Here is a 144179-nt window from a genome sequence, read left to right on the forward strand (position 1 = left end):
AGCAGGGTTGAGGCGTGCAGCCAGAGACAGAGAGGTGTTTCTTAACGGGGGTTGCAGATTTCTGGATGGGGTTATCACTGAGAATTGCATCTAGTTCTCAATGTAGTAGGTTTGCAATAACAAATCAGGTTCTAGAGAACTGATTTATGATGACACAGTCATAAGATTAGCACTTAGAAAGCAGAAAGTCAAGGGGCACCTGGGGGGTTCAGTCAGTTGAGTGTCTGGCTTCGGCTCAGGTCATGATCTCACAGTTCGTGAGTTTGAGCCCCACATGGCTCTCTGCTGACAGCTCAGAGCCTGGAGCCTGCTTTGGGTTCTGTGTCCCCCTTCTCTCTGCCCCTCCCCTGCTCATACTCTCTTTCTCTCTCTCTCTCTCTCTCTCTCTCTCTCAAAAGTAAATAAATATTAAAAAAAAAAATAGAAAGTCAATACAGTAACTTACTTTGAGGAAAGAAAGTCCTATATGGGCCACCATCCAGGCTAATTCTATTAGCCAAACAGACCTTCCCAAAGTAGATAACCATTCAGTCATTCACAACTCAGAAGCAACAAAAACACTGAGAAAACCAAATCCAGAGCTAAACTCAGGTAATTTGTTGCATCTAGAAACCCAAGGAAGGACAATAAATAAATAATCTTCAGGGACGATGGTGCCAACCTAAGTATGATGGTCTGAGGGATCTTTGTTAAAAGGGTTGGTTTTATAGACCGAAATAGCTCTGTCCATCAGGCAAGCCCCCTCTTCCTGGATACGGCCAAAGAACACTAATATTTTTGGGCTCTCACTCGTTGTTTTCATTTCATAATCACAGACCCATCTGTGACAGGCTGCAAATGATGAAGGGGTTTGTTCCATTTTCCAAACAAATCAAACCAACACAATGCATGACGTGCAACCGGGACACCTCGGGGTTGTCAGTACCTCAGCAACTACGCAGCAGGCAGAGCAAACGCGGGGCCAGGAAAATGTGGACGACGCTAAGCGGGCTTGGCGAAGGCAGCTGGAAGGCGCCTAGCAAAGCGTCTCAGGAACTGCAGCAGAATTAAACGTGGCTCAGGTACCAGAACCGTAAGACGAGGATTTATGACAGGAGTCGCAAAACCTGGTTACAAAGAGCCAGCCAAGATCCAAAAGTCTATTGGTGCGCGGTGCTGCCTCATTCTGGAGGGTTCCGAGAGCGTGGGCCGGGCTGCGAGGCAGGTTCTCTGCTGTGTCAGGAACACTGTTTCTGGAATCAGATTACGGTGAGCTGGCCTCAGCTCTGCCCCCTCCAACCCATGCGTTTTGAAGCGCATTTCGTTCAACATCTGAGTAACTGTTTCCTCATCTGGAAAATGGAGGATGTAATCATTCCTCTCTCACAGGGCCACTGGGAGAATTGTAGAAGATAGTCCGGACAGATGACCGTGGTTTCGAAGTGTATTCCCTGCGTCGGCAGCGTCGGCCCCACTGGGAGCCCCAAACTTTCCAGCCCCACTGCAGACCCGCTGAATCAGAACTGAAGCTGGAGCCCAGGAACTCATGTTTTAAACAAGCCCTCTGGGTTTTTCTGATGCATACTAACGTTTCTGTAGAAGATCAAACAGCCTGGGAAACTGGAAGCAAACAGAATCTCTGTTCTAATTACGGGGAGAAGGTAGGAAATGCTAGAGTAGCTGGGGCATAGGGTTGGGACATGGGACCCGGGGGCATAGGGCTCGCCAGGCACACCAGCCCCCAGGTCTGCTTAGCAGCAAAGCCACGCAAGATACAGGAGACAGCAAATTGGATCCTAGCTCCTGGAAATGAGTAACCTGCACCTAAGTCTGGGGAACACACTTTGTTCCTAACCTGATAGATTCCAAGCTGCTGACCCATCATCCAATCAGCTATAGTTTGCAGAGTGGGCATCCCATGATAGAAACATATACCCCTAACTGACTATCCTTCAGGAAAAAACTGGACATAATAATTTCCCAGGTAAGGAGGCCCTGCTGGGAAGAAATCCTACCTATATTTACTTCAGTCTTTCTATGCTTCTGTTTTCCTAAGTTACATAGAATTAGTTTCTTCTCAAAACATCAGTATCGGGGCACCTGGGTGGCTCAGTCGGTTAAGCGTCCGACTTCAGCTCAGGTCATGATCTCACACTCCGTGGGTTCAAGCCCCACGTCGGGCTGTGTGCTGACAGCTCAGAGCCTGAAGCCTGCTTCAGATTATGTGTCTCCCCCTCTCTCTGCCCCTCCCCTGCTCATGCTCTGTCTCTGTCTCAAAAAAAAAAAAAAAAAATTAAAAAACAAAAAACATCAGTATCATCCTTCTGCCCCCACAAAGGTCTATTTTTCCCCGGTCATTGTCCTCTTAAAACATAACTTGGTACCCCAAATAGTCAGTCCTTAGAACGTACTGATCCCATCTCCATTCCATCACTCCCTATCCACTGGTTGACAGTATTAATTACGTTTTCTCTGGCTGTTCTGCTTCCCTGATTATGTTATAAGGCCCTTGAAGCCCCACGATCTGTCAGTCTCTTATAGGACTATTACAGGACTCTAAACTGAATTCAGGTGAAAAAAAATTGTCCAAGAAAGCTATTGTAAATGATGATCTATACAAACTTTAACCTTGTACAAATAAAAACATTTTTTTTAGACATCAGGTCACCATAACTAGCTCAGTTTTAACTGAACCACTGAACATTTTGTATTTTTATTCCTGCCAGTTGACTCTAAAATCATTTCTCAAAGAAGTGACTAGCATACATTGGTACACATCTACACATTACCCAAACACGTCTGAGGTTTAAGTTTAATGTGTGAATCCGTGCTATCCTCCTCATTTCAGCCGAATGCTGTAGCTGATAAAATGTCTAAAACTGACATATATTCTGGAACTATAGATAACGTACACAATTCAAAAAACATCCATCCTACAGGGCGATGGATTACGCACACGAAGCATATCACCTTTTTTGAACTTCAGTATAATCTATCACCTCTGAAAGCGAGTATTTTTACAACAGGCTTGCTAGAAAATGCATGCATTTGCCAGCTTAATTATTAACACATTCTTGCCCTCTTCCCTTGGCGTCAGATCTGCTGAGTGCCAGAACACTGCATTCTGTTTATTAGAGTCACTTGCTAAAGTCGATACAGTTGCAGAGCACAGAGAGGGAAAACCTCTGTAAAGTCCTTTCAAACTTTGCCAGAAGCACGTAAGCCGGGGAACTTTGGGATCACACCTCAAAAAAATAAAGAATTGTAACTTTATCACCCCTCCCCACCCCAAAGCAGATTGAAATAGCAAGATTTGATGGAAAAAAGCCAAACTAACTCAGGCACATGGTCTTTCTATAGATATACTGGTAACTGAACTAGGACCAGATCGCTGATAATGGGGATTCCCACATATGTACATATATATATATATATATATATATATATATATATATATATATATTTTAATTAATCAGGTCTCTGTAGGTTTCAGGTAAAACATCATCCTACTTATTATCTTCTTTTAAAGATAATTTCATTCAGGGGCCCCTGGGTGGCTCAGTCAGTCAAGCATCTGACTTCAGCTCGGGTCATGATCTCACGGTCCGTGAGTTTGAGCCCCGCATTGGGCTCTGTGCTGACAGCTCAGAGCCTGGAGCCTGCTTCCGATTCTGTGTCTCCCTCTCTCTCTGCCCCTCCCCTGATCGTGCTCTGTCTCTCTCTCTCTCAAAAATAAATAAATAAAAATAAATAAACATTAAAAAATAAAAGAATAACTTCATACACTTTAGCCACACTTTACTTACACTTCATACACCTCAATGTCAAACAGCAACAATCAAACAACCAAAGATATTTATCATAGGAGATATTTTTCTTGTAACTAACCTGTATCACCCTGCTGAGTAGTCAGCTCACACCATTTTGTTCTTTCACAGCATTATACACACACACACACACACACACACACACACACACACACACACACACCATCTCCTTTAAAAAACTTCCTTGATTTCCTTGATTTAGTTGGCTTGTGAGTAGAATTTTTTACATTTATACCTTTCAGGATCTTCCAAATTTTCTACAATAGTCATATAGCATTATAGAAAATATCTTAAATATTTTAAATTGTTCTCATGCTTTTTCTGCAAGTTGATTCTGCCCTATTTTTTTTTTTTTTGAGATTTTATTTTTTAAGTAACCTCTACACCCAATGTGGGGCTCGAACCTACAACCCAGAGAGGAAGACCTGGGCACTCCACGGACCGAGCCAGCCAGGCGCCCCTCAACCTCAAGTCTTTCTTATCAGACTCAGTGTCCAACCTTATTCATCGTCACTACTATTTTTTGAACCCTCTCCAAACTTAACACACACCTGTCCACACCTCTTGACTGTACTTTTGAAACATAATCCAGTATGAGTTGACATCTCTGTAACAAGTCCGCTGTTTGAGAGAAAACAGCCAGCATTGCTGTTGACTTTAGTCTAGTCGTCAGGGGTGGCACCGGGCACCTGGCTGGCTCGGCGGGTGGGGCACGACACTCTTGATCTCCAGGTTGTGAGTTTGAGCCCCAGACTGGTGTGGAGATTACTTTAAAGGAAATCTTAAAAAAAAAAAAAAAAAAGAATTACATCAAAGCTATCAATATGTTGCTTCTCTGAAAAGATGATGGTGTAAGGAAGCTACATAATTTTCCTCTACTTTTTATTATCATTTATTGTAATGAAAAGCCTGATGATTTTGCTTTGAACTTGTAAATTTCAAACACCGCTTTAAAGGAAAAGAGAAAGAAAGGAAGGAGGTTTGTGTTGATGCCAAGAGATTGAGGCTCCGCTGTGGACAGAACAGATGGCCAAGTTCAACCTCAATGAGGCACTGGGGATCTGTGAAAACCCCTAATGTAATGAGTTACTCAGTCATCCTTTTAAAGTTAACACACATTTTTGTGGAAGCTCATACTGAAATGTGAAATTGGAAAAATAAATACAGAAGAGCATATACACAAACACAGGAATCCCCAGTTTGGATAAAAGCTGAGTTCTGGAAAGAGCATTAGCTTCTGGAAAGCACCTGCTACATGATCATCATCTATAAATGTCCGAATTGGACTTTTGGTAGACTCACTAATTATGAGCAACTGAGGATTCTCCGGCTAACCAAAGGCATGTGCGTTCCTAAGGCTTCTCGGTTCTAACGCACCGCTGTAAGGTTCCCCAGCAATCTGCACTTGTTCTCGGGGTGGATACTTTGCACCTATGCCTCTTGGACCAGCACCAAATGCCACCAAGTGGCCAAGTGATGATGTGGCCAGGATTTCTGCAGCCTCATGCCGGGGTTTTCAGAACTCCACATTATGTCCGTTCATCCTCATGGAGGACAGAACGCTCCCTGGAGAAACCCGCTTTTGAACCTCACCCCCTTATTTTAGCATCCACTCCATTGGACCGTCTCAGCCGCCTTTCTGGCACATGAGCGAGCGCGCGGACTAGCCCATCAGCTCTCCCTAAATCGTGCGTGGCTCTCTGTGCTGCACGGTTCCCTTGCTCTCGCCAAACATCTCCCGCTTTGGGATGGCTTCCACCTGGCTTTAGGGTGTTTCGGTCCTAGGAAGATTTCTTTTCATTGTTGCCCAGGTTTATTCTGGAACTCTCAACTGTAGCAACTTGATGATTTCTAGACTTCCTTCTTTTTCTTTTAATTTCCCTCCTATTCCTATCAGGTCAAGTTTACAACCATTCTACAAGGATGTGCTAAGCCTTAGATCCATGGCATGTTCGGAATAAATTTTTCTTTCTTTTAATTTCCTCTATGACCTTGCTACCCAGAGAACTGTAATTCAGTGGTGTATGCATCACCTGGGAGAAGAATCCAGGCCCTGGCTGCTTCCTACAGAAGCAGAATCCACATGTTAATAAAACCGGAGGTGACGTATATGCACATTACCTTTTGAGAAGCACTACTCTATGATGTCACTCATAATGGTAATATCTTCTTGAATACCTTTAGTGATTATTTTATTTTGAGGTGGCTTCCATCACAAAAAAGACCTTCCAGGGCACCTAGATGACTCAATCAGTTAACCATCTGACTTTGGCTCATGAACTCACATTTCATGGGTTCGAGCCCTGCGTCGAGCTCTGTGCTGACAGCTCAGAGACTGGAGCCTGCTTCAGATTCTGTGTCTGCCCCTCTCTCTGCCCTTCCCCCCCCCCCTCAAAATAAGTAAACATTAAAAAAAAGACCTTCCTTATACTGAAATTTAATTTTATGTCTTCATTACACTGAAATTAATTTTATGTCTCTGTGAACTTAACTTGTGGGTCCAAGTTCCTACTTAGACCTGCTGGGGCAGCCCAACATTTAATCTTTTGGTTACATGACATTCTTTCAAATATGTTAATAAATATCAAGTCCCCATATTTTTTCTTCTATTTTAAAATAGGTACATCCACTTAACTACTTCAGCATATCACATAATTCCAAGTTTCTTCTCCCCTGAAGACATTCCAGTCTGACTCCGCCCCCAAAAGAAACCTTCCTAAGTTTTGAGAATCTCCTAGTCCAGCAGGGACCTGGTGATTAGTATCACCTCAAGCTGCTAAGACTGAGCCGTGGGATTTCCTCACTAATATTCTTGCCACCACACGATCTCATCACTATACTAACCACCAATCCACTAGAACAATTTAGCGTGCCATATGTAGAAAACCACGTATTTGTCCAATACAAACTCATGTGCTCACTTTCTTTAAAGGCTTCCTAAGTACACAGAAACCGGAAAACATTCTAGTAAATTCACCTAACTTTTTCATCCTTTAAACATGTCTACTAGGACCACTGCCTTGTATGGAAGTGTTGGGAGTTTTTCCTCGCCCTCAGTAAAAGCACCACCGCTAATGGGAGTGTGATTTGAATTCTCTGAAGTTGCATCAAATAAAAGAAAACCATTATGTGGACTCAAGGAAGAATACGGGCAGAGAATTGGAAGAAGCCAGTCTTAAAAACAGAAGGCTGTGTTCTCACAGGGAAAGTGCAATCACAAACTCTACGATGACATTAGCCCTGTGGAAATATGAGTGTCCTAGTGTTCCAGCACTTACACATCGATTCATGGTGGTCTCCAGCTATGTTTTCGTTCCAGCACATTAAACAGAATGAAGACATATGTCTAAATTTAAGACATCCTTTTAGCGTTCTGTGCACGAGAGCCAGCTGAGAAATGTGAACTATTTCAAAGCGCTAGGAAAGGAATTGTAGACACATCCTTTGTTTGGGCATCTATTTTTAATTATCCTGCCTTTTAATATTCTTCTCCATTTGAGGATAATCAGACAAAATGGATCCTGCTGGGCATTGTCATGCTTAATAAAAGTAAGCCTGAACATCTGTGCATATGGCGACAGTGTGGCGCATGGGACGCGCCAGTGACTGACCTGCATTCTGATGTAATTATAGCGCCACATGTAGCTGTAATCATGTAATGCCCTGTTTACATTAGTTCTAGCACTTGGAGCAAACTCTTCTTGCGTTAGGTGCTAAGCGATTTCAACCAGGGGAGGCACATAGACTAATAAACGCGTTGAATGCAGGACGCAGATAATGGCAGGGACGGGCAGATAAAAGGCTGCAGGCTATTGGGTTGGGCTCTGCAGACCAGGGGTCAACTCCCTGGGTTTAATCCCAGATTCATCAATTACTAGCTGCGGGACCGATCGAGATCTCGACCTCCATGAAATGGGAGATAATAACTGTGCTTTTCTCGTAAGACTACAGGAAGGCTTACATGGCATAATGTAAGTCAAGATTTCTCCTGAACTCGTCTTCCCCACCCCCCTTTCCTCCCTTTCTCTTAACTTCTTCAGATAAAGATTTATTGCCTTTTCTCTTTCCTAGAAAAGCCCAAATAGAGTGGGTGGCCCGGAGCTGTCAGCCTCAGGACGGTTGGAGCCAGTGTGCACAGGGAGTGGCAGGCGGGTGGTAGCAGGAAATTGGCTGGGTCCCCCACTGGCGGAGGAGGGAGGTGCAAATGTGCAAGCGGGGAAGCCAGAAGAACCGCGTGGCACTCCGACGGAGCTGCAAGTACCAGCAGACGCTCAGCCTTCTGAACGCGGTACCCACCGATGGAGACATACACACATATACGGACGTGTTCCTATATACACAGGTTTCATACACTGAAACCTAATCCCCAACGTGACGGTGTTAGGAGGTGGGCCTTTGGGAGGTGATGAGCTCATAAGGGTAGAGCCCCCACGAACGGGATTCTTGCCCTTATATAAGAGAACCCACAGAGCTCCCTCGCCCCTCCACCAGGTGAGGACACGATGAGGGTCTGTGATCGGGACGAGGGCCCTCACGTGGCCACGCTGGCACCCTGGTCTCAGACTTCCAGCCTCCAGCCTGTGAGGAAGAACATTCTGCTGTTTATAAGCCACCCAGTCCACGGTATTTTGCCATAACAGCCCAAACACTCAGTGCGTAGACGTGTATGGATAGATTTCCCAGCTCAGTGCCCTGAAGGAGCCCGGGAAAGCAACGTCACAGTAGCAATGAGCACATCTACTGTCCAGATGTCGGTGTCCACACAGCGTTCTCCGTGGTAAAGAACCAGGGCTCCTTAGAGAAATGAGTGATTCTGAGGCCGAGTTAGGAAATGAATAGAACGAGCCTAGAACTTTGTCTTGCGCCAGAAGGTAAGGAAACACTCAAAGAATGATGGGAGACTTCTGAAAAGAAGAGACGACTAGCTTGAAGGGGATCTAACTGGTCACATGCAGGATAATTGTGATCATCAAAATAAATCACGACAGTAGTAAATTATAAAGCACTGAATAATAATAGGAACCCGAGTCCACAGGGACGTACGCAAGTAAAGAAACAGACCGATACACAAACGAATAAATGGATAAATGAGGAAGCTCTTCCTTCTCATAGAAGGCCAACTAATAATAAATGTAGAAGAAATGATGACAGCAGAAAATTGCCATCTGGCAACCGCGAGGGTAATGATTCAGACAAGAAACAGTAAGAATGTTATACACTGATGGGCAAACACGAGGGGAGGGATGGGATTTTGAGTTGGAAGCTTTGACCTGTAGGTCCGGGTGGCCACCACTGATGCATGTGGCTGTGCCGGAAAAGCAAGCAGGTCTTTCCTCAGACGAGGGTCTTTAATTAGGAAGAAAAATTTTCCCAGAGGGTCTAAGGGAGACTTTCTCTGAGGTCCGATTTGCTAGAATTAGGTCGCAAAACTGTTTTGAAACCAACCACTAATAAAGGGAATGAGACCATAATTGAATGAAATTTATGATTAACTCCCTGAGGCTAGAGTTTATCTCTTTCCCTGGGTGAAGTGTAAACCCCAAAACATAATCAGGATTATTCCGGAAAGGGGGGTGGTGTTGAGGGTAGGCGCATGGCTATTGCGTAAGAAACTCACAGGGTCTGACGCATCAGAGGGAGAGAAAAATCCCTATCGCTAGTATAATCTGGACATTCATGAATCATCAACTTCATTGAAACAAAATATTGGTGTAAGCTTCTTAATTTCTAACACAAAAACGTCACTAATTCTAAAAATGCACATTTGGGGGCGTGTTAGCATCTCCAAAATTGAGTCCACCTTAACGGTGTTATGTACATTTTTAATTGGCACTCTCTTCTTTGTGGTCCACAAAATACTAGCACACCTTGTATTTGATGGAGTATTAGATGAGGTAATATGCAAAGAGCGGTGACCTTGGTCGCTGTTGGCAAACATTATCTCACTTACTCCTCGTGATAGCCCTAGAATATAAGTACTCTATTGCCCCTATTTTAAAGAAGAGAAGGCTGAGGTATATTAAGGCTGATTTGCCAGATTCCACACTAATTTAAGGGCACAACGGGGACTGGAGTGCACTGTTCGATACCGAAGTTTGACTTTTGCCAACCTCAGTCCTGGTTATCAGTAAGGATGTGCATTTATTCACCCAGTGAACACACATGTGAGGCCCTCGCAGATGCCAAATACTACATGAGGGCACTGAGTACGACGTTGTGGGGCTTAAACCAGAATTCGGGCGTAAGAATAAATAGATCACGAAAATTATCGTAAGTAATTGACACTGTGCTAGAATTCTCACAAATGTTGATACCCTTCCTTAGGAAGAAGACTTCACTCCCGGTCCCATTAATGGTCAGTTTTGTCCTGGGACATTACGGCCAGCAACTGTGGGAGAGAGTAGCGTATATTATGTCCCAGAAGAACTCTAAGCACCAGCCAACGTGGTTTGCTTTGTGTCTTTCCTTTCTGCCACAACGACCCCCACTTTATTTCCTAGAGAGAAAAAGTCGCTGTGTCAGCCTAGCCCCCAAGGTGGAGAAGGCATGGAGCTCACTTGCTGTCACCCTGCAGCGTCAGAGGAACAAGAGGCTGAAGTCACTTGTGAGGTTGGAAGCCACCGAGATTCGTGGGGTCACTAGTTACCACAGCACATTCTGCCTTACGCTGAGGATTCAGTGACTTCGCTTTCACATAAAAATAAATAAACAAGGGCGCCTGGGTGGCGCAGTCGGTTAAGCGTCCGACTTCAGCCAGGTCACGATCTCACGGTCCGGGAGTTCGAGCCCCACGTCAGGCTCTGGGCTGATGGCTCAGAGCCTGGAGCCTGCTTCCGATTCTGTGTCTCCCTCTCTCTCTGCCCCTCCCCCGTTCATGCTCTGTCTCTCTCTGTCCCAAAAATAAATAAACGTTGGAAAAAAAAAATTTTTTTAAATAAACAAACATGTAATGGTGTGAGAGGCCCCATAATAATAATATAATGATAAAAATAAAGAAGAAAAATAATAATACAGCAAAGCCTCTGCAGCCAGATTGCATGAACTCAAAGCCCACCTCTCCCATTTACTAGAAAACCTGCCTTGGAAAATGTGCCCAACATCTCTGCCTCGGTGTCCCACGGGATGACCCCGCACTTAACGCAGAGCATTGTCGTGAGGATTACGCACGTGACTGTTGGCGAACTTTGAGGACAGGGAGTGACACACAGTGAGTGCTACATAAATGTTCATGAAACAGAAATTCTCTGGTAGGAACCAGTAGAGGGAACTCAGTTCAAAGCGGGGGGTGGGGGGTAGTTCAGGCAATCCAGAAAGGAATATCCTGCAAAGTTTTAAATTATGCTTCTTAAACCTTCCAGTTGGCGGCAATTCCCCCAAGGAACACAATTTCCTGAGAAGTGCTGCATGTTTAAGGATGACAAGAAAATACAAGGTCGCAGTGAAACGTGCATTCTGGCTGATGAGCGAGTCTACCCCAAGGGATGGCTCCCGTGAAACAGTCTTACAGCTCAATGTTCGGATGAGTGCCTCCACACAGATACAAATTTCTACACCTCACCGACCTCCTGGACAGCTTCAAAACAGCCAAATATGCAAGTGTTTAAAGACCCGAATGCCCCCAAACATTCCATCACTGAGCTGATCCTCGTTATCTGTCCATTTAAAGCTGGAATTGCCAAGAAAGCTAGAAGTTCTCTAGCTGACTTCCTCGATGGCAGGTCGAGTAGGCCATGATTCTCTGATAGAGCCTTCTGCCCCCACTCCTCAGCCAATCCGGCAGTCTTCCAGAAGGAGAAAAATGCTTGCATTTCCTGAGTAGGGAGGAGGTTTAACATAGAAATCGTCCTGATAGGAGTAAAAGCTAGAATTACATTCACAGTAAGTTATAAGTTGCTGACATCAGACGCAAACACAGCAGAGAAGGATTCCGTGACACTGGGATTTGAAAGAACGCACAGAACGTGGAAAGAAACGGAGGGCAGATGATCGCCCAGTTTTGCTTACATGCTGGTCTCTTAGAAGCTTCCTTCACCTTTCTTTTCAAATTCCTCGTAATTTACTTCACACACGACCTTCCTCATACAGCAATCCCAGTGTCACCGAGCCTGTGTTGCATTGCATGAGCTCTTTGCCTGAGCTGATTCTACTGGTCGGTGAGCGCTAACGCTCTGGGGCCCGGGCCCAGGCCCTGCCTCTGGAGGTGCTGATTCGGGGCGCCTGGGAATCTGTATTCCACACCGCGGGATGCGTGAGCAGCGCGCGTTACACGCAGAGGAGATGATGCCCTGTGGAGACAGATTCTGTCTCTGCTGGTCTGCACATTCTGCAAAACTAGAATTTCTGTTAGTCTCTTTCATCTTTTACCTGCACACTGATACATGTTTATCATGCATCGTGTGGAAAATCACGTAGGCAATAGGTAATTATCTCCAATAAACCCAACGCTCAAAGATAACCATATCATTTATGAACATTTTCCAGTCTGTTAAGTTTTATTTAAAAATTCACATATGGAAGATTGTATCTATTCCATTAACAAACGTTAGCATGATCCCATGACCATGTGAGACAGGTATTTGTTGCCCTCTGATTTTTCTGAATGACTTTTAACAATATTATAAGCATACTTAGAGTTAAATATTGACTATATCCATGAGGATAAATTCTCAGGTTCCATGATATGAAAAATCTTAGAGTTTGGAGATTATTGCCAAATTGCCATCTAGAGGCAATAACATCTACATTCATTCTTTTTTGTTTTTCTTTTTAAAATCCACATTCTTCAAAGTAGAACATTGTAAAGACAACAATGATTTTCTGAGGACTGCCCTCACACTGTCATCTCCAAAGCACCGGGAGTCTCTGGCATTTTGGAATTGAACCCTGAAATCATTTAAGACTAGCAGCGTGAGTTTTCATGACGTGGCCATCTGATTTTGCTGGGGTATGATTTGAACAGCACACCCTGCAAAGAACGAATGCGAGACTCAGTCAAGGGTCCCAACACCTACTCTTCAAATTGGTTTTGTGGTTTATTACCTATTTGGTCCATTCACAAAAATCCCACGGTGTGACAAAATGAATTCTACAAGTACACTGAAAATGGAAACTATAATTTGCATAGGATACAATGTCACATAATTCTTTAATACAATGTCACATAATTTTGGCTTCTGTAGAAGCCAGGAGCTTCTACAGATATTTTTCTACTTAAAAATGTGGATATTCTTGAAGGTTTGGGCACAGATTCCACATGAGCATCAAGGGTGTGCTATTCACCTAATTATCGTGCAATTACCTAATGTCTGTGTATAGCAAATTATAATATGTATTAGGTATTGATATGAGTTTTGAACTTTATATTTGCAAGAAAATTTACAGACTACTCAGATGCGATGAAAAGGCAGGTGTCTGGGGCACCTGGGTGGCTCAGTCAGTTGAGTGTCCGACTTCGGCTCAGGTCATGATTTCACAGTTCGTGAGTTCGAACCCCGCGTCGGGCTACCTGCTGTCAACGTGGAGCCTGCTTCGGATGTTCTGTGCTCCTTTTTCACCCACCCTTTCTCTCTCTCTCTCAAAAATAAATAAACATTAAAAAAATATTTAAGAAAAGTTTTTTTTCTGCAGCTCCCTTCTCGCTTTCCCTGTGTCCGCGTGACTGCCCTCACAGGCTGGCTGGTGCATTTCACCTCACTGCATCAGGACCCCTACTATTATTTGCAGATGTTCACAAGACCGTTTACAGCATGTTGCCGAAACATTTACAACAACTTCAGGTTCTTCTTAAGCACCAAAGCTTTGGCAACAATGTTTCCCAGGTGCACCTGCTGGTAACTGGCCTTCCAAGAATAACTTACATTTCCTTTATGCTATAACTGCTCCCTAACATAAGCATTCCGTGTGTTTTTAAATGAGTTTTGCTTCTTTGTTAGCTTTTTGGGATCTGAGTTTAAATGAAAACCCTACCAGTAAGCCATTAGGCAGAAACATGGCACCATGACACTTCCTATTAACATAAACAAACCTTTCTGTAAAACTTTACTTTATGCCTGAAATAACAGCAAAACGGTTGATTCTCACTTCCCCTAACCTTCCCCACTCTTTGGGGAACTCTTGTTCCTCCAGTGTAATATTTGCCACAGGGCTGCCCCATTAACCATGTTGCGCACTTGAGAGGTACAATGAACTGGGGGGAAAAAATCAACAAGAAATGCCATGTTTCTTTCCAATTTCTGTATACTTTCGTCTGATATCCCAAAGTTCAATACTTTCCAAAGGAACAGGGTTTTAATACCAGCCCTCTAATTGGTAAAACAGGTACCCACGACAAAATCGTACTGACACGTAAACATTTCCTTAGAGTCGACTACAATCACTGGTGACTTTGTCCTATTGTGGAGACAGTACATCCATTAGTCACTCACCAGCAGTAACTTAGACAATAGAATTCTTCGGCCGAGGCTCGTATTTTAAAATTTCACTTATTTTCAATTGTGCTCACACAGAAATAGGCTTCATATGGATAGGACACTTCCACATAGAGATAATTTCACTTTATTGCCTTTAAGCTTTACCATCCATTCTACCCATACATATGGTCAACGTGGGGACCCGAGCAGGGGGGTCCAGATGTCTCGGACAGACAGCTTTCAGTGTGCCTTTTATAATGCCTCACGGACAATGTGCACAGTAATTCGGTCTTTGTGATATAACATAAAACTCACTTTATTTCCTTATTTATTATTTTTTAACATAATTTATTGTCAAACCGGCTTACATAAAACACCCAGTGCTCATCCCAATAGGTGCCCTCCTCAATGCCCATCACCCACCCTCCCCTCTTGCCCACCCCCATCAACCCTCAGTTTGTTCTCTGTATTGAAGAGTCTCTTATGGTTTGCCTCCCTCCCTCTCTGTTTGTAACTATTTTTTCCCCTTCCCCTCCCCCATGGACTCCTGTTAAGTTTCTCAAGATCCACATGAGTGAAAACATATATATCTGTCCTTCTCTGACTTATTTCACTCAGCATGACACTCTCCAGTTCCATCCACGTTGCTACAAAAGGCCAGATTTCATTCTTTCTCACTGCCAAGTAGTGTTCCATTGTATATATAAACCACAATTTCTTTATGCATTCATCAGTTGATGGACATTTAGGCTCTTTCCATAATTTGGCTATTGTTGAAAGTGCTGCTATAGACATTGGGGTACAAGTGCCCCTATGCATCAGCACTCCTGGATCCCTTGGGTCAATTCCTAGCAGTGCTATGGCTGCGTCATAGGGTAGATCTATTTTTAATTTTCTGAGGACCCTCCACACTGCATAAAACTTATTTTAGACTCGTGACTTATGGTTTACTGTTTATTCCCCTGGGACAGTTACTTTAAATTTTCGTTTATTAATTTTAAATGAAAACCCTACCAGTATCTTCTTCCTCGACCTCCCTTCTTTTTCCCCTGTCCCTCCCCTCCTCACCCACCTCCACGGCCGCATACATGTTTTAAGAATAATTCAATCAGAAGGTCTGCATCTAGGCACATAAACAAAGGACGCCCCACGGCTCAGCCACAGGAGGAGCATCTGCCAGTCCAAGTCCTGCATTCAACCAGCTCTTAGAGAGATTTTATTTGTCTGGTAGGAACCAAAGCTGGTGAATGAATCACGAAGGTCAATCGAGGGCACCGTGGTACCAAAAAATATAGACACCTTCCTTCCTGCTTTTTAACTGCCCGAGCTGGAAATAAGAAAATCAGGGTGAGGCGGCAAATACCGAGTCAGGAAACATTTCCATCTGATCCAAAATTTCATTAAGAGACGAGGCCCAGGTAATATTCTCTTTTCCCAAATGTGTCTCGCACACATTTCACATCCTTAAGCTGAGAAAGATGTGAAAACACAAGTGGTCACTGTTCACCCACACGCCGAGTTCGCCCAGGACTTCCAAGCTGATCGGGGGGAAAACACACGCAACGAGGACGCTGTGCTTTCTCCAACCACACGATGGCAAATCAGAAAAGACGTTCCGTGGGGCTCTTACGGGAATGATTAACCAGACAGTGTTTACCTTCCCTTCCTGGCTAACCTGCTCGGAGCAAGTAAGGAGCTCAGAGGAAATAAAGCAAATACCTAGCTCCTTTCCAGTCCTTCCAACTGCCCTGCCTCCTCCCATTTCTTTGAATGTTTTCTTACTTGTGTTTGTTTGACCCGAGTGCTCCAGCTGAACGGAGCGAGGGTTTCCAGGAGATGGATGGTTGGGGACGGGCAAAGCAGGTCTCTTTGTTTGTTCGCTGCTGGGAAGGTTCTCGGAGACCTATGTCGGGTCAACCCACTGCCTCCATGAAACGTGTAGCATTTATGTCAGCAGAGCCCTCCTTTCACAGCCCTTGGATTACTGCTGGCCAGAGAAGGGAGGTGTTCGGGGTAAGTGCATCCCGTGAGGCCCACAGGTGGCCTGCCTGCCTCTCCCTTCCCCACCGCGGCAGCTCAGTAAAGGAACACTACCGCTGGACAGGCCAACGAGACGTTTCACTTAACCGCCATCAGTCAGGCCATTCTGCAGAAGACAGGGAAGGCCACGTAACTCACCGCTTACTTGGAATCACGTCCTCATTCCCACTGTCGGGAATGCTTTTAATTTCCGATAAAAAGAACACCAGAGATTACTGGCTCTTTCGTAAACGTGCTTACTACTTCTCTCTACTGAGGAGAACCACAATGCATGAAACTCCTTTCATGGCTTCCGGCAAATGGGGGACGGGATGAGGGAAGAGACGACGGACGGAAAGAGGGTTGAAGGGCTGAGGGACAACCAAAGGCAGCAGGCGTGAATTACCAAGGTTTCCAAGAAGAGACAACATGTGAACGGGAGAAGTCGTCACCTGGCACCTTCCAGCCTTTCTGCTTTCCGGAAGGCCTTCTCGCCCACGGGGCTGAGGCTGAGCCCTGGGCCCTGAGGGTGTCGCACGCACAGTCGCTACCCAAACCCACTCCTCACATGAGCACATTACTTCCTCAGAACTAAAAACTGTGACCGACTGCTTTCATGTACAGAAACACCCTAACTCTCTGTTAGCAAAACTCCTGTGCTATCTACAGTTGTGAGCGTCATTCATTGAAACACTTTTGGAATTTATAATTTGTTATCCACCTTGCCCTCCTTTACACAGCAGTAGTGCATCTAATTTACCATAATACATCGAATGAAAGCCACTTTTAATACTGTGGCATATTAGGAAATATGCCTATTTGAATGTTCTTTTCAAATGACCTTGTAAACATAGCCAAATTATAATTCTTTCACGTGGCAATAAAATCTAAACATTTAGAAAGTTCAGTTTTCTTATACAAAATCAAGCATAAAAGCCTGAAGGTTATTTAATTTTTTCAATGCATAGGTCTTCCCAGCTGGGATCTTGCCCAGGAAAAGAGAAAAAAAGCGACAGAGAAACTGTAAGCATTAAGATATTTGATAGTAACTAAGAAAGAGTATCATGTTAGTAGCGGCTTTCTCTAAGGGGGTAGATACAACGATGAATCTTAAAATAATTTTATGTCTCATATTTTCTACATTAAACACATACCACTTTTATCATTTAAAATAGTCACTACTGGGGTGACTGGGCGGCTCAGTCGGTTAAGCGTCCGACTTCAGCTCAGGTCATGATCTCACAGTCTGTGAGTTCGAGCCCCGCGTCGGGCTCTGTGCTGACAGCTCAGGGCGTGGAGGCTCCTTCCGATTCTGTGTCTCCCTCTCCCTCCGCCCCTCCCCCACCCACACTCTGTCTCTGCCTCTCAAAAATGAAAAAATGTTAAAAATGTTTTTTAATTGATTAAAAAATAAAATAACCATTACTTTTTAATGGAAAGATTTCTTCCTGCCTTAATTCAGATTCAGAGGTCAAGGGAGAGAAGACAGAAGCTTTAATAATAGTCACAGTAAAAACATTACAGCCCTTACAAGTTCATGATGACATCAAGAGACTGACAGAGGCAGCTTCCTGTATCACTGGCCGGCCCTACAGGGGATGCCATTCTACCCTAAGTCAGTGAATATTCATCTAGTCCAGACTAGATACCAAATCCCCTCTGTGTGTTTTGCAAACACTAACTCATTCATTCTGCAGCAAGCTTATGAAATAAACACCATTATCATCATCCCAGTTGACCGATAAGAGGTCGCATCACTTGGCCCAAAGCCTCACAGTGGAAACACTGGGACACGGGCAGACTGGCTTCAGAGTGAGTGTGCCTCGCCACCACGTTGAGCAGTGAGCCAACATACCCTCGCGGATTATGTCAGCAGGCGAGGGCCAGAATCCTTCGGGGCTAGGTGGCGCCTGGGTCGCGGCTACTGTTAGCGGCCCTGCGTCCCCTGCCCTGCACGCAGACGTCCCGCTGCGTGTTCAAGCCGCTCTCCCCGGCAGCCGGGGAGTCCACCCAGACGTGCCGCTGCTCCGTCGAACTGGACTTGTTTGGTTTTGGTTTTTGGAGAAAAACACCATACTGTTTTCTGTCGAGGCCGCAGCATTTTCCGGGAAATCGCTTTTAAAGCCAGCTAACGAGTTTCATTTCTCTACCTTTCCGCCACTTCCTCACAAAGGCCAAGCACCCCGTAGGGGCTGGAGGGCTGTTCCTCACGTGATGGCCGTCTCTGTCATTTGTCCCCTCAACCCAACCCAGTCCCGGGCCTCCCCGCCTCCCCGGCGTGGGTGAGCCACACCATCACGGACACCGCAGGTCTTAGGGAAGCGCAGCGTCTGGACCACTACCACCCCCCACCAGAACGGCGTCCTCCGAATGGCAGACGGAATCGCTCAGGAACCACACATAAGCTGTTTCGTCGGCCCACGAGACCAGCCTCAGAGACCTGGCCCACTTACTACCTTTACGCTACGCTGATTACTGTTGGGACGTCTGGCTCACGTCCTGCTGTTTCGTGGCAGAGAGGAAACATGATCCACAAAAGGCACAATGTGCCCCTGTTCTCCAACATCTTACTGAGGAATTTCATGAGCGCTTTACTAGGTGGGTCCGTGCCCTCTCAGCTTTGACGCTCAGCAAAGTCAGTTACAGACCCAAAAGTCAGTTACAGACCCAAAAGTCAGTTACAGACCCAAAAGTCAGTTACAGACCCAAAAGTCCATGGACGTCAACACCCTTCTTTTACTTAAGTTAGTATCTTTTTTCTCGGTGTTTATTTAAGAAAAAGAGAGAGAGAGAGAGGGAGACAGAGAATCCCAAGCAGGCTCTGTGCTGTTAGCACAGAGCCTGATGTGGGGCTCAAACCCATGAACCACAAGATCATGACCTGAGCAGAAATCAAGAGTCACATGCTCAACCGACTGAGCCACCCAGGTGCCCCAAGTTAGTATCTTTAGTAAGGAAATTTTATAGCACTAATATAGATGGAAAGCCAGTATATTCCTTGCTATAAGTAAAATAAAAGCACTGACAAGAGACAAATCCACCCGTGTTCCACCTAAAATCATTTCACGTATCCCCAGTACGAATTCTGGAGTAGGTGACTTCCTATCTGAATGTGAATCTATTAATCTCTTCCAAAAAAGCACAGTAATAAATACCTTGAAGGAAAAAAAATAAAAATAATGGCTGCCTTAGGATAAAGAATTTGGTGTCAGAATGTTAGCAGTGATCATTTCTTGTGGTGCAATTATGGACAATTTTACTTGTTATGGTTCTATAACGGGAATTGGAGATTTACATGAATAGAGCATGCACGTCCCTATGTGTCTGTAGGTGCGTGTGTCTAATGCATTGTAGATAGAGACAGTGGGTGAATGAAAAAGGCACAATGCAGCCACATCCATTCAATGGATGCCTGGAGATCCGTGAGTTGATGGGCGTAGCCAGGGCCCAGCCTTCCGGCAATGAACGGCACTGCATCGGGAAAGGTACAAGACGAAAGGGGACGTGAGTGAAAGCCATGGCCGCCCGGCACAGGCACCTTGTAAGATGCTTCCCTCCACATTGAATCGACAACGTGTGTTGACGGCGGACTCGCCGTGTGCGGGGAACTATATGATACAAGGATTATAGATCACTGTTCTCGCCCCATCGTCTTTGAATGCAAAGGCTGAAGAGATACAGCGCCCGCGGGTGCAGGGAGAGGGAAGCAGAGGGAGAAGGTTTCTGGGGTGAAGTGATGTGGAAGGCTGCCGATGCTCGCAGCATGTCAGATTCAAGACCCTTCTCGTCACACAGGACGAGCGCTCCCTTCTCCAGGACCACGAGGGGGAGAGCGCTGTGGCCTGGCGCCCCGCATTTCCTTGGGGGAACTGCAGGATGCTAGGAGGGTGAACGGTGCAACGGCCCCCCGAGGAAGGAAAGTGGGCTCGGGGGAGGCTGCGGAACCACGGCATCTCGGGTGACGCTGCAAGTGGGAAGAACGGCCGACCGCTCACGTTTGCTTCTCGGAGGCCAGGGCGGCTCCGAAGCCGCCTCGTGTCCTGACCTCCTTCTCCAGCTGGGCTGTCTCCGGGGCTGACAGCCGGGACCCCTCCCGCGGCTGTGGCTTGGCACCCTGAGCCAGAGCCGGTGGCCAAAGTGCCCTCTGGGCTCGTTTCCCGGGAGCAAAGGCCTGCCTGTTTCTGCTACTGAACTTAGCCACAGCGACAGGCGCAGGAGGCTTTCTTTAGATGGCCACAGCGAACTGGCCGGCACGTGTGACATTGCAGCGTGTGGCGGCGATCGGATCTGGCATCTGGGACACCCCAGAGACACATGTGTGGCCTGTAAGGAGCTTCATACTTTCCCTGCTGTGCATAGAAGCTGGCGGCTTCACAAGCGGAAACACTGGAGGGACTGAATGGAAACTCCTGCTCCTACATGACAGTTTGGCTGCGGCCAGAAGGAGGCGTAGTCAAGTTGAAGTTCTACAACCAACAGTCGTTTTCTGGCCCCGAGCTCAGGAAGCGACTCTATCTGGATGGTGATAAAACAGGTGCGTACATTAGGACCTGTGAGCCCAGCCTGGCCGCCACCCAGTTCTGTGCACCCCGCAAGCTCAGGAGGGTTTTTCTCTATTTTTAAACAGTTGAGGAAAAAAAAAAAAAGACCAAAATATTTTGTGACCCACGAACATGATACGAAATTCCAACTTCAATGCCCACGAATAAAGTTTTATTGGAACCCGGCCACACGCGTCCGCTTACATGTGGCCCCTGGCTGGTTTCAGGCTGCAAACGCACAGTCGAGCAGCCAGAGGAGAGGCCGTGAGGCCTGCAAAGCCTGAACTGTGTACTGCTTCCAGGCAGTTTTTCAACCCCTGTGCTGAAGCAGTGGCCAGGGTCGCCAAGGGCTGGGGCAAATGTGAAGGAACGAGTGGAAAACTTTAAAAATGAGGACGTGCTTCCCCCCGCGCCCCACCCGCCACCCCGAGCTGCCTTTTTAAATGTTCCAGCATCCTTGGCTGTAAATCCTACCGCACCGAGGAAGAGCTGTGTCTGGAGCTCAGCTCTAATACTTAAAATAACGCTTAGATTTCCTTCTTGCTTTTTTGGATATCTCCTCCGCACACACAGGGGGAAAAGCTTGGGCAGACTGCTCAGTATCTCCTAAGAGCACAGTCACACGCTTGTGCTCACAGAGGCCCCGTGCTAGGAAGAAACGCAAGGAGCAGTGACTTGTGGACCCCCCACGACGGACCCCAAAGGAGGATTAACTGGAACGATTTTACGGGAATGTATTCAGTATGCACACATGACAAGATGCCAGCAAGCTGTGTCAGTACAGCGTTCTAATTATAGACGCCGCTCTCGAAGTTGAGTCAAGCTTCACAGCGCGCTCCCTTTCACAGGGTGTGGTTTAAACTGACCACTTAAACGCCGGAGAGGACGCTTTGGGTTAACGGGCACGATCCGGGGGCTCAAGGGAACACTGTAGCTCTCATCCTATGGGACTGAGGCTTTATTTTTGCCATAAGACCTTTTCTAAGAGGAGTCTTCCAAGCGGGACAGCTGCGATGAACAGTTAACAAAAATCAACACTGTGTTGATCAACAAAGAGACCTAAGGTCTTCTCACACAGCAGCTGAATAAGGAAGGCTCATTTCCGCAGAAGGCAAGCTGAAGTGCTGGCGTGTTGCCGGGCTGGGTGGGCGGTGACAGGCTCGGGTTTGTGGGTCGAGCAAGGAGGAAGAGGCAAGGAAACATGTCCCTTCGAGACACGCTGGAGTGTGGAGGGCCACTTGACACGGTTGGGCACGAACCCAGCTAACCACCGTAGAGAAAGGGCGGAGGGCAGGGAGCGCAAAGTATTTAAATATGCTGACAAACGATGACAGTCTCCATCCACGGATCGGATTCCTCCATGCGATAAAGGCAATACGGTGCCTTGGGAAAAGCGCTGGACTATTAAACAGCAGCGCAAGTTGTTCCTGAGTGGGCGGGGCCAAAGGGAAGCTAGAACGGAAGCCGGCACGCGGGGGAAGGGGGTCGGTACTGGAGGTGCCCTCTCTTGAGCTACACAGACTTCCGATGGCAGAAAAGGGAGGGCGATCTGGCAGAGAACCCGATCCAAGGAGAACACAGACTTACGAAGGAGGCCTGAGGAGTGGTTCCAGAAAGGCATAGGGCTGACACAGTCTCTAGTCACTCTGAGAAATCCAATTTTCTGTGTACATCTGGAGTGAGGACCAGCTCCACAAACTCTAGTTTCCACAACACTGCAAGCCTCTACCCTTCCAGGCGATCTCCCTCGATCCCTACCCCACTCGGCAGGTGCACTCAGAGCTGGAAGGCCAGCTCAGCACGGAAGGATTCTGAGAGGGGGGTGGGGGGTGCCCTACCCTGTCCTGAATACAAAGACCTATTCGAGTCCACCAGGTCTCAGTGGTACTGGGTTTTCTGCTACTTCTCCTTCACTCGGAGCTGAGGCTGCCTCTAAGACACTTCACATTCCTTGTTGCTCTTGGCCTCGTGGAATCATTCTACTACTTTGACCTCAAGCCTACGTGCAGGGACCTCTGGGGGGCAACTGGGCCCTTCTTCCTAGAGGCAACAGAGTCCCCCCCCCAGGCTCTCTGGCCTTCTTTTCAGTCTTTTGTCTTAGAGCCATGGCTAGGCCTTAGATTCAAGGTTGGAATTTGATTGCGTTTTACCTGAATTCTTTCGTGAGTTTCCGGGAAACTAGCCTCTGCCTTGATTTGGGGGGGGGGGGGGAGGGGTATAATAATAATTAATAATTATTATTAATTTATGGTATTGGGGAAGACTTAGCGATATCTCATCACAATCCAACAGCCAATGTTTTATTATTACACGCTTAATATTTTAGAAAATTAGAGAGGGTAATAGTGCTTTCTTTGGCCAAAGATTCAGTAACAGTGCTTTCTTTGGCCAAAATGTTTTAGTGACACTCTTTTATAACTCAAAAATATGTGTGCAATTAACTTCCTCTGTCTCTTCTGATAGTCTGATAAAGAGTGGGTCAACAGAATGGTTTGCGTTGCCCCTATATGTTAGAGACAGTGCATTATCTGTGTTTTGAGCCCATTTTATATCCCTTAGGAATCCCAGGAGCCTTTGAACACCTACATGATGCCTTTTTTTTTTTTTTTTTTTTTTTTTTAACTCAACTGAGAAGGTAAAGGAAAAACAGACAATATTTCTGCCTGAAACACGGAGCTTTGCCTTGGTCTGAAAATTCGAGGAGTTGCCAAATTTGACAGCATCCAATCCAGCTAATTTCTTTTAATATGAGAATAACTAAAAATATGAAAAACGTAATTATTTCCCCCCTCCTCGGATTTAAAATTGCTTTGCTCTGTCTGAATCTCTTACTTGGCACTGAACCTGTTTCTTCAGGAAGTAGGGCAGAATTTTAAAGCGCAGATCATAAGAACAAACCCTGCCTTCATTATTAAATATTTGAATATTCTTCATATTCATCAAAGCACTACAGTTAGCAGAAGCCTGTCTTTCACAAGTTCAGGAAGGAAGGTCTAATTTCTGGCTTTCCATTTGAAGAAGATTTTCTTCAGATGTCTTCAGATTTTTCAAGTCAGAAAGATACCCAAAGAATATACGAATAAACACCGCTTTTTGTACATACATCCCGGCAATAATTCAGGTTGACCCTCAACTTGCTAAGGTATTTTTTTTTATTTTAGCCAACTATTTGAGTCAAAAGAAAATCAATCCAGTACTCTTATTTTTGTATCCCCCCACCCCCCAGATTCAGAGCCCAAACACATGTGTTTTCTAGGTTATCATTAAAACTTCATATAATTAGGGGCACTTAGGTGGCTCAGTCAGTTAAGCACCCGACTTCAGCTCTGGTCATGATCTCACAGCTCGTGGGTTCGAGCCCCATATCAGGCTCTGTGCTGACAGCTCAGAGCCTGGACCCTGCTTCAGATTCTGTGTTTCTCTCTCTCTCTCTCTCTCTCTCTCTCTCTCTCTCTCTCTCTCTCTCTCTGTCTGCCTCTCCCTTGCTTGCACTGTCTCTCTGTCAAAAATAAACATAAAAAAATTTTAAGTTCATATAATTAATTATAAGATAATAATACCCTTTATTTACATATATTTCTGTCCAAGCCCTCACTGCTTGATTACGTTATTTCTCTCTACAACATCCTATCCAAGTAGAAAAGGAAGGGGAATCCCGTCTCCGAAGATAACAACGCGTAATACGTATCAGTTTATAAACACTTCCGCATAAATCATTTTTTGGTTCCGACCTTCGTACCCTCCAACGTACATGAGTCAGTCGGGTGTCATTTTCTTCAATTTACAAACGCGAGGAGCAGAATCAGAAAAGTGGAGGGGCTGCCTGTGTTCTGCACTGAACACATCGAAGAGCCAGCTTTGCCAGCTCGTCCGTGGCTTTGCACTGAGGAGCCACCGAAAGACGAGGGAACAACTCTAGACCACAGAAGCAAAGGCCGCAATGGTCTTTAGAGTGCACTTTGGAGCTTTGCTCCATTTTCCTTGTGTTACACTTTTCCCGTGCCGTTATTTGGCCAAATATACTGCGAAGTACCTCCCAGACTACATGGACTAGAAACAGCTCTACGTGTGCCCTTCTCCACAGAACTCCAGGGGGGTGGCTGGATTGGGGGATTATTTTTTCTTCGGTTTTACACTTTGAAAGCCTTGCTCCAACTCTCAAAGGATGCTGTTAAACGCAGAACAAATATTGAATTGTCTCTCCATCCTCACGGCCTTTGTGGTAGCAAATAAATGCTTCTGTGAAGGAGTTTGCTCCCTGAGGACCCACAAGGGGGTGGTTAGAAAGTGTCCACAAATTAAAGGCAATGGAAGATCACTAACCACAAGTAATAGACGCTATAAAAAAAAAAGTAAAATACATAAAATAGTTTTTATATGCATACACATTCTGGACTCTGACCAGGTTGGCTACCGTGTGTTTTCCCAATTACGAGCATTTTTGTGTATACAAAGATGCTTTCATAACGGCAATCTGTGTAGGATAAATATTATCCACAATTACATGACTTATTTTAACTTCGAACGGTAGAATGCTGTTAACAGGAGAGAAAAACGCAACATTTTTTAATGCCTTCAAGTTCCTGAATCAGTAGTCATTCTGAAAGACTCCTGATTTTAATAAACAAAAAAGAAAGAAAGAAAACGTAGGATAAAAACATCGCTTCAGCCTTGGAAACCATTCCCAGTGAGGGAGGAGACAGGCATGCATCATCTCCAATCATTCCCGTGTCTTCCCTTCGTGTGAAAATCCTCAAGAATTTCATGGTCACACGCCATCTATCCGGTTATCTTTCGGGCGGGTCAAGATTGACGTGGCAGAAGCAGACATCAAGTCCCCACTCGGAACGTTTCCTCTCTCCGTCCTACCTCACAAACACGCCACGTGCCTTCCCAGGCTCGTTTCAGAACCGCTGTCTCCTTCCTCGGAAATCTACCCCTTTGCTTCCTCCTGTTGATTCCACGTCCACCTTTTCTCAAACCCACGTCTTTTCTGTCTCCCCTGACGATGTGCCACCTGAGCCTTTATTGCCCTTCAGAGAGACCCCGGGATGCCGCACAGACTGTAGCAATAGCACACAAACCTATCCCTCCTTCGCTCAGTGCCCACCCATCCCTCTGAGAACACCTACTGCTCAACGTCCTACGGAACTGTTAGGAGCACGTCCTTTTTCTGCTTAGAACTTTTCACGGGCTTCTTATTGCCTGCCACATAAAGTGATGATAATGTCATCTTGTGTTGATTTGCCCCGGGCCACCAACAATCGCACATGCAGAACAGATCAGCGCAGACCCCGATCACCGGTCTTCCTCAGGTGCCCTGCGTTCCTCCTCTCACATCCAAACCCTATCCAATTCTCGGAGCTCTGCGTGGACGCTGGCTGTCCCGAAGCCTTTCCTGAACCCGCACTGCACGACATCTGCTCGTGTCCTGATGCCCATCACCTTGTACCCCAATGCATGTGTGAGGGAGTGTGTGTATCTGTATAGAAGAATCACTAGGTTCTCAGGGTCAAACTTCCTGAGACTTGACTCTGAGCTATTTATGTGACGTGGAGCAGGGACTAATCTTTGGTGTCCCGGTATTATGGGGAAGGGAGGACGGGCAGTAGCAACCCCACAAGGTTTCTGGGAAGCAGATAGGTGAATACACCTAAGTGCTCAGGGTGAGGGGAGGCCTGTATTGCACACACCTTCCCCTCCCTAGTGCGGCGGGGCCTCAGGAAGGGACTCTCAATGTCTCAGCACAGCAGGGAACACATGCATACGGTGGACACATCTGTGTGGAGTAAACCCTGTGATGGGGGGGGGGGATAAGTCCCCCCGTGTACTTTCCAGCATCTTTGCAGAATGCTGTGAAAGACCATCATTTACTGATGATCTCAGCACCTTCCCCACCTTGCTTCACGATGTAGATGGAAAGACTAATGGGACCTGAAGTGTGTAACACAGTGTCCCCTACAAGAATACCTCTGCTCTTGGGGCGCCTGGGGGACTCAGTCGGTTAAGCGTCCGACTTCGGCTCAGGTCATGATCTCACGGTCCGTGAGTTCGAGCCCCACGTTGGGCTCTGTGCTGACAGCTCAGAGCCTGGAGCCTGCTTCGGATTCTGTGTCTCCCTCTCTCTCTGCCCCTCCCCTGCTCGTGCTCTGTCTCTGTCTCAAAAATAAATAAAAACATTTAAAAATTTAAAAGAAAAAGAATACCTCCGCTCTTGATGAGAATGGGAGTGGTTATTCGTGCTCATTCTGTGTCTCCTCACATTAGAGCTTTGGTGGCAAGAAACACAGTGGGGGAGACATGGGCAGTGGGTCCAGGGAACCTCATCTCATGGCTGTATTTAATCTTCTCTCTTTTTATTTTTTTAAATTTATTTATTTTGGGGGAAGAGAGAGAGAGAGAGGGAGAGAGGGGGAGAGAGAGAGAGAGCGAGCGCACACAAGCAGGGGAGCAGCAGAGAGAAGCAGAGACAGAATCCCAAGCAGGTTCTATACCATCAGTGAAGAGCTTGATGTGGGGCTCAAACTCACAAACTGTGAGATCATGATCTGAGCTGAGATCAAGAGTCGGCCACTCAACCGACTAAGCCACCCAGGTACCCTTGTATTTACAATTATTTTAATCATACTCTGGGGTGATGGGGGGGGGGCTCCATCAGTTAAGTGCCCAACTCTTGATTTCGGCTCAGGTCATGATCTCAAGGTTGTGGGATCGATCCAGCCCTGTGTTGCTCTCTGCACTGAGTGTGGAGTCTCCTTAAGATACTCTCTCTCATTCTCATTCTCTCTCTCTCTCTCCCCCACTTGCAATCTCTTCTCTTTCTTTCTCTGTCTCAAAAAAATGAAAATGCTTTTTGAGTGATCTGCATTCTTGAGCAGGAGAGATGAGGGATTAATGAACGGAGGAAATATTAGAGTGTATATGTGCCAACCGATGACACTCAACACTTTGGGGCACCTCTCTGTCCACCACTTGACTATGTGCCTTTAAGGGAGGAGGATGCTGACTCTAGGTTGTGCATTGAAATGTATTAAAAGGACTGGCTACAGAATCAAAAAGTCAACATTCAGAGACATATGGTATTTATTTAGGGGATTCTTAGACTCTGATGTGTAACATTAATCCAGGCACAGACAGAATGAAACCTACGATTTCTCCAAATGGCACTCATGTCTAAACACCAGCTTTATAAATACTGAATTACTCATCAACCTGGAATATGTGTATTTTTTAGGGAGTACCTATGTTTAGCATCTCAAGTTTCTTAGGAAAGGACATCCACAGTGGACACATTTTGTCAAATATATGGGTTCCACATACATGTATGTTAAGTTATAAACACTTCAATTTTTGCTAAAATACCGAAGTTTCTTCCCATTGATAATTTTTGTGGTCCCATGTGAAAAAGAAGAGTGTCCCGGGGCGCCTGGGTGGCTCAGATCAGTTAAGCGTCCGACTTTAGCTCAGGTCATGATCTCACAGTTTGTGGGTTCAAAGCCCGGGTCGGGCTCTGTGCTGACAGCTCAGATCCTGGAGCCTGGTTGGGATTCTGTGTCTCACACTCTCTGCCCTTCCCCTGCTCATGCTCTGTCTTTCCTTCTCTCTCAAAAATAAACATTAACAAAAATAAATAAAGGTTTAAAGTTTTGTTCTTCTCTGTGTACTTGAGTCCAACTTTTGACACCCTGCCATGGGCTCAGGACGGTGCCTTCCTCTGGCTAACCACCCTACACAGGGAATATTTATCAGAGGCTCCTCAAGGGTCCTCTCCTGGGAGCCTGGATGTAAATCTGCCCAATTAGCTTAAACACTGGTCTCCTGACCCCAGACCCTTTCTCTTCCCCCATCTTTTTTCCAATAATATCGTACGGTCAGGATGCTTGGTCTACGGATGGACACCCTATCTGAATCAACAAGGGGAGAGAAGACATTTTCCGGGAGGGTTTCCTACACTTGCTCAGGAAGAGATAGCTTCTCTTCATCTGTTCCAAGATCCCTGTCATGTGTCACCCATCTCATAAAAAAATAGTCCCTGCATGAGGAGAAAAGCAGTTGGAGTTTGGACATGCTACTTGGGTTATAAAAGCAATGGTTGAACACCCATGTTCCTAACAGGATTATTCACAATACCAAAGGAGTGGAAGTAATCCAACCATCCATCAACAGATGAACAGATAAACAAACTGTGGATTATACATACACTGGGAAGGAAGGGGATTTTGATGCGGGCTGCATCATGGGTAAGCCCTGACGACATGGTGCACATGATGTAAACCAGTCACAAAAAGACACATACTGATTGCCTTTCTGTGAGTAATGAGAGTAGTCACATTCATAGAAACAGAAAGCAGAATGTTGCCGCGAGGGGCTGAGGGGACAGGAAAACAGGGAGTTGTTAAGGGGTGTAGAGCTTGAGTTTTACAAGATGAAAAATTCTGGAGATTAGCTGCACAACCATGTGAACATACATAACACCACTGAACTGTGCGTTTAGAAATGGTTAAGACGGTAAATGTCGTATTATGTGCGTCTTACCACGTTTTTTAAAAAGCAATGGTGAATGTATGAGAAATGTAGTTCTGCTAAATTTCTAAGATTTCAGTGTGTGAGAAGTGAAAGATGTTTGAAGAATACAGACTAACAGAAAACAGTGGTACCAACCCAAGCCCAAAATGAGGATGAGGGGAAGAACCTCATCTAAGCACGCGTTCTTACATCTCTGTTCAGGGAAACAAGCGAGAAAAATGCTGACAGAAACATTTGGCGTTTCATACCATTATTTGACACAAATTATTTGGGTAATTGCCATAACCCTTCACACTGTCTTAAAGAATGGAAAAGTCCATCACCTAAATAGCTTTCTCTCACATAGGTTTCATTTCAACAGGTACAATGATTTCCTTTGAATTAACCCAGTACAGTCCTTCTAGTTGGATGTATTCAGCTATTGGTAATTGGTTGCATTGATTTCATTTTTTGAGTGACAAAACATGTCCGTGACATGACCGAGTTTCCCTCCTATTCTGTGATGTAAACATCTGCTAGCCTACACAGAGGAGCAGTACGGTACTTTGGGACAGAAATGCAACCAGAAGTTCAGGCGTGGGTGGGAGTCCTGCTCTGCCTCAGGGTAACCCTGGAGAATAACCTGAAGTATCCAGGTCCCAGCCTATCTTTCCTCACTATGAAAGAATTCGTCGAAAATAGGGCACATTTTTTCAAGAAGGGCCAAAGAGTAAATATTTTAGGCTCTTACCCTTTGTGGAACAGAAGGTAAAATCAAGAGGAAACAAATTTCCACAAATGTTTTTTAAGTGACCAAATGCAAAATATAATAAAATAATTGCATGTCTATAAATATATATAAATTGGTAACACAGGCTTACTAATGAGAAGAAGGGAATCCTCTTTTTGGGAAAACATTTTGCTTTCCTGGAGTTCAAAGTCAGCGTTCCTTATCAATTCAACTGCAGATATCTTTTGTGAAAACCATTTTTAGCTCATGGGCAATACTAAAACCAGCAAGAGGGCAGCTTTTCTGCACTGGCTGCAGCAATGTTCTAGGATCTAGGAATCCCAGAAGTCTTTTTTACCCACCGTAAGTGTCATGCTTCTGGAATGTACCTTCTAATCTCTTTTGCTGGAAGTCAATTCCTCTGCTCAATTTAAGCATCAGCTTATCTAGCCGAATGGTTTTAAAAACCATCTACACATGATAACTTCCAACTTTTTCTCTCCGCTCTCGGATATATTTTTGTATCTACCTCAGCTTCGTCCTCATCATTTACCCTTTGATGTCTAAGAGGTACCTCCAATGAAACAATTCCTAAAATTGTCACCCATCCTGATCGTCATCTTCTCGGTAAATGACACCTTCACTCACCCATGCATTCAAGCCAGAAATCTAGGAGCTATCCTAGATCATTCCCGTAAGCCTCCTCCACACCATCAAGCCATCAGCATCAGTTTGAATACCTCTCGTACAGCAAATAAGAGAGCATTCAAGGAGGCTGAGAATCTTTAGAGCTGTATTAGACACAGAAGTAATCAAAAGCGTTCTCGTTATGCAAGCGATGATAAGTGTTACAAAGGAGCCCACCCAAACAGATCTTGAGCACAGCCACCTCCTTCCACCTCCATCACTGTCACCTTGGTCCAAGCCACGCCCGTGACTTACCTGAACTACTCTTGCTTCCTAGCTGGTGTTTCAACCCTAGCTTCAGCCCTCCAACCCACCCTCTCCAGAGGCAAAATGATCATCTGAAACACAAACTAGGTTCTGTCATTCCTTGCTTAAGCTTTGCCATAGCTTCCCACCTATTAATTTGGCACCTCTTACGATCTGCTCATCATGTTTCTGGTACTGTTCACATTGCTGGGAACTTGGCAGCAACCTAGATGGACAAAAAGCCCTGCCAAACGTAAGCCACATTCTAAAGAGGGGAAATCGATAATAAGCAAAGCAGGGGGAAGAAAAGGAAATTATGTAGCATGTTATGATAAACGAGAAATGCTCTGGAAAAAAAATAAATCACAGAGGCGTAAAGGAGTTTGGAAGAAAGAGTTGCAACTTTAAATAGGATGGTCAGGGATAGGTCCCCACTGTGAAGGTGCCCTTTGAGTAAGGACCTGAAAGAGAGGAGGTGGCAAGCAGGTGGAGTCTGCTGGGAACAGCCTTGCAGGGAGAGGAAAGACCAGGTGCCAAGGAGCAGACAGGAAACCGTGAGGGAGGGAGAGAGAAATCAGAGGGGTCAGAGAGATGACGGGCAGGGTTATGGCACCCTTGCAGACCCTGGACGAGGTGCGTGGCAGGAAAGACCAGTGCTCTTAGGCTGGAGAGGACAGGGGCTGCCGTGGGTGATGGGGACCTTCCGCAGGGGAGCAAGGGCCCCCGTGGGACCAGAGAGAACTCTACCGCAGTATTTGTGGGGCGATGTTAGGATTGAGCCAAAAGATGCTCAGCTTCTGTGAGGCGGGACAGCGAAGAACCCAGAGTGACTGCCTAGTTTTCAGTCTGATCAACTGAAGATCAGAGCTACCATCACCCAGGATGGGAAGTCTGCGGGGAAGAGGGATTTGGGGTACTTATTAGGAGCTTGGTTTTGCTCGGGATGCCTCCGAGATGCACAGGAGACATCCCATCGGCGATGTCAAGCAGGCAGCTGGGTGGGCAGAGAGGAAGAGGCCAGAGATACACGTTTGTTGGCCATTCTTGCACAGAACAGGACCAGCTGGCTGGGGAGGAGCGGTCAGCAGAGGTGGAGGTAAAGCAGGAGGGTGTCCTGTCGGAGAAGCTGAGGGGAGACAGGCTTCCATGAGGAAGGACCAATTAACTGGGCCAAATGCTGCATGGGGGTCGAGTAGACTTGGAAGGTCTTCCCAAGACGGGAACGCACCCACACGGCATGATCGCCATCAACTCTGACTTCATCTGGGACCATCCCTCCTTCAGCAGGACGGAGCCCCCGTCCACCTGCCTGGTTCTGCTCGCCCGTCTCGCCCTCTAGCACTCTCCCTCAGCCCCAGCTGCTCTGCTTTCTGTGGCCGCAGCACCTCGACACTGGGTTCCCTGCACAGAATGCTTTTTCTCCTCTTTGTTACTTTTTATCAACACAGTCTGTTTTCATGACCATGCACTCTAAGATCCCAACATTGCCAATATTCTCTCCAGATCCCCCCATTTACTCTGTATCTCACTACTTTATTCCCCTCACAGTATAGGATTTTTTGACACTCCAAAATTACCAGCTTTTTATGGATTTCCTCACATGAGAGCAAAGATCTAGTCTGCCTTGTGGTTTCTTTTTAATTTTTTTTAATTTTCGAGAGAGAGAGAGAGAGAGCAAGCATGTACGAGTCGGGATGGGGAGAGAGAGAGGGAGAGAGAGAGAGAGAGAGAGAGACGGAGGGAGAGAGAGAGAGGGAGGGGGAGAGAGAGAGAGAGGGAGGAGAGAGAGAGAGAGAGAGAGAGAGAGAGAGAGAGAGAGAGAGAGAGAGAGAGAGAGAGAGAGAGAGAGAGGGAGAGAGAGGGAGAGAGGGAGAGAGAGAGAGAGAGAGAGGGAGAGAGAGAGAATCTTAAACAGGCTCCATGCTAAGTATGGACCCCGACATGGGACTCCATCCTACGACCCCATGATCATGACCTGAGCCAAAATCAAGAGTCGGACGCTCAACCAATAAGCCACGCAGGCACCCCTGTCTTGTTCTGTTTTATCCCAGACTAGAACATGGACTGATGCAGGTGTTTAATAAAAAGTTGCTAAATAAACTAATTCATCTATATTTCAGTAGATTAACAAAATTGGGATACAATACTCTGATAAGCCATCCCAACCTAGAAGTACAGAGGAAGAAAGCTGGGATACACTTTCATGCGATAGTATGATGAAGGAGTTTTTCAAGTTATTTTCAATTGCAATGGTGCTAAAAATAGAAACGTTTCTCCACCCATCCAAGGCATGGTTCATCATGTGGAAGACCGCACTTGCGCATGCCCTCCAATATGGCCTTCCATCCACCTAAGAACCGTGCTGTACGAGGGCCCTGTGCTATTTTTCAAAGTTCCGGGCATCTGTAATAGCAATGGCACTGTCTTCACACGAGTCCCAGCACAGGGAAGGCGCTGTGGTTGTTTACTGACTGAGCGAGCTAATGTTGAACTCGAGTGAAGAGTAGCTGGTGAATGGTCAAGTAGAACGTTCTCATCCACTCTTTTCCCAGCGTCCTTCTCAAGAGGGTTTCCTTTTGGGAGGTCCACTTATCGGAGAAATCTCTTCTGGAAAATCTCCCTAATGAGGTTGAGGGAAGGACTAGGCGTGGGGTGTGGGCAGGCTCTGCGTTTGATGGCCTGGCCCACACTTTCATGTTCCTCTGCTGTCTTACGCCCATTGTTTGCTGCTGCTAAGGCAGTAAATGTTGCTGGTCTTAGCTGCAAACCCAAGTCGAGGAAACTTTGAAGTGTTTTCTGCTGCTTACCGTCACCTACTGTTCCTGTCGGCAAACTGAGATAAAGCTGATGGACAGAGGTGTCTGCTCTAATTCCTTTATTGACACATGGTCCTGTCTTCAAACACCAGTGTAAATGAATAAGCACTGAGATAGTAATGTGTCAGTAATAGGCTGCCAGATAAATGCCATTGTTTACGCACTGATCCCTGCTTCCTAAGGCCCAAACAGCTCCAAAATCTTACAAATTAGCACCTCCCTGAGATCAAAGAATTGCCTTTTCTCTCTGCAATTACCTGCTTGAGAAGCTGAGCAAGCAAATGAGACTGTTCAAGCTGTCTCTCTCCAGCACAAACCTTTCTTTTGAGAACAAATGGTAGAATTATACACTTTTTTTCAGAAGGGGGTGGTTGAGAATAAGAGACTTTTACTTTATTGTGCCACAGGAGAGCAAGGGGATTCTGCAGTTTAATTTTTTTTTTTTATGTCACTCACAGCTATCCTTTCCCCATTACAACTCTCATTTCAAAAACCAGTGGATGGAGCTATTTCGTCCTTAACAACCAGTCTCTTGAGATCATATTAAAGTTTAAATTACAAAGGTAAAAATGATTTTAAATTTAAATGACACCGTAGTACCTACAGCTTTGAGCAAAACGCATCTTCCCAAGTGGGAAAATTAGTATTTTCTGAAGGATTGAAAATTTAGACTACAAATCTAATTTCATTCTTGGTATGTCTTAAATAGACACGTGCACCATTAAGTCTCTCTAAATAAATTTTTTTTTTAAATGCATCATTCCATTTGTTCATTGAGTAAATTTCCTTGCCTTGACACATATTCTATTAGCCTGTGTCCAAAAAGATGCTTTTTGGAGACACTGAGAGATGAGAGAATAGAAATTATGTACAGAACATCACTGACTTTATACTGCTCAGGAATCACGTCTTTCATATAAGCCATACAACCCCAAAACAAGAAATCAAATGGACAAACTGTATGGTTTAGCAAAAGACTAGCTTATTTATAAAAAAAAGACAAGATTCTTGGTGGCAGGCTTTATCTTTTATGTAAATGAAGAAAATATGCTTTCAAATTCTAAGGGTACGGTGACCAATCTTAGTCAAAGTCTTGAGTCCTTCCGAAGAACGGTTTAAAGAAATAAAAATGGACGATTCCCGGGCGCCTGGGTGGGGGGGCTCAGTTGGTTGAGCTTCCGACTCTTGATTTCGGCTCAGGTCATGATCCCAGGGTCATGGGATTGAGCCCCGTGATAGGCTCCGTGCCCAGCGTGGAGCCTACTTGGGATTCTGTCTCTACCTCTCCCTCGGCCCCATTCCCCCACTCCTGCTCGCTCTCTCTCTAAAATAAAGAAATAAAAACAAAAACAAAAACAAAAAAAGACAGACTATTTTCCCTAGAATCATAAACTTGGGCATCTTTTTTTCAGATACGTATTTTCCTTCAGTTATTCATAACATCCAAGATTTTCAAAGGAGCATTAAATACACTCCTAATGCCAAGGGGTTTGTGAAAATGACCGTGCACTAAGGGAAATTTTTAATATGCTTTGTCTCATTTTCCTAAAGCCACTATCCTTAGGAAAACAATCCGGCGTCCTTGGGAGCAGCCAAAGTTTGAATAAGAACCCCTCCCCCCAGACCTCCCAGGATGCTCGAATCGCCCGTATTTCAGGAACGCAGCTACTCCGACTCACAAACACTGGCCATGGGACCACCACTGAGACTCCAGGAGAACTCGGACAACTGTCATAAAACAAGGAGACTTCTTCAGTAGCCCTTGAAACATGCTTCAATATTTGATTAGATTTGCCCTCTTGATACCCCTGTGAGCTCCTGATGTTGAAGCACAACATGAGGAAAAGGTAGAAAAGTTAAAGTAGCTCAGGGTAATCAGATGGCTAAGTGACCTCTCCGAGGATATGTATCAGCACGAACACTTTTAACAGCGCTCAAACTTCGGTTTCGTTACTTGAGAAACATGAACTTGTGGCCAAAACGCAGAATTGGCAAAACCGAAGCAACTAGCTATAAACCATTTGGACTGTCCTGTCTTTGAAGGAAGACGAGGTTTCCTGGTACAGATGAAGGTGCGCGGTGTTTGAAGGCGGAGCGCCCAGCAGGGCGCGTGACCCACGCAAGTCATGGAAACGATCAGAGACTCACAGTGCCGCCATCTGATGTAACCTGTCGCTTCAGGCCATCATTCGACGTTACAGAGAGGTTGTGAGGATCTACCGCAGCAAAACAGATTCGTAGACAGCTCTCTGCCGGTAAATCTACTCTGTCTTGGGAGATGTGGCTATGTGATGTCACCAGAGCCTTGAGACCTCCTGTTAGCAGCGGAATTACACTAATGAGTCTGAACAATCACAACAAGAAGCACGCTTGAGGCACCTGGGTGGCCCAGTTGGTTAAGTGCCGGGTCTTAATCTCAGGGTGGGTCGTGAGTTCAAACCCTGTGTTGGGCTCAGTGCTAGACGTGAAGCCTATGTAAAAAAAAAAAAAAGAAAAAAAAAAAAAGAAAAAAAAAAGAAAAAAAAAAAGAAAAAAAAAAAAAAAAAAAGAAAAAAAAAAAAAAAAAGAAGGAAGCATGCTGTATGGACTCATACATAAAGGAACACAATTTTGGCACCGGAGGGGAGATTTTTCTTTCACATGGGCGCTCATTCTCACTTGCCCCGAAACCGAGATTGTGATATGCGCCAGAAATTCTCAAGTTCTGTCTTGGAAACTGGAGAAGGGGGTCCGCGGGAACATGCACTGAAAGCACCGATGAGCGTCCCAGGGCAGAGACTGTGGTGAGTCACAGATGTTAATCTGCAACATCACCCTGCTATTCAGACTTCAGGCAGTCTGATGGCACTTCCGGGACTTAACCTTCAGCCTCGACTTAGCAACAGCAGAATCTCCACTGTCCTATGCTTCTCAAGACTACTAGTAAAGTACAGTAAGATCCTGCACTTTCCTATTACGTCTTTGTTCGGTGTCTGCAACACAAAACATGTTAGCACATAAATTCTGGCGAGGCATATGGCAATGTCCACGCCTACTTGCAAGTGACAGTGGAAAAGGAGGAAGGTACAACCTGGGATGGCAGTTCACGACTGAACGGGCCGGGCCGCTCCCGCACGAATGGGTCACCTACACCAGCACCTGAATGCAGGGCCGTCAGCCTGGGTCTGCGGCTCGGCCTCTGCTGGGACCCTCGAGGCACCTGTTGTGGAAAGCTGGAAACAGGTCCCAGCTACAAAACTCATGTTGATTTTTGTCACCCTCTTTTTTTTTTTTCCAACGTTTATTTATTTTTGGGACAGAGAGAGACAGAGCATGAACGGGGGAGGGGCAGAGAGAGAGGGAGACACAGAATCGGAAACAGGCACCAGGCTCCGAGCCATCAGCCCAGAGCCTGACGCGGGGCTCCAACTCACGGACCGCGAGATCGTGACCTGGCTGAAGTCGGACGCTTAACCGACTGCGCCACCCAGGCGCCCCGATTTTTGTCACCTCTTGAGCAAATATCCTTCACAGATCAATAGTCTCCTGGCTTACTTTTAAGAATGTTTTCTTGTGAATTTCCTTTCCTCTCAATGTAGTTTCAAAAACTAATCCATTAAAAATAATCCTTTTCATGAGAAAAATGATGCAATACTGAGTGGTTACATGCTCAGGTTCAAAGATGCCCATTTCTTTTCTTTTTTCCGGCAAGACTTCTTTTCAGCTAACTGCCTCGAGGCTAACGATGATCCACTCTGTCCCTCTAATGCAACTTTAGATAACTGTCAACATAATATGAACAGTGTCATAATTTGCGTTGTTCCTTAACTGTGTTGAAAAAATAATTCCAAAATGCACCTTTTTTTAAAACTTTATAAGGCTTAAAATTTATTTTACGGTAAAAATAGTAGGAAATTTTGGTTTTGGGTCAATTTTGGTTAAGTATTGAGAGATCTTTTTTTTTTTTTTTTTTTTTTTTGGAGAGAGAACAAGCAAGCAGTAGAGGGAGAAGATCTCATGCAGGCTCCATTCTTGGTGCAGAGCCCACGGCGGGGCTCGATCCCACCACCCTGGGACCACGACCTGAGCCGAAATCAGGAGTCAGACGCTCAACCGACTGAGCCACCCAGGCACCCCTTGAGGGGTCATTATTAAATAAAATGTGCAGCAATTGTGCTTTTGAGTGTTCTTCTGTGAGAGATCTCCAGAGTAACTGAGGAAGGGAGGAGAAAAGGCGCATATGGGCCCAGAGGATCCCATGTTTTTCCACCAGGGTACTGAAACCTCCTTCTTTTGGGGGAGGGCGAGGCAAAGAAGTCCCTGTCCGGTCTCTCCTTACTGTGATTCATTTCTTGGTCTAAGTTCTTGCCCAAACCAGGAGCGGGCTCTCCCCGGAGTCTCTGTTGACTTAGCCAGCTGCCAACCGAGGAGGGTCACGAGGCTCCCAGAATCCATATAATTCTCCCCCCGTGGGCACGCGCAGGGAGCCGTCCGCTGTGTCCCTGCACACCCCACTTCGGGGCTGGCCTGCGCCTGCGGGTGCCGAGAGCCGAAAAGAAAACATTTTCTTTACCTACTTCATACCTCATAAACCAAAATTCATCCCTTCAAATAACACTCAAATTCCATCTTGGTCACGAGTGCCAAACTGAATCCAGCCAAATTTTACCTTCTTGTTTACCTCCTACACAGCTGCACACCATAGTCTTCTTAAATGAGAGTTCGTGCAAATATGTCACTGACCATCTGCGACCCCGCAGGAGAGGAGGGAATAAAAAACATTAAGAAAGTCAGGCCTTTAACGGTCTTGATTCACATAAGTCCTGACCAAAGGTTTGACCAGAATGTTCCCTCAGTGCCACTAAATAAATGTTTGTTTAGTGATGCATTTATGTAACACTTCTCCTTTGAAGACAGAACTTGAGGTGGTTTCCAGAACTATATACATATCGACGGAAGAAAAACAGACCAATCTGTGGAAACTCAAGCAAGGGGAAAGACAGATAAGCCGGGGAAGGAACAGTCAGGTGAGGTGAGGCTGGTGCCCACCATGCTGGTCCTGGGGTCTTCCCAGACATGCCACGTGTGGGTAGCAAGTCGCAAACAGATCGTCCTTATAATCCGGGCAAGCACAGCTCAAAAGCACGCTAGGGCCACGGAGGGCACGGGACGAGCCACTCGGACACCGAGTGCTTGGTGGTCTGCGAGTGGGGATGGGGACTTCTGAGCAGGTGAGACGAATGACAGCGTTGAAGGCGGGGGGGGGGGATGTCTTTATGGTATTTGACGTGCGCTTGCGGTGATTCGCGACCCTGAGGTGCCAGCTCCGAGTGTGTGCGCTCAGGTCCGGTGAGCTGGATGGAGACCGGCGGTCCGTGCACGGCAGGGAGTAGCGTTTTCCGCCAGGGGCCCCGGCCCACCCGGGCTGCACACCCTTCAGAGGAATCCCGCCTGCACCAACCAGTCGGCTCACCGCTTACTGTCCACAGGCCCTCCAGAGCTGCCGCCCAATAGGAGCCCCGAGTTCCTGGATTTCTGGAAACTTCCACGCTTCCTCATTCGGAGCGATATGAGAAGGGGTCAGGGATGTGGGGAGATGAGGCGGTTTGTCCTTGACTTCCAGAGGATGGCCCTTTGCAACTCAGAGGCACAGAAGGGCAATTTGAGCTCAGTTGTTGGCGGTCACCTGTCCTATTTACAACAGAGGACTCCGCTTCATAGCCTGCCTGCCATGAGGAACAGAGACTGCCTCTCACTGAATGCCCACTCTGTGCAAGCTGCTGCGTAGACATGAGTATTTCGCCAAGGGAAGATGAAAACGCACAGCGCCCCACGGCTTATATAATTGGGGCGGGGGGGGGGTGGGCTTTAAGAAAATTATGAATATAAAATCAGGCACAGGATCATGCACACAGTCAGCTCCAGTAAGGCGGAGCCTAAGCTTCATTAACGTCACAGAAAATCTCTCCCTGATGTTTTCTTCCCTGTAATCCTCAGAGCAGAGCCAATGATGTAGGTGACTCCATTCATGTGACATATGAGGACACTAAGACCCAGACAGAGATTAACCTACCCAGTTATTGGGGTTTCTAGTTTCTGTAAATAAACATAAAAAAATTCAAATTAACTCTGAATTTCAGATGGATAACCAATGATTTTTTTTATGTGTTCCGTAAGATATCTGGAACATACTTATATTAAAAAAAAAATCCACTGGGATCGGAAGTTCAAATTTCACTTGATGCGCTGTATTTTCTCTGGCAGTCGCCATCAGTGACATACCTCCAGGCTTTGAAACTCAGGTTTGTTGGACACGAAGGTCAAGTGCATTTCATTCTTTCCTTATTGTAATCAACACATGCTTAACAATAATCAAGCACAATAATTTTCTCCTTAAGTGAAAATAATCTTCTCATTAAAATGTCTACCTTTAACTAACTGAAATTATGTATAACACTCTACTTTTAAAAACTTACTTTTAATTAAACAATAACAGGTATTGCAGAAAAAAATTATAAGAACCAAACCAAAGAAAGAAAATAAAAACCATAACCTTCTCTTTCATAAATAATTCCCTTTTGTCACTTAGTTTATATATCCTTCTGACTTTTTACATGAATAGTTATATGTTGCTTTTTTTAAGGAAATATAATCAGTACTATCTATCCTGTGACAAAGTGATCCACCCGCCCCCTAATAAAACCTTTATTTTCCTTGTGCTGGGCCCAGTTTATGATGATAGAGGTTTGGCAATCAACCATCAGGATTTGGATTGCAAAAATCAGCAAGGAGAACTCCAGATGTGAAAACTTCCCACCGAAATTCTCACTTCTTTTGAACTCTGAGATTAATTATGTATATCAGATAGCTGACCCTACTACAGTCAGACTTAATGTGAAGTATTTCAGACAGGATGATGCTAGAAGCCCCTCAGAACAGAAACAAACTGGCTGGTCTCATCCTTAGGACTCACTGTCTCATAGAGAAAAACAAAAACAAAAACAAATCCTTGACTAATGATTTGAGTGCTTATTGCAGATCGAAAATAAAGTAAAGCCATGACCCTTTCAGTAGGAACATATGTCAAACTCCTGTACCAGAATTGTCATCAATTATATATAAAGTAGATGTTAGGTTTTCTTTCAGAGGAAAGGGGAAAGAGAGAAAAAAGGATAAACTGTCATGAACCTACACCTAGGAAAAAAACGGAGAGAGAGAAGCTTGCAAGTGGGCTTTTTATGAGGTAAAGCTTTCTTCCTCTACAAAATAAGCCCAGAGTGACCCAGATCTTTGCTCAAATGCAGAAATTAAAATGTGTTTACACAGAGCTAAAGGAAGTGCCAAATAAAGTATTGGCAAGATGTTCTCCCATGCTTGCGTTATCTTATTTGGCCATGTGACTTTGCTCAGGTTTCCTGAGAATTTCCTGGGACTTTTTGCTGCGTGCACCTGCCCAAGCAGACCAGTCGGCGCAGAGGATGGCTCGTGATGGCCTCTAAGGATGACCTACCCTTGACTCCATCCCTGACGTCCATCTGCCAACCAACGCCTACTGTCGCAGAAGGAGGGGCGAGGCGGCAACACACGCAGTTAAGACATGCTCCACCATCAGCCGGTAGAATAGAGGACCCCAGAGACTTGGGATCTAGTCACGGACCGAACAACGTCGACATGTAAGCATGTCCTACAATGACAACATAACGTCATTACTTACCATAGATCTCACCTGCCGAATACAGTGGCCAGATTTTGTTGGTTGAGTTCACTCTCTGGATGCTTGGCTCTAATTCTGAGTTATTTCAAAACATTGTGGGGTTTTTTTGTTGTCTTTTCAAAAGTTCCAGATGCATACCTCAGTTTGAAATTTCCCTAGGGCACCTGAGTGTCTCAGTTTGTTAAGCTTCCGACTCTTGATTTCGGCTCAGGTCATGATCTCATGGTTTGTGAGATCGAACCCCGTGTTGGGCTCTGTGCTGACAGTGCAGAGCCTGCTTGGGATTCTCTCTTTCCCTCTCTCTCTGCCCCTGCGTTCTCTCTCTCTCCCTCTCCAATAAACATTAAAAGACGACACTTCATTGAGCAGCTTACTTCTGCTGAAAATTTACTACTGAGGGTACAGAACAGACATCTGTTTGGGAAGCAGGGACAATCCTGGTAGCAAATTCCTGTTGCCATTTTAAAGATTAAACAGGAAAACTTTTTTGTATTCTATTCCTGGAATTTCGTATTTGTTAAAATTTCAGTTTTGTTATATATGTCTGTACGTCTTTGTATGGGCGTTTATCTCTACACACAGACGTGGTGAATAAATACATGTACGAATGGGCGTGTCTGCATACATTGACAGGTAGCTATACATACAAAGAGACACAGAGTAGCATGGGTACTGAAAACTATGAGCTAACATAAGGCAAACTCTAATCCACTGCTTCTCAGTCTATAGTAGTTAAGACCCAGATTTTGAAAACTTGCTACTGTTATTTTTTTCTAATCCTTTGGGAAACAAGTTTTATATCATATAATTAATATTGAAATTCCTGTTCAAGTTTTTTAACTGTGTGTTTTCCTTGCTTCCTTCCTAGCAGACCAGTAACAGTCTGAGGCAGAACACTGCAGGCTAGAGACCACATTCACATCTTGAGTAGAATGGCTCTGGGGTATGAGATTACATGAAACTTTCATTTTCTTAGTACTTCATATGGTGTGATGTTCAATGCAGTATTTGTTTTTATAATAAAGAAGATAGTAGGGGCGCCTGGGTGGCTCAGTTGGTTAAGCGTCCAACCTCAGCTCAGGTCATGATCTCGCGGTCCGTGGGTTTGGGACCCACGTCAGGCTCTGTGTTGACAAGCTCAGAGCCTGGAGCCTATTTCAGATTCTGTGTCTCCCTCTCTCTGACCCTCCCCCATTCATGCTCTGTCTCTCTCTGTCTCAAAAATAAATAAACGTAAAAAAAAATTTTTTAATAAAATTTAAATTAAAAATTTAAAAAAGGAGGGGTACCTGGGTGGCTCAGTTGGTTAAGCATCTGACTCTTGACTTCAGCTCCGTTCATGATCTCACAGTTTGTGGGTTCGAGTCCCACATCAAGCTCTACACTGACAGTGTGGACCCTGCTTAGGAATCTCTCTTTCTGCCCTTCCCCTGCTTGTACACTCGCTCTCTCTCTCTCTCTCTCTCTCTGTGTCTCTCTAAATAAACATAAAAAAAAATTTTAAGGGAAAAAATTAAAAAAATAAAGAGAAGATAGAAAAAGTAATGTTAGTTTCAATAAAATAAATTTAGCAAATTTATATACATTTAAAATAGGATATTTTCTCAATTGTTAATCAGTGGTTAGTCTGAGTTATCTCTGGTTGAAAATAAACAGAAAGTACTTCTTCCCCTTTGGGAGGAACGTGTTTGCATTTATCAGCATTTCACAATCAGTGGGTATTATTACATGCATAATAAGAAGCAAATTGAAGTTATCCATTACATCTGTATAAACTCTCATTTAAATTTTTTTAATGTTTATTTTTGAGAGAGAGAGTGTGTGTGAGCAAGGGAGGGGCAGAGAGAGAGGGAGACACAAAATCCAAAGCAGGCTCCAGGCTCCGAGCTGTCAGCACAGAGCCCGATGTGGGGCTCGAACCCACGGACGGCGAGATTGTGACCTGAGCTGAAGTCGGACGCTTACCTGACTGAGCCACCCAGGCGCCTCTACATAAATTCTAATTTAAAATAGATGTTGGGGCGCCTGGGTGGCGCAGTCGGTTAAGCGTCCGACTTCAGCCAGGTCACGATCTCGCGGTCCGTGAGTTCGAGCCCCGCGTCAGGCTCTGGGCTGATGGCTCAGAGCCTGGAGCCTGTTTCCGATTCTGTGTCTCCCTCTCTCTCTGCCCCTCCCCCGTTCATGCTCTGTCTCTCTCTGTCCCCAAAATAAATAAACGTTGAAAAAAATAAAATAAAATAAAATAAAATAGATGTAATTTGCTACCACAAAATACCGCTTATTAACTGTCATTCATTGGTCAACACACATTTAAACAAGCCACAAAGGTTCACCAATAGGTTCCTCAGGGAGCGTGTTTGTGTCGCTCTCTGGCAATGGCTGAGCCACACTTCCAAGTCAGCTGATGCTGGTATTCAACAGGCTTTATTTTTCTAGCTAGCATTTGGATATCCATTTACTAATTTACCAAACATCTCCTCGGTCGAGTACTACGAGTCAGGAACCATACTAGTCTCTGAGGGTACAATGCGGAGAGAAGGGAGACCATCCCTGTCCTCCTGGAATTGGTCGCTTGGCAGGGAGGACCGACAGTGGGGGAGCAAGCGACTACAGGCTCTGGCAGCCTGGTGGGGAGGAGAGGGAGGGAGCGCGAGGAGGGTGTGGGGGAGCACTTGAAAGTCGGGATGTTACTGGATGGTTCCCAGCATGAGCAGCGAAGCAGATACTAGCATGATTCATTTCCCCAGAGGGTCTATTTTACACCACACAACAGTCACAAGGACATTCCTAACTGACCTCAGATTTTTTTAATTAAAAAAAAAAAAGTTCCCCTTGTTTATACGAAAAGCAACAGAGAAAGGTTCGGCGAGAATAAAACAGCCCCCTGTGAGGGTCCCCTGGATCCAGTATCAGCACACAAAGAGCTCCACTGCCTGCAAAGGGCTCAGTGAGGATCTGGGCGTCCCGGCAACTTCTGTTATTATTTCACGGCGGACCTGTGTGTGTGCCCACCCACCGGCCCAACACTTCACGAGGGGGGCTTGGTGGTGGTTTTTATCTTGACAGCAGCAGTGAGAGGCCTAGGTGGTCGATACGTGAGGCAGAAATTCAATTTCACCTCAAAGGAACTTCCACCCATAAACCTGAGCTCTGACGTATCCTGCTTTCTGTCCTCCTGTCTTTGCGGATTCGGTGCGGCGAGCGCACAGTGTGAGCATGTTCTGTGCTCCTCCCGCGTGCCAGGACGGTGCCAGGCTACGCGTGTCCCGGCCCATCGCTTAATCTGTCTGACCTAGTGAAGGAGGTGCTGTTTTTGTCTCATTTTCAGGGAAGGAATCGGGACATGGAGAAACTGAAAGAAATAAAAACCGTGGATGGGAATGCAAGCTGGTGAAGCCACTCTGGAAAGCAGTATGGAGGTTCCTCAAAAAACTAAATAGAACAACCCTACGACCCAGCAATTGCACGACTAGGCATTTATCCAAGGGATACAGGTGTTCTGTTTCAAAGGGACACATGCACTCCCATGTCCATAGCAGCACTATCCACAATAGCCAAAGTATGGAAAGAGCCCAAATGTTCATCAATGGATGAATGGACAAAGAGATGTGCTACATATATATACACACACACACATACATACATACAGTGGAGTATTACTCAGCAATCAAAAAAGAATGAAATCTTGCCATCTGCACTACATGGATGGAACTGGAGGGTATTATGCTAAGTGAAATTAGTCAGAGAAAGACAAATATCATAATGACTTCACTCATATGAGGACTTTAAGAGACAAAACAGATGAAAATTAGGGAAGGGAAACAAAAATAATATAAAAACAGGGAGGGGGAAAAAACAGAAGAGACTCATAAATACAGAGAACAAACTGAGGGTTACGGAAGGGGTTGTGGGAGGGGGATGGGATAAATGGGTAAGGGGCACTAAGGCCTCTACTCCTGAAATCCCTGTTGCACCATATGCTAATTTGGATGTCAATTTTTTAAAAGAATTAAAATTAAAAAATAAATAAAAATTAAAAACAAACCATGGAGGACCAATACCTTCTGCAGGCTGGCTCAGAATTCACTACCCCCACACCCTTGGAGACATCCACCTGTGGATCCGTGGCTGCTAGACTTTCATTTTTTTTTTAATTTATTTTATTTTATTTATTTTTGATAGAGACAGAGCACAAGTGGGGAGGGGCAGAGAGAGAAGGAGACATAGAATCCGAAGCAGGCTCCAGGCTCCAAGCTGTCAGCACAGAGCCCAACATGGGGCTCGAACTCACAAATTGCGAGATCATGACCTGAGCCAAAGTCGGACGCTCAACCGACTGAGCCACCCAGGCGCCCCGTGGACTGTCATTCTTGCCTTTCCAGTGAATTCACCAGATGAGGGCACCTGTTACCAGTATATCTAAAAATGAGGCCACTATCCACAGACACTTATTACTTCATCACACACTACTTTCTTAGGAAGAAAAAAGGACTCTAAGTAATGGATGGGCTGGTTTCCAGTCTCCAGCCTGAGTCCACACAATTGTTACCCCGGATCAGAGCAATGGTTCAGAACCATTTATCTTTCCTTTACCTGCCTTTTTTTTTAAAAAAAAAAATAGAAATCACTTAAATAATAACTCATTAGTTGTTGGGATTTAGAAAGTAAATTGCAAATAATATCACCTTGCGAAGCCTGAGAAATATGTAATTATTACAGCTATTATCATTCATTCAACAATTATCCCTCTTGAGGACTGACTGCATGCAAAAATATCACCATGTCCCAAGGGGAGAGAAAGAAGAAAGTCACCTAGATTATCCTTCCCACCAGACCCTACCCTGAGCATCGTGCAAGACACAGGCATGTGTCCATAAATACCCATAATGCACAGCACAGTATACGTTCTATAAGAAAATATGAAAATCTTATGAAAATAAAATGTCGGTGAATCAGGAGATCTTTAGTTATAAATGAAAACCAACTCACACAAAGAGGAAGGAGGAGGAAGAGGAGGAGAGAGGGAAAGGAGTATTTACTGACTTCCTTAACCACAGAGTTCAAATGCAGATCTAGCTGTAAGCCAGGCTTCTTCCAACAACTGAAATGTTTTCCCCCAGTGGCTACCCTGAATCCCCACGATCCTGCCTTACAGTAGCAACGTGGCTATAAATGTTCCACAGCTCACACGTGCTTACCCCACAATCTAGAAAAGAAGATGATTCTGTTTCATGGACCCCTCCAGCAGGATCTCCTTCCATCCCCTGGACTGCCTTCAGTGCCCAATCCCAAACCAATAATTTGGACCAGTACTTCTGGTATTTTAATTGCTTTAGGCTGATCAGGGCCCAGCCCTTGGGTTTGGGAAACCAAAACAAATGGCTGAGGATACAGAGGTGGCTTCCCGAAGAAATCAGGTTGTGTCATCCAAAGGGGGGAAGATGGGCGCTGGACAGGCAATGGTAATGTCTTCACAGCAGGAAGCCATGCAGAGAGTGGCTGGAGGGAGGGGGGTCCCTAGAGACCCTGCCCAACAGGGGTGTTGACTGCAAGGGAAGAGGCGTCTATGATTGAGGAGATGAAGCCAGTCTCTTCCTTCCCTGCTACAGGGCCACTCGCCCCCACTAACGACTTGTCCCCTTGTAACTGTCACCGGCACCGTCTTTAGAAGTTCCATGAGCCTCCAGGGTCACACACACGGCCACAGCTTTCCTGGCGTTGCCAATGATTGGGTTATGGCCATAAGAGAAAGAGTTCTCAAGGGACTCCGCGTAAGGTAACCAGCACCAGGAGCATAACCTACCTCTAGAAATACGACTGGACTTCATGCTCTCCTCACAAAAAGTCACTGGACCTAAGCACACACATAACAGGGATAGAGATACACTCCCATTTAGTTAGAATTTACTGCAAAGGGGAAGGCGCTCTTGCTTTATGGACGTTCTACCTATATGACCATCTAATATGCACACAAACTTAGGAGTACTATTTTTGTTCCTTTGATAGATTAAAAAAAAAAAAAGCTGAAGCTTAACATTATAGAGAGTATGCAGTGAAAATAGAATTTGAACTTAAGGATTTCCAACACGAAAACCTATGGTCTTAGTCACAGCTACGACCACAGCTTACGACCTTCGTAAAATGTGACGGGCCGGAAACCCCTGGGCACGCATCTAATTGACAAAATGAGATGCACTTGCTTTATGTTATGCGACACAAAACGCCCCGGGGGCTTCTGTAGCTGTTGGTCCCTGAAGATTTACTTTTACACAGCAATGGCAATTATAACACAAAAAGATCTCAGCGGTCATTAAAGGAAATATTTGCATTTTGCTTTGAAAGGCATTATGTTATTTTCTCCCTTACATGGACACTCAGATGTCATAGTAACTGATCGAAAGATGTTTGGGGGCACCTGGGTAGCTAAGTCAGTTAAGCATCCGACTTCAGCTTAGGTCATCATGTCATGATCTCATGCTTCGTGAGCCCGCACTAGGCTCTGTGCTGATAGCTCAGAGCCTGGAGCCTGCTTCAGATTCTGTGTCTCCCTCTCTCTATGCCCCTCCCCAACTCATGTTCTCTCTCTCTCTCTCTCAAATGAATAAACGTTAAAAAAAATAAAGATGTTTGGATTCATTAGTAATAAAATAAGTTTCTATTTACTTGAATATACACTGATGAAATTGAGGGGTCAATGGGTATCTTTAAAAGGTCTGGGAGATAAACATTTTCAATGAACAATGCAGTAACTTAAAGTAAGCCAAAATAGTCCATCATGTTGCTACAGTCTAGGAGCTGAGTGAGCCTGGTTCCAACCCAGTCACAGTTCCTTCCGGATGTGGAACTGGGGGCACCATTTACTCTCATTAAACATCACTTTCTGATTTTGTATAATGAGAATAGTAGTGGTACCTTCCTAATGGGTAGAGTCACATATGCTAAGCGCAGAGTACTGCGTCTGGCACGCGACGTGCACACCACAAACGTCAGCTCTATTTATCAGCTATTAATGCAGACAGCTTTCTCTCCCCCTCCCATTCTCCCCTATGTAAGGCCATCCAAAAGAAGCAACAATTCTATAGAATTCTAGTATTTCTGTAGGAATACCGACACCATTCTTTGCCTATACACCTTCAAATCATGGTAACGTTTATTTGCTGGCTCAAGGCACTTACCGATTCAATCATTTGACCCCAGCTGAACCTGTCAAACACTTTCTCTCTCCACAAAAATATTTATTTACCCTACTTGATGGTGTGTTGATGGCATTATATCCTTCTGATTTCATAAGGGAAAAGAGTTTTATGACTTCCCTCAACCAAAACAACTTAACTCATTTAATTTAACCGACAATTCAACAAAACTCATCAGCAAAGTATCTTTCACTTGGAAAACAAGCAAAGACACAGGCTAGGACATTTTGCATCCCAGGGGACATGTGGCAAGGACTGGAGACATGTTGGGTTGGCACAACGGTGTGCGAACGTGTGTGGGGTGGGTGGTACTATCTTGGCATCTAGTGGGTAGAGGCCAGGGATGTGCTAAACACCCTACAACACACAGACAGCTCTGCACAGGAAGAATGACCAGCTCCACACATCAGTAGTGCCAACGTTCAGAAACTCTGGTCCAGACATATCGCCAGTGAAGTTAAGATATGTACTTGGAGTACATTAACAAGACAAAGAGAGCAAGACAGTGGCCAACCATCCCCTCCCCCTCCCCTTCCGCAGCACAACCTTCAACTTGATTGTATTTCCTTGGAAATGTGATTGAATTCACCAGATCTTAAATCACTTTTTTCTACTCCCTTCCTGCTTCTGAAGGATCCACAGGTTTCTCTGAGCTAACTCCGTGGCTTGGGGAGAACCAGACTCGGATCACGCAGGAAGTGCCGTCCTTTCACGTGCGATTTCCACTTGTCAAGTGACGGCTGAACAAGTCACCTGTGTGAAGGCTCCACCATTTCCACTTGTGGAGATCCACGTCTGTGACCACCACGAAGGTCACACAGCGGGAAGCCGTGACTGACGGGGGCTTCATGGTTCACAGCAAGGCCTTTGGAAATACTCTCTGCGTTACCACTGGGACCTGCTGTTTTCACAAACAACAGGATTTTTATGAAACATACATTTAGCACAAGTGAAATTATTCCAGTTCTCAAACTGTTCTACAAGTGCTTGTTTTTTGGTAGGGAATGGAAACAAACGAAATCAAACACATCTGATTGTTCTAGAATATGAAACTCCTCAGCAGACTTTCACATTCTCTGGGTTTCTGTTGCTATTTTGACTTGTCTAGAAGTGTCACATCCTGTATCTCCGTGGTGTGAAACTGAAACAAATTTACACAGCACGTTCCAATTGCAAGAATTTGTAATTTTGAATTCATCACACAGATGACTGAATTGCAAAAATGTTCTTCAGCACAACGTCACAAAAATACCCTAAAAATACAGAGGATTAAATGAAATACATATTGCTACATCAGCTTAGACATTTATTCACCCTCATGTAATTTTCTCATTTATTTGCTTTTTATAGAACTTCAAGAAATATCTTTAAATCTGTAAAACTGCACATGGGGAGACATGTCTACTTTGGCAGTCCGCATCAATGCCTAGGACTTTTTCCCCATTTTGGTTTTAGTTTCAAATAGCCCTGACGTGTGCTTACCAACACTTCTCTACCTGCCAAATTTTCTCTAGGCACACAGTAAACAGAAGGGAATTTAGGGGGAAAAAAAAGTACCTCCCTTGAATATGATTTATTAAAAAGAAAGAAGCTTTTCTTTCTCTTACTTCGGATTTTCATTTGGAAGGCTTGCATTTCACAGCTTTTTTCTTAGAACTGCAAAGTTTTCCTCAAAATGTTTCAAACTTAAAAGGTGTTATTAGGGAAACAGCTAGAAGGTTTGAAAGCTTTTTTTCACCCCCTTTCTCCCTTAATTTGAAATGAATAGATACATAACACAAGCTGATTTTCATAAACATTTCGTGGCACTTACATTCCTAGAGGTTTTTAAATAGAATTGTCATTTTTACATGAATTCTGAGCGGAAGGCAACCACGACATAAAAAGATGATTAAAATATGCACTTTCCCTTATTTCAGAAAGGAACTCCTAAAACATAGATTTAGTTGTGTTAAAGAACTTTGGAGTTAAATGATTTTGCAGGTGAATCAGCACAGAAACATAATAAATCAAAATTCTAATGCTACTGCTAATTGCCAGGAGGCCATTTGTCCTTACATGATTTAAGAGCTAACAGTAAGGTCTGATCTTACACATTCAATAAAGACTTTACAACTGCCTAAAATATGCAAGTGTATTACTGGGTAATAACTTGTCATTTCTAGGTGAAACAGGTCTGTTATATCTAGTAAATACATGTACTGCCCAATGCAGATTGTACTTTTGAGTTATGACAAATTCAAAAGAAGTATATCCAAATGCTTCTAAATATATTATCGTATTTCAGGTGGACTTGGCCTTGGAGTCTCGGCTGACGAAGTTACTGATCCTGAAGTTCATATGAAAGAGAGAACGTTCAGGAGTAACAAAGCCATTGGACGAATGAATGAAAAATATAATCAGACTTCTCTAGCAGGTATTAAAACATACCACGACGCTTGGTAACCAAGAAAATATTTACGCAGGCACAGAAAAATTGACCATTGAAAAACACATAAGAAACTCATCCTTTATATTGGAAATGTAGTTTGAAATAAAGGTGGCATTTCAAATGGTGGGGGGGGGGGGTATTGGAAAGGCAGACTGGACATATCTACAAGAATTTAAAACACGGATATACTTGGGTGAAATGAATGTACCTGTAGAAAATTGTTCAAAAGAAAATTTATACAAATGCACAAAAAAGATATGCAAAATGTGATTCGTTGTTTCCTTGTTTGCAACAGAATACCCACAACAGACTATACGCACAAAGGGAGATGTCTTAAAAATAGGTATACTGTAAGCATAACAGAGTACCGTGACACAATTAAAATAACAGGTAGAGGCATATATGTATAAAGATGAAATCTTTCAGGAAATATCACGTGAATAAGAGCAAATTTCTAAATACAAAAGAATGATGCCATCCATATAAACAGCCAGAGAGTAGTATGTATGAATATTCATATGTACGAAGTACATAGACAAAAACTGGAAGAATATATATCAAATTGTTGACAGGGCTTCTCTATAGAAAGTAGAGGGAAGACTGAACCGGGGCTGTAAACGGAGACTGTCAGTGGAAGAAAAACCACGTATCTCCAAATTGTTTGAATGTTCAAAGAGAACAGTGAGACGAAGTCCACAGTTGGGCTGTCCAGTGTGTAGGCCCTAGCTATGCAGAGCTATGCAGCTCATGCAAAGTGGCTAGTGTGATTGAAGAAACACTTCCTTAAAAAAAAAATTAACATTTTATTTATTTTTGCAAGACAGAGAGAGACATACAGAGTATGAGCAGGGGAGGGGCAGAGAGAGAGGGAGACACAGAATCCGAAGCAGGCTCCAGGCTCCGAGCTGTCAGCACAGAGCCCGACGCGGGGCTTGAACTCACAAACTGTGAGATCATGACCTGAGCTGAAGGTGAACACTAACTGAATGAGCCACCCAGGTGCCCCGAAGACACGCATTTTTAATTTTATTTAATTCTAGTTAACTTGATTTCAAGCTGTCGCACGTACGGGAGAGTCCAGCTCTAGACCACAGGCCATCTGACAAGGGGGTTAGAAACATACTCCACAGACCATAATAGTCATGCACATTTTTAAAGAAACGAGACCTGCCGCTCACCCTTACAATCTTGACCTTGAGCAATAACCTCCCTGACCTGAATCTCCCAACAAGCCTGCTCAAGCTATTCTGTATGATACAGGACCTACTAATCACATATAGAGCTACGTACTTGGGGTATCATATTTTGCATATGTCAGGTTAAAATAAGATATACTGCTAAATTCGTTTCACTTGTTTCTTTTTACTTTTTAAAGTCACTCCTAGAAATTTAAAATGACATATTTGGTTTACAAGATGTATCTTGAATAGTGCTTTTTAACGCAGTCAAGAAGCCTGTGTATTCTTTCTGCCTCAGGACGTTACATACTGTGTGGTTTAGAAGAGTATCACTTAACATCTCTGATCGTTGGTTTCCTTATACAGGTCCTGTGAACAGGATTTTAGTGCCATCTAACAAAAAATAGTATCAACGAAAGCATTTTGGAGACAACTTAAAGCAAAACCATCAAATGAGTTTTTTTCAGGAAATTCAGTAACAAATGCATGCCTCCCAGTGGTTAAGTCACAGCTGAGGTTAAGTTGAAATTTTCACAGTGGTTCATTTTCCCCAGACACTTAATCTAGGACCCTGACATTACAGATGTTTGTCTAGCTAACCCAAAGAGATAATCAAGACCTAAAAATTCCCCTTTTCTTCTACATTCTGGTTAAATTGCGTATGTAGCGTTTTCTCTACTTCCACAGTCTTATATGCAAAATGGGGCTAGAAGTATTTTCCTTAAAGAAAGAAGACTGAACTAGGTCAGTGTTCTTGAAGCGGGGTCCCAGAACCACCAGCAGCAGCCCTGGGAATCTGGTAGAAACGCAAATTCTCAACCATCAGCTCAGACCTACCAAATCAAGAATTCCGAAGTGTGATCTAGCAACATGTGTTTTTACAAACCTCCTAGGTGACTCACACCAAAGTTTGAGAACTAACGAACTGGACAATTTTACAAGGTTTCCTGGGATCCCAAGCTCTGACATTCCAACTAAATTCCATAATTCTTTTTTTTTAATTCCATAATTCTAATCTATCATGTGGTGGTGAGTCTTTCTTGGGAGTGTTTAACTTAGTTTATGAGATGCATTCTTGAGCTCTTGAGACACTGATCGAATGCTCGAATGGACAATATCACTCAAACCCCTACAGAAAGAAACATAACATCAAAGATGAGGAAGGTTATGCAACTGACAAAGACTCAGAAGAGTAGAGGTCATTTGATTTACTTGCTTAATAGCCTGAAAAGAAAAGCATATTACCATGGTTCTTTTATTGGGGGGGGGGGGCAGCAGGGAGGACATATTTCTGTCAAACTGAGTAGCTAGAAACAATAGAAGACAGTGTACTTAGTTCACTCAAGTTTAAGGTTTTTAGCCAAAACTGGAGTGAGCAACAGGCCACAGAAATGCTCTAAAGAGAGGAGCGGATTATTTTAATAGTTTTGTCAGGAGGCTTTCAGTCAGCTATGCAGCTAGCCGGAAAAACTGAACATCTTTAGTGAACAGCTGGAAGAGGAAGACAGGTAGAGGAAGGGAGACGTTCTTTCAGCTCAAATGTATTTCCTGTCCTTACAGAAGGCGGTTGTGGGAAGAGGAGGAATCTCTCTCTCTCTCTCTCTCTCACACACACACACACACACACACACACACACACACACACACACACCAGTCCTCCAATGCTGGCTCACGGCACACGACTTCAAGACTGCCTGGGTGGGTGGGCTTAGAGGAAAGAGAGCATTGGGTCTTCAGGTTAGGCGGGGACAACCCAACCCCTGCACCTAAGAGGCACGTTCTGGGAGCCCGACACAGCTCCGCCCATGATGCAGAGCTAAGCCAGCCTGAGGTGGGGGGCCGGTCCTGCAGGTGGAGAAGGGCAGTGTGCAGGTCCCGGGTCCTGCAAGATTTTGTCTTCGCAGCCATGTCACATCCTTGCAGTAGAGCCCAGAAAATGTCAACAGCCGTCAGGTTGGCTTTGTTCTCCTGAGCTAAGTTCGTAGTTGCTGATGACCATTCCAGGCATGAGCCAGCATCAAAATCGCAAACACCTCCCTCTGAAGGTGGTCTGGGGGCTCTGGTAAACATATCTACAGCCAGTCATGTGCCACCACAACTGCTAACGTTTTCTAGTCACTAGAGGGAGCTTTTCATGTATTTTCTCATTTAATGCATAGAATAACCTTGTAAGGGATGTACTCCTATTATCCTCATCCTCATTCATAAGAGAAACCGGAGATAATTAACATATCCGAGGGCACCACTTTTCAGCAGTGTTTCTGGGATCTGAACCAGGGCCATCTGGCTCCAAAGCCCACCCTTGTGGCTACACCAGGGGTCCTTATCCTCAAGCATACGTAAGAAACATCTGGAGGGCTCGGAAGACACACAGCCCCCGTGGATCCGATCCAGACCTTCTGTGACGGGGCCTGAGGATTTACGTTTCTCCCAAGCACCTTGGGCATGCGACGCTGCGCACTTTAGGAACTACCACACAAGGTAGCCTCGTGCCAGGTGAACTACGTTATATCCAGCCTCTTCGCTGAGGACTTCTACCGCAAGTACAAAACGCCTTGATCAGTTGAGTTAGCAATTAAAGGCATTCCCTAGTGCCTCACAGTGGCGCCTCCCAAATAGTAACGTGCGTTCAGATCACCCGGAGAATTTGGCTGAAATGCAGATTCTACCTGAATAGGTCTGGGGTGGGACTCCAGATCTGGTGCCTCTGAGGACTTCCCAGGAAATGCCCACGCTGCGGTTACCAAGGCTGTGGCTCCAGAGCGGCCCCAGACCAGCGGCACACGTATCACCTGGGCATTTATTAGAAACGCAAATTATCTGGCTCCCTCCTGGACCTGCTGAAAGGGACTTGGGACGGGAAGTAGGAACTTTGTTTCAACAAGCCCTTCCAGTAATTCTGATGCAGGCTGAGTACCCTGCTTCTCAAGCTGGGCTGCACATCACATTCATCTGGGGAGTTCTCATCAAAAGTGCAGATGCCTGGTTCCCATCCACAGGGGTTGATTTAACTCATCTCAGATGCTGCCTGATCATTATGATTTTTTTTTAATCTTTAAATGTGTATTTGTTTTTGAGAGAGAGAGAGAGACACAGTGCTCGTGGGGGAGGGGCAGAGAGAGGCAGAAACAGAATCTGAACCAGGCTCCAGGTTCCGAGCGGTCAGCACACAGCCTGATGTGGGGCTTGAACTCGTGAACCACGAGATCATGACCTGAGCCAAAGTCAGACACATAACTGACTGAGCCACCCAGGAGCCCCTGACCATTAGGATTTTAAAGCTTCTGGTGATTTCAACGTGCAGGAGTGTAAGAACGATGATCTTACAGTGTAATGTAAAAAGCTGCTCCTCAAATTATGGTCTCTGAACCGAAAGCATTATAACATGGGGACCTCGTCAGAAATAAAAAGTCTCAAACCATGCTGCACAGCTACTGAACTGGAATCTTCCTTTTCACAAGATACCCAAGTGATTTTTATGCATGTTAAAAGCTGGGAAGCACTGGTCTAAAGAAACACTGAACAGCATTGTAGAATGGAAATTTCGGAGATGCTGGTAATACCCCAGACTCATGCTGTCCAATACGGTAGCCACTAATCATATGTGGCTACTGAGCACTTGAACGTGGCTAGTGCAACAGAGGGAATTAATGTTTTATTTTGATTACGTATAAATAGCCGCATATGGCAAGTGGCTACCATATCGGACAGCGGAGCTCTAGAAAAAGAGCAATTAGGGTTTGCCAAATGAGACAGCATGGGCCACCACCTCCTCTGTGTAGTAAAAGCCCAGGACTGGACAGTAAGCCATACTGAAAGGTAGGAGAATTTTGCGTTTGACTTTTTCTTTTTTGGGTACTTGGTACCTTTCTTTGATGCACAGGTGTTCCATAATCCCTAACACCCCATTCATCATGTTCCCCACTCTCTCCACAACTTATCTACTTTTATTTGAGGAAGGTATTGATCCTTTATTAATGAGAAAGGACTAAAGCCAGGATTTAGGACAGAAAAGAACAATGCAGTTAATTTGGGGTGAGACTGAAAGGAGACCGGGTCTAACTAACCACTGGAGAGGGAGGTGTTTGAGAGGACCTAAGACTTTAGGAGATACCTCACTTCATACCTACTTTTAGGCCTAACCGTGGCCATGGTGTGATCACATGGATTACGAGCCCAGGGACCCTGGGAACAGACTGCCCCTAAGATCCTACAGTTTTGAGTCACTCTGCATTGAAGGAAGAGTTGACGACCTAGTAACAGTGCTGTCCTTCTTTCCTTTACGGTAATAGAATATTCTGAATACTCAAATGGTGGGCTGTTTAATGCAAAAGAGTCAGTCACGGTCGTTAAGAGAGCGCTCATTAAGTAGTGAATCGCTGATCTGTAACATATTTTTGAACTTCAAAATTCTATGACCTTGCAGTAATTCTTTTCAAGTGACGGCCAGTCTGCTGATAACCAGTGCAACCACTTATGTGTAAGCCCGCAGTAAGCAGGGGAAAAGAGCTTCAAAGCTGGTAGCACTCCCTGCCACTCTTTAAAATCTGCCCATTTTGCTGTATTTGTGGCCACATTAGAGAACAGAAAGCCTTACGACAGGAAGGCTGATTTCATCCCTCATCAGCATGTTCTTCTCCTGGACGCTCCCAGGAAGGCAGTGCTCTCTGACCTTCACAGCAGTTTCCCGTGGGCAGGAGCGTTTTCCACGGTCAAGCGGCACAAGTCAACAATCAGTCGCATAACTGACCGCGGCGCGTGTGCAGCCTCTCCCGGGGAGGCCGACGACACAGGGGGCACGCTCAAAAGCAGGGTGACACGACGGCCGAGAGTCCGAGTGGGGATGGAAGCAGACACCAGCGGGGAACTGAGAAGCCCACGGACGGAATGGAGGAAAAGTGTCCAAGCTGGAATCCAAAAACCACGTAAGGATAAACCCCGGGAGTGGGCAGAAACATTAAGTACACTGACAGACTGATCTGGATTCCAGACTCAGTTTTTCTGCTTCCTAATTAACCGAGCTTTGACGGGTAACCTGACGCCTGAGGGTCAGTTTCCTTAGATGTCAAACGGGGGCAACAGCACCGCGTGCCTGTCAGGGCTGCTGGGACGATGGAAGGAGATGGTCCTACAGCTCGCTTACTAGCTACTGTTTGACACGACACAGAAGCAGTATGGACGCGAGCAAGAGACGGGAAGCGCAGGACCGCACAGATGTGAAGGGCAGTGAGGGTGAAGATGTGAGAGACGGCGGCAGGTACAGGAAAGCTGTGCCGTCTCTTCAAAGTATCTGGACGTTGAGCAAACGGTGGACACGGTTCAGAACAGAAAACTACACGGAAAGACAGAGGATACGAGAACAACACCTACGGCTCCTGAGGCATCCAGAACTCAGTCTCTCTCTCCCCTCTGCCGAGACCGCTTTGAGAAGACTTTGGAATTCTTACAAATTTATGGAAACACGTGACAGCATTGGTGTTTAAATACCGGACAGCTGCAGCTTTGGTCAGACGCTCAAACTGGTCATGAATTATTTAAAAAATACTGAAACCCACCTCTGTCTACTTAATTGTTCTGCAACTACAACTTGCCTTTTTCATCTGTAGCAGCGTATCTTCAGGTTTCATTTGGATTTCACGAGCCAACCCGTTTCAAAATGTTGAGGGGGGCGCCTCGGTGGCTCAGTTGGTTGACTGTCCCACTTCGGCTCAGGTCATGCTCTCACGGTTCGTGAGTTCGAGCCCCGTGTGTGGCTCTGTACTGACGGCTCGGAGCCTGGAGCCTGCTTCCGATTCTGTGTCTCCCTCTCTCTCTGCCCCTCCCCCACTAGTTCTCTGTCTCTCAAAACTGAATAAACGTTAAAAAAAATGTTGAACATACAGATTGCAGTTTACATGAATCCTATCTAGATATGTATTGATTATCTATTGCCTCATAACAAAAACTCCAAAATAAAAGTAGCTTGAAATTTAAAACAAAATAGGCAAACAAAAACTGTCGTAAAGGGTTGTAACCTACCCCAGAGCGTCCCTGACTCATTCTAGCAAAATTAACTGGTGCCAACCCTAAAACAAGTCCTCTGGAACTTTTCTTTTTCAGGCCAGGCACGCTCATCAAGAGTCCGTTTGGGAGCCACGAATGGACTTTTCGCGTCTGCCTCACTGTTGTCACACGGAGACCCAGGGAGCCGCACTTGCCACAACTGGGTACCTGATCACATTACTGGAAGGTGGCCGAGGAGCACGTTTTCAGCTACAAGTGGCAGAAATTCTGTCACAACCTAGTTAACCTCAAAGGAGGACTGAGTAGATCCTCTCACTGAAAATCCAGGCGTTAGCTGGCTTGTGGCTTCCAAGGGCCCAAAAGATGACAACAGACGTGGGGACGTGACGCGTCCAGAACTCAAGTCTCTCTGTCCCCTCTGCCTTATGTCGCCCTCTGTTTGGTCCCAGCCACTCCAGACTTGGCTTCCCACACCCCAAGTCAGGCAGAAGGAAAGAACGCCTCTCGCCCCAGAGAAATACCTTTTTCACCAAAGAAAACATTTCCCACTAGGCTGTGAGATCCACGAGGGCGACAACTCTGTGTTCACCACTGCATCCCCAGAGCCTGTGTGACTGTCACACCGTTGCTCAAGGTGGATTGAATGAATGGCTGAGGTCAGACCCAGCCGAATCAGGCCACTTGTGTTCCCCGAGCCGATCACTGAGGCCAGGGGGATGGAAAATGCCGAGCAGTGCATATGACCACCCAGATCGGGCTCCCCTGAGAGCACAGGCTGAGAGAGGGGATGGCAGGTTTCTCTAGGGCTCTCGGGCCGTCACCAGGAAAGGGGGCTATGGATGCTGGAAGGCCTGAGGGGAACAGATGTCCATCTGCATAAGCTTCCGTCTGTAAGATCACACCGGAAGTTCAGAAGGACTCCTTGGAATTGTTTTCTGAATGACAAAAATGCAAACACCTCTTAGACAAAATGAAAGAAAATTAATGGATGGGAAATTAAGCCTTTATCCCAATGCAGTAACAAAGGGGATTTAGACAGATAAAATGTAATTATCTGAGTAGGAATTTGGCAGGGAGCCTGATTTTGAGAGATCTGCTCACGATGATACACATTCCTGGCTGACTTGGAGAAAGGGGGTTCACCTGAAGGATTATCAGTGCATTTCTACAGTGCTCTTCTACTTATCAGAACTGAAGTCACCACAAGGTGAGAATCGCTAGAATGGTCTTTGCTCACCGTACTAGATGTTTATCTTCACAAATACAAATCTGCGCGTCAAAATGTTCTGAGGCTATTCCGAACGATCAAAAGAGAGAATAAATTATATGCAAAGTCTTTGAAAACTGGTTTGGTTGATGAATGCTCTGGTAGAAACTTAAATTAACCAAATGCTTGTTCATCCATCCCTATTTGCTGTGCATGGTTTTATTTACTATCATAGTTCAGAGATGCATTTTATTACATATACAATTTACATATTTATATATGACCTCAACATGAAATATATGTATATTTACGCAACATAAAAAAATAAGTAAAATTTATGAGGTAGTGGGGCACCTGGGTAGTTCAATCAGTTAAGCGTCTGACTCTTGACTTCGGCTCAGGTCATGATCTCCTGGTTTGTGAGATCGAGCCCCATGTCAGGCTTTGTGCTGACAGTACAGAGCTTGCTTGGGATTCTCTCTCCCTCTCCCCCTGTCCCTCCCCCACTCACTCTCTCTCACAATAAATAAATAAACTTAAGAAATTATGATGTAGTATTTGTATTTATCATATGTTATCATTATATATCTTCTATTGTTCTAAATAGATCGTAAATCACTTGAAATCTAGAACCAATCAATGAATCATTGATCCATGGCACTTTAAGACTGCATGAGGGGCATGTTAGATACTTGCTATGTAAATTTTGAATTGAACAGATAAAATGAGAGTTCTCAGATATTTACCACTAAAAACGCTTTTAATGTGTTTGCCACAGACAAATGTTTGAAAGACGTGGTTTCAAGTCAAATAAATGGCATCTGTTATACAATTTGTTTTCCCATTTTTAATTAACCAAAGCTATTTATGTCTGATAAACCTTTCCTGCAACATCCCATTCCACACCTTCCCCCTCAAACTCATACTGATCTGTAGGGCAAGAGGGAAGATTTAATCTTTGCAATGGTTTACAAACTATTTCCTACCAGGTTTTTGAAATACCGGGAAGAGTTCACTCTCTTGATCACCACTGAGAACCTGAGGTTGAACTGGGGTTTGTTTCTCTTATGGAAGGAAGAAAGATTCCCCAAATGGGCATAAGAACTGGTCTAGTCCTTCTTAGTTGGGTGTGATTTTTGGTGCGGATTGACAGCTACAAAGTTCAAGAAGGATTCATTTACTTAACAAGTATTTACTGAGTGCTTACTATATGCCACGCTCTGTTCTGGACTCTGAAGAACCAGAAATGAACCAAATACAAACAGTCCTTGGCCTTGTGAAGCCTGTAGTCAAGTAGGGGAGCCAGAAAACAAACAGGACCAACCAATAAAAAAAGTACACGTTGGATGGTGATAAGAGGTGATTAGGAGCGAACGTCATTTTAAACCCATTGTTCAAGGAAAGGCTCTACGGAAACTCTGACATTTTGCTGAAGACTGAACAACATGAGGAAATGAGATATGAGAAAGAGAAGAAAGTGCAAAGGCCCGGAGGCACAAGTGTTCCACGCACATTTGAGGAACAAGAAAGCAGCCAACACCATCCACTGGCTGCTCAGGTTTAAGGTTGAAATTTAAGGTGATTCCTCTTAAAATCACACCTTGTGATTTCTTGTCTTTTCTCACGATTCATCGCTGAGTTATACAGTGGTCATGGGGCCCATCTAAGGCTCGGGGCAGTGGTGAAAGCCAACAAAAGTCTTTTCAGAGCCTATGGATTATTTAGATCACAATTTAAAGAGCTGTCTGAAAACCTCAACGCTAGCATGATGCAAAGGACAAAAGAGGTGCTTCATCAATTCTTTCTGGGAAAGGAGCTACGGAATACGACTGTCATTGAGGCTTGCAAATTACAACTACAAAGCAGCATCATTTTTAATCATTCACAGCAGCTATAAAATTATTGACTTTAATCAGAGCCCATGAGATAATCTTGTAACACAGAACTAGTTTAATGATGTTAGTAAATGTATACCTGCAAGAATGTCGATTCCAGAATTGTAATAGTAAGAAAAAGCAATTTTTAGAAAAAGCAAAGAGCCAAAGATGTGACCTCCGAAAGGGCATGTAAAATGACTATATGTATGAATACTTGTATACACACACTCACACGTATGTACTAGATGGATGGATGGATATAGAGACTTTAAGATACATGTATATTTATTTCTATAATATATATATTTTATCCACTTACGAAATAAGAAAAGTAATCCTCTAGTCTTAGTATATTAACATGATGTGGTTACCAGTTAGTTTCTCTTATTTTTAGGGATTTGCAAAATAAAGCAGGACAGAAATATAAGCAGCACAGACAGAATGCCACAAAACAAACAGCCTATTTAAGCTAGAGAATACAATTACTGATCTTAGCAGAAACAAAGCAAGGAAGATTTATCTAGTCGATGCTACTGAAGGTCCAGAGTGGAAGAATCTGACTCTGAGGAGGTAAAACGTAGACGCGACAAATCACTGTGTGTAATGGGGTGGAATAATGAAGGACAGGGTACGCTCCTGGAGATAACAGAAAGCGGAGGGCTCGCACCCCAACAAAACGGGCCCTGGAGTATGAAATTCTGGTGACAGAGCTCAAATACAGTTGGCCCTTGGACGAGGCTGTAAATAAAATGAATGCTTTAAGGGAGGAAAGCCTCAAAACTAGAAAGTTTCCCAGGTAATTTCAGCGGGTATCACCATTTCAATAAGACTGTCCTGGTCAAATTCCCTAATGCGTTTACATGGACTTTATAGAGATTTTTACAGAGATTTTAAAAATCACTGCAAGTCTCTATTCACGTAAAAGCTCACAAATTTTACCAACTTAATGTCAATACCTTCATTGTGAAATGACTCCACCCTCTAACAAAGAACCTTTTATTACAAATGTGTTATTCATTCAGGGACGAGGCAAGACCCTTACAGACATGCCCTTTGGGTTTGGAAGGAGAAGAAACCAACAGATAGAGAAACACAATGAACAGACAATATGATTTTATCATAAGACAAAGCCCAAAGGGAATTTAAATATTTAAACTCAAACATTTAGGCATTCCCCACTAGCAAGAGCCAAGTATATTTTGGCAGAAGGGGATTTCCATATTGTTTCAACTTTGTAAGAGGTGGTTAATTCTTTTTTAATTAGACCTCTAATAAGCAAATGTATCTTGCTCTTTTTTCCTTCATTGGCATTATCCGTACCCAAATAATAAGAAATCACTCATAAACACTTTTTAAAAAAATTTTGGTTTGAGTTTAGATAAAACCTCATGAAGTAAAACCAAGTGAAACACCACATTTCAAAACTGAAATGTCTCTATCTCCACATGTGTTCTTATCATTCGAAAAGACACATTTTTAGTAAAAGTTTGGAAAGGATACTGATTAAGTTAATGTTACTTTCTGAATATCCCTAGAAAGAAAGCAAAGGGACAGACTGGGAAAAATGCAGATAGTACTTTGTTAATGCAAGTACGGTAACGAAAATTTTGTGATTCCCTGGAAAGCTATGCATTATCCATGGGAGCTATTTTACAACTCTACATATTGTAGCAAACTGGATGCAACACAAAATTAATTCTCGTCTGCAGACACGCAAATAAATTCCGTCCAGTGGAGGTTTATCTACCAAAACCCCTTGTGCTTAGAAAAAAATGGATAATGTAGATGAGAGCTACATACTCAGTTCTTCCAGATAGAATCTTCAATAACAGCTCATGTCATGATTCATTTTAAGTGAACTTCCAGAGTATCATGCTCATTCATACATAAATGCAGGTAACAAAATATCTGGGCTATGCACCATTAATTTAAGGTTATCCTAGAGATCACCTGAGAGCCCTCTTAAAACCTATTTACCTGTGATGTCTGGAAAACAACTAACTTTCAAGAGGAAGCCTTGAGACCCTTATCCAAAAAAAAAAAAAAAAAAAATGCAATGATGGACTGAATGTTAACTAGTGGACTCAAAGCTCCTTAAAGACAAAGACCACTTTGGAGCGTACTGAAGCACTCTGACTAGGTTTGTTTAAGCAGAGAATCTCACACGCTGTGCAAAATGTAATACAAAACGAAGTCCAGTGGCCGGCAGAAAACGTGACTGAGAACACGGATGGAATCAAAATGCACGAATATTACACAGTTTGAGTGGTAAAATCAAATGCCATGAAAACACGGGAGAAAAGCATGCATTGTCAAAACACGGAATTCCCAGGGACCAAAGTTATTATGAATCACACCTGCCTTGCTACTAATAACTTAATTTACCATTACAAGTACTGCCATCCAATTTTTGCCATCCTTATACAGTTATTATGGAAGATTCACATGTAAAAAGTTGTTACACATTAGTTCACAGATCTCTCATAAGCTGTAGAGCGCATAAGTATTGGCAGTCCGTTCGGCAGCTAATGTGTGGAACACGATGATTTAAGAGTATAAAGCAGAGGTTGCAAACGGATGCCCCCCAGAGAAGGCTGGGCAGGGGGCACCAGGTTAGTAAAGCAGACTGGCTATAACGCTGTAGGTGGTGGTGGGGCCTGCAATTAAACGCAGACTTTATAACCTACCTGAAGGTGGTGAGCAGTTACTGATTCCAGCTGGGTGTGGTCATGCACCGAAGGAGGACCAGCGTTGCTTGATCTAATTTTGGGGAGCTCGCATTCTGAGTTTCATGTAAAATCTACGGATTTTGGCAAATGATTCAAAGCACAATTCTGAGCATGTGTAGACCAAACAAAACAAGTCTACTGCCCTTGACATGGCCACAGGCTACTTGCTTATGACCTCTGGTTAAGAAACCAGAGAGAATCCAAGAAAAGCATAAAAGCAAATGGTACAGTGGACAGAGGGAGAACTGAGTGAATTGGAAAATCCAGGGCCACTGGACATACCCTGTTATGAAACATGGGGCCAAACATTCACGCTTCAGAATGATTTTATCTTTTCCTCCTCACTATATTTCCAGTAACTATGAAGTGTCTGGAGTTGGTAGTTTATATATATCATTTATGTATTATATACATTAATAGTTTGGACCAATTGATTTCTAGGTTTTCTTTTGGGTTTTACAGTCCTTCAAACAACATGAATGGTATAAATACCTCCCATGAGGAAACATGGTAGAAATTAAGATTCATTTGACATAAAGAATGGAAGTCAAAGGTGTCTTGGAGCCTTAAGAATTTCAAAGGACTGATAGAAGTACTCAAGGCACATTTATATCTCTATCTCTATCTATCTATCTATCTATCTATCTATCTATCTATCTATCTCCTGAGAGCCCAAAACAGAAAAATGGCGGGGGGGGGGGGGGGACGATGACAGAATATCTGATTAGCGAGGTAGAATATTTTCTGGCTCCTAAGAGTAAATCTGTTAGGGAGATTATGAAAGTTGATGTTGAATACAATATCATCAAATGCTTTTTTGGTATTTAGCCAGGCATCCAACCAAGACAGTTTTATCATTCTTTGGAAATCTACAGTGATTTTCCAATACTCTTTTTTTTAAGTGTATTTATTTATTTTGAGAGAGTACATGCGAGAGAGCAGGGGAGGTGCAGAGACACAGAGAGGGAGAGAGAGAATCTGCACTGACAGCATGGAACCCGATGAGGGTCTTGAACCCACAAACTGTGAGATCATGACTTGAGTCAAAATCAAGAGTTGGACACTTAACTGAGCCACCCAGGTGCCCCAACACTCTATTTTTAAATAATACACATTAAATCATATCAGTTAGAAAGCTATAGAGCTGTGGTGGCCGCAGACATGGTGATGTCATCGAGGACAAACCACGAGAGCCCAGGGATGACAGACTAGGAAGCAGTGACTGGCGGATTAGGGAGACTGGTTACTGTGAAAGCAAGTGAGCAAATAAACAGCTATGTGGGGCAATCACCTTTCTCACTGTTAGACACAGGGTTTATAAATATGGAAGAGGGTAAGACTAGAAAGAACCCCAAGGTTCTCAAATGCAACTGAAGGTATCCATGTGAGCTTGCGTTTTTTTCCAATATATATGACATAGTAGAAATATGAGTGTGTGTGTGTGTTTGCGTGTGTGTACACATTCATACCTTCACTCTCTCCACTGAGAATATTAAAAGCAAGAATTATCTCAGTAGCAGTGAGCACATTTTTCCCCCAGACCTTTATTTCTAAACACCTTGGAGAAACGGCTGATCCCAAAGCTGGAGTAGGGAACATAAGGGATGATCCTGGGATATCTTCACCCAGATTTTTTTTTTTAATGCTCAAAGAAGGATGGGAATAGGTCAAGAGAACCCAAGAATCAGCTTGCAGAGATTTCCACTAAGGAGACCTGAGATTATCTGAGCATCAAATATAAGCAAATGAGAAAAAAAAAAAAAAAGTGGGAAAGAAAAGAAAGTTCTTCCTTAGAGTCGAATGCCAAGTAATTAATGTGGAAGGAACAGTAGAAATAGAAAGGTGCCCATTTGGAACCTATTAAATTGTGGCTAATTCAGGCAGGTCTCATCCATGGATGCCAAGGCTGGTGGGCAGATTTTGATGCAGCACATTGGTGACAATGGATATTATTATCATTTCAGAGCATATCCTTACAAAATACTTACTAGTTACAAAGGAACTGAATGATGACCTTGGGTGGGGAAACATGGCTAACACCAACTTGACCAGTGAATCAAGGTTAATGACGACTAGTGGAGTGAAGGGTTACCAGTGTGTGCCCCCTGATACAAGCCACTAACGACCAGAAGTAACTAATGCTGTTTTACTGTCAAAACAGGACAGCTCAAGTCCGGTATGAAAGAAACATTGGCTGGGCCACTCTGAAGATGCTCCTCCAGAATGAAAGGCCTGCACTCTTTAAAACTGCCAGGTCATGAAAAACAGGGAAAGAGAGAAATCGTTCCAGACTGAAGGGTACTAAAGCGATATGACAATTAAATGCACAGTGAGTCCCTGAACTAGATTATACACCAAAACAGAAAGGAGAGATCGTTGGTATAGTTGGAAAAATTTGAATGAGGTCTGTGGATTAGACAATGGTACTGGATCAGCATTGATCTCTTGATTTGGATAGTGACGCTGTGCTATGTTGAAGAGTGTCGTTGATTTAGTGAAATGATTCAGCGAAAACACTGAAGTATTCAGATGTGATTTGGTATCATAGCTACAATTTGCTCTCAAAATTCTTGTAACTTGATGAGCTCTGAGAAATGTACAGAATTGTGAATTACTATACCATCCACAGAAACTAATATAACACTGTATGTTAATTGTACTTCAATTAAAAGAACTTTTTCAATTCTTCGGGGGTGCTTAGATGGCTCAGTCAGTTAAGCGTCCAACTTCAGCTCAGGTCATGATCTCACAGTTCGTGGGTTTGAGCCCTGCACCCAGCTCTGTGCTGACAGCTCGGAGCCTGGAGCCTGCTTCGGATTCTGTGTGTCTCTCTCTCTCTCTGCCCCTCCCCCACTCATGAGCTGTCTCTGTCTCTCTTTCTCTCTCGAAAAGCAAACGTTAAAAAATTTTTTAATTTTTTTAAAATTCTTAGAACTTTCGAGTAAATTGAAATTATTCAAATGAAACAAAAAATTACAGAAGTTACTTCTAACATACATGGTAAGAGAATAGGAAAAGGAGGGTGGTGTGAAAACAGAAAATCTGAACTGCTATAAACTCAAATCTTTTCACAGAAAAAGAAGGCAGTTTTATTAATGTTACTTGCCATTTATAGCTATAATCGTACGATATGTCATTTATTATAGTAGAAGATATTCTGACTACTCATTCCCTAAAACAGCTCAATTACACAGAAAGGAGAAATGCCAAGATTGGGTTAACGTCAACGTTTTTGAGAATTTTCCTCAGCACATGAGAATTTCCCATAGATATGGAATGCTCAGTCTGGACCACCTAAATACTGCTCACAAAGACAGAACTGTAGGCACAAACATCCTTAAAGTAAATGATAAACACATGAATCTACCAAGGGATATTTTCATAGCGCTGTAACTTTAAACTTCTTCATGTGTTGAGAAAGTATCTTTTTAAAATAACTCTGGAACTGTTTAACATTAAAAATGAATGTGTTTATGTGCGGCATTTATGGAATGCTGGCCACCAAAGAGACATTCACACAAATGGTAAATTTGCTTCTGAATTGATCCCCCATGACCCTAATGTATTTTTATTCCTTGCTAATTAGTTTTTGTCTCTTGTAAATAACCTTGCCTTCTCTATAACACTTTACTCTTACTGCATTTTTTTTTTCACCAAATGCAAGGTTAACTTTACATCTGTTCTAAAAGGTAAAGAGACACTGCAAGTAACTCTTTCTTCGGACCTATATATTCTTGTGCCTACGTATTCATGTTCAGTTTTGTCAGACATTCTCCATACCTGGCAGTTATTTAATTCAGTTTAACCAAATATCATGGGCTAATAGGTTAAGATCATACTGGAGTTGCCAAGTATCATAATTTAAGGTTTATGAGGCCACAAATACTGAATGATTTCCAGAAATAACTAGACATGTCACAAAAGAATGTCATTCTCACTGCCTCTGGTATCGTCTCACGATATTGCTACTGGCAAGAATATTCTCAGGAATTTCTCATTTAAGGATTAATTATGAAAAACAAAATATATCAGCGAGACCTGGCAGGATATAAAATATTCCACTTATGTGAATATATAATTGACTAAAATGCTCCCCCTTTTGCCAACTGGTGCAGCCACTCTGGAAGACAGTACGGAGGTTCCTCAAAAAGTTAAAAATATAACTACACTACTAGGCATTTACCCAAAGGATTGAAAACTACTGATTTGAAGGTATACACATACCCTGACGTTTACTGCAGCATTGCATACAATAGCCAGTGTATGGAAGCAGCCCAAGTGTCCACCGACTGATGAATGGATAAAGAAGATGCGGTGGATATATACAATGGAATATTACTCAGCCACGAAAAAGAATGAAATCTCGCCATTTGCAAAACGGAACTGTGGATGGAGCTAGAGCATATTATGCTAAGGGAAATAAGTCCGTCAAAGACAGACAAATCCATGTGATTTCACTCATATGTAGAATTTGTGAAATAAAACAAATGAGCAGAAGGGTTGGGGGAGAGGGGAGGTGGGGGCGGGGGGGAGAGAGAGAGAGAGGCAAACTAAGAAACACATTCTTAACTATAGAGAACACACTGATGGTCACCAGAGGGGAGGTGGGGGGGGGGATGGGGGAAACAGGCGATGGGGATTAAGAAGTGTTCTTGTCGAGATGAGCACCAGGTGACGCATGGAAGTGCTGAGTCACTATATTATACACCAGAATATAATATGACACTGTTGTGTTAACTGTACTGGAATTTAACTAACAACTTAAAAACAAACAACTCTAATAAGGGTGATAGTAAAGACAAAGATGTATTTAAGAAAGTTTAAGACAAAGATAATTTTTGAAATTTCATTAATACAGTATTTTTCTGTTGGCATCTACATAAACAATAATTAAAATTAAAAAAATAAGATGTTCCTCCTTTAAGCAGAATTTCAAGCAGTTCAAATGGATCTTCTCAATTACGCTCATCACTGATTTCGGTATTTACTTCTATAATTCAGTGTTATCATTATGAACATCAGTGTGAAGACAGTACGAGTATACCCCCAAGTGACATACGCCCCTGTCTGTGGGTTAAGACTCCGGGTTTGGGAGGATTGTATCTCTTAGTCCCACCACTTCCAGGAAGTCCAAAGCAAACGATAACTGAGTAAGCAGATGGTGAAGATATAGTCTGTATCAGTTATCAACCGGTGTGTAACGAATCATGCTGAAGTTTAGCAGCATAAAACAGCACAGCCTTAGTATCTCATAGTTTCTAGGAGTCTGGACTCGTTCTCCAGCTCAGCAGCTTTCACAAGGCTGCGGTCAAGTGTCTGGTTTAAGTTCACAGTCGACTCAGGGGTCAACAGAGAACGGACCTGCTTGCAAGCTCTTCTATCGGTCGTCGACAGGATCCAGTTCCTTGTAGGCTGTTGGACGGAGGTTGCCCTTAGATGGGCCTCTTGAACGTGCCAGCTTGCTTCATCCAAGCTAGCAAGGAAGAGAATCTACCAGCAAAATAGAAGCCACTGTCTTTTATGACTGAAGTATAGAAGGAACATCTCACTTTTGCCTTATTCTTTTCATTCAGGGGCAAGTCAGTAGGTCCAGTCCACACTCATTTGGAGGGGATCACTCTAGACCATGAATACCAAGAGGCGGGGATCATGCTGGGAGCTGTCGGACTACACAGTTCTTTCTACAGACGAAAAAGTTTACATAACTTATATTTACATAATCGGAAATACATTTTTAAGAACTGTAAAATTATGAAATATAACTTTAATATACATACGTATATTTAAAGTTTATTTATTTTGAGAGAGAGAGAGGGAGAGGGAGAGAGGGAGGGAGGGAGAGTGAGTGAGCAAGGGTGGGACAGAGAGGAGAGAGAGAGAATCCCAAGCAGGCTCTGTGCTCTCAGAGCAGAGGGCAACGCCAACCCAGGGCTCAAACTCATGAACCATGAGAACATGACCTGAGTCTAAATCAAGAGTCAGGTGCTTGGCTGACCCACCCAGGTACCCCTAAAATAAAATTTAATTTAATTTACATTCATATAACTTATATTTATATAATTATAAATATATATTTTTTTATTTTTAAGGAAAGAACTGTGAAAGTATGAAATATGAGCATGTATGCGAGATATATACCCCTATATACAATTATATAAATTCTTACCACGATGGTCCTTCACATTCAAGGAAAGTGTCTCATATCATAAACTATCACAGTAAAAAGGTGACATTTGAATAAAACGTGTGTATATGGTAACATAGTTGATTTTTTTTTAACGGTGGAATATGAAATTAAATCATATGTCCCTGTCACTCAACCGTGCCTTCTAAAGGGTATTTAAATGAATAACATTAAAGACACGGAAGATAATTTGACACTAGGTAAAGAATAAGTAAATGCAAACTGACAGGAAATTACAATCATTTTTAACGAAGTGGTGAATATAACAAGCCTAACTTTCAGACCTAAAAGCCCAAGAGCAAATCTCCAGTAAACCATTGGAGGGCTCCTCCCCGGCTTCTGCGAGGAGAGGCGAGGGCCGTCCCAAACCTAAGGCTGTGTGTCCCCGGGAACTTCCTGAAGGCATGTCAGAGGAACGAAGAGACCACGAGTACTTCTGGGGACGCTGCAGGACCTTGACGTGTCAATACTGAATATTCAACACATGCCCAACTTTCTCTTCAAAAGACTCTAGTCCCTTTTACAAATACCAGGTGGGAGTGTGTTTGCCTGCGGTTTTACTTGGCCCGAGTCTGACAGTCAGGGCTACTTTCAAGTACAGCAAAACAACTAAATGTCACATTGAAGGCAGAGAATGCCAACAGAGACCGAGCCTCCCTTAAAATCTACTTTGCTCCCTGACCTTATGCTCCAGGCCACCAGGGAATGGAAAAGGGCATCGGGAGGCACATGGAAGCTACCCAGCGCCCAACCAATAATGCTTACATCTCCTCTCCCTCCCTCTGGTTGTGTGGGGCGCAGAAAGCAGGGAGCGGGGAACCATCTACATCCTTCCCGACATCCACGCCTAGCATCCATCAGTATAGCCCACTGTGGTCTGTGAGACACGAACAGCTCAGGGCAATTGTATCCATTCAACTCTCTGATTGCCAAGCTCCCGGATATGGCACATTCTCAGGGGACAAGGCGGTGCTGTGCCTTGAGGGAAGCCAGACCTGAAGTAGGAGGGTGTCCAGCCAGGGCAAAAAACTCCTATGCTCTACTCCTACCACAAACAAGCCTTCAAAGGATTAGCCAGCTTGGACAATGACCAAGTGGTCACTGAGCACTGTGGGCACAGACGGAGCCTTCTCCCTGCTAATCTTATGGATTGCATAAGAACTCCAGGCTTTTGTACAACTTGAAGGACTGGGAGGTGGGGATCCCCCTGTAACGGTGGTGGTTTAATTCCCTGCTTGTCTTGTGGGAAGGGGTCTTGGAACAAATTAAATTTTATTTAGTGAAACAAAAGAATGTGACATTCCTTACACCCATATTGTATATTAAAATTCAAACCCGGTGCATATATTCTTAGAGGCAGAATGAAGAAATTGCTGTTTTGGAAAGTTAAGCCACTTACCCCAAGTGAGTAACCCAGGGAGCTGGGACCCAGATCCTGATTCCTGATCCGGCATTTTCCACCCTCTCTAATTATATTAGTTCTTAATTTTACCACGAGATATTTCAAATCATTTCTGTTGAACTAACATCTAAATGATTCAGTATTCATTGGATTAAATGTATACTTGAGAGCAAATTAGATTGTAACAAAGAGATGTTTTCATAAAGGTGCTAAATAGATATTAATTTACAAAACAGGATTTATGCACAGGAATTTTTACTAGGTCCTTCTACCAGGTACTAATTAAAAGAAAAAGATGAATGAGATTGGATTCTATCCTTAAAATATACCTAAAACATGGGAGTTCCTGGAGGACAGGGGAGGATAAATATCTTAAAAACCGGGGAGAAAAATTCAGGGAAACTACCTGAAACGTGTTTTAAGACTTAGTTCTGTGACTGATATGCTAAATTAAACCACATGTATTTCCAAAATAAAGACGCATACACCCCCAAACTTACTTGTCCACATAACTCTTTTCCACAAACTACCCAACAGGATCAGCATACATGAATAACTGCTCTCTCACTCCCCAAAAGTAAAAACAAATATCTTCTTAAAATAATTACTAAGGAAATACTATCATAGGTGAAATGTTTTTAACTTTGAGACAACCCATAATAATCTGACATTATGAACTTAAATGAAACACGTCTTTAATATTGACATCCAGATTGATGCTAATAAAACAGTAAGCCAGAAAGTATAATTAGCACCATAATTAAAATCTTATTATTTCAGGTATTGTCAATAATAATCACTGAGTGGACAAAGACACCTATGTACATTAGTTAACAGTGTCTCTTGATGATTCTACTGCACTTGAATTTCTAAAACTATGTTTAAATTTACTATATTTTGACAAAATCCCTCAAAAATATTGCATGTCGAGTGTTCATCTAAGCAAACCTTCAACAAGTTGTTATTCGGTTCTTACTAAATGCAAAATGTTTCTATAAAACAAGTCATATGTCCATTTAAACATAAGGCAATGTTTTGGGGCGCCTGGGTGGCTCAGTCGGTTAAGCGTCCGACTTCGGCTCAGGTTATGATCTCACAGTTCGAGCCCCGTGTCGGGCTCTGTGCTGACAGCTCAGAGCCTGGAGCCTGCTTGGGATTTTGTGTCTCTCTCTCTGCCCCTCCCCTGCTCATGCTCTGTCTCTCTCTGTCTCAAAAATAAAGAAAATCATAAAAAAAAAAAAAATTAAACATAAGGCAATGTTTTATTTAAAAAAAAGAAAATAAATTCCCCAGATAAAACTTTAAAAGGTTGATGATGAAGTAGTCAGGCGTGAGCCATTTTCCTTATTTTCCTGAACCCCTAGACGGAGATCTACCTCCACTGCTGACATCACCTGATCTCAAATCATCCAGAGCCTAGGATCAACTCCCTTCATTCTACAGGCTGCCATTTTATTTTTATTTATTTTTAATTTGTTATTTATATTTGAGAGAGAGGGGTGACAGAGCACCAGCGGGGGAGGGGCAGAAAGCGAGGGAGACACACAATCTGAAGCAGGCTCCAGGCTCTGAGCTGTCAGCACAGAGCCCGACCCGGGGCTTGAACACACGAACCATGAGATCACGACCTGAGCTAAAGTGGGACGCTTAACTGACTGAGCCACCCAGGTGCCCCACAGGCTGCCATTTTAAAGTAGTGAGCCTGGTCATGAACCAGTGAAGATCGTGCTTGCAGCAGAAGCTACACGGTTGGAAAATGTGAACAATTTTCTTGCAATCGGGTAGCTGCTCTGAGGAGCTAGAAATTTGGTGGCAATTGGTGTCATTTGCTGGCAGTTGCCAACCAACTGTGCATTGCCTTGTGGAGGAAAACAGTTCAAGATAGTGGGAGAAGGGAGTGGCTTATATATAAAGCAAACTCTTATAACTCCAGAAGATCAAAGCCTGAACCAAATAGGTGAGAATTGTTCACTTAGAGGGTCATCTAAGGGAGAGTTATCAAGGGGCGTTACAAAGCTTGCTAATTCCATTTGAGATTCAACACTAACCAAGAAAAAAAATATAGAAACCGAGGGGCCTATTTCCAAAGAGTTTAAGGGAATGTGTTACATTTGTCTTCCTTCTGTGGCAAGTACCAGCTAGGTAACCACATTGCTTGAATAGACAGGCCTCCTGACATTCTGGTTTATCAGAAAGGAGGAGTTCCTAAGTAGAATGGAGGTAATAATAATTCAGAAAGGAAATCAGGAAACCATGATTCTGATTACAGAGTCAAGATGCAGACCCATTATTACAAAGATCACCCAGTAAAAGGACACAGTATAAAATACAAAGAGAAATAAAAAGCCAGTCTTCCTGTAGCCCCTCTCTAAGTGTGCAGACAAGAGGCAGAGAGAATAAGGAAGCGGCCCCACTGAAGACTCACTGGAAAATAGAGCACATCTCTAAGACATAAATCTGATATTTAAGAGAAGGGCTCTCTCCTACGGAATCTACATACTGAAGTCCCATATGTTGCATGAGTAAACGCCAGGTTAATAAGGAGGAACCACTCCTAAATTCTGGGAAATGTGATTTATCTGAGAAGAATAGGTATATGGAGGGTGACTGATGGTGTTGTGGACTAAAGGACCATTGCTGAAGCGTGCTACTTTCCTGAAGCAAATACCCACGAAACAGCAGCTCGCAGCAACCACTGTCCACTCCGGACTGCATTGAGAATCAACACGACCACCAGAAGAGGTCAGGAAGAACATCTAAGAAATATGTAAAAGTATCCAGTGGGAGGCAAACCATAAGAGACTCTTAAATACAGAGAACAAACTGAGGGTTGATGGGGGTGGGCTAAACGGGTGATGGGCATTAAGGAGGGCACTTGTTGGGATGAGCACTGGGTATTGTATGTAAGAGATGAATCACTAAATTCTACTCCTGAAACCAATACTACACTGTATGTTAACTGACTTGGATTTAAGTGAAAACAAAACAAAACAAAACAAAAACGTACCCAGTAATACACATAAGAAATAATGAATTTAGAAGGGGACCAAAACCAATACAGATGCTTATGAACTCAGATCTCCATAGATTAATGGACAGAGCATGGAAAAATAAAGTGAATTTAGGATTACAATACAAGGTAAGAAATACTGACTCCTAAGTCTTTAAGATAAAACTTAAAATTTATATAAGATAAAAATGTGGGCATTATTGAACAGGAACAGATATGGCGGGGGGAGGGATAGATTGGTGCTACATGTCTAAAATATATCTTCTTGATATATCTTCCTGATAAGATGTATAGGGATAAATAATCTGACACATTGTAGGTGATTAATACATATCTGCTAAATGGATAAACGAGAAAAGAGAAAAAAATCAATAAGACAAAAGGGATTTTTTTTCAACAAATACAAAAAGCCAGCTAGAGAAAAATACACCAAGATGCATGAAAATTTAAAAATGCTCATTTCAAAAGTTCAAACATAAATGAGAGAACATTTCTGACAAAAAAGTGACAAAGTATTGAAAGCCAATGTCATTGGATATTAGAGAGAAAACAGGGACCATATGAGATATGATCTTGAGATATACTAAATCACCCAAATGAAAATAAAGTGCAAAAATAGAGGATAATTGAAATGAAGAATTTTAAAAAGGAAAGGGAGAAACATAGCCACAGAAAAGCCATAGGGGTCCACAGGGAATTTCTGGGGACAGTCAGACTTCCTGGATTAATAGTTTCCAGCCGAGGCAGCTGGTGAGCATTCTTCCAGGGCAGGGAACAAAGGGGGAGCGAGGCATGTGCTATCCGTATGCCCTTCACCTTTATGTTGGAGCAGAGAATCTCCCATCTCATCCACTGTATCTCTGGTAATTTCATCACTGTAGGAACCACTGCAGAGGGGCCAGTGCTTATACTGATGCACACCAGGACCCCGAGCCCACCACACTCATTGTCACCACAGTCATAATAGCACGTCCTCAGGAAATGTCTCCAGGCTCTTGGATCCCTAAGAAAATTAATACACACCATGGAGAAATTTAAGATCAGGGAAGTGGAAGCCTATTGGAGGCCATCGTCTAAAAATGGGAACGGGAGTGATACAATCTGACCACATGAAGGAAACGAATCTGTATTTCTATAGAACACCAAAACCGGCATGGAGGAAAGATCCAGCAGCCACGGAGGAATCCAACTCAAGGCAGTCAGCTAAAACCAGGGTCTCAGACACGTTCTTTTCGTCTGCACTTCATTCGTGAGGAAAGTACAAGAAGTAACAAGGATACAAAACACTGCTGCACAAGTCAGAGTTTGTGTTAAAGCTGAATGAGATTGAGTGGCCACAGTAGCACAGGAATAGGGCAGAAGTGGGGAGTGTTGACTGTTCAGTACCTTTGGATTAAAAATAAGTAAATAAAACCTTTGGTTAAAAATAAACAGAATTCTCTGCCTTGAGATTCTAAAATGAAAGGCAACTCAGGTAGAATTTTTTTCTCTTTATAGGTCTCTACCTGACCTATAAAGAGTCAGGTGGACTCTTTATAACACAAAGATAATATTATCCGTAAGAGAAAGAAAGAGAAGGAAAACAGAATCTTAAAAATAATAGTAAGTTCAGAAAGAAAATAAAAGCAAAAACAAAGATAAATTTAAGAAAATTCTCACGGCTTTCATAACAGAGTCACAGAAGCCATGGACCTCGGGAGTAACGGCAAGATGTTATCCAAACCTGAAATTAAGAATAAAACTAAAAGAAAGGTAGAATAATGAATGAGATAAGCCACTTGCAGGAAGAGCTGACTCTAATTGGCAATCTGTACACGAAATTGCTGACTTGTGTGCCCTTCAGGAACGCATGTCCGGAATGCAATCTCACGTAACAGAAGCTTAAACCTAACCGACTCTATGCATCTGGAGAACTGACTGCCTTAATAGAAAGTGGTGACCGGTCAGCCAAGAGCCTAAAACTTATGACCTTAGATACCAAGTGGTTTGCAATACAGTCCTGTCACCATACCTTGCTCAGATCCAATCATTCTACCTCCTTCATTCATTTATGGCTCTCTTCCGAGCTCCTTACTGTTTGTGTTCAAAACCCAACGAACTCTCTCTGAAATGTATTTTATGACCCGACATATGTAGAAGCGTCACTGCACTCAGCAGACCAGGATGAAAGTCCCGATTCTGCTTAATTACCGGCTCTGTGGTCTGATGGCAAATCACTTAGCTTCGCTTAAGGTTGTGAGGAACAAGAGAAAGGGTGTGTGTGAAAATATTCTGCAAACCGTAAAGCGCTATCCAGATGTAACTTTCTGAGTTGAACATCTATTGCTCTGAGGGGTTTTCTGAGTGTGTGTGTGTGTGTGTGTGTGCCTTTCACAGATGAGCAGCTGAGTAACACGTTCCTGTGATGTGAACAAGCCCCACACACTTAACGCTGGAGTTCCGCAGACCTGAGTCAGGCTAGGTGTGGTTGTATGGCTGCTACAACAATGTACTTTTGTGCCCATTCCTAAAAGGAACCTACCTGCAACCCAAGTTAGCCTTCTCCAAAAACACCTCTGCACTGAGAGCTGACACAAGTCACACAGACTCTCTGGCATGAAAGGCACACGGAGCACAGGCTCAGCCTAAGTCATAATTTTCAGGGTTGTTTTTTCCCTTGTCTGCAGCTGTTGAACAGAGTGGTTCTGATTAAGTCATACCATATCGTGAGAAACGTCGCTTCACAAGGGTGCTACATTCTATATTTCCCAGCACTTTGATCCCTGCTCACTGGCCCCTTTGATCTCTCAACAGGATGTACAAGGTTGACTAATCAATGCTTCCCCTCATTTTTACTTCTTTGTTCGCTGTTTATATTTAAATCATTGACTAGCATAGGTGAATATGCATGACCTGTGTCTTCACCCATTTGGTGTGTACGTCTTCAAAAGACAGAAGGAAGAAAAAGGCCTTCCGATTTTCAGCTAGGTTCTCGGTGAAGTCAGCGTTAGCCAGGAGTGCAGAAACGGTGCGCCCTTCTTCCTCTTTGAAAATGTGGGTCACTTTCCAGAGAGTAGAGGAGGACGGTGCAATGGAAGCAGCAGACCCACCTACCCCACCCCAAACCTGTATAAACCAGAGCACAAGTCCCTGTAATCTCAGGTGAGCATGGCGAGGGATGGGTCTGCAGCAGGTCTGGTGACGAAACTATGACACGTGATACCTCTTATAAACATGAATGCGTCCCCTCTTGAGAGGCAGTTGTCCTCGGGCAGGTAAGAAGCCTACCACTGAGAAGAAAACGAAGAAGATACAAAAGAAAGAAAGAAAGAGACAGAGAGAGAGAGAAAGAAAAAAAGAAAGAAAGAGGGAGGGAGGGAGGGAGGGAGGGAGGGAGGGAGGGAGGGAGGGAGGAAGGGAGGAAGGAAGGAAGGAAGGAAGGAAGGAAGGAAGGAAGGAAGGAAGGAAGGAAGGAAGGAAGGAAGGAAAGAGGAGGGGAGGGACAAACAACCGAAACAACTAAATACTAGTGTCGAATGCAGGCACACCGGAAAGTACCATCGGAGTGTAGAAAAGAAAGAGAACCCTTGAGGGCCGGGTCGTCAGGAGAAGACTCCTCACAGGAAGTAGGTTTCGTCGGGTGGGACAGGTTCCAGACACTGGGGACTGTGTGCAGAGTTTCAGAGCTGAAAGTGCCTGAGGGCAGGTCTCGGGCCCAGTTGACCAGAGCAAGCCAAGAGTTGGGAAATGACTGGTGCCAACTGCCGAGCAGGTGCTTCTGGAAAGTGAATCATCCACACAGGTAGGCAGGACCCGTTTGGGACCTGAACCCTCATTTTAAACTAGTCGTGGAAAAATAAGCAAGTCCCTTTACCCACTGAGAACTGCAACTTCATCTCTAAGGATGGACTGGTTATCACACACCTCCCCAAATTCTATGTAGTAAGTAAAAGAACATGTGTCCTCCCTTCCTCTCTCTCTCTTTCCTTTCCTTGCTTTCATGAACTCAGTGATTTCGATAGCAGCGGCCCAGACAATTGTCAAGGGAATATCTCCGATACATGCAGGTACTTTTAGACCATTCCTACTCTCTATCGACATGTGAGGAATCAATCCTTGCTTGAAGGTGATATATATCTGTTGCTACCATCACCCCCCATCCCGCATCCTTCAATTTTTGAAGAAAATGAGCACGGAGAGCAGCCATATTGAATTATACATGCAATATCCTGTTTTCCATATTACCTGTACCAATGGCTCATCAAATCAGACATGACAGAGGGCGGATTATCGGACCTTTCCCCTTGATTTAGCATAGCCACTTCCAAGGTGGCCTGACACCCTTTACCAGAGAAAAAAGAAAGAAAAAATTCCAAACTCCACAATTCCATATGAAGAATAATAGCAAAAACTACTTAAATTGTCCCATTTCCTACAAACAAAATCATACGTTGTTGGATCTTGGAAGAGGAATTCAAGATGACCCTTGGAACTTCACACAGTCAACTGCATCAATCTGCAGACTAGGTGATGTGATTTGCCCACAACTCCATAGCTAATTAATTCCCGGGCTTTCCACCCTGTGCTCTTTCCTCTGAATCAAGTCTTCCTCATTTATTAAACAAAGGAGTTGTATCTCTGAGGGTTTATCCAGCCTTACAACCTGATCTCCTTCTTTGTAAACCTTAGAAAGACCAAAGCCTATGAAACAGATGGCGTCAGTCTAACTTCTGTTCGTAAAGGACCACACCAGACTGGTGCGCTGTGGTTCACATGTTAAGTGCTAAGTGGCAGAACAAGTTAATGCCCTGTTGTTTGCCTTTGGAGGTAAAAATAGACCTGCAGCTCTCAGCCAAGTTCCTGTGGAGATTTGTCCACATCCCCAAAATACCACACATATTTGGCAAGAGTGACAGATTATGTCCAAGCAAGGCCCAGATCTTGAATAGCAAGAGTATTTCGAGTAAAGAACAACACGCAACGGCAAAGCTCTCATTCCTACGTAGGCCACTTATCTCCTGGAATTGCTGACATATTCGCTTCCTCTTCCCTCTTCCTGGCTTTCCCTGCCCTGAGTTCCAAAGTCTCCAAGAATGAACTTTCACCTTAAGTTATCCTCGAGATAGAATATTCATCACAAGTCAACAATTCATCTACCCACTGTTTTTTCTTCTTTCTCCCTTTCCATATTTTGCAGATTTTCTCCTGAGATGACCAATCCATTAACGGCAGTATCTTCCCTCCACCCTTCCTTCCATTCTTTCTTTCCTTCTCTCTCTCTCCCTCCCCACGTAAGTGCGTGCGTGGGTGTGTGCGTGCCTGTGGACAGCTCTTTGGGTTGACGGGATTGTCCGGATAGGTATTCGTGGTTAGCACACACACAAATCCAGAGAAATAACTTGTACAGAAAGAAACACGTGTGCCTGGGGCCGCCATTTCGTCTTGTTGCACTTATTTTTAGCTCCGGCCGCTGCATCTGCCCGATAAGCAATAAATGCCTTGCCCAAGCCTCCTCGGCTGGTCTGGCTTCAGCTCTCCCAACTCACGTCTCCTTCCCTAACTTGTTACTCCAGCCACACTCTGTGCCTGTCCTGTGCCGGATCTGTGTTCTTCAAGAACGTTTACTGTGCTCTGCATTCGTGACTCTCTGGGTGTGTTCCAACAAGCACTCCCTGCAAGGAATGCTTGTCGGAGGACGAGAGGGTTTGGCGGTCAAATAAGCTTGAAATCAAATGTAGGAGCTGAACCCAATCTGACTCCAGAGTCAAAACAGCTGTCGGAGAGATTCTTGCCACAACTGGGGAGATTTTAGTATACGCTGGGTGTTAGATCACATCAGGAATCATTGTTATGTTTTTCAGGTGTGATCATCGTAACACAGCGATAGACAGAATGCCCTTGTTCCTCAGGGACACGTGCCATGTGAAAAGGTGAAGTATCTCGAGTGTCATGATGTCTGAAATTTGCTCTCAAGTGGTTTCAACAACAGAAAATAAATTTATCCTTTTAATCTAAAACTAGCACATTTACATAAACCATATATGGTTCAGGAAAAAATGCTTGTTATATATTTATATATAATGTGTAAACATGTGTTATAGATATCATAGGTATAACATTTATACATTATCTATATAGAAGTTTCCACATCAATATTAGTATAAAATATATGTACTAAAATGTTTGTCATATGTAAAGCAATACCTATATTATAGATATTATAGAGTATATATATATTTACGTATAATACACGTTATTACCTTAGATATATGTATATATTATATATAACAAACGTATGAATATCTAAATATATAGTTTTTTTAACCAGACCATCTGTCTGCCAAATATATCAGTAAATATAGAATGCAAACACATACAAAACATCACCATGCAGATTATGCAAATGTGTTATTTTCTGAAATGCATTTACTTATTTTTTGCTAAACCATTTGAAAGCAGGTTGCATGCTGGGTTCTGACCAGCCCCGGGCACACAGCAGTCAGGTGCTGGGACCCAGTGTGGATAAGCACGAGGAAGGGCATGGAGCTAGTTCACAGGAGGGAACCTCTTCACGGGTAACTGAGTTGACTTGCAAAGAAAGAAAATGCCCTTTTATGCATTAGACTTCTTGACGCAGGGAAGAAGGACTCATTTGTGAGAGGTGGGGGAGGGGCGTCCCACTTGTAGCCCAGTGTGAGGGCTTCCAGACTTCCACAGGAAGAACCTCGCTTCTTACCGCACCCCTTAAACTACTGCCTACAGGGAATGCACTACTAATTGCAGAGTGGTAAGGGTTGGGATGCATGATGAAAAGGTTTGTTTTTGGAAAGAAACTTCCTTATTTCACTTAGGTTCTTGTGAAAGATGTTTCTGATGCGGGCCGAGGAGCCAGACAAAAAGGCTTTAAGCATCTAGTCCAAAAAGCAGAGTTCAAACAGTAGATAGTCACTCTAAAGACATGCACACAAATTAAAGTGACCCTGTAATGTGACTGATAAGTAAGGCACTGCCATTCCGTTTTACCTCTTTTTTTGTTTTTCCTTAGGAGAAAGAGGGTGAGCCTGCATTTGTTTCTGGAAGGGAGAGGGCTCTGAGGTTCCTCTTTGAAGCCTTAGGCAAATTCTATGACTTAGGTAACTACCTCTGTATCGCCTAACAATACCAATTTAGCTCAGAGAGTCTCTGTGAATTATAAATTACTTATAAAAGTAATTATAAACTACTTTGTCAATACAAAGTGCTATATAAATGCTTAATAATAGTCCTGTGAGCCACATGGCACCCCCTAATGGGAGCTTATTAAGGAGTTCCTGTTTAGCTGGGATTAATTCTAATTTTTTGCCCCTTAAATGAAGCAAAGCGCTATGCCTGAGAAAACAGCAAGCACAGTCCTAGAATATTTTCATAGTTCAGGAAACATGAGATCCGGGATTGTGCTCCATCCGTCCTCGCGATCTCTGCTCTTTCTAAAACAAAACTGAAACAAACTTCAGTCTCAGGAGAAAGATGATTGGAAGGCTGAGCACAGGATTTCCTTGAAATTTCTTAGAGTCAGAGAAAGGAGGGATGTTCAGTGGGACAGAACAAAGTCCCCTACCGAGGTGGCACAGAGAAAGGGACCTACACGCCAATACACACACGTGTGTAAATTCTCCATTCATGCAGTGGGTTTCAAGAAATGCAGGCGGTCCCTTTGCAAGTTACAGGATTTAATCCTCACATCTACTTTTTGAGAGAGATGTTATGTTTCCCAAATTATAGATGAGAAAACTGAGGCTCTGAGTAGACAAGTAATTTACTCAAGTTCGCATGGCTGGTACATGGCAGAGCTCGGACTTGATTACAGGTATTTTCTCTGCACAGAATTTCCTTGGATGAGAACATAAATTAAAAAGTAAACCAAATGTACAAACTAAAGACTCTTCCTCTGGGCATGTTCATAATGAAATCTTCGTATCCTTACCTTTCCAAATAAATCTCTGTGGGTACACGGTAAATATGTCTTGCTGAATGTGATACTGTGACTAAGTATACTTGCTCATTTAGTGGGAACTCCATTGTTAGTTATTTAAATGTTTACATTTCTTTCTTCAAAGTAAAATTCCATAGGATTTTGAAACACTGAGCTTTATATTGACCAGATGTATACTATTTTGCATCTCATAATAATGGCCATCTTCTAAGAAATTAGAGTGGAGAGAAAATACAGTATTTACTCCCTAGAAATGTCCACAACTCAGAGAAAAGGGAACTCTCACGCACTGTTAGTGGGAATGCACACTGGTACAGCCACTATGGCCAACAATATGAAGGGTCCACAGAAAGTTAAAAACAGAACTGCCATATGGTCCCACAATTCTACCTCTAGGTATTTATGCGAAGAAAACAAAGACACTAATTCGAAAAGACGTATATGCCCCTATGTTCACTGCTTTACGATAGCTAAGATACTGCAGGAAATTAACTGTCCATCACTAGATGAAGGAAGAAAGAAGACGTGACATATACAATATATATAATAGAATATTGCTTAGCTATAAAGAAGAATGAGATCTTATTGTCTGTGACAACATGGGTGGACCTAGGAGGTTATCAGGTTACACAAAATACATCAAAGACAGACACCGTATTATTTACATGTAGAATCTAAAAAAACAAAACATATGAACACACAGAACAAAGCAAAATCAGACTCATAAATACAAAAAACAAACTGATGGGTTACCAGACAGGAAGGGAGTAGGGGGTCAGGGGAAGCAGGTGAAGGGGATTAAGAGGTATAATCTTCCGGCTATCAAATCAATAAGACACGGGGATGTAACATACAGCATAGGGAATATAATCAGTAATAACGTTAACAACGTTGTATGGTGACAGATGGTAACTAGACTCATTGTGGTAACCATTTCATAAGATATATAAATATGGAGTCACTATATTATATACCTGCAACGAATACGATATTGTATGCCAATTATTTGTCAACTTTAAAAAACTACAACAGAGATGTCCACGATCTGAAAGATGTATCAGACAAGCTTAAAAACGTCAGGCTCTGTGTCTAAAAGATGTCAGTTAACCAGCTGAGGAAACCTATCTTACAGAGGGCATAACTAAAACACCAGCCAAAGAAATGCTCCCATTTGCTGGCAGAGATTGCATTAAGGTATGTAATATAATGGCAGAAAAGACAGAGCTTCCTTATTCTCATTTTTTTTCTCTCTCCTCCATTCCAAAGGTGAGCCGTTAAAGTGAAAAGGAGGAGGAGGAAACTGAAAGCTGAGATGCGAAGAAAGCATAAAGCCCCAGAAAGTGAGCTTCATTTTATGGATTCGGATGGATCACATGAAGATACTGGGAGATTTTAGAAACAAGGCAGACTTGGAGAAGTGTAGAAGACCAGGGTAGATGTCACATTTTTAAGAAGCGGTATGTTCCAGAAACCCCACAATAATGGATTTACATAATTCTCAGGAAAAGAAAAAAATCTGAAACAGCTATTTAAGCTGATGGTTTGCAGGGGCTCACTAGGAGCAAGCACAGGTTTATAAAAAACACATTATAGAGGGCAGTGTTTTTTCAATAGCAGTATTCATGACTATCAATAGATCGGTAAATTCAGGAAATGGTGTCAATCTGGTGAGCCTTGTTTCAGCAACACGGTAGTCCAAGTCTAACATCGTTTCTCTGCAATGCTGAAGACCTCTCAGGACTGAGGGAGCCGAGTACATGGTTTCGTGGCCCCACGCTCACAGTCTCTGGGTAGGCGCACAGGTGCAGGAGGAGGTACCATGTGCGGGAGCCAGGGGTGCGGGCTCACTCAGAGAAGAGCCGCCCTTTCCTCCAGACGCTTCACTGCCATCTGCCGGGACACAGGACGACCGACCGTGCAAATCTGTAACGACCATGACGGAAAGGGCGCCCCCTAGAGGTGTGTGGAGCCCGATGTACACAACCAGAAGCCGAGCCCTGGTGTGAACCTTGGGTCCGAAAGCCCCGGAGACGGAATGCCAGATACCCTCTATCTACCGCAGTCCTTCCAGCTATTTTCTAAATGAAAAAACATTCATTTCTTTGGCTCAGTGGACTCCTGGCTTCATTTCTGACCCTTTTTAATACGTGTATATTTATTTAGAAGTAGAAATGATATGATGCACTGTATAAAACACCAAAATTTTAAAACAATGAGAGAAGAAATATAAATGTAAGTTCTAGTATTTTCTTCCCACACTCTACTCTGAAGACTACTGATTTAGATCCTAATGGCAGGAAGAGGGTAATCCTTGTTCTTTCTCAGAAAAAGGAAGGTTTGTTTTGTTTTTTTTTAACTGTGACCCTTTCTGTGTGCGTGTGCGCGCGTGCACAGGCGCACAAACACCCAAGTGAGAACGTATGGGTGAGGTGAGCGTTCAGGTGGCGTAACAGATGGTTTTCTCGGAATACGTTCCCAACCAGTCCACAGGGACTTCCCAAATGGGAAATCACATTGGTAAACTATGGGGCTGACTGTTCAGTTATCCACACTCAGTTTTCCAAGGATGGTCTGCTCTCAAACCCTCCTCCGGAGGTTCACAAGCTACCCCAGGCACCGAGCTAGCTACATCATTAGTCTCAGACGTGATTCCTACTCTGGAGGGCCAGAGACCAGGACCTGCTATTTCCTTTCTTTTCTTTTTTTTTTTTCCTCCAGGTTTATTTTTATCTATTTATTTATTTATTTTTGAAAGACAGAGCAAGCATGCATAGGGGAGGGGCAGACAGAGAGAGAGAATTCGAAGCAAGCTCTGCACTGACAGCAGCAAGCCCAATGTGGGGCTTGAACTCACAAACCGTGAGATTGTGAGCCGAACCAAAGTCGGATGCTCAATGACAGCCACCCAGGCGCCCCAGGACCTGCTATTTCTAAGCCAGTTCTCCTCTTCTGTGCTGCTGTGGATGCTTGAAAAGTGTCCTGCAGACACAGAAGACTCTGGTTCTCTGTCACTTACAGGGAGGGCAGGACAAGGAGCCCTCTGGTTCAGTCCACTCTCTCAAGGGGGTACGAAAAGCGAGCCATATTTACTGTCGCTCTCCAAATCACTGGGTATGCAGAAGGGTGAAATTTTTATATTTTGTCTCTGGTTTTTTGTGTTCTTTTTTGTTCTGAATAATGGCATAGGGAACATGTGTACTATGGAGTCAGACAGCCTAGGACTGAATCCCTCCTCTGTCATTTAACAAGAAGTGTGAACTGTAACATTTAGGTTAAATTCCTGCAGCTTCACTTTCCTTTATCTGTAAAATGAGGAATGTTTATACTGCCAAACACGCCCCTGGGGTTGTCCTGGAGGCTCTTCCTACAACGCCCGGGACCATGGTTCAGTTCAATAAACGCTAGCCCTTCTCTTGGCAGAGTTCTGGGACCATAGTTATTTGGGTCTCTTATCCAAAAACCTTGGGGCCAGATGTTTTCACGGTTTCCGTATTTTCAGATGAACTCTGTGAACTTTGGAAACGTAGAGAAGAGACAGTGAAACTACATGGCTCTCTGTTTACAATTTTACTCAAAATCGAAACAGGATTTAAAAAAAAACATCTACTCTCTTTTCTTTTTAATTTGCTCACAGCACCCTTAAACCCGTTTTAAAGCATTCTGGCACCTCTCCTTTCAGCTGAGTTTTATTACTTGCCTGATAAGAGTCATCTGGGTTACTCATTAAAAACACAGATTTCAAGGCTTAAGAGAGCTTGTAATTCAGTAGATTAAACCCACGCTCCTGGACAGTGCCTGTCACAGATTACATCCGGGAGATCCCGCATTACTAGACAGCCCAGCACCGGCTCACCTGTGGACACACCTGCCAACCCACCTGCTGGCCCTTAACACGGAGTCTGGAGTCTCCCGATATGTGGCTCCACCAGGACCCCACCACCGGGACAAGCCACTGGCCTCCTCCGTCCCCAGCCCTCGCTGCGACGCAATCTGGCCAAGCCTGAGTGGTGACTCCCTCCTGTTGTACCTGAATCTGTTTTGCCAGAATTTCTACTTTGCTCTGCCGTATCTAGGCCTCACTCCCTCCACTGATGATTTGTTACTGGCAGGTTCCCGCACATCCTCTTTCCTCTCTGGCCAATCCCATCCCATCCCATCCCATCCTTCTCAGGGATAAACCAAAGACACAGGACTCTCAAAGATCGACAGTTTTCAAAGCTGTTAGAAGAGATGCCCCTGGAGAGGGTGACTACCAACCTGGAGGAAACTTTAGCACTCGTCCCTTTCTGAACGTAGACAAAAATGAGCAATCAATGCTTTTTCCACATGCGGATGGCACAGGTCGTAGGCACGGAATGAGTAACGGCACCTGAGAACAGAGTTCAAAATGCTTTCTCAGGCTGGAACGCTGCAAAATGTCCACGAGAGAACACCTGTCAGGGTGACTAGAAACCTCTGCAGTAACGAGGGAAGACCAGGTAAGGGAGACCAGCTGGACACTAACTCATTTATGCACTCAAATAGTTAATGGGCATCTACCAGAAGCCAGAAAGACCTCAGATTACCTTACCAACCAGAGGAGAAATACTTCTCCAGACCATGATTCCAGCAGAAACATCCCACCAAAAAATATATACACACGCAGGCATACATATTTTCTTATGTATTACATACGAGTGTAGCTGCCAAAACTGTATCACATTTTAAAAACAATTTTTGCGACATAATTTCAGACCCAGAGAAGAATGTAGAGGATTCCCAAATGCACTTTACTCAGATTCACAAATCTTTAACATTTTTAATATTTTTGCTGTATGTATTCTTTCTCTCCATACATGCACATTATATATACATTACATATAGTGTAAAATATATGTATTCTATATTCTAATTTATATCCTATACAGGCCACTATGCATATGTTACATGTTATATATCTATTTATATAGAAATAGTTGTATCTCTGTAGTATATAGAGCTATATAACGCATGTATATGCTTTTTTTGATTCATGATAATACGTTGTATGTTTCCTCATTTCCTAATACTTCAGTGTGTATTCTCTAACAAAATGATTTTCTTTTGTAATGAGTGCTCAGCTATTAACTCCAAAATTTAGCATGAATGCAGTAACTTTTAAAATCGAACCGTTCATACATTGCCCAGTTTTGTCAGTTTTTCCAATAATGCACAGTAACCCCCTCTTATCGGGGGCGGGGGGGCACGTTCCAAGACCCCAGGGAGGCCTGAAACCTGGAACGGCACCCACCCCCGCATACCCGGTTCTCCCCTGTGCATACGCGCCCAGGATGAAGTTCGATTTATAAATGAGGCACCCTACAAGAGTAACAGCAACAGCCCATGATAAGACAGACTACCTGGAACGACAGAACGTAATGAGCGTATGGGAAGGCTCACCCTTCTGGCTACAGCGGCGGGAGAGGAGAAAATGCGCGCCTGGGTGCCGGAAGTGTGGACTGCGCAGGCGCGGGCGTGCAGCCCTAGCTCAGGCTCGCACCGCCTCTGACCTGCGGGCCGGGGAGGATCATCTGCTTCCGGTCCGAGGGTCCAAGGTAACTGACAGAGCGGAAGCGGAACTGCAGACCACGGGAGATCACGCCCTACAGGAGCCTCGCCCTACGCTCCAGCTGAGGCTTGTATGTGACGTTTAGTTGTCCTGACCTCTTGTTTCCTTTAATCAGATGGGGTTGCTCCGCTTTATTTCTTCTTCCCCACCCCCCCTTTTTTAAAAATTTATGACATTGGCATTTTTGAAGAACACAGACCAGTCATTTTATATTTCCTTCCCTTGGGGTGTTTCTGATGTTTTCTCACGATAAGATTCAGTTTATGTATCCCTGCAGGACAAATCATAGGTGACAATTCCCCGGTTACCACAGTTGGAGGGTACGAGGCCCATCACCTCCTGGATGGTGGTATCCATTTCTGTCACCTAGTTACAGTGTGGTTCTGTTTCTCCACTGTATAGTTATTAATTTCCCCCTTTGCAACTACTCATTAGTCTCTGCAGGGGGAAATGTGGTGACCATAGTATATGTCCTGCTTCTCATCAATCTTTTTCTCTGTAGATTTAATATCCATTGATGATTCGTGCCTAAGAGAATCTACACTGTAAAGGAAAATGGCAATTTTTAACCACTACACCTTCAACAAATTGGTTAATGTTTTACAAAAAAATAAAAGCTTGTCTTCCCCCTGTTTTTATTTTTTTAATTTTTTTTAATGTTTATTCATTTTTGGGAGATAGAGTGTGAGCAGGGGAGGAGCAGAGAGAGAGGGAGACACAGAATCCAAAGCAGGCTCCAGGCTCCGAGCTATCAGCACAGAGCCCGACACAGGGCTTGAACTCACAGACCTCAAGATCACGACCTGAGCTGAAGTCTGACACTTAACTGACTGAACCACCCAGGTGCCCCTCCCTATTTTTCTAATTATCTATCGAGCTATTTATTTATAGACCTAGGAATTTCCATTATTTTCCAATGAGTAATAAGTCCTTTTTTTTCAAATGTTTATTTATTTTGAGAGAGACAAAAAGAGCAGGCGAGGGGCAGAGAGAAAGAAAGAACCCCAGGAAGTCTCTGTTTGAGCCTGACGTGATGCTTGAACTCAGGAACCACGAGATCATGGCCTGAGAATCCAGAGTTGGACGCTTAACCGACTGAGCCACCCAGGTGGCCTGAGTTATAACTTCTTATCGTCTTTAATGATCTCTATACACAACCTGGGGCTCAAACTCACAACCCTGAGATCAAGAGTCACTCACTTTTTAAATTGAGCCAGCCAGGTATCCTCTTTGTTTATTCTTTTTTTTTTAATTATTTTTTAATGTTTATTTATTATTGAGACACAGAGAGAGACAGAGCATGAACATGGGAGAGGCAGAGAGAGAAGGGGAGACACAGAATCCGAAGCAGGCTCCAGGCTCCGAGCTATCGGCAGAGAGCCCAATGTGGGACTTGAACTCACAAACTGCGAGATCATGACCTGAGTCAAAGTCGGACGCTCAACCGGCTGAGCCACCCAGGGGCCCCTGTCTTTGTTTATTCTTAATGGCAAGTGTTCCGTATATTTTTCTTTAACCTTAAATAAGTAATGATAATCACATTGTACATTTGCAGAACTTTCCATGTGTTCGCAGTATTTCCATATAACTAATTAGAGCCTCTAAAAGAGATGTAAAATCCATGAGGAAAAGGGTTTAAATTCATATAAATGCCTCAGGGCAAACAACTTTTAGGTCCTAAGTTAGGAACAAATTTCTTAAAATTGAGGACTGATTTCCTTTTGACTGGTCACAAGACATAGAAATAAAGAAATGCCTTTTAGTCTCCCAAGAGTGTAGGGGCATTCAAAACCCTTTTTCTGAAAATGAATATTCCTATTTGCTTTAATAATTTTTGTAAAGCTCTCCATATATGCAAATAAAAATAAATGTTTACACGTGTCTGAGTCAAAAAATTATCTCTCTATTGCATTGTTCCAAAATTTTAATTATTTGAATTAAAAATACATGATAATGTATTGTACATTTGGAAGTTACTAAGAATAAATCTTAGAAGTTCTCTTCACAAGAAAAAATCCTCATAACTATGTACGGTGGTGGATGTTAACGAGACATTGTGGTGATCATTTCATAGTATATAGAGGTGTGAGACCATTGTACTTCTGAAAACTAAAATGTTTCATGTTGGGGCGCCTCGGTGGCGCAGTCGGTTAAGCGTCCGACTTCAGCCAGGTCACGATCTCGCGGTCTGTGAGTTCGAGCCCCGCGTCGGGCTCTGGGCTGATGGCTCAGAGCCTGGAGCCTGTTTCCGATTCTGTGTCTCCCTCTCTCTCTGCCCCTCCCCCGTTCATGCTCTGTCTCTCTCTGTCCCAAAAATAAATAAACGTAGAAAAAAAAAATTTTAAATGTTTCATGTCAATTATATTTCAAAAAATAAAAATATATGAGCTTTTAGCCTATAAACATGAATACAGAAGTTGTTTTATTTCTTCATAAGAATCAACAGAGTAGTTCTAAGGAATAAAGCATGTCATATTATTTACCTTAAAGACTGTGCAAATCACCATTTCAGTTACATGATGGCTAATGAACTCTGGACCATCTTTGTTTTTAAAACGATTTTAGGTTCTTTGGGAAAAACATAAAATATCTCCCTTCCAAATAGTGTACTTATGGTGTCTTCTGAACATTTGCACATGTTAGATTTAAATGTTACCAAATCAGAGTGTTGAATCAGGGCTTTAGATACATAATTTACAGGCAACTTTCTGGAAACATACTTGCTGGGTTAACACCCAACCCTGTAGCCTGACGATAAATAGTCATGACACCTTGAATCAGGCTACGAACCAGGCATTGTCAGGTGTCAGTTGCACAAAAGAAAAAGAAAAAAGAAGAACTTCTCATTGGAGGTTTCCCCTAAGAGGAAAAAAAAAAATGAAAATAAGTAATAATTTGCAGACAACTAGAAGTGAATCACTATAAGGAATTTCATTTTTTAAGTGTTTATTTTTGAGAGAGAGCACCAAAAAGGGAGGGGCAGATAAAGGAGAAGAGAGGATCTGAAGGGACTCCACGCTCTCAGCAAAGAGCCTGAAGCCGAGCTCAAACTCAGGAACTGAACCGTGAGATCATGACCTGAGCCGAAGTCAGACACTCAACCGACTGAGCCACCGAGGTGACCCACTAAAAGGATTTTGAAATGGAACCTGCTAATTGTCATAAAATTATAAAAGTTGCCCAAAAAGTTATAAAAGTAATAGGAGTGCATATATCAAAAAGGATAATTGCATGGACATAGACAACAACTGATCCATACCTGCATGTCCGCAAGACAGGAGAAATTTCCAGGAGGGCCCAGCCCAGGAAGAGCACTACTGTCTGGGTTATAATTCATAGAGTCAGCGTGACTGAGAGACAGGAAGTGGATAGTAAAGAAACTGGCGCTTGGGTAGAGTTAACAGGGTACCGCACGGTGTGGCACATTGCGCGTCAGTGAGCGTCAAGGCCGTCCTTTGAAAGGCAGGTCCTTCCCGCGCTGAGCCAAGAATCCAGCCCAGTTCATTCACCCACCGAAGAAAACCTACTTTAATTTTTTTTCCCCCCACCATCTCCACTTTCCAGTTGCTCACAAAGATTCTGACTGCAGTCACTGCACACGAAACATCCCCGGTGTCAGAGACGATAGCGTCGCAAACCAGAGGATTATGACCTCTTTCCGCAGGCTTCCTGCTGGATGGAAGCAGGAAGGAGAGATGGATTACATGGAGAGAAGGCCTCGTTTGAAAACATTAATCTTCGGTAATTAGTAACTGAGGAAGGAAATGCAACCAATGCATGAAAGTTAAATTCGCTTCTGCGAAAACAACCGATTGCTAAAGATGATGGGATCTGACAACGTACCGTCTAAAATAAAACCACAAAAAATGTGAAACCACCGGAAATCGAACAGTTGTCCCGTCAACCTCGTATGAAACAATCTGCATCAGGAGGGCCGTGAGGGGCCCTTCAGACAACAGATGTGTGTGTTGTGTGTACGAGGGTTTGTTTCTCAGTCAAAACACTTCATAAAATTAGTAAGGAGAGAAAAGTAATGGTACCTGGGCCCAGGTGATTGCTCCTTTTAAATGTTTCCCATAAACTTCCTTTCCTTGTTCCCAGGGCTCTTTTCGAAATGTATCTCCACACCTCACAAAGGGCCCGCGTATTTCTCTCAGATTTCATTTCTGTCCGTTTCGTAAGCGCACCTTCTGTGTCCAACTGAACCTGTTACAAAAAGAAAACTGAATGCTGAATACCACATTATTAAAAGAGCATTAAACAATACACCCTTGAAAAGCAGTCCCTTCAAAATGTGAAAACGTAGGTACCCAGGAAGATAAAACCATTGGCTACTAAATTTGCATTTTAAAAAGCCAAATTCAAAATGTGTCAGATTTAACAAACTCACTGCCAGGGGACCCATTTCGGAGATAAAAGATAAAAGGCCAGCAATCCACTTTACCCCCAGCAGCTCAATGAAAGTCCTATGATTCCTATTGCTTCATCAGGTAACTACAAAGTCGTTTCCTCCCAGTGAATTTCTTTCTCTCCCCCCCCCCCCCCCCACCGTGGACTCTAAAACTATCTGACTCTGGAATGGAGTGAGAAAAACCAGCTCGAGAAAGAACTTACTTATGCTGCCATCTACTATGCGGAGTAAGGCCCAAATTCAAACATCCATAAAGGGAGCCTTTGGGAGAGCCCTGGGGAATTTGCCTCTTCTCCTGACTCCGAGCTCTTTGCCAAATTCTCCCTTCTCGTTATCTGTTTCAATTTACAAGCCGATTATCCGAGTGCTTCAAATTTATTTGTGTCTGGGTGTGTTTAACGTGCTGAGCCACGTTATAATACGGAATTCCAAATGATGCTTCTAATGATGTTTCTGGCAAGCGTTATGCTTGTGGATCTCTTTAATTATTTCACTGTCCACGAGTTGCTTGGAGAACTTCTCTCTTGTAGGGAAGCTTCTGAAGTCCTTGCTAAGGTATTGACTAAAATCGTGGGCCAGAGGGCCCCCTTGTTCCTTTTGACAAGATGAGATCCGCGTTCAAACAACAGATGTGGTGTCCAAAGTTCGCATCCGTGGAGCCAGCCTAGGAGACAGATGGGACAGCTGTAAACAGGCCTGCAAATTGCTTTGGCGAGCACAGCTTTACTTTGAAGATTTCACTGAATCTTTTTTGACTTGTAAGCCACTCATGGCACAAGAAAGCGAGTTTACCTTGCAAACCTTAACCAGATACTAGCTACAATGAAGGAATCTCAACAAATTTAGATGCGTGGTTCAGATAATTCCCTTGGAAGTTCAGATAATTGCCCAAAGCTTATTTAAATCTATGGAAAGACTTTACCCTCTCCTCCAGCTCAGCTCATCTTTTCTCCTTTCTTCCATAATCCTCCCCACCCCTCTCTGATCTTTTTGTCATTCTCCAGATCACCCTACTTTAAATCTCCTGGTTTTATCCTGAATTTCCACCTCACTTTTGAAAAGACCCCCCTGTGCTGGCACATTCCTGCAGTAAGAAAGTAATGGCTTTCCTGGTCAGGCATCTCTTAGCCATCCAGTGTTTTCAAGAGGTCAGATCCTTGGAAAGTTTGCTAGTAGGTTTCTAGAGAGGAAAAAAAAAAAAAGCTTCTTAAACAAGATTCTAATGAAAAGGTGTGAGTCAAGAGTGCCTACCTTCCAAATGTTGTTACGAAAAGAGAAATATATTGTCTGGCCGGTGGAAACATTCACAACTATCTGTAAATCCAAGACATTTGTCTTGGCCCTGTTTCAAAATGTCAAATGAGTAACTGTGAATAATGTTCAGGATTCACATTCAAATAATTCACATTAGAATACAATATTCCTCACATTTAAGTTTCTGATATATCTTACAACCGGTGGGGGGGGGGGGGTGTTGGCAAAACTCTTTGATCTTTGCGTTCAAAAACAGTCACCAAAGCCTCGGAAAACACAGCAGATAAGAGTCTTACCTTTCTGATAAAAGGAAACACATTTTAATCAGATTCTGTAACTGTCTTTCTTGATAAAGGTGGTTGAACTGTCCTCCTGAAGAATTAGCGAAGTCCCTGGGATTTGGATCCAGATAGTGCAGTCTGTTTGGCAATCAGCAAACTGCTCACCACGAAGCCTGTAAGGGCATTTCCATGTGATATTATTCAGTCACCCATTCATTCAAAAAATGCTGATTGAGGATCAATTAAAAGTAAATCAAACCCTCTCTTCAAAGGACGTCTAACCCCATAATTAATGGGGATAAAGCATTATCAGGAACGCAAAGTAGAAAGCAGCACAGATGCCACCGAGGGGACCGAATCGGAGCCCGTGGGCGTACAAAGAAGCACTAGAGAAGGTTTCTCAGGGGTGGTGCCCTGAAGCTTGATTTTGAAGTTTATTACTCTTTCTTTTTAAGTAATCTCTGCACCCAACGTGGGACTCGAACTCATGACCCCCACATCAAGAGTTTCATACCCTTCCATCTGAGCCAGCCAGGTGCCCCTGAAACTGGATTTTGAATGAATGGGCAGGGTTTAGGAATATGTAGGGAGAATAATACTGTAAGACCAAGTAACCAGCTTGAATGGGACAACACAACACATGCTAAAAATGAAGTAATTTAGGTTAATAGACGTATAGAATAATGGAAAGAAGATAGTGACAGATCACACTGGGTGTGAGTAAATTGGGACGAACCCCTGATTTGAGGATGGGAGAGCTTTAATGGCAGGCAAGAAAGAATGGACTGGGGGAGGAGGCAGATGGAACCATCAAAACCTTACTACGAGAGTACAGTAATCTTCAACAAATGGGGAAAGGATAGTCTTTTCAATGAACATACCAGGGACAATTGGATATATATGTGCAAAAAGATGAATTTAAGTCTCGACCTCACAAAACTCAGCACAAAATGGATCACAGAGCTTTATTTAAGGGCTAAAACTGTAAAGCTTTTGGAAGAAAACAGGAGAAAAAAATTCATAACTTTAGGTCTAAGTGTTCTTAGATAGGATGCAAAAGGTAGGGTACCTAAATGAAAGATATCAACAAGCTGAACATAATCAAAATTCAAACTTTGTCATTTAAAGTTAAAAACACCAGCAGGGAAATGCAAAGAGAAGACAGAGATTGGGAGAACATGTTTGCAAGCCATCAGCCCAATAAAGGACTTGTATCTGGTATAAATAATGTGCTTTTACAACCCAGTAATAAGAAGACAACTCACTTAAAAAAAAAATGCAAAGGGTTTGAATAGATGTTTCCCTGAAGAAGATATACAAATGGCTAACAATACAAGAAAAGATGCTTAGCCTCATTAGCCATTAGAGAAAAGGAAATGAAAACCACAGTGAGACATGACTTCACACCTGCCACAGTGGCTACCATCAAAAGACGGTCACAAGCATGGGTGATGATGAAGAGAAACTAGAAGTCTCATACATGGCTGTAGGGATGCAAAATGACACAGCCACCCTGGAAGACAGTCTGGCAGTTCCTTGACTGATTAAGCATAGAGTTACCAAGTGATCCAGCAGCAATTCCACTTCTAACTAGATATTCAAGAGAAATGAAAACATACGCCTACACAAACACTTGTAAATGTATTTTCATAGCAACATTATTCATAAGAGCCCCAATCGGAAAACGGCATGAATGTCCATCTGCTTCTGGATAGACAAAAAGGGATAGAGCCACACAGCGTAACACTATTAGCTGTTAATAAATTTGACGACATGACTAAATGTTAAAAATATTATGCTAAGTAAAAGAAGGCAGACTGGAATGGCCACCTAGTGTACGATTCCATTTACATGAAATGCCCAGAAAAGGCAAATCTGTAGAGGCAGAATACACATTAGCATTTGCTGGAAGGCCTGGCAGAGTGAGTGGGGATTGAATACAAACACGCAGACATATCTTTTGGAACTGAAAGCACAGTCTAAAACAGAATTTGATGATTGCTGCACAATTCATAAATTATTAAAAATTACCAAATTGTACACTTAAAACTTTTAATTTTGTGGTTTGTCAATTATACTTCAATAAACCTGCTCTAAAAAGTTTCTGAGAGAAATAGATCACAGAAAAACACACCGGGAAATACTCTGGGAGTAAATATGGAGCATCAGTGGTAGTGGGGAAAGCCCAGGACATAGAAATCTGTAGGAAAGATCTCCCAATTGTTCAGGTAAGAGGATGGAGATCTGAACTAGGAGAGGAGCAGTGAAAACAAAAACAGAGATGGGGGCACCTAGGTGTCTCAGTCGGTTAAATGTCTGACTCTTGATTCCATTCACGTCATGATTTCACAGTTCATAAGATCGAGCCCCACATCGGACTCTGCATGGACAGCATGGGACCTGCTTCAGATTCTCTTTCTCCCTGTCTCTCTGCCCCTCCCCTGCTTGCACCCTTTCTCTCTCTCTCTCTCTCTCTCAAAATAAATAAACATAAAAAAAGAACAAAGGAGGAATGGGATAGGAGATTGTCTAAGGAGGTAGAACAGAGAAGACATCACAAACAATTGGATGGGTAGGGTCCAAGATGGAGAGTGACCAAAGATGTCTGTATAATTTTAAGACTGGATAATTTGGAATAATCCATTGCTTGGACCAGGAAGAAGCAGAAAAAAACTATATCATTCAATGTTATTACTGCCTTACAAGCATCCCATTCTCCGTGAAAGAATGCTAGCTTAGTAATAACCCAATTATTTGTATCTAGCCTGCTTTATATTTTCCTCATCTGCTTTTCCTTCCAAATAAAAGTTTCTGGAGTGTGATACACATCAGATTATTATTCTCTGGAAGACAGAAGAAGTTACTGCAGAGTGGTGGGGGTGGGATTCCTCTATCATGTCTCTAATTTATTTTCAACAAATGTGGATTACCTCTGTAGCTAAAAATGATTTTTAATTATTTTATATTGAACTACTAGTAGAAAAGGATGATGTGGACACACTAACAAAATTCTTAAGTATTTTTGCAATCTTTATTGAGTAATGTACCTTTTTCTCATAATTAGGGCAGAAATATCTCCTTCTATGGAAGAGCCCAGTCACAACTACTTGTTCGTAGAACTGTTTGGAAGGAAGGTTCTGTCATCATCATTGGAAAGTCATAGTCCCCTCTCTGCGGGTGAAAATCCAATCTGTTGCCCTGGTCACTTCTGAAGGTCTCAAAAGCTCTGATTCTTTCTTTTCCCCCATGGTCCTTTAGGCCAGGTTCTGAATTCATACATGCTTGTGTTGGAGTCTCGGATCCACCACTCGTGGAAAATATATTCATTCCCAGGGCCTCTGTTTTACTCTTCAGTAAACTGAGAGGTGAAAACACATGTTCTGCTGAACTGTTGTGCACGCTGTGGTTGGTTGACACGCACAACTCCTAGGAAATGCGTAACGCATATCAGCTGTTAGTATAGTTCTCTTCTGGGCTAAAGACCTAAACCGGGAGTGGCCAACTGGATCAGCCGTAGAGCATGTGTCTCTTTATTTTGGGGTCATGAGTTCAAGCCCCATGTTGGGCACAGAGCTTACATAATTAAAAAAACAAAAACAGCTACATCAGACCCTGAGGTATATTTTGAATCAATACTATTGAAGTCATGTGATTTTCTGACATAAAACCAAAACCAAATTCCTGACCAAGATGAGGAACCACGTTAGAGCTATTTCTCCCCTTCTCATCTGTATTTTTCTGGACTCCGTACACCTTCTTCCGGCAGAAAAAAAATAAAAGTCCCGGTTGCAGTGGCAATTCGAGCCCCCAGTGTAACCCAGTCATGGTCCCACTGCGAAGGGATGGACTACAGATCGTGGGTACACGCCTCCTCAAGGAAAAATGCACGTTTACATCTTTTCCTCAAAGCTTTGCGATTTCAATGTTTTAACTGAATAAATGCCTCTGGTAAAGCTCCAGCTATTTTGGCCCAAAGAAAAAACATGAACCTTGGTGTCCAAAAGACCTAGGATGGACTCCTGACCGACACTAATTGTGTGACTCGGGGCAAGATACAGGCATCTGCACACTTCTCTTTTCTTATCTGTGAGCTGGGAATAGTAACTCCTGCCTTTTGGGGGTGTTGGCTATATCCAATACATGAGATCATTTTACCAAGTTCTGAACAAACGGCCTGACACCTAGGCAGGTATCCCCAATAAATATGATTTCTTCTCTCTTCCTTGTTATTTTTTTTTTCCTTTTGGGTAATTAAAGAAGGAGGAAGGGGCACCTGGGTAGCTCGGTCAGTTAGGAGTCAGACTCTTAGTTTTGGTTAAGGTCATGATCTCACGGTTCATGGGATAGAGCCCTGTGTTGGGCTCTGCTCTGAGCTTGGATCCTACTTGAGATTCTCTCTCTCTCTCCCCCCCACCCCCTCTAGGCCCCTGCTTTGCTCTCTCACTCTCTCTGTCTCTCTCTCTCAAAAATAAATAAATAAACTTTTTTTTTAAAGGAGAAGGAGAGAAGAAGGAGAAGAAGGCAAACAACAACAACAAAGAGAAAGAGAGAGGGGGGAGCATCTGATGATAAACATTTCCTGAATTTTCCAAAATAAATGTAATTATATTTCAAATTGTGCCTATAAATAAACATTCGTATGTGTCATTCCTTAGGGCTCTATCTTTGATTCCTAAACGATGTTCTTGCAACCTGATGTAGTGGGGCTTATTTGCCTTTTTAAAATAATTTCCACGTTCCTGCCTACAGATCACAAAGAAGCCCGTGCATAACGCAGAGTGAAACTACACGAGGTAGAGACGCACAAACCCAGCACCAATCTCCGGCACACCCCCTCCTTCCAATTATAGCCCCTGTGGTCACCCGTGGTATGTGTCCTGTCTTCCTCCTCAGAGACACAGAAACCCACACACAGGGCTTAGGGAGAGGTTTTTTGCTTGTTTTTTCTGGAAAAAGAGAATAGTTCAAAACACATTATTCTACATCTTGCTCTCTTAAGCTTATGATAGTATGAATTTATTCACAATCCTCGTTTAATTTATTTCTTAAGCCACAGGAGCATGTAACACAATTCCTCCTCTTTCTCCATTTCCCTTCCAGCATTGACCTTTGCTCTCACCTACTGCTTACGTTTTTATGTGACTTGTTCTAAGTTATTCTTCTTTAGAAGAATATTCTTCTTTAGAAGCTTTGGCCAAAGCTTTGGGTTATGGGGTTGGGGAGGGAGGAGAGTACAGGAAAATAAAGTGTTCCCCATCACCAGATGGAGTGGGCTCATTTCTCTCCAATAATTCTCTACAACATAACATCATTTTATTTCTCTTGTCAACCTCCTTTCTTGGGCTACAGAGTTGTTTTTTTTTTTTTTTTTTTTTTTTTTTTTTTTAAGGTGAGGGATAACCTGTAATTCATCTCTTGTCCTCAATGGCACAAAGTAGACATATAGAAAATTTTAGGAAAGGCAGCTTAAGGTAATGGTTAAGAACCCTAACTTTTTTTTTTTTTAAGATTTTATTTTTATGTAATCTCTACACCTAACAAAGGACTTGAACCACAATTCCAAGGTCAAGAGTCACATAGTCCACTGACTTAGTCAGCCAAGTGCCCCAGGAACCCTACACTTTCAAGGTCAGAGTGATTTGGGTTCAAGTTCTCCCTCTCTTACGAATTACTAAGAAGTGATTTCAGGCAAATCACATAACCTAGTTACTACATATATTAAAAAATGGAAGTAGAACCAAAGTCATTCAATTATTGTAAAGATTAATTGGAAAGTGAATGTCTACCACTGGGCCAGTAAACGATCAAATTAGAAAATGGGAATGAAAAGGATTCCATTTTACAGGAGATCTTGAGAAGTGGGGAGAGCTTTCAGCTCTTCCTAAGCCATGAGCAGTTAAGGCTTTGCTGTTGTTGAATTTCTGCCATTTACAGGAGACCCAGTCGATTCCCTTGTTGTCTTAGATGCTCTCCTTAACCTATGTTTTCAGATATGTCCAAATTCTTCTCTGCCTTCTTTCAAAAACTTCCTTAAGTCCCCCCGTTCTCCCTGCCACCTCTAAATTTAAGGGAACAATTAATCTGGACGGATGGAAAGTAGACAAAAACCCACCTTTTATGTCTGGCTGAGCAGAAGACGGTGCTCATTTCCCTATAGTTCAACCCCAGAACTTTGCTGCAGGGGGCCTAAGAGATCACTGGGCTCAGAAATGTGTTTCAGGTCAACTCAGTTCCCTGAGGAAATCATGGGGGAGAGACTGGAGCTGGTAGAAAGGAGTTTATTCCAGTATTAACAGAAGGAAGAAGGAAGGAAGGTTGAGATAAAAGACAAGTGGCTGTTAATTTGAGACAGTGTGATGTGCAGCAAAGTGCACGTGACTTAAATGATCCGTGTTCAGTTTCTCCTCTGGAAAAAGGGGGGAAGTGCTTATTCCCTGACCAATTGTTAGAGCCACACATGATGACTTACATAAAGCGACTTGGATGTGGTCGGCAATCAAAACACATAAGTAACGTGAAAGGTTTTCGATACTAACATACATTTTTAAAAAATACACAACCTTCCTGGAAGTTAATAAGAAAATAAACACGTGGTAAGTCAAACATATCATTTCTAGTCCTACCTCCTGGGAGCAGTAAGGCACTTGTCAGACATATTTTTAACTTTGCTCAGAAGGGAAAAAGTTTGTAATGCTTAATGGAAATCCCAGAAACCAGAGATGATTCTAGCAGGGACGAGGCAAGCAGGGAAAGGGGAATGAAGAAATTCAAACCAAGCAAAAGAAAGCATTAAGAGAAGACCTAATCAATGTACGGGCTTTGGCAAGAAAGAGACCAAAGGGAGATAGGGTTTAAGAGACTGTGGGGCAAGAAGTAAAAGGATTTGGTGACAGCCCGGATAAGGAGGAAGAAAGGGATGCTGTGTGTTTAAGAGATAACGGGTGATAACAAAGTCCCCGGTTGTGGCAGAGGAGCCCAGAAAGTAATGCCTTCTTTAGAATGAAAGTAAGTTTGATCCACAGCAAGCTACCTGTACTGTTCCGTGTATCTCGACACCGCTCAGAGAGGGGAGCACACATTTTAGGGGATGCTGGGGACAGGAGAACAATTAATTATTTGCATGTCATCTGCAGAAAGAATTATAGCAAAGTATTCAGACAGCCCTATTAATAGCAATTAGCCTTATTAATAGTACTCATATAAAGCTTGATGTGAATAATGGATTAATAGCATAGCACACTATGCTAACTGTAACTTCTATAAAAAAATTTTTTTTAATATTTATTTATTTTGAGAAGGAGAGACAGAGACAGAGACAGAGACAGAGACAGAGTGCGGGCAGGGGAGGAGCAGAGAGAGAGAGGGAGACACAGAATCCGAAGCAGGCTCCAGGCTCCGAGCTGTCAGCACGGAGCTCTACACGGGCCTCGAACCCACAGACTGTGAGATCGTGACATGAGCCGAAGTCGGACGCTCAACCGACTGAGCCTACCCACCCAGGCGCACCCCCCACCTTTTTTTTTTTTTTTTTTTTTTTTACAGATAATACTTCTTATAGCTCTTCAGCAATTGTTAATGCTGTCTTGGAGAAGCCAGGGATGTGGCAGGTGGCAGGAATTTGTGGCAAGTGAAGGCAAGGACTGATTTCCAGAGTTCCATGCTTGCTTGGTCTTGAGTCTGTGTTGTTTTATGTGTTAAAGTCCTACATAATCTCAATTCAGCTGAGGGTTAAGTCATTTTACAACAGTGAAGAAGAACCAAAGAAAACATGCTCAGTAGAAATGTATTCACTCTGACTAGCCAGGAAAACCCTTTTTTGATTGGAATCAAAACTTTTTTGATTCATTCCTATAAAATAATAGTGAATTTACAGATGGTTAAGATATCATACCTGCTTCCTGAATTTTTTTTTCATTTAAATAGCAAGAACACTGCAATGGGAAATGCACTGTGCCTGATTAGAGAGTCGGCCAGGATCTAATCCTGCATTGGATCCCATGTTTATGCAAAGTCTCCAATCTTTATGGAAGGTAATATAGAAATCAATGAAATCTCACTATTTGCCAGCCTGTAAACGTTAAAATTTTGCTAAACTGTTTCACTTATACAGTTGCAAAGTATTTGATTTTGCTACCTTCTCCTCTCCTCCACACGCCCACATTTAATAATTAGTTCTTCTGAATTTTGTATCCTGCATAGTCTTGGTGTGCCGTTCAAAAGAACACAGTACTGTACCTATCGACTGGCAGGTTATCTGACTTATCTTTGTTTGTGTTTTCTCGTCTTGATGAAACCTGTCCTTATGTCTCTACAGTGCTGATTAAAGAAAAAAGAAAAAGCATTAGATAAAATGTGCCAACTTTGAAGAATTGCTTGAAAGTCTAGGGTGATGTCACTACTCCTGGCCTCGATGGGATAAAAATATTATCTTAATCCACTAACAACTAATTATAAGTAAATAAATGCCTCCTATATTGCTAGTCTCCTTTGTTAAGTAAGAGAAAAAGAAGACAGAGTACATCAGCAAGACAAGGGTCACAGACCAGAAACGTCAGGCACTAAATGCATTATCTAACCAGCTTGTAACGGTTATCAGGAGCATACCAAAGATTCAAAGCAGAACGTTTAACTCCTTAATCAGGCCGAGTTCAGTGTACTTGGAAAATACATTGAATAGAGAGAGGCAAGAAATAGTGTTAACAGCCTTCCCTTGGAAAAGCCCAAGATAAATCCTGGTCTCATATGGATTTTATGGCTGTTCTTTTTATGTTTCGATCCAACTACTTTCCTTATCTTATCGTCCCATTTTTTCTTGGTGTGGTCTGCTGCTAGATCTCATTTCAGCTTTCTCCTGCGGTTAAAACCCAGTATCAAAGGACTCATTGGCCCCGTTCCTTGTATTCTGCCGGTGATTCCGTTCATTTTTCTTAGAAGAGAATGCAGAGATTGCAGACCTCGAACAGGATGCCCATAAGTGATTTAGGGGAAGTGTTCCTGAAAGTCTGAGAAAGTTTGCACCCTACTTGTGGCGGGAAATAAACTCCATTTCCTTTATCTCTCTACTTTATCTAAAAAGAGTTTTCTCCCCCGCCAACATGAAGGGTAAGTGTGCGTGTGTCACAAGTTTCCAGGGTTCAGAGATATTCTGCATAATGTCCCCACACCGGAAGTTAATTACCGCTCCCACCTTTTCCTGGGAAAATCAAACTACTCCTTCCCACAAGGCAAATGCCCAGATTCCTACTAATGTAATCTTCTTGATCTCAAAAAACTCTTGAGATATCTCAAAACCCTAGAGTGGCCCAACTCTACCTTTATTAGCTGGGTGGCCTTGGGCAAATTTTAGACCTTTCCCAGGAGGGTAATTTTCTAGGTAAAAATGGTTACTACCCGTCTTTTAGTACTTGTCTTGAGTCATGTACCGATTTTATCCCGCACCGCCCCCCCAGCTTTATGGAAGCACCATTGACAATAAAATTGCACAAATTCAAGAGGTATAAGGTAATGGTTTGATATACATATATCTGGCGAAACGGTTACCACAATCAAATAAGTTCACACTCCCCGCATGTCACATAGCTACAATTCGTATTACTCTTCTAGCAAATTTCAAGTATACAATACGGTATTTTCAACTCTAGTTACCATGCTGTACATTATTTCATCCCCAGAACTTACTCATCTCATCATTGAATGTTTGTACCCTTTGAGAAACGTCTCCCCGTCTTTTCCATCCCTCAGCCTTGGGCAACCACCATTCCAATCTGTGTCTGAGCTCGTCTTTTTCAGATTCCACATATAAGCGAGGTCATGCAGGATGTGTCTTTCGCTGACTTATTTCACTTCGCTGACTTATTTCACTTAGCATAATGCCCTCAAGTTTCATGCCATGTTGTCCCAATGGGCAGGACTATCCTCTGTTTTATGGATGAATAATATTCCATGTATATGCATCACATGTTCTTTACCCACTCATCTGTTAACAGACACTGAGGTTGTTTCCATGGCTTGAGTATTGTGACTATAACTGCAGTGAATGTGGGGGTGCAGATCTCTCTTTGAGAAATTGTTCTTTTTATTATTATTATTATTATTATTATTATTAACGTTTATTCAATTTTTGAGAGAGAGAGAGACAGCACAAGGAGGGGCAGAGACAGAGGGAGACACAGAATCCGAAGCAGGCTCCAGACTCTGAGCTGTCGCCACAGAGCCCAACGCGGGGCTTGAACTCACAAACCGTGAGATCATGACCTGAGCCGAAGTTGGATGCTTCACCAACTGAGCCACCCAGGTGCCCTGAGAAAATGTTCTCATTTCCTTCAGATATATACCCAGCTGTGGAACTGCTGTGGTCATTCTGGTATTTTTTTAACTTTATGAGGAATCTCCAGACTATTTTTCATAACGGCGACACCAATTTACCTTCCCACCAACAGTACACAAGGGTTCCCTTTTCTCCACATCCTTGCCAACATTTGTTATTTCTTCTATTTTTGATAAGAGCCATCCTAACAGGTGTGGGGCGATAGCTCCTTGTGGTTTTGGTTTGCATTTTTCTGATGATGACGGATGGGGAGCACTTTTCATGTAGGCTAATTGCATGCCTTCTTGGAAAAATGCCTCCAGTTCCTTCACCCATTTTTTGAATGTGCTATTTTTTTTTTTTTGCTATTAAATTGTATGAGTTCTTTATATATTTTGGATATCAACGTCTTTCAGCTATGTGGCTTGCAAATATTCCCTCCCGCTCCATTGGCTGCCTTTTCGTCCTGTTGACCGTTTCCTTCGCTGTGCAGAGGCTGCTTGGTTTGTTGGCAGTCACTGGCAGGTTTTGCTTTTGCTGCTCCTGAGGCATTGAATCTGCTGGTCAATATGAATGGTATAAAGCGTGCAGAAAATACATTGTAGTCACTTACCCTGATCATTTTTGTTGGTTCACGTTTTGTTTTTTGGTTTTTGTTTGTTTGCTCGTTTTGTTTTTTGTTTTTAACCCCACTACTCAGACAGCTCTTCAAAGTCACTGACACGGTTTTGCACGTTCTCACCGAGAAGACAAAGCATTTATTCGCAAATAAAAGCGAATTTCAGAAATGTGTAATCTTGGTCAACCTTTTAAAGATTCTAAACAGAGCAAAATCAAACCTAAATAAGAGCATTTCGGTGGGGTGAAAAACAAAGGATTAGCCCAAAACACTCATTCTGAACCTTCCTTTCCACTCTCCCCGCCAAGCTTACCTCGCGCACTGTGGCCTGCTGCAAGGGGCTCCCTTTCTTTTGTATAATCTTCTCTAATCCCTCCTGGCTTCTGCCAGTAAGCTTTTAAAAATGTGGACTTAATCCTGTCATTCCCCAGCCCTCCCTTAAAATGTTCTGTGCCTACCAATTTCCTTCAGGATGAAATTCAACCTTGTAACCCTGGCACGCAAAGCTCTTGGCCCTGGCACATGGCCAGCCTTGTCTCTTGCAGTCTTCTGTCTCCTTGGGTCCACAAATTCTAAACTGTTTTGCAGCGTCCCCTCCAATTTCTCAGACACGCTAGCCTTTCTCTGATCTCTGGGCCCTTTCAATGCTTTCCTTCTACCTTCTTTCTTAATAACCCAACGCTTTAAGACTGGTTGCCTCCTCTGCACAGCCTTTCCTGACACCCTCTCCCGAGACATTGAACGAGGTCATCTCCTCAAAGCTCTCCCAGGGTCTACTGATTTGGGTCTTGTTTTGTAAGAAATCACATCACACTTTCCAGCATGAGAGCATCTTGAGGGCAACAACGACGGTCTTTTCGTGTCTAGGCCTTGTGCAAAACAGAGGTTTAAGAAATACTTGCTGGATGGCATAATTAAGGAGGCACTACCTTAAAATGATTACTATACTTTCTAGGGTGCTTATTAGGTACCAGGAACTGTGTGTGAATTTTCCCATTTAATCCCCTCAAAAATTCTCAAAGCCGTTTGCTGTTATCATCCCCATTTTATAAATGAGAGAAAAAAAATTTTTAAGCAAGGAAGAAGAAGGAAGAGTCGACCTTCATTCTGTGGCGCCTAGATATAGTTTCCACAAAAGATTGCTAATCACAATACACCGAATATACCGTAACGAATTATTTCCTGAAATATATCGCAACCCAAACCCGCCTCAGCTATTGAGAATGACCAGTGCCGAATGCTTGACCTAGGTAGAGCACAGTCTTCCTCCTGAATTTGGAGGCCGCGAAGAAAGAGAGGTGGTAGCATAGAAGGTTCCAGAGGAAACATTTCCACTCAGAAATTAAAGACGGAAGCGTTTCTGACGAGGGAGGCAAGAATTACTAGGTAAGTATCTGGTGGAATTTTTCCAGTTCTTTTCGGGTTCAGCACCATTGTGAACTCAAATGGACGCCTCTTCCTATTTGCTCTTTCATCCCCAAATTCTCTCTTCTGTTTGTTGACTGTCCAGGGTTTGAATCGTTCATGGTAAGCCCTGTGGAAACAACGGTTTAAGCATGAGTTTTGCTGGTAATGAGCTCAAGCTGAAGGATATGGTCTCTCCTGAGCTCCGTGTCACTTATCACGTGAGTATCCGTTTCTGAGCCACAAGTAGCACACGGCTCAAACTTTCCTAACGAGAGCACCCTTTATACGGCCCCACTACACGTTCGTAATACAGGGTGTGTCGACGATCAAACAGTCACGGACATCACCGTCTGTTTCCCCGAGTTCCATCAACCAAAGTGGGTTGGGTTACATAACCCAAACATTTACACTGTTATTTGTGTCTTACTATGTTTAGTTCGGGATCACACATTTTAGTACCTCAGCCCTCGTGTTTTTAAAACAGAAGCCAAGAAAATATTCAAGCAGGTTAGCATTTTGCTGACAGTTGGCAAGCTTAGGGTACTTATTTCCTGCTCTGATTTTTCAGCTACTTTTAAATTTGTTACTGTGGTAGGTTGGTAGGAACAGACATCTCCTTGGTTATTGGTGCGGAGGAACCTCGAAGACGGCGCGATGTGGTCATTCTTAGTGCAGTGGCAGGCGGCCTTCCTACTGATAGAAGAACAGATTCCAAGTGATGATTTTCCTCGTCTTGGAATCCAAGTCCACAATTATTTACCACATGGCAGGCCTGCCTTTTATGTAATTGCTGTCTATATTTTATTTCGCACCATGTGAGCAGTAGTAATAGTTGTCATTCATCCTTGTGCTGGCTCAGGGTCGGTCTGTTTATAACTTGGGTACGTTTCGTCCTCACGATTATCCTACAAGGGGAGTATGCATCTTACCTTCCCCCCCATTTTACAGGTGAGTCTATGATTCTGTGAAGTTAGGGTACTGGCCTATGGCAGCTTGGTAAGTGGATTGAGGTTTATCCCGCCCTAAAACCTCTGTTCTTCGCGTTAAAGAAACGATACAGGGAGGGCAGGACTGTGAACAAAGTGTTATGTCGGCTCAAGTGAGGAGAGATCCTTGGGATATGGGAACTCAGTCGGGCTTTGAATACCAGAAGTTGGGCATTTGTGATATCTTATGAACACAAAATGAGGTGAGGCATGCATCAGAGATCCACGCGAAGAGCTAGAGCAAGGGTAATGGATGAGAAGAACTCAACGTCTTTTTGGAAAATGGTGAGCGGTCAGACTAGTGGACCACAACGGTGAGCTGTCCGCTGGGGAAAATTAGGTATACGACTGGAAAGTCAAACTGAAGCCTTGTACCCCTGCTTCACGGAGACCGAACCGGTAACAGGTGTGGAATGAGGCAGAGAGGGGAGGAAGAGACTCGAAATAGTTCAAACGGTAATGAATCTTTTTTGCCATCAAACCCTCTACCAGAGAGGAATAAAAACACTCTCATTTTCCTTTACTCGCTATTCACAGAATCCTCTGTACTCCAGACGTGTGAGTCTTTTGGTGTTTTGGTTTCCCCACACTTAGCAATTCTGCAACACCAGCTGAGTGTCTTACGGTTGTTCGGGTCTGACACAATCTAGCTGGAATTAGTATCGGGTCCCACAGGACCTGACACCATTCGAGTCACCAATCAAAAATCTAGGTTGTTACCTGTGCCTCTGACTCACTGGCTATAAACCAGAGGTTCTCACAACTGCTCCCTTGGGTTGGATTAATTTACTAGAGGAGCTCACAGAACTCAGGAAAACAGTTTACTTTCCAGATTACCAGTTTATTACAAAGGATATTAAAGAACACAAATTTACAATCCAAGGAAGAGGTGAAAAGGGGAGGTCTGGAGGAGTCCCATGCATAGGGTCTTCTGAACTTGTTTATTTATTTTTGAGAAATTGAGAGAGAGAGAGAGAGAGAGAGAGAGAGAGAGAGAGAGAGAGAGAGACAGGGCATGAGCAGGGGAGGGACAAAGAGAGAGGGCAACACAGAATCCGAAGCAGGCTCCAGGCTCTGAGCTGTCAGCACAGAGCACGATGCGGGGCTCGAACTCATGAACCATCACATCATGACCTGAGCTGAAGTTGGAGGCTTAACTGACTGAACCACCCACGTGCCCCAGGATCTGCTGTACTCGGAGACTTCGTGAGCTACCACTCTCCCAGCAGGTGGATGGGTTCCTGTTCACCAACCCAAAAGCTCCCTGAACCCCACAGAGAAAATGGGGCCCCGATGAGACCCAACATGAAATAAGCAGTAGGTATGTGTGGGATGGATTTTTAAAAATGAAAACATCGTCATTTGGCATTTGATGAGACACAGACTGGAGTGGGAGGGAATTATAGCATTAATACCAGAATTAGTGCAGTCCAAAGTGGGCATGCTGCATTCGCAGAACGGATGAGTGGCTTAACCACAGCCCCCGTGTTTGGGGCTCCCAACGTGCACTCTTGTGCTCATCTCGGTTCCGCTTTTTTGCCAATCCTTGTCACCATCCTTGGAAAAATCATCTTAGAAAGGTTACATAACATCAATTCCTAAATTGGGTGTGGGCATGATATAGAGCATGACCACAGGAACCTTTAGGGAACCACATATTGCCAATTGCCAAGAAATGTTCAGGAATGTTCCATTCACGTTCTGTGTGAGACTGACCTCTTATGTTAGAAGCAAATACATTAACAGTGTTTTGAAGATGAGATCTCCAAGTTCAGATGAATCTTTATGGTAGAAAGGGTAAAAATAGCAATGTGAATGCAATGGTTTAGGCTGTATCTGCTTTGTCAATAATCATAACCATGGACAACTCTTGGCTACTTATGATATTCCAATATTGTGTGGGCAATGACTCCCTTAATTCTCCTGAGATGGATAGAGGTTTTATCTGGCCCATTTTATAGACATGGCAGCTGAGGTACAGAAATGAGGTAACCTGACTCTATTCTCATAGCAGGTGAATTGGAGCAGGCTTTGAATCCAGGTGTCTGAGCCCAAAACCTGTTCCATAGCTCATAGCAAGTAAGCTATATAATGCTCACCGCTCTTTGGGATTCTTTTTTTTAACTGACATTTTATTGTTGGCCATCTCACTCTGTAACACATTTTTCTGAGGGCAACACACACCGATTTTATTGTCTAGAAGAAAATGATTTGCACTTACTGACTTCTGATGTCACGGGAAAAGGGAAGTGAGCAGCCTTCCTTTTGTTTTTCAAAAAGGATTCTGTCTTGAATTATACCAAGATGCTTCTTATAGGATATAAAAGAGAATTAAAAAAAAAAAAAGACTGTGGTTAACCCTTTGCTTTGATGCATTATTAAAATAAATAGGCACTGAAAGTGTGATCTATATGGATATGCTCTGAAAGCTTTCATTAATAAATAAAATTCATTTATTTAATGAAAAAGGATGTACAGCTTTTCAAAACTATGTTTAATTGAATCATATACATTCAATCACCTTCTTAAGTCCAAACAAAGTAACAAAACCAAACTTAGGACTCCTCACTGTGATCAGCACAACTTTTCTCCCAGATTGTCAGTGTTTCTCAACATGTGCTGAGTCGGAATTCTAGAGCAATTGAGACCTATGCAGAAGTCAGCACGTAGCAATCGTATAAGTAGATATAAGACATCTATGTAGAATATAGAAGGACATGATGGGTTCATGATGGTTCCCCTTATAGATCAGTCTTTTTATGGAGCCTCAGCTAAAAACAATGAAAACAAAAAATGGGGCCTAAGCTTAATTGATCTGTGCAGTGGGGGGTGGAGATGACTCCTTCTGCCCCTGTCAATATGTTTTGGATCCTCACAAGAGAAATATACATTTGATGAATTCTTCAACTCAGCCCGATTCTCCTTGTGAGAATTTTTTTTTAACTTTTATTTATTTTTGAGAGACAGAGAGAGACAGGTGTGAGCAGGGGAGGGGCAGAGAGAGAGAGAGAGAGGGAGACACAGAATCTGAAGCAGGCTCCAGGCTCTGAGCTGTCAGTACAGAACCGGACGCGGGGCTCGAATGCACAAACAGTGAGATCGTGACCTGAGCCGAAGTTGGACGCTCAACCAGCTGAGCCACCCAGGCACCCCTCTCCTTGTGAGAAGTATTTCAAGGGCAATTCTTTATCTAAAAATTTAGAAATTCTCTTTTAGATCAACTTAGGGGTCATGGGTGTATGAAGTGTTTCCCAAAATTGCCTGGTATAACAATCACCCTAAGGTGATTCTTAGGTCCCTCTCTCTGAAGATTTCCTTGAATTTATATTTTAACGAAAGGTAAAATTTATGATAAATTGAGTTTGGGAAATTAGAAACCAGGCCTGGTAAGAAGGACTCTCCAGTTTTCAGGACTAAAACGTATCTTTGTGCTCCAATGAATCAGATAAGAGCATCGTTTGATCCATAATTAAAAGCATCCTTGATTATTTTAGAAACGTCTCCTAAGACTTGAGAGTATTGTCTACAATTGTCCATAGAAATGTAAAATCTACAGTCACCCCTTGGAAGAGAATATATTTAACCTCCTCGTTTCATGGATGAGAAGCAGAGGGCAAGTGACCCGAGCAGCGATAGGAGTAAACATGCAAAGTAAAGGAACATCCATCTAAGCCACACTTAACGCCACCAAGCACATTCACACCAATACACCATCCATGACGACGGATCAGCGAATGTGTCCTCCAAAACTATTCTGAAATAACTGAAATAGTTATAAAGTGTGTTTTCTTTTAAAGCTAACTACTCACTCACCCGTTCTTCTTTAGACACTTCACCCCAAGCCCACTCTCTGCGGATTCTCGACTCCGTTTTGCTTGTCAGTAACAAAAGTCAGAGAATCGCTAAATCTCTCATCTTGTTTGTTTTCAGTATCTCTCTCTGGACTCGCCGAGAAGTGAATGGGAAAAACATCACTGGTTATGGTCCTTAACAGAGACCTTTCGAGGAGAACAATTCGCAAAGGAAGGAATAAAAGAGCCCTCTTTGGTGTGCAGCATTGGAAAAAGCAGGCCCAGGGGTTTAACAAAGACGGCCCAGCCCCACTATTGTCCTGGAGCCTCCTGAGGCAGCCTGATAACCCAACTGAGAGAGGAACAGCGACATGGTTAATGCAGCAAGACCGTGCACATTTATGGGTGCTGGGAATACAGGCATGAGTAAGGTAGAGCTCTGTCCTTCAACGAGCTGACGTGTAAACTAAGAGATTTCCATACAGTATTAACAGAAACACATGCACGGTATCCATGTAAAGTTTAGGACATGATTTAAATTGGTCATAAATTCTTTGACACTCCTCCCATCGAACTGACCTCTTCCCTTAAATCGGGGCTGGACTGTGACCACTTTGAGTACAAAGGAAGTCTCCTTATATTGTTCCGAGCCTAGTTTGAGGAATACCAGTCTCCTTGTATTGTTCTGAGCCTAGTTTGAAGAATACTGACGACTTCTGCCTTGGTCTCTGGGAACTCTATGATGCCATGTAAGAGCCTCTGTTGCCATACTGCAGACTTCACTTGGACAGCTGTTGAGACCACACAGGGAAAAAGGGATCCGTCTGAGCCCTGCCTTTCAGCCATCCCTAATAAGCTGCCCGACCTGTGTGTGCAATCATGTTGGATCCTCGAGCCTGCCCAGCCACCAGCTGAATATCACCAAGTAACCATGTGTCGTGTGAAGAACCAGCCAGTTGAGCCCTGCCCAAATTCCTGACCCACAAAATCATGAAATGTAATAAAATGGTCATCATTTTAAGGCACTATGTTTTGGAGGGGGTGTTTGTTACATGGCAATATATAATTGGAAGAAACTGATTAATTCTGTCTGACTCAGAAAAGACTCCTCAAATGGTGTGAAATCTGAGTATGGTTTTAAAAGGCAAACAGGAGAATTACCTAGGCAACCAATGGAGAAAATGCACTCCAGGTTGACAAAACAATATGAGAGAAGACAGAGGAACTTGAAAGAGTTTAGTGCAGTAGAACTTTCCAGTATTTTGGAGACTAAAATGCAACAGAGGAATGAGTGGGGTTGAAGATTAGGCTGGAGAAAGATGGACCAACAAAGAAAAGAGCACCTGGGTGGCTCAGGCAGTTAAGCGTCCAACTTCGGCTCAGGTCATGATCTCATGGTTCGTGGGTTCAAGCCCTGCATGGGGCTCTGTGCTAACAGCTCAGAGCCTGGAGCCTGCTTCGGATTCTGTCTCCCTCTCTCTCTACCCCTCCCCTGCTCATTCTCTCTCTGTCTCTCTCTCTCTCTCTCTAAAATAAATAAACATTAAAAAAAAAAGAAAAGATCTTGTATGTTAATCTTTTTATACTAGACCTAAATCTACATTTTACAGGAAATGGTTAGGTGGTTATTTTAATAATCCAAAGAAAGATGACAAAGGCCTGAACTGTACAGTGGAAATAAAGATTATAGTTTCAGTGTTAAATTCGGTAGGGAATGGATTGGAGGGATGTAGAAGGAAGGCTTTTAAAAGAGTACTGATTAAATCCCAAGGTTTTGATTTGTGACTCAATGGGATGCCACCATCGGAAAAGCAAAATAGGAAGAAGAGGAGTTTGGACAATTACGTTTCAGGTTCAGTTTGGATGGGTCTTGAGGTGGAGAGAAGTGTCCGGTCAGCAGCCAGATGAACAGATTCCGTAGGTTAGGGTGACATTGGGGTTCTCTCTCTCTCTTTGCACGCACGCACACACACACACACACACACACACACAGATATTGGCATCATCAGTGGGTAGTTGGTGGTTCAAAAAAAGTGCAAATGTGAAACTACCCAAAGGTAGCAGGTAAATAAGGGGTGGGGAGAGGGGAACATCCATACAAATAAATTGAGAAGATCCAGTCTTTAAATATGTCATGGAAGCCATGGTGAGAACTGGCCCGGTCCCTTTACTTGTTTAAAGCTCACTTCACCCTTTAATCCGAGTTTAATCAACTTCACCCAATAATCTAGACTTTATTCGGTGTACTTGGGGTTGGGCTGCTAACAATATTTAAATGTTGTATAAGTTTACATAAGTATAGATTTAGGTCTGGGGGTAGCAAGACTATAAACATATATTACATTTTTCTTACACATGTATGTCTATTCTATACCGTTCACACGAATGCTTTTCAAATAGCTTTTCGCCACCATAATGTGAAAAATGACCTACTTGCCTTCACACTAAATTATCACATGACTCATTGCTTCTTTTCGATTCAATACCACAAGCCAAAAGAAACACAAATAGTCAGAGTTTGTTTTACTTTATAAAGTAACAGCATGCCTCAAAAGTTATAAAAGAAGTTAGAAAATTATCAGATTCATGCGTATGGCACTGAGAATTTTTCACAGATGAAGTCGGAACTGAGAAAAAGAACAGCATTTTATTTTATTTTGCTAACAACCGTTTCCCTCTGTCATTCTCAATGGGAAGGCGAATGTTTTGGTTGAGACGCCATTAATAATGAGCGTAATGAGTTTGCTTTCATCGCCATGACTGGCAGAGGGGAAGCCATTTTGCAAAGAGAAAACCGTAAGACGTGACTTAAGATTGCATTTTTCTTTGAGATCGGGATTTGGGAAGAAAAAAATTGCACTTCATTTCTTATTTTTTCCTGAGCCCTTCAATCTCCTTTAAACGGAATATGGTCAATTCCTAGTTGTGGAATAACCACAAGACAATTGGAAGTTAAATTGTCGAGCAGCCCGCATCTAATTGAAGTCTCTGTTTTAACTATTTTATTTTTAGCATCTGAAGCAGTCTGCAGCTCTTCTAGGCTATAATCATGTTTATTTAAGAGTAGTGCAGTCCTCGGTGAGAAAATAAAAACCTACCAGCACGGCTGTACTGAACAGAAGGAACTACGGGCATGGGCTGCTTGTGTAGTAACCTTTTCAAGTTACCACTTCCTTCTGTTTACCCTACAGATAATCCAGCTGGAGTTCTGGGACTCCACGTCTGAATGGGATTCCTTTGGATAGTGTCAGGAGCGAGCGTGGGCATCTATCTTAAGAAGTTATCGAAGCTTGTTACTTGCGGAAACTTAGTGCCCATGACATTCTGCAGGTGCTAAGTTTTAGTTTGCAAGCCATTCTAGGGAAATTTAGACATTCCATGTCTAAAAGTCTGTTTCCCCAAATATACAAGTAGAACCAATACGAATGAAGATTCTCTGCCCTAGTACTTTCCAGAGAGTAACGACCATAAGCTAGGAGAAGCGTCCGTCTTTTCAGAAGCAAGATCTCCGGATAACACCATCATCATCATGGAATATTAACAAATATCCCTTCCTTGTCTGCTGTGTTCCAGCCCCTGACTTCTACCCCTCCTGTGGATTTTCTTTTTTAATCGTCAGAACAACGCTATGTGTTGGGTCATGTTACAACTATTGTTTTAATTAATAAATAAACTGGGTTTTAAAAGTGGCTAACATATGCTAGTTATTCACTGCCAGAGAGATGTTTTGAATGTAGCAGTCAATAATAATTATGATTTTACACTCTAAGCCACTTCTCAAATTATTTTAAAAAATTTTTTAATGTTTATTTATTTCTGAGACAGAGCGAGACAGAGCATGAGGGGGGAGCGGCAGAGAGAGAGGGAGACAGAGAATCAGAAGCAGGCTCCAGGCTCTGAGCTGTCAGCCCAGAGCCCGACGCGGGGCCCGAACTCACGGACCGCGAGTTCGTGACCTGAGCCGAAGTCGGACGCTTGACCGACTGAGCCACCCAGGCGCCCCGACCACACACTTTTTCTTATATACAAATGCTGTTTTAAGTTTTTCTGCTATCAACTTTCTCTCATCCCTGTGAGCTTTCACAGGCAAGACACTTTCTCTATCACTAACGTCCTACAACACAGTGAAGCTATGATAAGCCTGGCCTCCCCTGCATCAGCAATGTTTAGGGTGCTTAGAAAACAAACGCAGATTTCTGGGCTCTACCCCATGCCTACCGCATCAGAATCTCTGGGAATGGTCTCTGAGAATCCAAAGTCCCCACATGCTCGTCGAGTTATTCTTCTGCATGCTGAAGTTTGAGAACTACTGCCTTTTTTTTTTTTTTTTAGATTTTTTAAAAGTTTATTTATTTATTTATTTATTTATTTATTTATTTATTTATTTACTTTTGAGAGATACAGAGACAGCATGAGCAGGGGAGGGGTAGAGAGAGAGGGGTTGTTTCCACCTTTGGTCTCATAGGAATAATGCCATTACAATCATGTATGTGTAAGCTGCCTTATTTCTTACAATCACATTACATATTGTGGCCAGACTGAGACTTTTAGGTAGGTTCCCTTCCTATTACTAAAAACAAAATAACAGGGGCACTTTGGGTGGCTCAGTTGGTTGAGTTTCTAACTGTTGATTTTGACTCAGGCCATGATCTCACGGTTTGTGGGTTCGAGCCCCAGGTCGGGCTCTGTGCTGATGGCTCGGAGCCTGGAGCCTGCTTTGGATTCTGCTGTCTCCCTCTCTCTCTGCCCCTCCCCCCAGTTGCATTCTGTCTCTCTCTCTCTCAAAAATAAAATAAAAACATAAAAAAATTTTAAAGAGAGAGAGATGACAGAGACATGATAACCAAGTGAAATACATAATTTTTTTTTTTTTTATCAGACTAGGATTAAAAGTAAAAACAATAAAGGGCATTTGGTGGGGGGGAGGGCAGCTAAGAAAATCTGACTACAGACTGCATATCAGGTCATACTTTTTACCTAGGTTAAATGTATTGGCTTTGCTATTCTGGAGCCTATGTCAGAAGGAGCATGTTCTCATTCTGGGGAAATACCTGCTGAAGTATTTAGGGGCCAAAATGCCACAATATCTTGCAATTTACCTTGAAATACTTCTGCTACATATACAATAGGACGGAGAGAAATCAAATGGTAGAATGTTTACAGTTATGAATCTAGGTTAAAGATATTCATGGTGGTATTCTCTCAACCTTTCCAAAATAAAAGAGTTGGGAGGAAACTACAGAGACTCAAGGCGAATGTTTTCAAATAGGGGAAATTTGTGTGTATTTGTTGACTTGGAACATCAGCAACATTTTGGAGCTGATTCCAGAAAATATATATTATTAAATATATATTATATATATAATATATATTATATAACATAAATATATGTATATATATTTATCTATATATATAAAATCCCACAGAGCTATAAGAAAAGTGATCAATGCCTTTTTTTAGATTAACATTTTAAAAATCACATATTACATCCAGAGAACATTTATTGAGTCCTTACTATGTTCTTACTTCCTATGCAGGGTTATCACAGGTGAGCTAAACTCTGTAACATTCTTGTGTGGTAGGTACTATTATTCCTGATGTAAGGATGAGGGAAATGACAGGGAACTTGTGTAACTTGCTTAAGGTCTGGAACTAGTCTGTGTTACAGCTGGATTCCGATTCCCGTCCAGAGCCTGAAACGGTGCCCATCAAATACTTGATCCAATGAGAAAAGCCTGGAGTCTCAAACTCTAGCTGCTTCTGTCGGCCACTGACTAGTTATCTGATCTTGGGGAAGTTACCCAAAAATGAACACAACAATCATTAATACGCGCATTGGCAGCTTAGTATGGAAGAGCTAATTCCCCTGAAAACCCCTAGTACGGCACCTAGCGTTAAGGCCTGATAAACATTAGCCACTAGCAAGGACCATGCTCGCTGCTCTCATGTTCTCTATCTCATCTCCACATACTCCACACAAGTCTTGCAAGGTGGGTTTCTCCCCTCCTACTGAAAGGAGGCGACAGGAACCACACTTAGAGCCAAGAGTCGAACCCGGGTCTGTAATAATGAAGGCCATGTCCTTTCTGCTACACCACATAGGATTCTCCAAGCACCTTAGCACTGTAGCGTGTTTCTCGAAGTTCTGATTTTTATTCTCCTTTAGTGAAATGGAGTAGACCCAAAAGAGTGCATTACGGTTACACTTCGTATCTCCTTTCCTTTATTACAGAACAAAAGGTTATCCATAAACCCTCTCTTTGGTTTTAGATCAAGAGAATGATCTCTCACAACAATCTAGGAGTTAGCAGCAGATTTTATAAAGTATAAATTATCGTGGTAATTAACAATTTTTAGGAGAGCTAGTTCTGGCTTAGCCTTTAAATCCAAGAGTACGCAGCACCCATTAAAATGCTTTTAACTCAGAAGCATTGGAAGGCAATTTGGCAGCATTTATTTTATAAACTTAATAGTGAAGGCCAAATAACAATCAAGATTAGAGTCTATAATTAGAAGTTCAAGGTTATCGCTAAACATACTTACATCATTGAGATTCACACCTACGGCAACAGAATCAATAAATGTTCTGGCGATCCTCCTTTAGCTGTGAGGCAGTAAATGCATGAAGTTGCCTCTAGGCGCTGGCTTCAGTTTCTGTGCACCTTGTGGCCTCTCCCAGGAGACCTCTTCACGGAGCAGCATGAGAGTTTCATTGTGGGTTTCTTCAAACAAGCTGGAGATATTATAAACTCTTTTTTGTTTTTGTTTTTCTCCAGTAGTGTTCACAGCAACATTGTATCACCTGTTTTTTGCATTCTATCTCCTGACCCGGGACCTGTTGTTTCCTCCTGTGGGAAGAGCCCAGGCAGGCTTAAAGATACAATAGATACAAGTATCAGCACATTTGTATAACAATATCAGTGTCAGTTATTAAAAAAACCAATCATAGCAATGAAAGCCTCCTTATGAGTCTACATAATGCCTTGAAGTTGGTGACTTGATACTTCATCCAATACGATCAGGTGGCATATGTTTTCTATCTAATACATTCAGGGCCTTTATCACCTTGTACCAGGTCAGGGCAAAATCCATATTAAAGTTAAGGGCTATTAATGGACGCCTGGGTGGCTCAGTGGGTTGAGCCGCTGACTCTTGATCTCGGCTCAGGTCATGATCCCAGGGTTGTAACCTCACACCCTGCGTCCGATTCTCGCTGAGTGTGGAGCCTGCTTAAGATTCTCTTTCTTCTCTCTCTCTCCCTCTGCCCCTCCTCTGCTCCCACTCACGCCATCTCTCTCTAAAATTAAAAAAAATGATAACAAAACAATAAAGTCTAAGGGCTAAGAAATGATGAGGACCGTGAGATTATGACAGCAGTGACAATAAATCACTGATCAGAAGCTAACACTGTTTCAAAATCTTGTCCCCCCTTCCAATTTCCTGAGTTTAATTTCTAGGATAATTAATCAAGTGAAAAAATCTGTAATTATAGGACTCACAATTGTCAATGGTTAATACAAAACTATGAGGCAAGAAATGGCACAGAAATGCAAATTAATGTCAGAAGTTACTAAGACTTTAATAAAAGAAAATCACAATAATCAATTTCAATGAAAGGCTCAAATTAGACAGTGTTTACCTGGAAACTGTCCATTTACCATGAATTACAAGACGTGTTCTGCTCGATTTGTTCCGATTGTGTTTTCCTTACCACTTCTGCCCCCACCCCCCGGCGTTTGTTTGGTTTTCTTTAGTTTTGAATGATGGTTGTTGGTCTCTCCCCATCCTCTCCCTCTGGCTCCTGTTCCTCACTGACATGCCTCCTGGGCAGATGTCCCCAGCCCTCCCTTCCCTGTCACAGGCTTGGAATCAGGTCTCAGTGCCCCTTCCTACATTCCCAGGACCTCTCTCCAGAGATGTGAATTCTGCTAGCAATTAGCATGCCACACAGACAATTTTTTCTTTTTCTTTTCTTTCTTTCTTTTTTTTAAGATTGTCTGTGAGATTAGAATGTTTCTATTTATTTTGGGAACACAGAGTTGATCAGCTCTCACAGCAAGCAAGTTATTAGAACATTTTAAAAAGCAAATTTTTGTGTCTAACTTGTTTGCCACTTGGAGAGATCTTGCAAATGTCAGTGGATTTAATATCTGTGTCTTCTTTTTCTCATGGAAATTTAGGGATTTATGGCTTTAATGCAACATATTCTCCACTTTAAAAAAAATGAGTAAAAATCCAAAGCATATCTAATCAATTCCTTATGAATTTACTGTTCATAAGAATTTTCCAGAAGAGTTATTGAAAATGCAGATTTCATGTTCTCCAAGTTTACATTTTAAGTAAGGATCGGGGTAATTCGGACGCAGGTTGCCCTCTTGGGGGAAAACTCACGTCATTGGTAGGGCAGTGAGGTCAATATGAATATTGTCAGATAATTTGATGCTCTAGTAAGTGGCCATGCCTTGGTTCCCGGTAGAAATTTGAAACTTCTGCCAAGGAAATTGGGCTTAATCAGAAAACTAGTGTGGTGACCATTAGCCATAAAAGAGATTAGAGAGCTCAGTTTGATAACAAAGACAGCAAAGGAATATGAGTGGGTAATAAATATTCCAAATAAAGTTAACTTTATTAATAAACAGTGAGCAAATGAAAACAACATGTGAGCTCTTTTTACCCATTTGTTTGTTAAGAATTAGAACGTGGTAGTGTCTACCACCAGGAAAGATTCAAGGAGTTAGTTCGAGTCTGCATGCAAACATTGATGTAGGGATAGAATATGGTAGAACCTATAGGGAGGCAAGTAGCGATATCTACCAAATGCTGAACAAATTGTTCAGTGTTTGCAAGAATGCAGTATTGGAAGCCTATGTCGATCAAGAAGAAAATGACTAACAACCTAGCAACATACTAGGTTCGTGCTATAGAATAGTACGAAACCTTCATAGAAGAATGTGGCAAACATCCATACATTTCATTTCGAATATGCTCCCAGACACATTTAGTGGACAAAAAAAGAGATCAAAGCCAATTAGGATAGGACTGTCTCATTCATACAAGGACAGGAACATTCAATAATTCCAGCTAGGCAAGAGAAGGAGTTCAGGAGACGGGAAGGAAATCATGAAAGACGATTTTTAATCTATTTGTGTTTCAATTTTTTTTTTTTACAGCAAAGTCATATTCCCATCTCTCCTCTGAATTAAAAAGAAAAGGAGATGAAAAAAATAAGCGACAGATTCCAAAAGTAAGCAGATTTTAAAATACAGCAAAGCCTCACTAAGTTTAGGAACTGGGGGAGGGGTCTGCTTATGGGACATTTTTAACAACTGTGTTTTCCTCTTGATTTTTCTTTTTTTTTAATGTTCATTTATTTTTGAAGGAGAGGAAGACAGAGTGTGAGCAGGGGAGGGCAGGTACACAGAATCCAAAGCAGGCTCCAGGCTCTGAGCTGTCAGCACAGAGCCCGACATGGGGCTCGAACTCACAGACCGCGAGAGCATGACCTGAGCTGAAGTCGGACGCCCAACAGACTGAGCCACCCATGTGCCCCTCCTCTTGATTTTTCAACAGTAGTCTCCTATAAACTAAGATGTAAGTATTAATAAATAGAATGAAGCGTATCAATAAAAAGCTTAATCCATGGAAAAGCCAGTTCTATACAAAAATGTATCATCAGAAAGAGAAATTTTGCCTACAGCAACAATTGGTGAAATGTCTGTGGTAGATACGCGGAACGTAACAAAGCCTGAAACTCTGAAGACGCTACGTTTCGTGGGAATATTATCGCTGCCTGTTAAATCTTCTTTCGTTCATGTCAGTTTTTATTGCGAAATGGTGTTTATCCAATAACTACCCTAAAAACATAGCTCGGCCCAGAACTCTCATTGCCTTAAAACCATTTGAAAACAGGGATTTTAGTCTGAATTGTTCTTGCTTTAAGAAATCCTGCAAACTAGAGGCTCCTGGCTGCTGGGTCAAGGCAGCGTGGGACTGTTGATCTCGGGGTTGTAGGTTTGAGCCCCACGTTGGGTACAGAGAATACTCAAAATCTTAAAAAGAAAGAAAAGACAGGGGCGCCTGGGTGGTGCAGTCGGTTAAGCGTCCGACTTCAGCCAGGTCACGATCTTGCGGTCCGTGAGTTCGAGCCCCGCGTCGGGCTCTGGGCTGATGGCTCAGAGCCTGGAGCCTGCTTCCGATTCTGTGTCTCCCTCTCTCTCTGCCCCTCCCCCGTTCATGCTCTGTCTCTCTCTGTCCCAAAAATAAATAAACGTTAAAAAAAAAAAAAGAGGGGCGCCTGGGTGGCGCAGTCGGTTAAGCGTCCGACTTCAGCCAGGTCACGATCTCGCGGTCCGTGGGTTCGAGCCCCGCGTCAGGCTCTGGGCTGACGGCTCAGAGCCTGGAGCCTGTTTCCGATTCTGTGTCTCCCTCTCTCTCTGCCCCTCCCCCGTTCATGCTCTGTCTCTCTCTGTCCCAAAAATAAATAAATGTTGAAAAAAAAAAATTAAAAAAAAAATTTAAAAAAAAAAAAGACAGAAAGAAAGATCCCACAAACCGTAAATGCCGTAAGAAGTATCTATCTAGATCATTCAGAATTACAATGCGAATCAGTAAAACCTGAATTAATATAGTTACACGACACTATGCACCATACTTTATTTTTTTTTTAAGTTTATTTATTTATTTTGAAAGAGAGAGAGAGAGAGAGAGAGCAAGCTGGGGGCAGAAAGAGAGGGAGACAGAATCTGAAGCAGGCTCCGGGGGCTACAGGGCTGGAACTCACAGACTGTGAGATCATGACCTGAGCCGAAGTCAGATGCTTAACCAACTGTGCCACCCAGGCGCCCCAACATTTCATTTTTGAGAATCGGTTTTCACCAGCAGCTGCCACCTACTATTCTGGCATCTTCTGTGCTCTACGGTAAATACATATCCTGCCATATTTCCATTGTGTACGCCCCAAGGCCGGTCTGCAAAAAAAGTAAATGCAATACATTGATAGAACACATTCCCCTGGCTGACTGGGTTGGCAATTCCCTCCTATCGTGTGCTCTCACTGAAAAGCGGAATCAACCAATATTCATGCGTGCTAGGTCAGAGATGGGAAGGGTCAGCATCGGAAAGAGGAACCAGTATCAAATTCCTAGACCAGTCGTGAACTTTGCAGCACATCGCAATCACCTGGGGAGATGTAAAAACTCCCAATGCCCGGGATTCACCCCATACCAATTACATCAGAATCTCCGTGTGTGGGACCTGCAAGTCGGTCAGTTTTTAGAGCCACCCAGGGGATCCGATTGGCAACTAAGAGAACCAGACTCCAAAGAACATTAAAGGCTTTCGAATCAGAACAGCCAGAGGAGGTACCATAGACATCACTTTGGATTAACAGGGCAGTTGGTGTTTTGTTTAATGGGGGGGGGGGGAACCACCCAAGATTTAGTGTACTAAATGAAGAACCACACTCTTAAGATTTTGACACCTGTGTCTTTCTCTGGGAATGAAATAATTAGAAGTTAGAACACCTGTGTGTGTTTTCCTCGCCTCAAATGAGATCAAGGTTCAATTATTTAGGGACCAGAGTCCAAAGAATCTGAAGGCACCAGAGAGCAGTCTAAGCAGGTTTGTTGGTTTTCTTTGGTACTTGCACACCTTTCTACACGCTCTCTGTGCCTTCTACAGCAGGTGTGTCCCCAGCAGCCTCGGAGCAAGGTTTTCACGGTCAAGGAATAGATGTCCTTGCTGCTGCTCCTTCCTCTTCTTTTAAGAAATAGACTTAGAAAGGCTTAGGGCCACAGGAGAGGTTTAAATTCACGCCACTAGAACAGATTCCAGCCATTTTTATTCAAGCTTTTCTAAAGTTCGATGGCTTTTAAGTGTCCCTTCAGCTGGGTTTGGTGTTTTGTTCGGTTTCTATTTGTTTTATTGCGGAGTTGTTGCAGAGGGGAGTATGGGACTGGGGATCAGCCGAGGAAGGTGAGCTCACCTGAATCGCATGGAGGGAGCTGCTTTTTGTCAAGACGGGGTCACCCCTGCCTTTCCTAGAAGTGGAGGGGGCCGCCTCCCTTCAGAGGCCCGGAGAATGGCCAACACAACCATATGTTCTCACTTTTCACTCTAATAGGCAACCACCTGACCTGGCTTAAGGAGTCACCAAGATGCATTTAAATAGTGTGGGGATAAAATCCGGGAGCGGAAAGACCTGTGGTTTGGGAAGCAAGAGGGTTGGCCACGCTTGGCGTGGCTTTTCCAGTCCCTCTTCCTCTTCCTCCCCTGGCCTTCCGTGTTCTGACCTGGAATCCGGAGACCAGCCGTGGGCCCCCTAGATGTACAACCTCCTCACTGCAGGGACATGGGTAAGTCTCCTGCCATCCTCGGGCTGTCCTCCCCATCTGTCACCTTGGGTCTGGCCACATGAACTCGGCTCCTTTAACCGCCTGGCTGGGGTTTGGTCTGGAGGAGTGGAACATGGCCAGGGCGCTTGGTGCTTCCTGGTAGGAGCTTGTTTCCTTCTGTGGCTGGGTTTTCTAAACCAGCTACTTGCAACAATTCAGGTTGGGGGTGGCGAAGAGCGTTAGACAGCGAACAGGTCTAGGTCCCAGCTTCCTACTTCTGCATCCGACTGACCCTGAGTGCAAGTGTCCACTCGTTTCTCCTTTTTTCCATCTCCCCCCTGGGCTTGGTATCCTGGCACTGGGACAATGTGTTTGTGTAGAGATCTCACTACCAGCTTTCCGGAGTCACTATAAAAAATTGGGCATCGGGGGGCGCCTGGGTGGCGCAGTCGGTTAAGCGTCCGACTTCAGCCAGGTCACGATCTCGCGCTCCGTGAGTTCGAGCCCCGTGTCAGGCTCTGGGCTGATGGCTCAGAGCCTGGAGCCTGTTTCCGATTCTGTGTCTCCCTCTCTCTCTGCCCCTCCCCCGTTCATGCTCTGTCTCTCTCTGTCCTAAAAATAAATAAACGTTGAAAAAAAAAATTTAAAAAAAAAAATTGGGCATCGGGAATACTTTGTGTGGGTTAAGGGCCCTTTGTTGGGGGTTGAGACCTCTCTCCTCAAGTGGGACGCAGAGGAGTTTGGACTCCTTGTTTTAAAATCCTGCTGAAAATGAGGTCTAGTTTTGAAGCTTGTTTGTTTTTAAAAAAGTCTTTAATCTACATTTGGTGTCCTTGCTGTTAGGGGTCAAACATAGACTATAGTTACTTTGGTTTGGTTTAAGAAACTGTGAGAACACATACTTATTCTCGTTATCTGTGTTCAGATCTCTTATGAGGTTAATCCAGATTAATCTAGCTGAAAAATGCAGCCTGTCATCATCCAAGAAACATTTTAATAGAATCAATCAGTGGCCACCATAATTACAATTATGAAGCCTCGAGTTAAGCTGATGAAAGTCTTCTTTCTTTCCCACCTGGTCCTTTCCCATTTTCTTTTTTTAATTGAGGTGTAATTGACATACCATGAGTTTCAGGTGTCCAACATAATGATTCTATATTTGTATATATTCCAAGATGATCAAACACAGGTCTGGTTAACATCCATCACCGTAGATGGTTGCCATAGACAGTTAAGTTTTTGTCCAAGTGATGAAAATTTCTAAGAACCACTTTCTTAGCAACTTTCAGATATACAGTCAGCATTATTGACTATAGTCACACACACCTTACCCCCCCCCCCCCCCACTAATCCACTCTCTGGATCCATAAGCTCTTTTTTTGGTTTGTCTTCTGTTGTTGTGCTTAAGACTCCACATATAAGTGAGGTCCTATGGTATTGGTCTTACTTCACTTAGCATAACATCCTCAAGGTTCGTTCAAATTTCCACAAATGGCGAGGTTTCATTCTTTTTAATGGCTGAATTATATTCCACCATGTGCGTTTTCTTGATCCCCTGAACTACCGATGGACACTTAACTTGCTTCCATAGCTTGGCCATCATACATGTGCTACAAACGTGGGGTGCATATATACTTGTGGGTTAGTGTGTTCACTTTTCTTCAGATAAACCCCCTTAAGGGGAATTGCTGGATCATAGGGTAGCCCTATTTTTAATTTCCTTGAGAAATCTCTGTAGTGTTTTCCACAGTGGCCGCACCTGTTTGCATTCCCACCAACTGTGCACGAAGGTTCACTTTTCTCTGGGTTCTCATCAACCCTTGTTATTTCTTGTCTGTTGATAATGGCCATTCTGACAGGTATGAGATGGTATCTCATTATGGTTTTGAATTGCATTTCCCAGATAATTGATTGTTGCCACCTTTTCTGTCCTCGTCTCTTGTGATCCTTTGTATTTCTGTGGTATCAGTTGTGACCTCGCCTCTTTCATTTCTGATCTTGTTCTTTGGGGAGATGGTAGGTTTGTCGATTTTGTTTACCTTTTAAAAAACCAGCTCTTCGTGTCACTGATTTTTCTTTTTTTTCTTTTTTTTTTCTATTAAGTCTCTATGGTCTCTAGCCTACTAAGTGGTGAATTGCATTCTATGCTCTGGGAAGAAAATTTTGTGAAGTTTGCACAGAAATACTAATCATGCTAATAGTGTGTGCATTTCCTCTCAGACCATCAATTTCTCGATTACAAAATCCTTTAACTGGTACTTCACTAGAGCCTCCTAGGACTGTTCTCTTCAGTTGATGAATCGCATCATGTTAAACTCCTTTTAAACCCTGACTTTCAACTAATGGTCATAATTCATCCTGCTCAATTCAGCTATGCATCTGGGGGGTTAGAGATGGGAGGGATTAAAAATATCCGTATATTCTTTTTTTCGACTTTGCCATTCAGTGGTAAACTTACTACCCAAACTTCTATTGGAATTAGTCTCAGTCTTGGGTCTTGACACATAGGTCATGAAAGATTACCAACTTAAGAAATGCCCTAAGCATTCCCCAAGCTGCAATCCTTTGCAGGCAAGCCCAGGAAAGTTAAGGTCTAAATTAGAGTTTCAGAGTCAATATGGCCTTCCATATTCCATCTCAAGACTGAGGTGGAAACATCAATACTGCTACTTTGCCTGAAGTAGACAGAAATTAATGGTTTCCAGACTTGTTCCCATTGGAATTTGACAGGTGATTCTAAAGCTGATACCACACCCTAGACTGAGCCATCATAATCCCTTGGGATGGGTCACAGGTGTTTGTAGTGTTTGAAGCTCCCCAGGGGATCCCACTGTGAAAGCAAAATTTGGAACCACTGCTTAATGGCATCCACAGAACTTTAGTTAGTTGGGGTATTGCCTGGATTTCAATCCAGGTGCTGAAAATCTCATTCCATAGCCCTTCAGGAAAGGCATATTCTCTAATAATGACAGTAGCTGTTTTATGGTCAACCTATGAAACATGTAAGACTAGAGTTCTCTGTGGCTACTTTGTCTCAATGAATGTGAATTACAACTTAGAGTAAAATGTCTTTTTACAAAAGTTTGGAAAAGTCCAGCCATCCATCAAGGTCTTAAAACCATCTAATCATGACATAGAAGAAATAGTAAAATGCATAGGATTATTCTACAACAGAGGACATGAAGACATATTTTTAATGCTTTGTGATTATTCCTTTTTTGATTTAAAATTGTATTTATGTAACTAAATCAACAATAACCTATGTAAATCAGGAAGTAATTTTTGTCTGAATTTTAATTGAGTTAATTTTATTACCTAATTCTTTGTAATTAGGTAATTAAAAAAATCTTTTTTTAATGCACTTAAATAGTCCTGTGTGGGGGGGGGGGGAGGGGAGTAATGTAGTTACTGAACATTGTGGTATACTTAGGTATATTGTGAATAATATAAAGGCATATCCATTCAAGGGAAAACAGCAGGGGGGTTTACTGATGGGTGTAGCAAGTCCTTAATGAGCACATCTTACACAGCAAGCCTAGGATGGAGTTCTGTAGCTAGAAAGAGGAAGAAGACTTTTGTACTCCTGAAGCTTACAGTTGAATGGGAAAGACCGCCATTTAATAAAGACCAAGATAGCTCATTAGCATTGGAATAAAAACTATGAAAAAGAACTTGGGAGAGCACGTGAGCCGTCTAACTCCTAATAAGTGACAGGTCTGGGAAGGCCTCCCTTTAGAAGCTGAGACAGAGACAAAATCGTCATCAGGAGAATGGGGAGGTCTCCTGTGAAATGCTGGAGTTCGTCTGAGTTGAAAATTCAGTAAAACGAGTTTTCACCAAGAAGTATCTGCAAAAGTATAAAGTTTACTCGCAAGCCTGAAAAAAAAATAAGTTACCATTTTTGTCACCATTGACATCAAGTGGGCTTTGGGGCCACAGGCACCCTGATCTCCACCCTTCTCTGCCACCTTGCAGCTGTAAGAGCTCAAGGACCCTCTTTCGCCTCTCAGCATCTCCTTGTCTCCCTGTTTTGTGGATGCAGTGAACATTTCCATGTACTGCTGGGGTCATTGACAGAATCACCTGAAATTACCTATTCACTCAAGGCTCAAGAATTGGTGTGGGAATATTCAACCAGTGGTTGGTTTCTTTCCACGTACCCTCTATCTAGCTCTTCTGGGAGTGAAGCATTTTGATTAAGGGGATGTAGAGCAGCAGGTTCCAAAATTAGAATCCATTCCAGTATCAGTGGAAGACCTTTAAGAGAGACAGATGGGTAGGCCAGTCCTAAGAGACTTTGAGGACATCTTGAAAGTTGAAAGTTCCCTCAGGTGTTAGAGAAGGTGAGCTGAGTTGAGGACGGCTTACCTAAGAAAGCTCTAAAATTCTCAGCCCTTTTGAAATGTACTCAGGAATATCTGTAGGACTAAAACTGAACACCTTGACCTCTCGAACATAAATTGACACGGAAAAGCCTTCTAGATGGCAGAAGACACGGCACCATTGTAATGTGACGACAGCATCCTGAATGAACAAGAGGTCTGAAATTCTCTTCACACAAGGACGCACTGAAAACCCCTCCACACTGGAGTCTATGCAAAGATGTGGCAGGATTACCACTTAGTAGGCTAGTCCTTACTTTGTGCCCGGCACTATCCTAAGACCTAAAACCATGTGCAGATTCAACCTTGACTCCAAGTTCTACCTCAGAGTTGTGATCTATCATCCATTTTGTGCTCTAAGGAAAACCGTCCCTTAAATCCCGAGTTTCAGTATCTTAGGTGGGTCTGAGCTATTTCTACCTCTTAGGATGAATCCATGATTATAATTACACTAGATAGTTTTCTTCAAGAAGCTGAAACCACTCCGGCCTCAACTGTTAATAAATAGTAAATGGTAACCATTTGTGTAGTTATCACTACACAGGGTTTAGGGTTTTGAAGGCTGGGCTTAAAGGCAACTATAATCAGAATGCAAAAACGTTGGAAACCCGGTACACATTGTGTATAGGTGACTTGGCAACTGGCCTTAAATGTGAGGATTTTATCCTAGCGTAGTTTAATATATTATGGTGCAGAAAGCATTCTCTTGCAGAAGGGAAATAGCATACCAATCTGACTGTGACTTTAAACTTTAAACTTTTTAATTCCTTAAAACTCCCTAGCCAAGAAAGAGCTTACACTATTTTTCACTTTAAAAGGGTTTACTTTCAGTTTTATTTATCTAGTATTTACCTCCTTGTGTTCAACACCAGAGCATTACATTTCCAATATATGTTTAATGGAATTTCATAAAAACTGTCTCAATGCAGAAACTGGATACTGCATTTTCCCAAGTCACCAGATAAACCTTTGGACTATTTTTTTAAAGTTATTTTAAGAGACCAAGAATGAGTGGGCATGGGGCAGAGAGAGACACAGGGAGAGAGAATCCCAAGCAGGCTCTGCACGGTCAGCATAGAGCCCCGTGCCGGGCTCGAACTCACGAACCGTGAGCCAAAATCAGGAGTCGGATGCTTACCCCACTGAGCCACCCAGGTGCCCCTGGCCTATTCTTAATGTAACTGTGAAACGACTTGAGAGAGCTACAGAGGTTTCAGATGGTCGAATAACCAGCCCTATTAGTGGTGGCAAAGAGCCTGGACGTTGGAGCAGATTTCCTGGTTTCAGATCCTGGCTCTGTCGCTTAGTCATGCCATGACCTCCGATGAACACCCTGAGCTTTCTTTGCCTCTGTTTCCTCAACTATAACGTGGGAGTAATAAACACCCCTACCTCGGGGAGAGGTGAGACTGGAGTGAAGAAGGCTATGTGGCTTCACCTGAAAGAGTCCCTGGTACCTGAAAGGTGTTCTGAGCAATTGCTGCTGTCCTGGTCCCTTTCTTGCCAGTTGTATTGCTTATGTGGGAACAGGTGTCACTTGTGACGGCCCCAGGTATGGAAAGTAAAGCCTTCTTGAATCCCTCCAGCTAGTCCAACACAGCGGTGCATGCTCTGACGTTTTCATACAAATGCTGACCGTGTGGATTGACTCGCACCCCACAGCTCTGTGCCCATAGTGTTTACCCGACCAAGGGTAGGGGAAAAGGGAGGATCTGGGAAGAGAACAAAGGCAAGGAAAGAGGAAGATAAAGCTTGAGGTGTGCGTTAGTTAAAGTAAAACAAAACCCCCTAAATCCCCGGGGCTTATCACAATTAAAGTTTATTTCTGGCTCTGAGAAGAGGCGGGAGGGGGGCAGGGGGAATCTGATGTTACCACTTAGAAACCCGGATGGAAGAGGCTCAACCTGCAAGGCTGTCCTTGTTGTCCCGGAGAAGCTAGTGCAGAGGGGGTGTGTGTGTGTGGTTTGAATATAAAAACTTATTTTTAAGTCCAAGTGTGCAACAACGAAAACCTACAGAGTACAGATTTTCCCATCGCAATCTGTTGCTTTACCCGATGTTTTGAAAACACCTTCCCTCAGTCATTATAAAATGGTTAAAATACAAGAGCAGTTAAATCTGTAAGGAAGCCCAGTAGACCAGACGCTGTCGTCAGGACTTGTGTGTTGGTGGTTCTGCTTTCATCCACCCCACGCCATCCCCCTCCACTCAAGCCATCTTGCCCAGAGTAACCTCCACTGCCTCCACCTCCACGGCCATAGCCACCCAAGCCATCAAGGTGCCATGTCCTCCACTGTAAATGTTACCCATTCCCGTTGTTCCAACAGACCCATGACCTCCCCGATGACCCACTCCAACTCTGCCATAGCCTCCCACTCCAGAACCTCCCATTCCAGAGCCGCCTCCAGGAGTAGAATTCAAGAAGAGTTCAATGTACCGATGTGCGTGTGGTTCTTTTCTTCAGACGTGGCAGCTACAGCATCTTCGTGTGTCACAAGTTCCACATCTGCGTCTCCTATGGCTCTGCCGTCAGCTCCAATATCCACATGCACTCGCATTGGATGTAGGGGTGAGAAGAAACGGGCAGTGTCCTCTTCAGTTGCACAAAAACCAGTTATGTGGCTGCACCTGACTGCAAGGGAGGCTGGGAACGTTCTTAGGAGGGAGGGAAACCTGGTTTGGTGAATAGCTAACCGTTTTACCCTTGAGGTTGAAATGGACAGGGTGGGAGACTACAGCTGCAAAATATTAGAGAAGCAGAATTCAATTTATTATTTTTTTTATTTTGAGAGAAAGGAGAGAGAATGCCACGTAGGCTCTAGGTTCAGCATGGAGCCCTACTTGGGGCTCGATCCAGGACCCGTGAGATCAAAACTGAGCTGAAATCAACAGGGGGACGCTTAATCAACTCCGCCGCCCAGGTGCCCCTAGAATTAAAAAGAGAAAAACAGTGCGAGCTTTATAGAAAGAGTAAGGGAAGGAAGAAACCAGGAAAGTAGGAATAGGGTTCCTTGAAGGGAGGGAGGTGGTGTGAACAAGGAGAAAGTTGTCAAATGAAGTGTTCATCTAAGAAAATTATTGGCCAGTTTCTGAATTTTGCTGGAAAGGGAGCTCCGTCTTAGAAATGGGGAAGTTCTCACTTTCTGTCCTCAAACATTTTCTGCAATAGCCGCTTGAGTGCTTGAACCTAGCAGCGCTTGGAGCTGCTTGATGAGGAAGATAATCGAGACTGGCGATAAAACTCCGAAATGTGCCGAGCTCCCTGAATAAAGAACGTCCATCCTCTTCCTTGTCTCTAGCTTCCCCTTTAAATTAGCTATAAAACTCAGTCCCCCTGCCCCTAAGACCGGAAGCCACCCTGTCTGAGTGTCTACTCACAAGGAGGGGGAGCTTTTTCTCAGGAAGAAAGCTGTCTCCGTACCATGCCCTGGTATGGGATTAAGTATGTGCATGACTTTTGTACCCTATCAAAGATCTCCCAGTACAGAATAAAGGGGTGGTGGTGGGGGGGTTGATCAATTATAATGGGCAGTGATGATTTCTTTTGCCTACTTCCTATTCTTCCTTCTGGGTACTTTAAAGTATTTTTTTTTTAAGTACATTTGTAATCTTACTGAAATTTTCACAAGTATTCCTATTTTTCCTTTTATTTCTTCATTCAACAAACAATTGTTGTGGGGCCTCCCTGTACCAGATTTCGTTCTCTCAGTCCGTATTGCTTGAATGGAAAACCGTTTGGTCAGCAGAGGAGGGATGTTTGGCTTTTCTATAGTTTGTGGGAAATGAAGGAATAACTGTGCTGCTCGTAATTTTACTTCTCAGAACGAGCTATATCAAGGTCCCTGCTTTCACGTGTAGAAAACCTCACAAGGAAATGTCAGCTTCAGTCCTACCTTGCCTGATTGCTCCAGGAAAACGGAAAATAATGAAAAGAGACTCAATAGTTCCTATAATGGCACCTTCCAGATATGGTCCTCTAGACTTAACTATTTGGTGTTATTCCAGATAACTCCGATCCTACTGCGTATGTTCTGTAATCTTTTTGCTTTTTTCAAATGTGTTAACATGGGAACATAAGGATTATTTCTCTGGATCACTTTAATGATTGCAGAATATTTTAAGGACCTGTTACAAACTATGTAAACCATTCTCTTACAGGACCTCTAGTTCGTTTTTAAGTTTTGCCAATCTAATGTCACCGCAGACAGACTCCTGTAGGCATCCGTGATTCTGAGAGTCCATTTCTAGAAGTTGCTGGATCAGAAGTTCTCATGGTTTTGAAACCCCTGCCAGATTTCCTTTCAGGAAGGTAGCTCTAACTGTGGTTCCTCCTAGCAGTGCGTGTGAGAGGGTCTGGTTTTCTGCACCTATGCTGAGAGTAAGTATTTTCTTTCAAATATATTATTATAGCTGACCCAGTGGTACAGTTGTTCCAGGGGTACATACAGCAGAGTGACTCGACAATTCTATTGGTTACCCGACGCTCGCCGTAAGTGTGGCCCCCATACAACACCATTACGATCTCCCTGACTGTATTCCCTGTGCCATACTTCCCATCTCCATGACTCCTTTTTGCCGTAGCTAGAAGTTTGTCCTTCTGAATCTCCACCTATGTCACAATCTCCACCCCCCTCCTTCCCTCTGGCAACCACCAATTTGTTCTGTATTTAAGAGTCTGGTTTTTGTTGGTTCATGTGTTTTTCTAGACTCCACGTGTGAGTGAAAACATGCAGTATTTTGTCTTTCTCTGACTTATTTAGCATAACACTCGAGGTCCAGCCGTGTTGTTGCAAATGGCAAGATCTCCTTTTATTATGGCTGAGTAATATTCCTGTGTGCGTGTGTGTGTGTGTGTGTGTGTGTGTGTATACACGTACATACATGTATACGCTCCTTTATCCATTTCTCTCTTGGACCCTTCAGTTCCTTCCCTATTTGGCTATTGTAAACGATGCTGCATTACACACAGGTGTACATGGGCCTTTTTGAATGTGTTTTCATTTTCTTGGGGTAAATATCTAGCACCTGAATTACTGGCTTGTATTTCTATGTTGAACTTTTTGAGGAACTTGCATACCTTCTTCCACTGTGGCTGCACCAATGGACATTCCTGCCAACAGTGTGGGAGGGTTCCTTTTTCTCTGCATTTGCATCAACACTGCCTGACGCAGGCCTTGATCCTACGAACCACGAGAACATGACCTGAGCGGAAATCGAGTGTCGGACGCTTACCTGACTGTGCCACTGAGGCACCCCATTTTTTTTAGACTAGCATTCTGACAGGTGTGAGGTGTTTTTATTTGCGTTTCCCTAATGATGAGTGATATTATCTCTTCACCTGTCTGTTGGCCACCTATGCCCTCTTGGGAGAAATATTTATTCAGGCTTCTATCCATTTTTAACTGGATTATTTGGGGTTTTTTGGTGTTGAGTCGTAAAAATTCTTCATACGTTTCGGATATTAACCCCTTGCTGGGAATATCCTCTGCTAATACCTTCTCCCATTCGGTAGATTTCCTTTTTGCTTTGTTGGTTTCCTTTGTTGTGTGAAAACCTTTTATTTGGTGTAGTCAAGACTAAGTATCATTGCCTGCTTTTAATTTAAACTTCAGAGTGTCACAGATTATGAAATACTTCAATAATAGAACTCTTCGTAAAAGTCATTTCTGCTCATGAGGATAAAGTTAGTATGAAATATTGTGAAATGTATTGCAGAGAGATGATGCCTTGCCATGTTTCATGTCTTCAGCTGACTTTACTTTTTACTGCAGAATTTATTTAATAGTTTCTAACGGCAGGGGTTGGTTGCTCCTGGCCTTCCAATGCAAGTTTACACTTATTACTATTTACAGACCGTGTCATGTTATTTTAGTTTATCTTACTTTTGGTCCCATTATTTTAATTATACCTTGGGCAAAAACCTAGGATTTGTGAAAGCTGTTCATTAATTACATCAGTCAAAAACAGAATCCTAGGAAACATAATTTTTCAAACTCCCAACTCCACCTAATATGACCACTCTTAACGGAAATGAAGTAATGTTCTTACTTTATAACTTTTGGCAAAACAAAACAAACCTGTCTTTCGAGGACAAACTAGTAGTCTTTTGAGACCAATTGTGTCTCAAACAGATCGTCTGCAACTTCCATGACTACCCAACATGGTAGCTGTTGCTGAAAATGGAGTTTTTACTGTTTTGGGGTTTTTTTCCTTAGATCACAAACATCGGAACGGTCTTCCTCCCAGATACCAACACTCTAACCAGAGTGAATTAGTGCCCCTTTACAGTGTGTATTTTTATTTTCATAGCTTTATAATTTGGCTCACATCGCTTCCTCTGTCTTCAGTATCTTTCTTCCTCTCTTTGTGGATTCCTTCTCATCTTTCAGAATTAGTATGTGGTGAACATGACCTGTGGTACCTGTTCCTACACTCCTTCTTGTAGAACTACCAAAGTTCTTGTCAGTGGTGGACTGGATATAGTTGGCAGGGTTAGATTTTTAGGATCAGGGTGGGCAAGCTAGCCAACTGGACCAGAGGTGGACTGCTAATCAAAGCTGAGCCAGTCAGAACCATAAGGGAGGAATCAGGGTCTAAGTCTGAGAGACAAAGCAGTTTGCTAAGCTGACCTGAGCTGAAAAACCACTTATAATGAGGACAGAGTGCATGCCAGGATGAGGGGCCACAGGCCTGTGCAAATTACAGTAGAGCAGAAATCGTTAGCAAGTGAACGAAGCCAGTCTGCAGAATGGCTTCTATGCTGATTCGTTTATTTTTTGTTTTTGTTTTTGGGAAAGGTATCACTCCAACCCACGCCTCCTGTTACTTTTTCTGGTTTCAATGGTTTCTCTTCCTTGAAATAAAAAGACCTTGAAGATGGTTCCTATATCACTGTCCTGAAAGCGTTTTATGAGGACCTACAGGCTAACTTTTCCATCTGTATGAATATATATCAGGTATTACTGTATATACTCTCTATAGTAGTGTCCTATAATATATAGGTTTTATCATCTAATAATGAAGACCTAAAATGGAGTACTTTGAGCTAGATATAATGCTAAGTATTGATAATGCATGCATTATCCTCCTATCTATACTCTAAGTTGGAGTTGTCTCCACATTATCCATGAGGTGATACATCTTTGTCCAACACCATGAAGTTAGGAACAAGGAAGTCGTCATTCCATCCAGCTCTGTCTGACTCCAGATACTGTTTCTTTTTTTAATGTTTATTGACTTTTGAGAGGGAGAAAGAGACTGGGGTAGGGACAGAGAGACAGAGGAAGAGAGCGAAACCTTCTCTCTGTGCTCAGCATGGAGCCCAACTCACGAACTGGGAAATCACGGCCTGTGCCCAAGTTGGATGCTTAACCCACCGAGCCACCCAGGAGCCCCTCAGATTAGTTCTTTGAAAGGAAAATGGCAATCCAGGACTCCGTAGGACACATTTTATAAGCCTACTGGTAACACTGTCCATTTCTCATTAAAACCATTTTAAAAAGTTGGTAGCATGATAAAGTTCAACAATGAAGGAAAATGTAATGATTTCACTTGAAATTTTCATAAGTGGCAATGAGTATTTGTGCAATTAGAAATACTGAAACTAATAAGACTGGAAATTGTATAATTACGCTACTCATCCCAGGACTTGGTTAGCATGCTTTAATTTGCCATGGGAAAAATCCATACAGTGTTGTGATGTGCTGAATTCTGGATAATCCTATTTGGGCTGCAGATGTGTGGCATTTCCTCTAAACCATACATCCCTATTCTTGCTCTATCAATAGATTTTGGGTTAAACAAAATGTGAAAATTAAGCTCGTAAAGTAAAACAAGAAAAAAAGGGATGAAGAAAAGACTTGCTTGGGATTTTATTTAATAATTACTTTAAAATGAAAGGAATTAGAGCAAGTCTACCTTTCACTGAATGCCAGAGATTACTGTGAAATTGTTGGGATAAGCCTGTATTTCCCTCTTCCTCCTTGGGTACAATTTAGCAAGAGTTTAATCCTCACTCGATCAGTGATAAGCAGGCATCTTGACATGCCCATGCCTCCCCTCAGCTGTAGAAAACAAGCTCGACTTCAGATTTCGCTTCAAAAATTTTATCCTACAACTCAGAACTTACCCTACAACTTGCTTTATCCTACGACCGTACCGGCACAAGAACACACGCACACAAATTGTATGCTTGCCGCATATTAGCTACAGCAGAACCACCGGGAAAAGAATGAAAAGGTCTCCATGATGACTACATAAATTACGGTATAGCCATCCCAACGTATTACACGGTTACTGCGATGGGAATGATGAGCACGTGGAGAGAAGCCTAGAATGATCTTCAAGACGCGTAAAGTAAAGAAGAGCAAAACGCAGGGCCATGTGTAGAGGATGCTCCCATTAAAGAGCCCTGTGAACGCATTCCCAGACCCTTGTGTTTTCCATTCGAAGACATGAGGGGCGCCTGGGCGGCTCAGTCGGTTAAGCCTCTGACTCTTCATCTCGGCTCGGGTCATGGTTGGTGAGGTCCAGCCGGGAGTCGGGCTCTGCACTGACAACGCAGAGTCTGCTTGGGACTCTCTTTCCTCTGGCTGCCTTCCCCTCCCTCAAAATAAACACTTGAAAAACTTGTTTGGAAGTAAAATCATAAATAGTGGCAATGGCTGTCTAAAATGTTGACTATTCTTTGAATGATCTCCTTCTGACTTTGTGGTGTCTGGGTTCCATGTCCCAGCCGCCATTAGTAGCTAATGAAGGATCTACAGTTTCCTTGATTTTTGCACCTTTACAAATACGCAGAACTTCCTTTTGATGGAAATCCCCTCCCAGCCTCTCCCTCTCAGATAGAAAGAGGGGGCATCCCTGCTGGGTTGGGTTCTCCTGATCTCCCCTCCACCCCCCGCCCCCCATCCCAAATGGGAGCAAGGGGCAGAGGGAACATTGATGAGCTGAGATGGACAGACATCTACCTGGGCTCCTGGAGAGAAGAAGGGGTGTCCTAACAAGGCCCTTTAAATGCTTGCTCCTTTCCCCTCTTGGAACAGACCCTTCTTTGTGAGGAAAGCGTTTCCTGTTGTGGCTCCTCCATTGGAGACCCTGGGCCTCAGAACTGGTCTTCCTGGCACTTGAGCAAACAGCACATATAGACAATGTCTCTCCAGGGTGAGGAGGCTGGAATCTGGAGACAAAAGGGTTGTAACAGACATCCTGCCAGTTGGCTTGTCCCCGAAGAGGGAACCCAACCTCAGGTCTCCTTGCTGGAGCCCCTTGAAATTGAACCACTCCCAGGAATACAAAAGCAACCAGCCTCCTAGGAGGTCTGTGTTAGGTAAGAAACTTTTGGGACAATTGATCAATGATTGTCCTTGGGAGTGCCTTCACCCCAGCATTTGGTGGTCTAGGTATAGATGAGAATATTACAGAACAAGTCTAAGCGGGGACAGGCTCCTCTCCCCTCCCCCTGGATCAGAGTGGCCGGTACCAAAGCTGGCAAGGAGAAATGCAAAGCCAGTTTAGATCTCATTTCTGTGACTTTTCTTCTCAACAATCGATCTCTAGATCCTCTTAGAGCCGATTTCAGGGGCGTAAAAATGGAAATATTTACCCCACCTAGTAAGACCAGGAAATCAGGGCATAAGAGAGGATTCTCAGTTTTTACTAATTATAACAAGTCCTCCTGGCATGAAGTAGTAGTTAAGATGCTTCAAATTGACTAATTTCGTACAAACTCTGCAAATATGTATCAACTGTATTTACATGCACACCATTCCTGCCAACCATCAAGTACTTTCTTTGGTATTTTGTGGGAGATTTCCTTTTACTCCTCAGTAGTAATTAACTATTTGGAAACTATTTTTTAGTGTTTATATTTGAGAGCGAGAGAAAGCACATGAGTAGGGGAGGGGCAGAGAGAGAAAGACCCAGAATCCTAAGCAGGCTCCAGGCTCTGAGCTGTCAGCACAGAGCCCGATGTGGGACTCGAACTCGCGAACCATGAGTTGACGACCTGAACTGAGATCAAGAGACGCTTAACTGACTGAGCCTTCAAGGCGCCCCAGAAAACCATTCTTGAAAGTAGTAATGTAAGATTCGATTTCATGATTATAGCATGATGATTTGAATTTGTCAATGGAGAACAGGTTTCTTTAATCTAGAATTGACCATTACTGTAGGACATTTAGACAATATCTTCCTCTGATCAGCTTTCAACATGTTACCTTTCTGTCCCCGTAGTGCACATGCCCACACACACCCTTTTAAGAATCACAATGCCAAAATGTATTTGTACTTGTAACATTTCACGGTATTAAATGTCAAATTTTATTTCAAGCACTATCACAGCCTAGAGAGAAACATAATCTAAGCCCTGAGATAGTACATTTCAGAAAAGAAGCGAGTATGTCCATGATTAAGTTTAGATGCCTATTGTTGGTCATTCCGAAAGCTTCTTGCATTCTGGAGTCTAGAATTAAAAGGGAAAGGGTTATACATTTAGCAAGCAGAAGCTGAAATTATTTATTTCAATTCAATATAGAACATCAGTCAAGATAATCAATGTGTACAAAAATTTACATAACAGGAGAAACAATGGACAATGCAGCACCTTTAGAAAAATAATTAAGTCTTGTCGCATTTACAGGTAAGTGCCACCCTGAGCATTTACAACACAGTAATTTACTGCAATCAACGACAGGCGAGTTCCATAAAGAAACAAAGCTCTTACACTCCAGGTTTTCAGAAGGTATTATTGGAATGCTTGATCATAACCACAGGATTTGTACATCCTTTAGGACTGAGCTGACCAAAGTCACGAAAGGTTTTCATCGCATATATTATATAAAAGGAGTCCGCTGTGTTTGGACGGCTGGCTCAGTGTCTCTGACAGGTGTGGAGTCTTGAAGAGTTACTGGCTTGATGGTGATCTTTCTGCATCCGGCAAGACAGGCCGTCTCCACAGTAACAGCGCTGGAATATCTCCAGCCCGTGGGAGCCCTTTCTCCTGTGCTTTGTGCACACTTGACCCTCTTTGAGGACAGGTTTACAGATCTTGGACCAGAAGTGTCGGGCACAACACAGCCCCGTGGCACAGTCTGACGATCGGAGACAGACGGAACCTTCTTGTCCTGGAAAGCGGGAGACAGCAGAAAAGGACATGGTCACTACTACGCCTGCGTCATTTCACGGAGGAAATCCTGAGGACGCCTGGGAGGTGCTGACAAAGAAGGAAGGTGAACTGGCTTTACCTTTGGTATGATACAGTTTCGAGGGCAGCGTAGTTCTTCGGGAATACCCGTCCAGGGTGCTGTGATCGTTACCAATGCTTTCGATAATGGTTTCCTCGATTTCTCCTCGGTGGAAAGGACTGTGATCAGAAGGCATACATATCCCTACGGGAGCAGGAGACGACAGTAACACATCACAGCCGGGAGTTAATCACCCACAGCTCTGAGAGCCCCTTCCGCCTGCACCAGCTTGGGATGTCGCGTTGCGCGTTGCGGTGACATGACTTGAAACACAAGCCACGCTCCCTCTTTATGCACTCGAAAGCAACAGCCCCGATACAGCTGCCTGAAACACTTTTCTACCAACTGTGGTGGTGGCAGGGAGATTTCTGCCCATTTTAATATCACCCTTGGGGTAGAAAATAAAATCAGTCACTTACAAACTTGTCCTTAAAAATAACTTCTCTGCCCTGGAGGCTGGCCGGACCCATATAGGACCAGGGTACACTAAGGCAACACTAGCTGCCTGGGAGAGGACAATCTCACCCACTAGTTATTTCCCTGTATAACTTCTCTATTACAGAGACTCGCTTAGTTCATCCCTGAGTATTACTGGGTCCTGCAGAGCGTTGCCACCCTTAGGTTTATTTCTGGAGACTTCTTTGAGTATTGGAGCCTACCCCTTTCAGACATTAAGTTTCAGTGCATCTGTGCTGGGGGGAGGAGGACTGATTTTTAAGGTAGCAGGAGGTGGAGGCAGGCGTGGGGGGGCAGTGCCCGGGGTGGTTGGGTACCAAGATCCCCCTTAAGGGGGGGGCAGCCCAGAGAAACCCCTGTCTCTGGCCTGATACCAGGGTTAACGAGGGGGGGGGGGGTCGCCAGAGGGAGGCCAGTGTGGCAGAGCCCTGAGAGACCCTGTAAGAAAATGGACAGGGTGCTGAATGCCCAGGCCGGTCCCCCAGGGCACGGTGAGCCTGTCCAGGGGGCCCCATCTTCTGTCCCCGGGGACGTCAGGGCGCTCTCTAGACACGTTTTCACGGAAGGGTACCCTCAGAGGTGAGGAGTCGTGCTAAACGCGCGAGGGGCGCGGGTGAAGATGAGGCGCCCCGAGACCTCCGCTCTCCCCTCCCCCCCCCCCCCATTACGCCCTCGCAGCTCTTCAGGGCCACCTCCAGGCAAACCCACTCGCAGGTGGCGCCGTCGCGTTAGCCAAGCCGGGAGCGTTTGCCTCCCTTCCGCAGGCGGCCCGCTTCGAGACGCTGGTCCAGGAGGGACTTGGGGACTCACCGTTTTTGCAGTAGTTTCCCGGGCAGCACATGGCGTGACGCATGCAACGTTTTCTGCGCTTCCTGCAGGCGAGACAGATCTGCGCGCCGGCGCCGGGCCCGCGGGGGGGGCTGGCGCAGTACTCCTCGGTGCCGCACTCCTCGTCCTCAGAGCAGGGGTACGGCTGCGGGGGCGGGGGGGGGGGGCAGGGGTGAGGCACCTGCGCGTCCGAGGACCCGTGCCTCTGCGCGCGCCTCTCCAAAGCCGCGGCGCGCGCCGCCCCCGGGGCGCCCCGAGTCGCGCACCGCCCCACCTGGGACCCCCCCACCCCACCCCACCCACCCCAGCCCCTGCGGGGTCGCAGCGTGCCCGCTCCCTGAGCCCCCGCTCACCTGGTAGTTGTCAACGGTCTGGTACTTGTTCCCTCCCTCGTACGGGATCCCCGGCGCCGCGCTGACCGCCGAGCCCGGGTGCCCGGCAGCGCCGCCCAGCGCCGGGGGCAGGTTCTTGATGGCGTTGGAGTTGACGAGGACCGAGTTCAAGGTGGCGCTCACTCCCAGCTGGAGGTGACCGCAAAGGGCCGCCGCTGCCAGGGCGACCAAGACCCGCGTGGCTCCCGCTGCGCCCAGGGCCGGCATCGCGGAGGGGCTCCGGGGAGGGCAGGCAGGGACGGCGGGAACCGGTGGCACTGTGCAGGGGGTGGGGGTGGGGGCCTGGAAGCCGCGGCGCACGGCTGCGGTCAGCGCCCCGAGAGCCTGCCGCGGTCCCCGAGTCCCCACTGCGGGTGCAGGTCTGCGCCGCCACCGCCGCCGCGGCTGCCTTTATACCGCGGGCTTGAGCATCCCGGCCCCTCGGGGGAGACGACAAAGCAGGGATGGGATTTCAAAGCGCTGGGAGGGGCCGGAGGGTGTGTGTGTACACGGGGGGGGGGGGGGTGGCTCGGCAGTCCCCACCCCGCCCTCCCCGGCGCGGCCGGTCCCCTGGCTCAGCTCGCTTCGGGGCGCAGACGACTGGAGCGGACGCGGGCGGAGGGAGGGACCCGGGGCCCCCCGCGCCCTCCCCTGGCAGCCGGGGTGGTGCTGTCGGATCGGAAGCGCTTCAGAGAGCGCCACGGTGGTGCTCCCCCAGACCACTTCGTGCGCCTTAAACACGTTCGGTGTTAAACTCAGCCCCTCCGGTGACCCGGGGGCTCTACCCAAAGGGCCCCGCGACAGGGCCAGGTAGCCGCCGCCGGCTGCTGGTTAACCTTCCAGAGCCCCGCTTTACTCATTGCCAGTGAGTCCCTCGGTTTAAGTTGGTTCTCTACGACCCCTTCCTTCCACCCCAGTCCCCCACCCCAGCCCTCCCCTCCCCTCCCCTCCCCTCCCCTCCCCTCCCCTCCCCTCCTCCCCTCCCCTCCCCTCCCCTCCTCCCGCCGCCACCGCGAGAAAAATGTGCAAAGAGCAGGAAATTTGCACATCAAACGCGGGTAAGGAGGAAGAGGGACTAATTCTCTTTTGATGGGAAGTTTAGAGAGGGAGGCGAGAGACGCGTTTGGAAATGAGATCGGGGTGGAGGGAAGTGTCCGATAATCAGACTGTTGAATGCTTCTCTCTGGATGCGAGCAGCCGCGGCCAGGAGATGAACTTGATTAGGCAGGCGCGCGACATCAAAGTGGCCAGAGCGCCAACGGTCAGAGCCCGGGGGTTGACTCGGTGGTCCTTCGCTGCCCGCTCTCCTCGGTGGTGGTTGACCCGGGCAGATGAGACAGCCTCGGGGCTCAGCGCCCGACTTCCTCATTAGTACTCCGGGTCGCGGAGCCCGGGAAGGCCCGGGTCTGCTCCCAGGTCAGAGGAGCCGGGACCAGACGGGTACCCCGCCAAGGGAGATAAGACGAGCTGTGGGAAGGGGAAAAGTGAACCGGAACGTGAGTCGGCCGTCGTGTGGATCAGGGTTCAAAAATAACGAAGAGCCCAGGGTGAAGAAGATTGTGCTGCTTACTCATTCGAAAACCATTTATTAAACAAAAACCTGTTGGAAGCTTGGTGCGCTGGCATTGGGGTACCCTCCGGGTTATTGCTCTTTGGGGGGTGCGGATGCAATGATATAAACATTCAGGAGACTATTATCATCATAGTAGTAATAAAAAATAAAGTGCCCCCACTGTTTTTATAGGAGGCTGATGTTATCAGTGTCAGAAAATGGACACCTGCTATGCAAGTTAATAAAAGGAAGAGATGATTGAATAATCGCTGTTGAACGAGCAAGATTAGGACATCCTAATTTTGTGCACCCTAACCTCTAAGGTATTTCTTACTCCACACACACTGACCTATATTCATGACCCCCCCCCCATCTCCACCAAGTACAGCCAGTGAGAGCCTTGAAGTAGGTGTAATCCCAAAGTTAAGAGGGGGAGGGGTTAAAAAAAAAAGTCTGTAATGGTCTGTGTTCTCATTGCTTGGGTTTCAGAGGTCATATTAAGAGCATCTTCCAAACAACCCTTTACTAATGCCTCTAATTAAACCGATATCCCTCCCATCCCAAATTCCATCTATCCCGTGAAATTTCCTCTGGTTTATTGGTAATTGCTTCTTGAAATTCTAATATGGACCAAATCCCACATATTTTTAAAAAGATCTTGTTATGGACACGTACAATGATCTAGGCTTGGCTACAACTTTAGAAGTTTTTGGCACAAACTGGAATTTGGAAACAAAGGGGAAGCTGTTTATATTCGTTGTATTTTTCTTTTTTTTTTAAATGAGCCTAAGAATCGAGTCTATATACCTTTTATGGAGAATAAGCAGTAAGCCAGGTCTCTCTTAGGCAGAAAGGGCCGCATCTTCAGTTGACATGAAGTTGATATGGATGGAGAGGTATTATAAAATAACAGGGTAAGGCTGTAGGGGACTTTAGGCGCCATAGTGTCCCTTGCAAAATATTGATACTAATGTCAGTAATTGAGGTGTCGAGCACCTTGGTGTAGTAGAAAATCTCTACTCTGTTAACTTCTTCCGATGCTGAGATGTGGAGAAAGAATCCCCTGACCTTGGGGAGGGTGAAAATACTTCTTAGTCCTGTTGTCCTGCTTAAATATTTCTAAAAATGTGCTGTGCCACACTTCTGACCAATCTCTCTTCCTCTCTTTGAGAGACGTAGTATGCATTTCACAAATTTAGTTCATTCAGAGCTTGGATTCACAAATGAAACTATTGTCTGGCTCAGAAACAAGAGTACCAGTTAAATTAACAACAAAAGAGAACCCTTAACGAAAAGGCGTGTTTATAAATTCAGTCTCAATCCCTGGATATGTATGTCTGTTGCGGTTTAGTATCGATGGAGCTTGGACAGAATCTACTGTGTTGAGCTAGGGGATTTTTAAGGTGGGGGGAGGGGTCTGTCTCCTTCCTTTCTTACCATGCTGCTCCTGTCCTCCTGATCCGAAAGCTAATAAGTTGGTGAATATGTGAGTTTCTACCATGTGCTAAGCAGGGTACTTGGTGCTGCTCAAAGTTGAGTGCTCAAGTTCTCTATCTTCAAGTAATTGAGTCGGGGGAGGGGTGGTAAGCTCACAAGTTACACAGAAGAGAAACCCAGTACGTGGCAAGCCTACTCTTCCTTCCCAATGGCATCATTTACTTGTTTTTTTTTCAAGTAAATTTAGAGAGAACCCAGGATGTGTAAAGCCAATTCTTCATTCCCAATGGGAAAATTTACTTTTTTCAATGGAGTTTCC

At 43.7% G+C, this 144179-nt stretch overlaps 1 protein-coding gene and 2 long non-coding RNA genes across 5 annotated transcripts; all 3 read right to left on the reverse strand.

The window, feature by feature from the left end:
- Nucleotides 1-37166: 37166 nt before the first annotated feature.
- Nucleotides 37167-88220, reverse strand: LOC123380729. Of its 2 annotated transcripts, XR_006586826.1 has the most exons (4): nucleotides 87996-88220; nucleotides 86875-86986; nucleotides 41249-41422; nucleotides 37167-38271 (listed from the first exon to the last, which is right to left on the reverse strand). It is a non-coding gene; the product is annotated as an uncharacterized LOC123380729 (long non-coding RNA). The 2 variants fall into 2 exon arrangements; XR_006586825.1 differs by lacking the exon at nucleotides 37167-38271 and having other exon boundaries at nucleotides 38284-41422; nucleotides 87996-88209.
- A 3001-nt stretch (nucleotides 88221-91221) lies between these two features.
- Nucleotides 91222-94307, reverse strand: LOC123380733. Its single transcript, XR_006586832.1, has 3 exons — nucleotides 94166-94307; nucleotides 92819-93795; nucleotides 91222-92410 (listed from the first exon to the last, which is right to left on the reverse strand). It is a non-coding gene; the product is annotated as an uncharacterized LOC123380733 (long non-coding RNA).
- Nucleotides 94308-138269: 43962 nt separating this feature from the next.
- DKK1 (dickkopf WNT signaling pathway inhibitor 1) lies at nucleotides 138270-141262 on the reverse strand. Of its 2 annotated transcripts, XR_002736687.2 has the most exons (5): nucleotides 140854-141262; nucleotides 140483-140645; nucleotides 139217-139360; nucleotides 138697-139096; nucleotides 138270-138435 (listed from the first exon to the last, which is right to left on the reverse strand). XR_002736687.2 is itself a non-coding variant. In XM_023240318.2 (4 exons), the coding sequence occupies exons 1-4, from the start codon at nucleotides 141097-141099 to the stop codon at nucleotides 138843-138845; spliced, it is 807 nt and encodes a 268-aa protein (XP_023096086.1). In that variant the 5' UTR covers nucleotides 141100-141262; the 3' UTR covers nucleotides 138270-138842. The 2 variants fall into 2 exon arrangements, 1 of the variants encoding a protein (XP_023096086.1); XM_023240318.2 differs by having other exon boundaries at nucleotides 138270-139096.
- Nucleotides 141263-144179: the final 2917 nt, after the last annotated feature.

The sequence above is a fragment of the Felis catus genome, chromosome D2 (genome assembly GCF_018350175.1).
Source record: "Felis catus isolate Fca126 chromosome D2, F.catus_Fca126_mat1.0, whole genome shotgun sequence".
NCBI lineage: Eukaryota > Metazoa > Chordata > Mammalia > Carnivora > Felidae > Felis > Felis catus.

Excerpts from the sequence above, each read along its gene's own strand:
- DKK1 (XM_023240318.2), bottom strand. The coding sequence starts at position 141,099 with ATGCCGGCCCTGGGCGCAGCGGGAGCCACGCGGGTCTTGGTCGCCCTG. Across the intron at positions 140,646-140,853 it reads AGACCGTTGACAACTACCAG|CCGTACCCCTGCTCTGAGGA; the intron begins GTGAGCGGGGGC and ends CCGCCCCCGCAG. Across the intron at positions 139,097-139,216 it reads GAAACTGTATCATACCAAAG|GACAAGAAGGTTCCGTCTGT; the intron begins GTAAAGCCAGTT and ends CCCGCTTTCCAG.